The 139,767-nt window shown below is 48.3% G+C and overlaps 8 protein-coding genes and 1 long non-coding RNA gene across 18 annotated transcripts in view; 6 read left to right on the top strand and 3 right to left on the bottom strand.

The window, feature by feature from the left end:
• PLXNB1 (plexin B1) overlaps positions 1-10,436 on the bottom strand; it is a 165,498-nt gene extending 155,062 nt beyond the window's left edge. The window contains exon 1 of the mRNA XM_077324828.1: positions 10,310-10,436. The gene's annotated coding sequence lies outside the window, so the exon portion shown is untranslated. The remainder of the gene's footprint in view (positions 1-10,309) is intronic.
• Positions 10,437-21,728: 11,292 nt separating this feature from the next.
• CCDC51 (coiled-coil domain containing 51) lies at positions 21,729-33,309 on the bottom strand. 2 transcript variants are annotated; one of them, XM_077324817.1, is made up of 4 exons: positions 33,175-33,309; positions 30,401-30,748; positions 29,152-29,316; positions 21,729-22,560 (listed from the first exon to the last, which is right to left on the bottom strand). In XM_077324817.1, exons 2-4 carry the CDS (start codon positions 30,698-30,700, stop codon positions 21,778-21,780), a joined length of 1,248 nt encoding a protein of 415 aa, XP_077180932.1. In that variant the 5' UTR covers positions 30,701-30,748; positions 33,175-33,309; the 3' UTR covers positions 21,729-21,777. The 2 variants fall into 2 exon arrangements, with proteins under 2 accessions (XP_077180932.1, XP_077180933.1); XM_077324818.1 differs by lacking the exon at positions 33,175-33,309 and adding an exon at positions 32,958-33,092.
• Positions 33,310-33,459: 150 nt separating this feature from the next.
• Positions 33,460-34,703, top strand: LOC143831654 (uncharacterized). Its single transcript, XR_013228934.1, has 2 exons — positions 33,460-33,918; positions 34,647-34,703. It is a non-coding gene; the product is annotated as an uncharacterized LOC143831654 (long non-coding RNA).
• A 6,355-nt stretch (positions 34,704-41,058) lies between these two features.
• LOC143831652 (uncharacterized) lies at positions 41,059-44,459 on the top strand. Of its 2 annotated transcripts, none has more exons than XM_077324823.1 (2): positions 41,059-41,375; positions 43,431-44,459. In XM_077324823.1, exon 2 carries the CDS (start codon positions 43,513-43,515, stop codon positions 44,440-44,442), a length of 930 nt encoding a protein of 309 aa, XP_077180938.1. In that variant the 5' UTR covers positions 41,059-41,375; positions 43,431-43,512; the 3' UTR covers positions 44,443-44,459. The 2 variants fall into 2 exon arrangements, with proteins under 2 accessions (XP_077180938.1, XP_077180937.1); XM_077324822.1 differs by having other exon boundaries at positions 41,060-41,379.
• Positions 44,460-54,637: 10,178 nt separating this feature from the next.
• LOC143834507 (uncharacterized) lies at positions 54,638-75,770 on the top strand. The gene is made up of 4 exons (XM_077331334.1): positions 54,638-55,106; positions 56,806-57,831; positions 72,925-73,152; positions 73,962-75,770. Exons 1-4 carry the CDS (start codon positions 55,080-55,082, stop codon positions 75,021-75,023), a joined length of 2,343 nt encoding a protein of 780 aa, XP_077187449.1. The 5' UTR covers positions 54,638-55,079; the 3' UTR covers positions 75,024-75,770.
• Positions 75,771-77,481: 1,711 nt separating this feature from the next.
• LOC143831651 (uncharacterized) lies at positions 77,482-85,945 on the bottom strand. Of its 3 annotated transcripts, none has more exons than XM_077324820.1 (2): positions 85,873-85,945; positions 77,482-83,424 (listed from the first exon to the last, which is right to left on the bottom strand). In XM_077324820.1, exon 2 carries the CDS (start codon positions 83,334-83,336, stop codon positions 82,329-82,331), a length of 1,008 nt encoding a protein of 335 aa, XP_077180935.1. In that variant the 5' UTR covers positions 83,337-83,424; positions 85,873-85,945; the 3' UTR covers positions 77,482-82,328. The 3 variants fall into 3 exon arrangements, with proteins under 3 accessions (XP_077180935.1, XP_077180934.1, XP_077180936.1); XM_077324819.1 differs by lacking the exon at positions 85,873-85,945 and adding an exon at positions 85,694-85,832; XM_077324821.1 differs by lacking the exon at positions 85,873-85,945 and adding an exon at positions 85,367-85,639.
• An 8,519-nt stretch (positions 85,946-94,464) lies between these two features.
• Positions 94,465-118,487, top strand: LOC143831648 (kyphoscoliosis peptidase-like). 2 transcript variants are annotated; one of them, XM_077324813.1, is made up of 17 exons: positions 94,465-94,593; positions 96,322-96,403; positions 97,322-97,431; positions 98,197-98,241; positions 100,060-100,113; positions 101,327-101,389; positions 101,882-101,956; positions 102,635-102,676; positions 106,168-106,224; positions 107,068-107,121; positions 109,371-109,445; positions 110,270-110,352; positions 110,836-110,944; positions 112,082-112,199; positions 113,555-113,740; positions 116,666-116,856; positions 117,466-118,487. In XM_077324813.1, the coding sequence occupies exons 3-17, from the start codon at positions 97,341-97,343 to the stop codon at positions 118,368-118,370; spliced, it is 2,148 nt and encodes a 715-aa protein (XP_077180928.1). In that variant the 5' UTR covers positions 94,465-94,593; positions 96,322-96,403; positions 97,322-97,340; the 3' UTR covers positions 118,371-118,487. The 2 variants fall into 2 exon arrangements, with proteins under 2 accessions (XP_077180928.1, XP_077180929.1); XM_077324814.1 differs by lacking the exon at positions 96,322-96,403 and having other exon boundaries at positions 94,471-94,593.
• Positions 118,488-119,878: 1,391 nt separating this feature from the next.
• Positions 119,879-130,948, top strand: LOC143831649 (uncharacterized). Of its 2 annotated transcripts, XR_013228932.1 has the most exons (10): positions 119,879-120,059; positions 121,825-121,908; positions 122,442-122,675; positions 124,102-124,124; positions 124,246-124,361; positions 126,079-126,111; positions 126,488-126,594; positions 126,951-127,059; positions 127,597-130,307; positions 130,425-130,948. XR_013228932.1 is itself a non-coding variant. In XM_077324815.1 (9 exons), the coding sequence occupies exons 1-9, from the start codon at positions 120,024-120,026 to the stop codon at positions 128,685-128,687; spliced, it is 1,833 nt and encodes a 610-aa protein (XP_077180930.1). In that variant the 5' UTR covers positions 119,879-120,023; the 3' UTR covers positions 128,688-130,948. The 2 variants fall into 2 exon arrangements, 1 of the variants encoding a protein (XP_077180930.1); XM_077324815.1 differs by having other exon boundaries at positions 127,597-130,948.
• A 5,496-nt stretch (positions 130,949-136,444) lies between these two features.
• Positions 136,445-139,767, top strand: part of LOC143831646 (uncharacterized) — a 13,486-nt gene continuing 10,163 nt past the window's right edge. The window contains exons 1-3 of one of the 4 annotated variants that reach the window (XM_077324810.1): positions 136,445-136,591; positions 138,416-138,466; positions 138,622-138,748. In XM_077324810.1, the coding sequence (XP_077180925.1) occupies positions 138,443-138,466; positions 138,622-138,748 (151 nt within the window). In that variant the 5' untranslated portion in view covers positions 136,445-136,591; positions 138,416-138,442. Of the gene's footprint in view, positions 136,592-136,654; positions 137,240-137,364; positions 137,515-138,415; positions 138,467-138,621; positions 138,749-139,706; positions 139,732-139,767 lie in introns of those variants that run through there. The other 3 variants (XM_077324808.1, XM_077324809.1, XM_077324811.1) reach the window with 3 other exon arrangements.

Here is a 139,767-nt window from a genome sequence, read left to right as displayed (position 1 = left end):
GGAATCAAACCTGGCTCTCCAGGTTAGAATCTGCTACTCTTAACCACCCCACCAAGATCAAAGTGGCTTTCTACCTAAAACACAGTGTCAGAACAGCATGCTATTTAGTAAACTTGAAAGAATTAATATTATTGAAAAACAAAAGATTATTGGAATTGGAAGGTCATGATTTAAGGTTTGGTTGGCATGTATGATAAAGTTAAACTTAATGCTGGGAAAAAAATGACATCGATTTCTTCAGGAGAATTTAGGACTATCCTCCTTAATCTATTAGCTAATCCATCCTTTTGTCCTTCAGATAATACAATCCTTCCTAAAGATTAACTGTATGTCCGCTTCTTTTCCAGAGCTGACAAGCCCAGTTTCAGCAAAATAGAGTTCACAGCTATCCCAAAATATAGCTCACTGTCTGCCAGCAATGTTTTGGTTACCATTTTACAGCAGAGCCTTACAAATGGCAGGTATTTATTTTTCAGCTAGATGCAAAAGAGCTACCTGACGCTCCGTTCTTTCACACTGTCTGGTTTTAAATTGAACCAACATTGGTAAGATATCGATTGCGATGAATGATACAAGCAGCACTCATACGAACAACCTAGCAGGCCTCTGTCAAAACAGGGATGCAATTACGCTGCCTGTGTGTCTCCTCCTACTAGTCCCAGCTGAGAGTCTCCATAGTAACCCTCCCTCCACAGGCCTATTCACTCATCAGCCAGACCACAATACATAGGGGCTTTTTGCACGGCTTCAAAATCGCACAATGGTTGCCAATTGGAAACGCTATTGATTTGCCATAACGCACGACGTCGTAGACAATCTGCAACACTCCTGAAACTGATCAGCAAAAAGCGCTTCGTTGTAGCGCTTTCAGGGGAATCCCCAAAAGTGGATTCACCCTCCGGAAAGCGCTACACTCTTGCAAACAATCTGCAACACTAGCGATAAAGACCTGTGCGTTAACATTGTTGCGGTTTCTTCAAAGTCCCTCCTCCTGAGCCTGTCCTCCAAACTTCCGGCGAAGCGATCGCCATTTTTTTTTCTCCGAGCGAGTGGGGATAAACGCACCAGCGAGCCTCTTCTGTTTAGAGGCTTCCCTGGCTTCAGTCCTTCCCCTTTAGTCACTAAGCACAAACCACAGAAAACCCCGTTTGCTGAAATAAAGTCCCTTTATTTTTTACACATTAATTCAGCCGAAAATCGGGCCCGTGAGAGGGGGGGGGGATTTTTTTTTTATCACTCGAGGCAGCGTGGCAACGATCATACGATCAAACGACAGCTCACATTAGGCAGCTGGATGGGTCTCTCCGTTGCAACGAATCTACACAGATTCGTTACAATGGGTCTGTTTTTTTTTAAAAAAAACCTTTCTTAAAGGGAAAGGGGCTGTTTAGGAGCATGCTAATGGCTGCTTGACGGCTGCTTGACGGCCAGGGGCGGGACGAGCTTGGAAATAGCGCTTCCTTTTCTGCCGAGACCGGAAGCTGTGGGAAACGCTACAAAACGCAACTGGATTCCACTACAAAGGCAGGTATGCATAACGACGAATTCCACTATTTTAAATGGCGATTTTTCGTTCAGTGACCAATTTGCAACAAAGATCCCATAGTCATCCACCCCTCAGTAGATCCCCCTCCTGGCCTCTCTTGAGCAGAGGTAGTCAAACTGCGGCCCTCCAGATGTCCATGGGCTACAATTCCCATGAGCCTCTGCCAGCAAATACTGGGGCTCATGGGAATTGTAGTCCATACACATTTGCTGGCAGGGGCTCATGGGAAATGTAGTCCACGCACATCTGGAGGGCCACAGTGTGACCACCCCTGCCCTAGAGCATCTGTACGAATGACTCGCCAGGGCACCCTTGGCTGACTGGCCTTTCTTCTCTGGAGGTTACTCCACTCTGTCAAAAATAAGTTTCAACTTCCATAATTTTACCCCAAAGAATCCTGGGAACGGTAGTTGTGTGAGAGTGCTAATAATATATTATTCACTACGGGGCATTTTGTTCACAGTTCAAGGCCATCCTATATGGAGAACCACCTCTGAATGTCTCTTGAAAATCCTATAGCAGGGGTTTCCAAACTGCAACTGTCCAGGTATCCATGGACTACAATTACCATGAGCCCCTGCAGGCACTATGCTGGCCAGGGCTCATGGTAATTGTAGTCCACAGACATCTGGAGAGCTACAGTTTGGCCGCCCCTGTCCTACAGTCTCACCATAAGTCAGCTGCAACTTGAAAGCACTTTCCTCCCCCAGGATACATATTCTGAGAATAAATGACCTTTTGGACACAATTGGATGAACTATCTCTATCAAAGCAGGCACCCTGTTTTATGGCATTGCTAGGAATGGATCTTTAGAAGCAGTCTTAGAGTAGGGTGGGATGAGCAGCCACTGCAGTCCACTTGGCTCAGACTGGGACTAATGGCCCTAGAAGGCCCAGAGTACGTCTCTTTCCAGTTCTAGGTCACTCGGACATGAGACTGCCTTGTACTGAATCAGACATCTGGTCTATCAAGGTCTACTCAGGCCGGCTGGGGTTCTCCAAGGTATCACGTACGAGCCTTTCGTATCTCCTGCTGCCTCATCCACTTTTAATTGGAAATATTGGGGACTAAACCTGGGACCTTCTGCATGCTAAGCAGATGCTGTGTCCCTGAGCCACAGTCCATGCCCTGAGGTTCAGCTTGCTCCTTGCTGCTGGTGGTCCTCCAGGACAGAGGCCCACCAAGAACTTTCCCAGGTAAATTAAAAAGCCAGTCCACCCCTAGGTACTACCCGTTACATAACAGTGCATGATGCCCGCTCTCAGGAAGGCATGAAAACCCTATTCAGACAGAAAGTTGCTTTTATAAGAGAAAGCCAAGTGGGCGCTATGGAGGCAGACTCCGTAACCCTACGGAGAGAACAGAATGTTACTGTCCTGTTTGCAGACACAGTGGGCAGACAAAGGCGGTAACTAGTTGTCAGAGTTAGTCAGAATACTGGTCCAAAGTCCAAATAATGTTAATCCAGACTCACAGCTTCTCACAGTCCAAGGGGAAATCCAAGAGAAGAATTCCAGAAAACAGGCCAAAATCCAAGACAGGGAAATAACTTTAGAACCCCAGCAGCAAGGTCAATGACAAATGGACACATTGCTTCCATGCAGCTGCTCAGCACCTGCCAGCTTCCTCAGTCCTGCTCCTGCAAACACTCTTCGCCACTGTTAATACGGCAGTCCTTGTCTTCCTCCTAGTTGTTCCCGAGGCTCTGGCAGCTGGGGAGGTGAACTGGCTGGTGGATGACTCTTTGTTGCCAACATTGCACTGAGACCTGGCTACGGATCTGTGCCCAGCTCCTCAGAGACAGCCTCTGGCTGCTTCCTTCCCTGAGGAGTCCCCTGCATCACCTCACTCTGCTGGAGCTGGCTGATCCACAACAATAAGGGATCGTTGTCATCCAGGAAGTGTTGGGGCACAGTAATTAGGCTATTGTCTCAGTTAGTGGGTCTGTCACTGGGGGTTTGCTTCCACTGGCATCTGATGTGGAGTCAAAGCCTTAATGCTTAATGCTACTTAATGACTGCAGGTGTTCCTTCAATGGGAGCTCATTGTCAGAAGAGCTGCAGATAACTGGCTGAATCAGGGCCATCAGAGCTTGTAGAAGGTGCTGGCCAGGAAAGGGAGCACAAGTCTTTTTCTCTACACTCTGCTACGGGGAGGAGGGCATTGGTAGCTTTCTTGGAGACTCATGTGCATGCCACAGGCTCAATGGCCTCAGACTATGAGGACTCTTAGCTCATGTGTGCTGAGAGTCCCTACCTGCTTCCTCATTGGCCTGCAAATTGCTGCAGTCTGGCCCACCCACCAGCTAGGGCTGCCTCTTCTGGGTTGGGAAATACCTGGAGAATTTGGGGGTGGATCTGGGAGTGGGCAGGATTTAGGGCAGGACCCTCAGTGGAGTATAATGCTACGGAGTCCACCCTCCCAAGCAGCCATTATCTCCAGAAGAACTGCTACTTGTCGCTTGGAGATGAGCTATAATTTCAAGGGAGCCCCAGGCCCTACCTGGAAACTGGCATCCATACCATCAGTTGCCCCTGCTTGCTCCTGGTCCCTGTGTTTTTTCACTCACCGGGGACAACAGCAGGCTCCAGCTGCCATTCAGATCCTGTAGGACCTCCAGCTGGGCCATACTGCAGTTATCACAAAGTTTGCAAGTGTGCTCTCCCCCACCCCCCAGCTCAAGAAGACAAGACATATGGTGCTGATCCTGGGACTTTGCACCATCAAGGAAGGAGGGAACGCTCCAATTTGCATAGCTTTAGGTCTAAAGGAAAGGAAATCCATTCCACAATTGTTCCTTTTTTTGCTTCCCACTTTAAATGAAACGGGGGAGTCGAAAGAAGCCCCTGCACAGCGGGAGCCCTTTTACCAGTCGGCCATCCTTCAAAGATGCCTCGTCTCTCGTGCGGAAGCAGCTGGCGTGCCCTGATGCACTCCCTACCTTCAGTGTTCCCACACAGCACTGAATAGCGCATTTCTCTCTCTTGTGCTATTTGCGGCATCCCTTTAATAGCCACTATATTTCTGTTCTGCCTCTCCAGAAAGGCGCTCAAGACAATGGCATATAAATAATTGAGCGCCATCACTTCGGAACCAACTTGTGGCACCCCCTGAGGGGGATTTCCAAGCAAGAGATGAGCGGCGGGGGGGGGGGTTTGACGTTTCCTTCCCCTGCATAGCAACCCCAGTCTTCCTGGAAGGTCTCCCATCCCAGTATTCACCTGCTTAGGTTCTCTGATATCTAGCAAGCTGGAGGCTAATCTAGGGTATTCGGGTTGCCACACAATTAAGCAGCTCCTGCCTTTTACCTTGATGGCAATGTTGTCAGGAAAGTTAGGCAGGGAGAGTGACTGGCACAGCCTTGCGTCCACCGGAGAGCACGTGGATTTGAACTCAGGTCTCCATAGTCCTCGTCCGGCCCTCTGATCTCTCTACCAGCTGGGTGGATATTGTTCATGCAGCTCGAAAGGAATGCGTGTAATGTTCCATGTAAGTTATAATGTTCTGTGTAAACCGCCCAGAGCTGCAAAGAAATGGGCGGTATAGAAATCTAAATAAATAAATAAATAAGATCAGCCCAACTCATGAAGTAGGCACTCCCCCCTAAAAAATAAACACAACATTTATGGGCATGGGGTAACTTGTGAGTATAGTACTGGTAGGCATTCCTTATGGTTCGCTGTACTCAGCTTATGTTTGCCAGGAAGACGCTGAAGGCATTGGGTATAGAAAAGAGGATGTGTGAGCCAAGGACTTGCTCCTACACACATTGTTGGCATTTTAGAGAACAAAAATATCCCATGTCTTGGAACGTCAGTCCCCTCTTTCTGTATCTACACCAAGAGGCAGCTTGGTGTAGTGGTTAGGAGTGCGGACTTCTAATCTGGCGAGCTGGGTTTGATTCTGCACTCCCCCACATGCAGCCAGCTGGGTGACCTTGGGCTCGCCCCAGCACTAAAAGCTGCTCTGACCAGGCAGCAATATCAGGGCTCTCTCAGCCTCACCCACCTCACAGGGTGTCTGTTGTGGGGAGAGGAAAGGGAAGGTGACTGTAAGCCACTTTGAGACTCCTTCAGGTAGAGAAAAGCGGCCTATAAGAACCAACTCTTCTTCTTCAGTAATATCAGGGCTCTCTCAGCCTCACCCACCTCACAGGGTGTCTGTTATGGGGAGAGGAAAGGGAAGGTGACTGTAAGCCACTTTGAGACTCCTTTGGGTAGAGAAAAGTGGCATATAAGAACCAACTCTTCTTCTTCTTCAGTAATATCAGAGCTCTCTCAGCCTCAACTCCCTCACAGGGTGTCTGTTGTGGAGAGAGGAAAGGGAAGGCGACTGTAAGCTACTTTGTGCTGATTCTGCTTTGTGCTGTGAGTCACCTCTGTCTGCTCGTCTTCCTTCAGCCTTCCTATATGGATTTTCCATACGCTGATTATTAATTAAGAAGAGAAAAGGCAAAGTTGGGAGTGTCTGACTGCTTTCAGTGATTGTGGTCTGGATTATGAATGCTGAGTTTTAGGAAGCTCAGTAGTGTGGTGGCGTCTTAGAATCAGAATCACACAGAGCTGAAAGAGACCACAAAGGGCCATCTAGTCCACCTTCTTGGTGCAGTGGTTAGGAGTGCGGACTTCTAATCTGGCGAGCCAGGTTTGATTCCCCGCTCCTCCTCCACATGCAGCCAGCTGGGTGACCTCGGGTTCATCATAGTCCTGACAGTGCTGTTCTGACCAAGCAGTAATCTCAGGGCTCTCTCAGCCTCACCTCCCTCACAGGGTGTCTGTTGTGGGGAGAGGAAAGGGAAGGCGACTGTAAGCCACTTTGAGACTCCTTTGGGTAGAGAAAAAGTGGCAACTCTTCTTCTATCTGTTCCTGGCCAAAGCTCAGGGGCTGCCAGTTCTAAGTGCTAGCCTCTTAAGTAGAGCCTCTGAGGACCAATTGAGGTAGGTGCCACAGTCCCTGCTCTCCTGTCAAACTATCACCATCACCACAGTTGTCAGCTGTACTGGGGCAAGCAAAGAGAGGTGGCCTCTTGCAATTGCTCAGTGGCCAAAGAGCCATTCACCCCATTTATTTGGCAGAGGAGGATCCAGCTGCCTCCACTTCAAACTCTATTCCAGGGAATCTTGGGGAGGGGGTGTCACTGAAGCTTACTACGCGTAGCCCAGACAAGCCTGATCCTATAAGCAGGATCGACCCTGGATAGCATTTGGATGGGAGACCTCCAAGGATTTGGATGGAGTTCCTGTAAGGAACACTAGGGATCATGACACAGAGGCAGGAAATGGCAAAACCATCGCTCAACACCGCTTGCCTGGCTGCCAGACAATCTTTGAATCTCCTGGCTACACTACCCGTGCCATATGACAAATAAATAAAAAGCCAGGAATAGTAGAAAAAACTTTGTCTGTACCATGAGTTCTCCTTGCTTTCAGTCTCTCCCTGCCATGTGGCCCCACAGGAAAGTATGGGCTATATTCTAAAGCATAGATCTCTGCAATCTTCCACCTTCAGTATGAAGTAGTTCATTCTACTACCTCACTCCTTCTGCAGGCCTGAAGGTAGAAGATCACAAGAAGCCATGCTTTAGAATCCTCCCCTGTGTCACGAATTCCCTGCACAGAGAAGACTAGCAAAGAGGATGGGGGAGAGCCTTTCTTCCTGCTATTTCAATGGAGTTTTTAAAAATCAATATACAGCCGAAGCTAAACTCCATCTTTTCTGCAGGCTGAAGAACACACTTCAGCGTCCCACTGCCTCATTGTGGTTTTGTTCCCCTGTGCTGAGAGCTCCTCCACCAGGCATTTGGTTGAGGTCGACCAAAAAAAAAACAACACTTCCCACCAGCCCCCCCAAGCCTCCCTCCGACAATCATTACAGATCCGCCCAAACTACTGGGCCTCAGGACGAGTTAATCAATGTTCCTAGTATTCTACCGCTCTACAATGTTGATTATTATCATTATATTGTTATTATTGTTACTGTTGTTACCACAATACTACAAACTGAGTTAATTGTATTGTTCCCATTTCCTGAGCCTTCGGGGAGGGCGGTATTTAAATAGAATTAGTTAGTTAGTTAGTTAGTTAGTTAGTTAGTTAGTTAGTTAGTTAGTTAGTTAGTTAGTTAGTTAAACCAGGCTTTGGGGGTCACTCGGAATTCCTGGCCCCGATTCATTCAAATGGCCATGGTTTAGAAATGAAAGGAGAGCAGCATTTAGTCTTTGAACCTGCTGGGCCAACACATTGTCATTAATATCTAAAAGGGGGGCAGAGGAGAAGATTGGTACTTGTCTATAACTGCCTCAATATTCAGTTTGTCAGCCGAAGATGAGTAGTCAAGAAAGAAATTTCCAAGCTGGCGATGGCAAAAACTTTATTCAAACAATAGAATGAGGTATAAAACCTCGTTTTCGTATTTTACTTCATCGGTGAACTTATTTCTTAATTGGTTTTTTTTCAGGGATACTAACAAAGTCTTCAACACACTACATTATATTTCATACTGTATATTTTATATTTTAAGCCATATAACTTGGGTCTATTAATATCAAAGGTCCATGAAGGTAACTGTCTTATAAATGACCCCTATTGTTTGAATAAAGTTTTTGCCATTGCCAGCTTGGAAATTTCTTTCTTGTCTACTCAATATTCAGTTTGGCTATTGATACCTCACATTTTACCCCACTGGGGAACCACAGCAGTTTACAACAGTGTCCTCTCTTCCATTTTATCCCATGAGTAGGGCGGTCAACCTCTGTGGCTGGAGATTTCTCAGAATTACAACTGACTTCCAAACTAAAGAGATCACTTGCCCTGGAGAACATGGGTGCTTTGGACGGTAAATGGAACGGCATCATGTCCCACTGAGGTCTCTCCCCTGCCTCCACCTCCAAAATATTCAGGCATTTCCCAACATGGTCCTGGCAAGCCTACCTGTGAGGTAATTAGAAGGAGAGCCGCGTTGGCAGCCACTGGCTGGTAACCAGCAGGAAAGGGAGAGGAAAGACATTGTGCCAACAGAGCACCAGCCCTTCCAATATAATCCCAGAAACGACAACGCTGCATCAATGTGACAATCAAAGACTCCTCCCCCAACTCTATGGTTTTCTATGTTTATGCTGGAATGGAAGTGATATGCAGTGGCAGCGCAATGACCCTCCCTCCCTCTAATTTCCCCCCTCTGCTTTGCTGAGTACTGGTGAGGACAGCAGGGCCACAATGGGGTTGCCGGCTCTGGGTTGGAAAAAAACTGGAGAATTTGGGGGTGGAGCTGGCAGAGGGGGGGCTGGGGAAGGGCGGGACTTCCATGGGGTATAATGCTATACAGTTCACCGTCTGGCTGTTTTCTCCAGGGGTCTGATCTCTGTTGCCTGGGGATGAGCTGTAATTCTGGGGATCCCCGGGTCTCATTGGGAGGGTTGCATTCCCATACTATAGTGGGAAATCTGGTAACCCTACCTAAGGGAATGACTGGCCCAAGGCCACTCAGCATGCTATTATGAGAGTGGGGATTTGAACCCAGGTCTCCACCATACCATGCTGGCTCTCAAGGAAATTACAGAGTATACGAAATTTCAAGAAAGAAATATGGCTGTTAGCAGCTCTAGGATGAAACAGCTTTAATAGATTACTATTGAAAAGTTTTGCGGGAGGGATACCTAGAGTTCAGCCGTTTCTCCTTCCTTCCCTGTTCAGCTGCAATTTCCTTTTTAAGCACAAGGGGAATTTTCAGTCTCTATTTATTTGATTTATATGCTGCCCTCCCAGAAACCAGCTCAGGGTGACATACAACGAAAGGAATAACAATAGAATGAGACATTATCAAAATATTTAAAACCACATTTCATAATCAGCAACATCATCAAAATGGATAGTGTTTCTAGCATAATTTCTATTCCGTGATGTTTTCATGGGGTGTTCTTTATGGGCGGGGCATTTGATGTTATGAAATCAGTGGCCCTAACCAAAAGCTTGACGGAAGAGCTCCATCTTACAGGTCCTGCAGAACTGTACCAGCTCCCTCAGGGCCTAGATCTCCTCCAGAACCACATTCCACCAAATAGAGGCCAGGACTGAAAACATCCTGGCCCTGGCTGAGGCCAAAAGAACTTCCTTGGGGCCAAGGACTACCAGTTGAGAGATGGGGACAATGAGCATTATCTCATCTAGGTTGACCCTCAGTTTTGTGAAGCCCAACAGGCCTACCAGGGCATTCTATGAACTGACTGTGCAGTCCAGAATCTTGACCCAGAATCCTTTTCATCAGACGGGAGTTCCCTGACCAACAGGCTTATGCTAAAATGATCAGAAAGGTTCGCTACAGGCTGGAGGCCTCCCCTGCACGAAATATGACTGGAAATAAATGGAACGGAACAGAGCTCACAGCACACGCTTTGATTCTGAATGTAGCCACGTCCCAGTGAAACATGTCAGAAGGGTGTGGGACAGAAGGGCTGTTGATTCAGAGGTGTCCAGTTCCTTGCGCCAAACATCAAACAAGGGGAGAGGCACTGAAGCGCTTTCCTCATTATCCATCCTCTCTCCTAAGCAAAGGGAGGCCCAAGTTAAACACGCTGATCTCATAGAAAAGGCCCTTTTCTGTGGGCCACAGCCGCACAAACATTTTCTCTGCTCACAGGCGCTCTGAAACTCCAGCAGTTTCTCCCACCCAAGTCTCAAACCGGTAACTAGGAGACGGGAGCCGAAAACACACTCTTGCCTTGCTCCCCTCCATTCATGACTTTTAAACACTAATCCCCTTTGTACCTCTCCTCCGGAGCCAATCCTCGCCTGCAGCCCATTCAGCCTGGTACAGAGTTTTCTTGCAAGCTTCCTTTAAAGAACGGGGAAGGGAGGAGGGGAACATTAAAAAGAAAGGTTGGGGGGAAAAGCAGCCTTTTCTTCCTGTCCCAATCTCGGTCTGGAGTGGAGAACTGTGTTTGTATGTTCTGTGTCTTTGCAGCAGAGTAAAGACAGGGCTTTCAGTGAGAGCAAGGGCCTGTCTGTCACAGCCCTAGAGCGCATTCATTCCCAAACAGTGCATGCCATTCACCGGCTGCCAGTTCTGGACGCAGAATACAGCTTAACTCAGAAGGCTGCGAGAGGCTGAGAAAAAGGAGTGGAGGAGGGAGAGGACGACATACCAAGCGGATAAGGGAGGCAGGAGGGAAATGGAGGGGGGGGGGTGTTGCCAACTGACCCCCTCCAAAAGCAGCCTGGCCTGCTCCTGGGTCTCTCACAGAAGACGACGAACGTCTGCTAACGTCTTCAGATTAAGCTGCTGGAAAGCACTGGAGCAAGTTTAAAACAAATGAGTGGGCAACACCCATTGAAAACTAGGGAAGGGAAAATGCATGGAATAAAGGTCATGTGCGTGGAAGTTTACCTTTTAAGCTCAATTTGCTCCACCTCAGGAAACTGAGGGGCTTAACATTTGGATAAGTGGGACACTAGTGCAGAAAAGAGTGTCTTGGATCATGCACAGAGTGCCCCTCCTTCATCCACTAAGCATATGGCTTTCCACCACCATATCTTACAACAAAAGTCTGGGATTCCCAACCAGTGGTCCGCAGAGCTCTGGAGGGGGTCTGGAGCCTTCCCCCCTCCTGCCTTAATGGACCTGGCCACAAGCTAGGGAACTGGCTGCCTTCAGCCGGAGGGCTCAGTGAGTAGGCCGTGGGTGTAAAAATCAAAAGGGAGCAGTCGATTGTGGGGTGTGTGGCCTGTCTTCTCAGTTCCTGCCCTTCCTTCCGGCCTATATGAGGCAGAGCCACCATTGTAGTAGTAAAGATGAGGGGAGGGAGCAAAAGGATGGTAGGTGGTGATATCACCTCCACTGACATGTCACTTCCAGGGGGCGTGGCATGGAGGTTTGGCCTGCTGACATCAATCCCAGGATCCTCAAGCCTGAAAATTTATTTCAGGGGCTTCTTCACAGGCAAAAAGTTGAAAAAGCCTGGGTTAGGCACACATATGGCATTTTTGTTTTAAATATTTTTTTTATCATGGGAGCAGACAGAAAGCTGCTGAAAGAAACCCCTTGATCCCGGATGACTGGGGCACTCTTACTACATAATTTTGTTTACAAAATTCCCTGCAAGGTTTGTTTTCCTCCAAGAAAATAAATATGGGGTCATTTCCCAAGTCTACATTGGCCTATTTGTATGTCATACAAATCTGATTCCCAGTTTGGAAGTCAAAGGGGGAAAAACTCCATGTGTAAGCTGCTCAGATTTTTATTAGAGCTCCTAAATTACATATGGTACCAAAGCCCAAAAGGTGATGTTTTCATAGTGAGACATATAGAACACCACTCAACATGTTCCTTTTCGGATTTGAGAAGGACCGCTTTCAAAAACAAGCTTATAGACGGGCCATTCCAGTCCCAACACAACGTTAACTTGGTATAATTTCCAAAAATCCCTAGAAAGCAGTTCTGCCCACTCAAGCAACATGCTAATTGGTGTTCTAACAGCATTTTAGAAGGCAGAAATGCATCAAGTGAAAATGTTCCTGATGCAGAGTGGTACAAAAAAACCTTAATCCATTCTGTTTCTCCACATTACACTGCTGTTCAAGCAAGACACCATTTGCCTGTGTTCACATGAGCACAGTTTAAGGAGCAGTGTATCGCTTCAGGCAAAGTAAGGCCAGTCCCTTCCTGGGACTCTGCCAATTCAGAATTGACACTTCAATCTCCCCTTTTCAATGATCATATAACCGTAACTTGTACAAGGGCTTTCAGAAGGTATCCAACGTGTTTTCTTGTTTTGACACAAATAAACACGTGCCTCAAGGCACTTCAAAGACAGACCAGATTTTATTCCTGCATATGTTTTCACGAAATAGGGCTTAAGATGTTACAAGTAGTGTTTATGTCTCCAGCCTGGGAGAAAGATGGTAATTTGGGAATGGTCCCTGTGGAAGGAGCTCAAAAAAAGAAGAACCTATCCTAGGCTATAAGAAACAGTTATACAATTTAATGATGAATAAAGATGGAAATACAGTATATCTTATATCTTCTTTTTAATAGTAGTCAAACAATCAAAACAGACTCTTGATTTGTACTGTTTTCAATGTAGCATTTTCATCAGTGGTTGTTTCCTCCTATTACTATTTTAAGTGCATAGAGAAAAAAATGCCATTGTTCTAACAGGTATCTAACTAATATGTGATGAGCATCAAGTCCTTCACTAATTCTATATATTATTCTCTATTTCAGGTTTAACAATAAATATACTGGCCTTTGGCTCAAAGGTATGGGGAAGTTTAGCAGGCAGGTGACAGGCATGTGACATCTAAGCTGCCATTTCCTCAGGAAAAATGATTTCTGTCATCTGAAGATCAGTTGTAATTCCAGGACACCTCCAAGCTCCACCTTGAGTTTGGTGGCTTTAATCATAAGTATCTTATTTTAATTTTTTGCTGCAACAGACTAACAGAGCTACCTTGCTGGAATGATTTCCTGACAGAGGTCCCTGTGCCTTTAAACATTCACACTACAGACAGATATTCCACACAAGCCAGTTTTCCAGGCATGAGAACGCAGTTTGGAACAAAGGCGTGGCCTGCGGGATTTCTGCAATAAAGTCACAGAGCCAAATGACAACACTCCTCTGCCTGTATTTATTCATTTATGCCATATATACCTTTCTCCCAGTGGGAACCCAAAGTGGCTTATGTCATTCTCCTCTCATCCATTCCCTCCCTTCATCTGATACTCATTACAATCCTGTCAGGTAAGGTTAGTGTGTGTGTGTGTGTGTGTGTGTGTGTGTTTGTGTGTGTGTGAGAGGGAGACACAAAGACAGAGACAGACCCAGGTCATCCAACAAGTTACCATGGCAGGGGGAAGGTTTGAACCATGGTTTTTCAGATCGAAGCCTGACGCTCTAACCCGGCTCAACCTCCTCAACTTTTTAACCATTGAGCCAACCCCATAAACATTCTTTTAGGATTCGAGAAGCCCTAGAAGTGGTGCAATGCTGCAGAGGATGGTTGGGAAACATAGCAGTGCACATGCCCACCCAGGGTTCCTCCCCTTCCCACCCCCTCCAGGCCCAGCACTGATCCTTTTGGGAGGGTTGACATCACCATATATGGCCACATCACCCAATAAATGTTTAACACGTTTAAAATATATATTAAAAATTAATTAACTGCCACCCATTCGGGAAACCATTCACAAAACCTTGGCTGGGAAAGTTTGCTCTAGCTACAACAGCACACTGGCTTCCCCACCTTAAGCAGGTAAGTCTCATACCGCAGAACTACCACATCCTTTTTTAAAAGCGTTATTGTCCACCAGGTCAACTATGCTGGGAAAAGTCCCACCTGTTAAATGGCTGCTTGCTTACCCAGCTACTTAATAAACACAGAAGCCCAGCCAGGAACGGGTGACCGGGAGAGAAAAGATGCTCTCGAGGCTGTTGTCTAATTTTCACAAATTAAGCCCCAGTTTTGCGCTTGCCGTCCCCTCTCCCCCTGCTGTTTGTAAGATGAATGTGGGCTGGTGGTGGGGAGGGACCGTTTGCACAGAACTCGGGCCAGGACAGGAAGATTGGCTTCTGTCAGGAGGAAAATGGGGGAAAGGCTGAATCTCTTCCAGGCAGCCTTCCAAGAACCACAGAAAGCTCCCCCAGCTTGTGCTCCCAAATTAAACATGGAAATTAGTCAGTTCCCTCATTTCAGGCACCTGGGAACTGGAGAGCTCCTCAATAATTTCTATAGCCCTTTCTCAAAGCTGAGGCAGTAAACATGAAGTGAAACCACAGCTCGATAGGGATCCTTTTTTGGGACTTTAGTTTTGTCAGATGATCACACCAAACTCCCCGCTCAGTACCAGAGTGACCCTTGGGGAGAGCTAAACACTAACAAGAGGTCTTTCTTTAGACTTGGCTAATACGGGCCTCAGTCACAAGGCAATTACAGACTAGCAAAGGTAAAGAAACAACCATGTAACAGAGCCCCCCCCTCCCCTCCCCTCCCCACCCAAAAAAAAAGAGCTTCTAAAGAAACTCCCCTTGATTCAGGCAAGTTTTATGGGTGATTGTTTCCAGTTTCCTCAGAGACCAAAGTGTTGCAAAGCTTGAAAGGAAGCCACACAACTAAATTAATAATTAGAGCCCTTGAGGGGATGTCAAATTTCTTTCTAGGAAGCGTTCAGGAAATTGGCTAACAAAATGCTAATAAAGACCAACCTTAAAACTTTTGTAGCCTCGGCAGCTTTGCAAGAGTGACCTTGGATTTCTAAATAGGCCCTTTGTAACCTGAGTTTGTTCACAGTTACGACCCAGGGATTCCCAAAAACTAGCTTCGCTTTTCTGCAGCGTGGGAGAGGTGCTAAAAAGCTTTAGGGAAGATGAAAGGGGATAATGAAGGAGTAGAACATCCAGTACACGGGGGAGAGCAGCTATACGGCAGGTTGAAATTTACCCGGTGTAGCTTTCCCTAGCTTGAATAGAAATCGGTACAAGAGGCCGGCCTAAAAGGAGGTGTAAACTCTGAAAGTAGATATTTTCCTCTATTTTGTCGTAACAAACAAATCTGTGAGGCAGGTTATTGGCTGGACCAAGGTCACTCAATGAGTTTCATTGGCAAAGTGGGGATGTAAACCTGGGACTTTCGAATTTTAGTGCAGTGGTGGCAAAACTGTGGCTCTCCAGATGTTCATGGACTATAATTCCCATGAGCCCTTGTCACCACGTGACACCCAAGCAGAGTGGCCATGTCATATTGGCTGTGTTAAGACCACAAAAATAATAAATAATAGACACCTTAACTCAGTGATCCTTACCCCGAAGCTCACAAAGAGCAACTACCATCAGCCAAAGGTAACACTTTTTGCTTTCCTCTTTGGCATGACGTCTGCTCCTCAAGGAGACTTGCTGCTTACATCTTCCTCTGGCAGAAGATGTTTTAAGGTAGGAAGGGAATCAAACTGCCAGCCAGAAGTCCCACTGGGCAAGGGCCTTGCCCACTTTCCTGAAACTGGGGGGCACATGCCACATTGGGCTATAATGCTCAGAAGATCGCTGACTTGTCAAAAAGCCACATGTGTCTACTGAACCACTATCAATGCAACCTGTAAAGGCTCAGAAGTGATTGCATATATCAGCCTTTTTCAACCTTTTGACTGTCGAGGTACCCCTGAAACATTTTTCAGGCCCCAAGGTACCCCCAGAAGTGATGTCAGCTGGCTACGCCAACCTGCTATACCCCCAGACGTGACATGTCGTTGGAAGTGACATCACCCAGGCACTCCCCACCTGATATGACCAGGCCACACCCACTGACTCATAACAGGACGTGGCTGCCAGGCCTTCTCCTCTCCACCTGAGTTGCCAGAATTAACACGTCCAACACCACCCCATCCCCACCTACATGAATGTAATAACTGCATTGCTAGAGTTGCCAACTTCCTGGTGGGGCCTGGAGATCTCGAAGTACCACAACTGATCTCCATTGCTATGTATTGAAATGACTCATCTCATGTCTGAGCCAGCAGCCTCAGTGGAATGAAGTTATGCTTACAGTCAAAAAGAAGATAGTCTGGAAATCCCTAGAACATATCGAAGAACAGGAGGGTTTAAAAAAAAACAACAACACATGTAGTCTCAATGAATCCAGGAGGAATTGTAAGTACAAGACTGAGTTACTTCCAAATATGTGAAAATCAAGATAGTCACACTTTCCAGGTTTCAGTCCAAGCCCTTAATACATTTTACTAGTCCATTTATGCATGCATATTTGAAATTGCTGCCCACCCTGTGTTTTGGAAGGACAGACTATAAGAATAAAGAGTTATTTTATTTAAATAATAATAATCCACAGTAATCTAATGGTTTAACAGAGAATTAGCTGCTTGGAATTTACACAGGCTTACCTATTAGGTTACACCGAGGTGATTCTTCCCTGGCTCAAACCACTTCATTCGGCATAAGTACTGTCCCCTTTTTTGGACTCAAACAACCCAGCCGCACAAATTTATGTATAGTAATCTCAAGACTCGACTACAGCAGCACAATTTACCCTGAGGACTTTGAGAAGAGTCATGTAGTTACAAATTGAAGACATCTCCCAGGTACCGAGACATAAACATGAAACAGCATAGACAGGATTTACCAGATGTTCCATCCAGGCACTGATGAGATGCAGAGCCAATTGGTTTCAGCAAGGTAGCTACATCACCTGCCTTCCAACCCTATCCTGGGAGCTACGTAAGAATACAGTTGCAATTGTCTGCCCCTCAGGCAGTCAGGCAGCCAGGCAGTCCTAGAACAAACTCAGCAGAACTTTCACCCAAGAAAGTCCAGACAGAATAAATGTGCCTTTCGGAGCAAGCTCCATTAAATCCCCTGAGACTTACCCCCCAGTCAACTAGCCTCGCTCAGTCTCCAGTACCAACATACCTTATAGCGAGCCACAAAAAATCCCAGGAAGAATTTCATTGCCCAAGGAAGCAGCCTGATCATCCCATGTCCTACTTATCAGTAACTTGCATTCCAAGATGATCTTGCTCTCTAACAAGTTCTGTTTCTGATTCAGCCATGAGTCATTCAGTCACGTGGGCCCCACCCCGCAGCCTATACCCTTCAGTCAAGACACAGGTTGACTACCAGGGCGAGAACAGGGCCTGAGTCCAGTAATTTGGATCCCAATTGCCGTCTGGATTGGGAACTCACTGGATACTTCTGAGCAAGCCACAACCTGTTCAGCTCAGAGCCTCATCACACACTTAAGGGGCACGCGCCAACTGTTTATTTTCATCAGACGGCTCGAAACACGCTTTAAAATGATCATTATTGTTGCATTTCCCCTACCCTTCTCCCGAGAAGGGTCAATAGCTCTCCCCCTGCCCCTTTTATCCTCACAACAACCCTGCGAGGTGGATAGAGCTGAGTAAGAAAGACTGGTCCAAGATTCATTCAAAGAGCTTCACAGCTAAAGATATAAATATAAGCCCACCCCAGTCCTCCCTTAATGCTTTCCATGTCAGGCTACCGTTCTTCCCCAGCTACCACTGACCGAGCCACCCAAAAGTCTCTCTCTGAGCAGTGGAGTCTGAGCTGCCCCAGTCCCACAGCCAACTCGTGGATGCAAAAGGATGCTGTTCACATCAAGCCGGAGGAAAAGGCTGTGGACACACTGCTCATGTTCCAGGACACATGGGGGAGAAGAGTTGCCAGTCGCCTCAATCGTCAGTTGCTGCTTGGAGGCCACGGATGTTGATGTGGCCACGGAGGCCACACTGACAGAACACCGCTTACCACCAGGGACAGTGGTGCCACCAACTGGCGTGGCCACTTCACAGAGCCGTTTGCTGGTAAACACTGTCCTTGCACAACGGAAGCAGGCAGAGCTTTCCCTCACACAGAACAGGTGCCCATCCAGGTTATGCACGCCATGTGCCGATTAGCTAACCAGGTGGCTTGTAATCGGTCTGTTGCTCCATGGAATTGCTCACAGCCAAAGCCCAGCACATGACTCGCATCCTCCCATCCAATAGGAAGAAGGGACAAAGTGTTCTTGTCTAGACAGGCTGGGAGAAATTTTTTAAAGGGAGGAGGAGTGATGATGTCAGTGGCCACCTGAGCTTCCAGGATCGGCTGCAGCACTCCAGGGGATTTCTTGTGGCACCCCGGTTGGGAATCCTTGGTCAATATATACCCCACAGAGGCCTATATTTGCTCTTGCTTGTTGGTCCATTTCTCCCACCCTTCCCTTTCCTCCGGCCAGTTAGTAGAATGACGAGAATTTCCCCTCATTCCCATGGTTGGAAGAAATAATCCAGGGAATTTGTTAAGGGGTTTTAGTGGAAGGTATGGCTTTGTTCTTTTCACTCTTCCATGAGTCACGGGGTACAATTCTGTAAGAAATTTCTCCTGAGTAAGGACCGCTGAAAGGAACGGAAGCAGCACTAAAAGCCTGGTAATTTTATTTCAGTGAGGCTCCTGTATAATATCTCTGAGGATCTTGTGTCTATTAGCAGCCAGGGAGGAGGATGGTTTAGTTTTCTATCTAAGGCTCTAGTCGAAAAACATCTCCGTACTGTGGCTCTTTAGGTGTCAGGGCTGCTCGACTTCCTGCTATGGCCAAATGTCTTTCACTCCTCCAATGAGCATTACTATGGCTTCATGAGAAAACTACTGGGCACAGATCCTTATCTGTTCAACCAAAATCATAACCACCATCCCTTATGGAGCAACATAGCTGTTCAGGAAGTCACGGAGGTTCTGTTCTTTTTGTTTATAAAATGGGCACGCCTGAATCACCCACTTCAGAGCTGGACATTATGAACATTGAGGATGGGGGCAGCCATGTTGGGCCACAGCAAACTCCAAAAATAAAAGCTTTGTCATACTTCTTATGAAGACCAAGTACTCGCATGCTATTCTGTGTTATTCGGTTTGGTCTTAATCAAAAGGTATTACATCACTTTTGGTTGGAGACAAATTAACATGGCAACTATTACAACAAATTTCACTCAGAGAGAATGAGCTCTTCAGCAGGGGCCCCCAACATGGTACCCACTAGCGTATTTCCTGGTGCCCCCAGTGGGAGGTGCAGGATGGAGATTAAAAGGTTTCTGCTTGAAATGTCCAAGCCTTACTATTACAGTTATATATTGTGCCCAACATCCTGTGTCAGAATTCTAAAGGAGCACAGACAGAATCATGAGTTGAAAGGGGCCATAAATGTCATATAGTCCAGTCCTCTGCTTAATGCAGGATCAGCCTAAAGCATCCATGGTAAGTATCTGTCCAGTTGCTGCTTGAAGACTGCCAGTGAGGGGGAGCTCACCACCTCCTTTGGCAGCTGATCCAACTGCTGAACTACTCAATGAACCCCCCCCCCAATATCTAGCTGGTACTGTTCTACTTGTAGTTTAAACCCATTGCTACTAGTCCTGTCCCCTGCTGCCAACAGGAACCACACCCTGCGCTCCTCCAAGTGACAATCTTTCAGCTACTTAAAATCAGCAATCCTGTCCCCTCTCAACCTCCTCTTCTCCAGGTTGGACATTCCCAAGTCTTTCAGCCATTCCTCATAGGGCTTGTTCCACTGCCTCTCCTCTGCATCTTCTCTATTTTGTCCATGTCCTTTTTGAAGTGAGGCCTCCAGAACTGCAAACAGATGCAGTCTGACCAATGCGGTATACAGCGGGACTATGACATCTTGCACTTTTGATGCGATGCCCCTGTTGATACAGCCCAAGACTGCATGAACATTACAAGAACATTGAAAGTCACTCTGAGTCCCCACTGGGGAGAAAAGCAGGGTATAATGTCTAAAATAAATAACAGTAGGTGGTCACACATGTTGCTTTTTGAACCATATTGGAAGCACTGATAGCAGACCGTTCTTAAAAAAAAAGTGAACCGAAATCTATTGGGAGGGAAGGGGGCTCTAATACAGACACACGAGCCAAGAAAATGTAAAACTGCTCACCTTTCATGTCAGCTACTCAGTTTACTTTGACACATAAATGTTGCCTTTCCTTACACTGCAATGGGAGTTTCAGAGCATCCACACAACTTGGTCCCCCTAATTGTCCACTTTTGTTATCCCCTGCTTTGACATGAACTCTCCTAACCCTGGTTTGATGGAGCACCATAAAAAAAGAGCTCCAGACATACGGCTTAACATCTGGGAATCCTGAGGAGCTGGTAGATTGTGGCAGGAGCTCCTAATGCAGGGGTAGTCAAACTGCGGCCCTCCAGATGTCCATGGACTACAATTCCCAGGAGCCCCTGCCAGCATTCGCTGGCAGGGGCTTCTGGGAATTGTAGTCCATGGACATCTGGAGGGCCGCAGTTTGACTACCCCTGTCCTAATGCTACAGAGAACTTGCATCAGCTGCTTTTGCTTTCAAAGTCTCTAAGAGCCCTCCAGTGTTGGCAGGGAGAACAGCAGCAAGAGGATGGTGGGAGAAACTACTTTGCGGAAGCTCCATTGCCATGGTAAATGCTGTGGCACGAGAAGCTTCATCAGGCGGAAGCAAGCCAGGCCCGGCAATAACAAGGAAGTGAAGCGCTGGCTGGTTATTCGTTTTTAACAGGGCCGTATCTTTCGAACGGAAGAAGGATGAAGTGGGCAACCCATCAGCTCCACCTACCAAGGCCTGTTCAACTTAGAAGGTGGGCAAAGGATGCTTCGCGGGCCCCCTGCAAACTAGCTAAGCATTATTGAAACTCTGCCTTTTCGGCCTGGCTGAGAAAAAGGCAAAATAATGTCTTTAAGACTCCTTAAGTAGCTTGAGAGACCCTTGTGCACTTTGGCCATTGTCTGTCAAGACACACCAGAAGAAAACTTTACTTAGAAGAACTCTTTACTTATATTCCCAGTCATCTAAGGAGTTCATAGTCTGAGGAAGAGCGCTTGCACGCGAAAGCTCACGCCATGAATAAATCTTTGTTCAGAATCAGAATACCTTTATTGGCATAAATCTTTGTTGGTCTTAAAGGTGCCACTGGACTCTGGTTTTATTGTGCTTCTTCAGACCAACATGGCTACCGACTTGAATCTAAGACACAGCAGAGAAATGGACTTCTCGTCTGAAGGAAAAAGAGGCTCGAACAAGGCCAGACGGGGATCCTTGGGAGAGATGTACAGCCTGCCACTGCCGATGCCTTGAACTGGGCCTGGAGTGAAGACAAGCGCTACATGCCTTCAAAATTTTTCCCTAGGTGACTTCCTAACAAATATACGAAATCCTTTAGGGGGGTAACTTCTGGCCAAGCTAAGAAGGCCTGTTAAAGCAGGAAGAACCTGGGGCCTTGCCTGTGAGAACAGAGGAAACAGCAAGGAAAGTCTTTTTAAAAGTCACACAGGCAGCGTAACCGCTACTATCCAACTGGTGACTTGGTTCCTTTCAGTCGACAGTAGAGAATGACCGAAAATTCTCAAGTCCCATTCACTTGAGAGCTCTTCAGAAAGACAGAACGGAAGATTTTGCAGGCATTCTTTCCCGGGGCTGCGTCTTTCTCTCACTACAGAGAACTGCCAAAACACGGCACCGTTTCCAAGAAATGGGCCCTGTGAATAGTCGGATTCCCTAAGCAGGTTTGGTGCGCGTGGCTCTTTTCCCTTTGAGACTCACATGCTGTCTTTTCACTCAATCGCACCGACACGCCTCCCCAGTTGCCTCTTTGAAAAGTAACACAAGACGGACTCATCGGAGCTCGGGGGGGGGGGGGATATCGTTTTATTACTCAGATACATGATTTTTAGCCTCAGTTGCCCTTGAGCAGTACATACAGGGCAGGAAGCGCAAGGGCAAACACTGTGCACGAGAAAGCTGTGCTGTAGATGGAGTTCCTCTTCATCTGGGCTTCCAGTCTCCTCTCGGTGTTGCACAGCTCTAGAACCACATCCTGCACCTCCCAGGACTGACTGTTCCCTTCCACAGACGGGCCGAGCATTGCCTTTTCCCCGGGGGTGGGATGTGCTGCACTCTTTATGTTCAGTACCTCGGAAGCCACTTCCCCCAAACTCTTTTCCAGGTTGCTAAGCTGCTGTTGCAAATCTCCGAGCAACGCGTGCGCTTGTTTGGACTGGCTCAGCTGTTCTTTAAGGGACACTAAGAGCAGGTCCGTTTTTAGCGAGTAGCTCGGGCTGCCCTTGGCGGAGGGAGCGCCCTCCTTTGCTTCCTGCGACGTGACAGTCGCTACGTCCAGGATGCTCTTCAGGCTGGTGATGAGACCGCTGAGGTCCCTCTGTTGAGAGTCGTGGCTCGAGGCCTGTTCTCGGATGGCCTCCTGAAGGCTTATCGGTCCCTTCTGCGCTTCGAGGACCAAGGCCTTTAACTCCTGCAGCCTCACGCGGTTGACGTAGGTGGAGCCAAGGACCCCGATAATGGCCCCCAGCACTGAGCCGATAATGGACCAGTTCTTTGTTTTCTCCGCTCTCGTCCGCTCTTTCTCGTGGCTTTCCCTCACAGCGGCAGAGAAGAGAGAGAACATTTCTCGCTCGGCTTCCTCAGCGGTTAGGTAGGCGGATCGGAACCTCTTCTCTTCCTGTATTATCAAAGAACAGGGCATTAAAAGCTTGGAGGAGCCCAAAAAGGTCCATAAAAGTTTACAAGGCACCTTGGGATAGGCTGATGTTTGGAGCTGCCCCTTTTCAACAAGCCCTGTTCATGGGCCTTTACAGAATCATAGAGTTGGAAGGTACCTCATGGGTCATCAGGTTCAACCCCCTGCACGATGCGGGACACTCACAACCCTATCGCTCACCCACTGTAACCTGCCACCCCCTTGAACCTTCACAGAATCAGCCTCTCCGTCAGATGGCTATCCAGTTTAAAAATCTCCAAAGATGGAGAACCCACCACCTCCCAACGAAGCCTGTTCCACTGAGAAACCACTCTAACTGTCAGGAACTTCTTCCGGAGGTCTAGACGGAATTTCTTTTGAATTAATTTCATCCCATTGGTTCTGGTCCATCCCTCTGGGGCAAGAGAGAACAACTCTGCTCCATCCTCTGTATGGCAGCCTTTTAAATACTTGAAGATGGTTATCAGATCCCCTATCAATCGTCTCCTCTCCAGGCTAAACAGACCAAGCTCCCCCAGCCTTTCCTCATACGTCTTGGTCTCCAAACCCCTCACCATCTTTGTTTCCCTCCTCAGGACATGCTCCAGTTTGTCTACATCCCTCTTCAACGGTGGTGACCAAACCTGAACACGGCCCCACTTCAGGTATCTGGAGAAGTGAGCAGTAACACATGAAAGCTCATACCCTGCCACAAATTTTGTTAGTCTTTCAGGTGCTCCTGGAATCTACCTCACAGGGGTGTTCTGAGGATAAAACCGAAGGAGAGGAGAATGACGTAAGCCACTTCGGGTCCCCATTGGGGAGAAAGATGGGATATAAGTGAAGAAAACAGACAAACCCCAAGTTGCAGGAAGGTGACTGTGTGGGTACTTGAAGGAAGTGGCTAGCTGATTGGCTGAGTCATTTCACCTCTGGCAACAAGGAAAGAGCCTTGCCTACAGACGTGTTGGTGCTCTCCGGGAATATGAAACCTTGTCTATCCTAGGGAGGAACCATCTACTGGTTTTGCCTTCTGCCTCTCATTCTCAGGACTGAACTTTGTTTGCACAAGCCTTAACATGGATTAACACCCACCCACACACCCCATCCTATGCTGAAAGCGCACGCTGTCAGGATAAGGCCTGGCTAATCTTCATGGTGTTCACGGCTTCCGACACCACCTTTCATCAAACCGTAGCTAAAAGAGCATTTTCTCTCTTCCTTTTCCAGCGGGTGTTTTCCAGTAAACCATACCGGTCTGAGGCCAGCTGTATCATTGGGGGTGGGGAGGCTATACCAATAAACAGGAAGGCACCGATAGGCCTCTCCTAAATATTTTTACTCATGAGTAAGTTTCAGTGGGCTTTACCGCAGTTGTTATGAGGATGGTGATCTTATTTCGAGAAGATGCCAGGAGGGACAAATTCCTTCACCATTACCCCACGGGGCCCACGACTGCGAAAGTATGTATCTATCATTTCTGTCTCCGGTAGCCTTTTATTGCAAATACCTTTGGCTCATTCCTGCGACACAGTACGAGATCTCGTTTCCTTTCCAGCTGAAAGCCTGCAAATCCCCCTGAAAATTTACATTTTAAGCCTCTTGGTATGGGGATTTGACTCGCCTACGTGACAGAAAAGCCCAGGTGTCCACACTCCGAAGGCAGCCTTGCAGACTCACTGCCTTGGCTCCACATGAAGACAAGATTTCTCTCTAATAGATTGTTATCCAACTTCTTCTCCTAAGGAAGTTTGTGCGTCTCTCTTGCCAAGGAGGGGACTCCAATTTTCTCATCCCGGCAGGCAACAGAAAATTCCTGGAATGTTATTTGTTATTCAGGGAGGGTGGTCGATGGGGCCAGTTTTAACTGGGCCACAGAAAGTGAGCTCTGTACATGGAGAAATACAGTCTTAGGATTATGCACCTACTCCTCATGTTCAGTTTCGGGACTAATGTGGCGATCTCTGGGACTCATCTGTATGTCCCTATAAAGTCACTGTTTTTTTAGGTTTTTGGAAGGACCTGATGCTTACTCACACGTGCACACCCGCCCCCCCCCCACTGTGCCTACAGGCATACTAACAGGAGCACCAGGGTGACCTACCTTACAAGGTCATTGTGAGGATAACTATGTAGGTAAGTCAATTTGGATCACCATTGGGGAGAAAGTTGGGGTAGAAATGAAGTAAATAGGGTTACCCTATCTTGAAAAGCAAAAAAGAAGGACTATTTCCCAACTGACTACTTCAAACAAGAGATCACTATGACAAATCTAATTTTAAATACCCTTACTGTTTAAACTGTGATCAGTGCTACGAACTAGGAATATCTTCACCTTCCAACCCTAAAAGAGAACATTTTTGTCAGGTTTTTTTTGTGTTAGAAAGCCCAAAGGAGGATGGACCGCAAAAAATGGGGAACCTGATATCCCTGAATAAATAAATATTACACGCATGCAGCTCAGGATAATCTTGCTACTCTCCCAGTTTTTAAAGGTGGGTCTTGGATCTGGAAATGGAGACCCAGCAAAAATCTCTAGGCTTCAGGACCAGAGGCTTCAGTGCCCACTCCAGTTGCCTCTCTATGATGCTAGCCAAGTCACAATCACATAGATTAATGACCCAAATGAAAGCCTGCCTGCCACAGAATTTGGGGTCTGCAGACTGGATTGGTGTGCAGCAAACACACGCCCTCATTTACAGCACATTCGTCTCATCCCTGAAAGGAAAAGACTAAAGCTAAAACCTTCCCTGTTGTGCATGTGCTTAAGTTTCCAAGGAAGGTCTTCTCTAAAACTCCATGTCACGATTCAGACGTCTGTCTGGTGTTTTAGGTAGAAGGTTTTACTAGTATCTGAGAGATTGGGGTTCATATCCCTGCCCTGAGGTTCATTGGGTGGTCTTGGGCCCCATGCTCCCAGCATCACTTGCTTCACAATACGGTTTCTGAGGATAAAATGGGACAGGTGAGACTAAAAGGTACCCTGCATACAGGGCTGAGTATTAGGGTGGCCAACAACCTGGAGAGGGGGAAAATGCCCTGGCCCCTTAATAGAGGCACAATGGAATGTTACATCTCAGGTGATATTTACCTACATGCCAATTAAAGCTTCATCTTTCCATTTCTACTCATTAAGTGGCAGGGTGTTCTTTTCTTGAGGTTTGGGCAATCCTAGATCAAATCTGGCAAATATGGTGAACTTGGATGAGAATCCCTGAGAACAGGGCCTGCCTCTGTGCCCCTGCTCCCAAACCCCATGACAGAGAGAAACTATTCACAAATGATTAACAATTCATAAATTTCACACTGCTTTCAATGCCGTCGGCAAGGACCAGTTTTGTTGAAATCAGTGTGTATGAGATCAGCCTCGGTACCTTCGGAGTCTCCATGTGGAACAGATGCACAAATGCCTGAGCAAACAAATCTGTGCTGCTAGAGAGGCACTCCATCTGCTAACCTAGAAGGTAATGACAGCTAGGCTAATGAGATCACAACTCCCCCCCCCCTTGGGAATACAGGATACTTTTCTTGCTTGTAACGTGAAGCAGATATGGAAGCAAAGGGAATACTGGATTCTCTTTACGATAAATGCACAGGACGCATAAGGTTCCAGCCCCAACACACGCATTCGATCCATGCACACTGGGCAGGTTCTTTCCCTGGCATTCTCTGCTGCTAACTGGGTCACTGGGAAATGTTATTAAATCCAAACAGTTTTTTTAAAAAGTAAAGAACAAAGAACAAAAACAGCAAACCAGCTTAGTGTTTTGCAAGCCCACCAACCCAACCAGGCTGCAGCCTGCAGTCAGAGAGACAGGTAGAATGTGACTCGATGGGCTGGTGGGCCATGAAGACATTTGGCCCCAGGCTCTACTGTTGGTCTGAAGTAGCACAATAAAATCAGAGTCCGGTAGCACCTTTGAGACCAACAAAGATTTATTCAGGGCGTGAGCTTTCGAGCTCGAAAGCTCACGCCCTGAATAAATCTTTGTTGCTCTCAAAGGTGCTACCGGACTCTGCATTTTCAAGCAGCTGCTGCTAATTTTCTATGGAAAGCCCAAGGATCAGCACATGGATTTTGTGCCCAGTTGCATGGGGGACTGTGACTGCTGTTGAAAGGGAAATGAAGGCAAAAGCAGATTGGAATAACAGGGACTTGTTCCTAACACAGAGTTTTCTCTTGGACATGAAAAATGCCTTTCCATTCGGTGTGACCATCTATGAAGGGCCCTGGTCTGTCCCAACTCTCCGGAGTGTCAGCCTGAGGCCTTTTACACCACCTGCTGCCTGATCCCCTTAGCTGCAAAGCAGGTGCTTTGACCCACTGAGCTATGACCCTCTGAAGTACATCTTCAAAGAACACAATATAAGCTTATGGGATCCTGCTGCCAATAGGATGTGATGACGGCCTTTAGCTTAGAGGCCTTGAAAAGGGAAATCAGACATTCAGGCAGAAGATCATCTGTCCATGGCTCTTGGTCACGACAGGTAGATGAAACCCTCCCATGTCCACAGGTAGAGTGTCACTGAATTGCAGTTGGGGTGGGGGAGGAAAGACTGTTAATCTGGCACTTTGTTTGTGAGCTTCCTGTTGTCCACTGTTAGAAATATGAAGCTGGGCTTGAAATAGCATTGATCTGATCTGGCAGAACTCATTATGGTAAGAAAGAAAGCTGTTTCAGGCAGAAAATCCAGCTAAGACTCTTAGAGGGAGAGATTACATTTCCTGACAATCATTATGGTATGTTGAGTGTTTATCGTGAGAGATATTATGCAATCCAACCTGTATGGCAAGTTATACCTAACCACGGACCTAAGGAGCAGACCGATCTGGAATGGTGTGAGAACAAAAGGAAGAAAAAGATAACTTAACAGGATTGGATTCTTCCAGCTTGAGGTGAAACCAAATTGGATAAAGGGATTTTGCTCAAGCCTCACCCACCATCGAATTAAAACAAGCCTGCTTTGGGAAGAGAAGGAATGTGGGGCTAATTGAATATTTCTCCCTGAAGGACCACATTTGCTCAAGAGGGAGGGGGCAGGTGGTTAGCAGAAAGGCAGGGCAAGCGGGATCACACAATTGGTCAGACAGGTGAAAGACTGGATGCGGCCCAGGCAAATAGCTCAGTGTAAGCCTCTTTTCTCAAACTGTGCCACAGGATGGGACACAGGATGCATAATTCAAGAACATTTGGGGGGGGAGGGAAGCCAATCAGAGGCTCTTGCTTATAAGGTCTACCTGCCGCTTGTTGCCCTGCCTATGAAGGCAGGACAGGCTCAAGGCCATGTGTAACACAAGAAACACGAGCCACAAACTATTCTGAGTGCCTGCTTTGAAATATCCAGGATATTTTCACTGCCTAAAGAGGTGGGGTGAGCTCCCATCACTGGTGGTCCAAGTGATGGCTGGACAGGTACTCACCATGGATGTTTTAGGCTGATTCTGCATTGAGCAGGAGGTTGGGATCCCTGGAGGATGGTCCCTTCTGGCTCTAGGACTCTATGATTTTCTCTCCTGGGACACAAACACACCTGAAATTGCCTTATGCTGAGTCAAATGCTTGCTCTGAGTAGCAGCAGCTCTTTGGGCCTCAGGGAAAGGCTTTTCCCATCACTTGCTACCTGACTGTTTTAACGAGATCTGCCAGGGGTGGAAGCTGGGACCTGCTGCATGCAAAGTCGGAGATCTGACACAAAACTGTGGACCCTTTTTCCTCTCAGACACTGTATCCAGCATATGTACATGTGCACCACAGAAATTCCAGCAGGGAAGGCAGGACTGCGTACAACTTTCCATCACCAGAGAACCTAGTGACTAGACGTCACTGCAGCTCACTTCTCCTGATGCTCTACAGCAGGGGTAGTCAACCTGTGGTCCTCCAGATGTTCATGGACTACAATTCCCATGAGCCCCTGCCAGCATTTGCTGGCAGGGGCTCATGGGAATTGTAGTCCATGGACATCTGGAGGACCACAGGTTGACTACCCCTGCTCTACAGGCCTCGTCTCTTTCTCCACAATGGAAATGGTAAATTACTGATCGATTGATTGGCTCCTGCATCTTCCATGCCCACTTCTCTGAAGGGGCACGTCACTACTTTTGGGTTTCTTGAAGCCTGAATAATATTTCAGGGGTTCCTCCATGGTCAAAAAGTTGAAAAAGGCTTCCCTTCCCTTTCCTCTCCCCACAACAGGCACCCTCTGGGCTAGGTGAGGCTGAGAGAGCCCTGATATTACGGTTTGGTCAGAACAGCTTTATCAGTGCCGTGGCGAGCCCAAGGTCACCCAGCTGGCTGCATGTGGAGGAGCGGGGAATCGAACCCTTTTTCTCCAGATTAGAGGCCGCCACTCTTTCATCACCATGCCATGCTGGCTCTCGAGAAGAATAACTAAATCACTTCCACCAAGAATTGTTCATGTTCCGCTGTCCTTCCCACACCTTTCCAAACAGGACCATCACAGAGCCGTTTGGCCCAACACCCCCCAAAACTAGATGCTTCCTCTACAAATAATAACTCAAAGCAAAGGCAAATGTGAGGAACTGTGTCCTCGTATCCTGCCAAGTGCTCTTACCTGGAGTAACCTGTGCTCCAAGGTCGCTAGTTCCAGGTACTGACTATCATCTCGCGAGACTCTGTCTAGGCGGTCCCGGACATCTTTCAGTTTGGCCTGCTGGGACTCCCAGGTTTCACGGGCTTCTCGTACAATCCCCCGAGCGACCATAAACTTTTTCTCGGCCTGGAACAGGGTAGGTGAGGAAAAAGAATTTTCCCATTTAAACATCCATTAACAGGACCCACTGAAAACGATTCACAGATTCCTTTTCAGGAGCACAGGATGAAAATTAACTAGCAAAGGAAGAGCAAGTTTTGATTTTCTCCACACAGCCATTGGCTTGGCTCTCAGGGTCCCTTTATGCATGCATGTCCAGAAAGTTTTCAAGGACAAACTGGCCGTTCAACTTACAGTGAAATTTCCTGGTGGGCTGCTGGTGGCCCACTCCGAATGTCTGGCCTGCAAAAGTTGTACGGATTATTAATCAGCATTTTGATACCAACAATCTCTTGTGGTTGGCTAACTCATTGACGGAGCAGGCAGTGATTACCACTAGCTTACATGGCTTTAAAGGGGATTGGCCCAAATTCACTATTAGCCATAACAGCTTAAAGGGAAACTCCATGTCCAGAGGCAATAATACCTAGGGATGTCAGTGGCTGGGGGAGCAACAAAGGGCATTCACGGCTTGCTTGTGCACCTTCCAGGAGCATGCCTTGTGTTAAGCAGGGTGCTGGACCGGATGAACCACTGATCTAATCCAGTAGTGCTGCTCTTAATTTGTATTATGGTCTGGGGAACTGCTATGTTAGAGAGAAGATCACGTGTCATTTCAAAGGGAGCTTATTCTAGGCTTCTTCCTTCCTTCCTTCCTTCCTTCCTTCCTTCCTTCCTTCCTTCCTTCCTTCCTTCCTTCCTTCCTTCCTTCCTTCCTTCCTTCCTTCCTTCCTTCCTTCCTTCCTTCCTTCCTTCCTTCCTTCCTTCCTTCCTTCCTTCCTTCCTTCCTTCCTTCCTTCCTTCCTTCCTTCCTTCCTTCCTTCCTTCCTTCCTTCCTTCCTTCCTTCCTTCAAAAATGGACACGACAGTAGGAATTCTACTGTGAGATGCATGGCTCTCTTAAGAACCTAGTGAATCCACAATGACGTCCCCTGTCACCTTACAGAACCTACCCACCTTCAGAAGAAAAGGTGCCAGCAGAAAACACTGAACGTTGATAGTAGCCCAAGAAGCCCGAGAACCATGACCACTTCAGTAGTTCTGTCATTACCTCTGTCACGTTTCCCTGAGCCTCTCGGACTTCGTTGATTCCAACAAACTCCTCATATTTGTCCCACCAGTTTCGGCCGGCTGCAGAGATTCTCTGAAGGGAGTTCCTTCCCAAGACCTTCCCAGCTTCAGCCAAGCGATGGAGAAGGCTTGTAGCTACTTCTGTTGGAGTGTAAGCCTCAGGCCTCTTGGAAGCTGGTGAACAGTACAGTCGCGCTACATGAACATGTGTTCCTGGACTCCTCAAGGCTAACAAGTAACGGTGCTGCATATTGTGGCAGAAGAACAGCAGCAGTGCCATGATGCCTCATCGAACCTGAACATAGACCCGGTGCATTGTGGATGATGTCTGCAAAGACAGAGAAGCAAAGCTGTGAGAGCCATGATTCCGTGTGGAACTGGCTATCAAATCAAGTGTTTATTGGCATTATTATCCAAACATAGATAAATAAGTGTTAAATCAGTCAAGCTAAAACTCAAATTTGCCGTACATTTTTGGCATATCTGAACAAGGTTAAATAGAGAAATCCGGCAGTGGCTTCAGCTATCTGAGAATGTTGGTCACACAATAGATGTTGAAGCAGAGTCGTAGGTTTATGGATGTCTACTGCTCTCATTTGAGGTTTCATAAGATGGTCTATAAGGAGGGTGTGTGGCTCACAGCGCAACATGACGTGTTCCATGACCTCTGGATGTTTTAATGTGCAAGAGCAGATCCTTTCGGATCTTTTAGATACCGGCCCTTGGTCACAGCAATGTAAACTTCGTCTCAGAGAAGGTGATGTTAATGGAACTGGTTACCTAGGGAGATGGTGTGCTCTCTCCCTCACTGACAGCCTTCAAGTAGAGGCTGGACAAATATTTGTGAGAGATGCTGATCATTCACTGAGCAGGGGATTGGACTACATGGCCTTCATGGCCCCTAATATCTCTAGGTCATGTTAAAAATGCTTAGAGAAATCTCTTTATTCAACATAAACTGTACATTTACGTGAGTATCTAAAACAAACTTGCAGTATTTAATTTTTATTCTCAGGATCAGAGAAACTAGAATGGTTAGCAATTTCCAGAAAATCTGAAGCTACTGAAAGGTAAAGGTAACGGTATCCCCTGTGCAAGCACTGGGTCATGTCTGACCCTTGGGATGACGCCCTCTAGCGTTTTCATGGCAGACTCAATATGGGGTGGTTTGCCAGTGCCTTCCCCAGTCATTACCGTTTACCCCCCAGCAAGCTGGGTACTCATTTGACCGACCTCAGAAGGATGGAAGGCTGAGTCAACCTTGAGCCGGCTGCTGGGATTGAACTCCCAGCCTCATGGGCAGCCAGCTTCAGACAGCATGTCTACTGCCTTACCACTCTGCGCCACAAAAGGCCCTGAAGCTACTGAAAAGGTATGTTTTTTTTTTTGGCGGGGGGGGGGGAGTTTGGAAGAAATTTTTAGAACATACAGACAGTTCTAAGTTTATTCTATTACTTCAATATTTCTCAGCACACACAACTGTAATGTTCAGCATGTTTAGGAAATTTAAAAGTAGAAATGCATTCTCCAGGTAACATTACCAGATTGTGCAGTTCTAAAGAGAGAAATGCAAAATTTTCTGTTACTTTAGCACACGGACCTTAATTTTTGTCCTATAACTGGTAGGAAAAAATGTACAGTGAAAAAGAGGACACCAATGTTGTAACAACCAGAAGTGTCTTACTTGGGCAGAAACTGTTTTATACAGTCCCGCAATAGGACAATCAACAGTGCTGGGAGGCACATTTTTCCTACATTTGTCGGGCTTTTACATCTCCATTCCAAGCACACATAACTATTTGCTAAAGAAATACTTGCCCACAGCATCACCTATTAGAAGTTGAAGCAGAATCCTGGTCAAACATCCTGGACTGGGCTGAATCTAATGGGGGTCCCTTTCCAGGAAGGTCCATCTCATGTTCTACTGGCGACTCAGTTAAGGTATCCCCTGTGCAAGCACCGAGTCATGTCTGACCCTTGGGGTGACGCCCTCTAGCGTTTTCTTGGCAGACTCAATACAGGGTGGTTTGCCAGTGCCTTCCCCAGTCATTACCGTTTACCCCCCAGCAAGCTGGGTACTCATTTTACCGACCTTGGAAGGATGGAAGGCTGAGTCAACCTTGAGCCGGCTGCTGGGATTGAACTCCCAGCCTCATGGGCAAAGCTGTCAGACAGCTGCCTTACCACTCTGCGCCACAAGAGGCTCATGACTCAGTTAAACAATACCTCTATCTTAATGGTGAACCTTCCTGAATCTAGCTCCTGGTCCCTGGAAGCTGAACCTCCTTTATCTCACTGTAGCATCATTCTCCCCCCATGAGAGGTGTAGGGCTTCTTGAAGAAACCCTGCCAGACACTTGTGCAGCTTTATTCGCTGCATAACAGATAGAAAATCATTCATCAATTGCCAATTATTCGCTGGGAGGGGAGGGGGGCTTGAAAGAAGAACTGCCGCCCTTAATTATCTGCTGTTACCCATCCATTAAAGCAGAAGGAAAAGAAAAGTGGCGATCCTGTTCCCAACTCCCGTTACTAACAGCTTGCAAACTTGGAGGGGAGTGACTGCGGAACTCCACGACACTGCGTAGAACTCGGGCTGCGGCTTCCATATAGTATCCATTGCTCAGCTGCGTCTTTAACAACGGGTTCCCCGTTAGCCCCACATCTGCCCCTCAACACCCTCGCCCTCCTGCATTACATCGCTTCATTGCATGATACGCGAGAACTTCCCCTGAACCCTCCCTTGTCACTCACTCTTCTTCTTCCTCCAGCTTGTACAGAGGGCATTACTCAGGTCACGTGCGATAACAGCCTGGCAATCCCCAACCGGAAATGGAAACAAAGTCTGGGCGGAAATTGAAGCCCAGGTTCGCTTGCCGTTGGCGACGGCATTCATAGGGGAGGGAAGACTAGCGACGTAACTTCCGGTAATATTTGAAAGGCGGGAAACAAAATGGCGGCACAGTTTTTGAAATAAAAGACTGACGCTTCATGATTTTGGGGGGAAATGGTCTAAAAAGCGAGAAAAGATGCCATGCATTATAATCCTGCTCTGGGATGCCTACACTAAAAACCCTTTCGGAAGATTTAGCGAGGAAAGGAACCCATAGAGCACCGGAAGTGCGAGCGGTCGCGTCGGTCCCCATGGGGAACTTCCGGTGCGAACCTGGAGTCTGCGTCCCGTTTCCCAGAGAATGAGTCGCCATAGAGATGCGAGCGGGTAGAGCGGCACAGCCTCTGACGTCGGTAACGGCTTAGGACTTATCTTGTTTAAACCGGAAGCTTAGCTGTGCGTCGCTCTAGCCTTGCCCTCGCTCCCTCATCGAGCTGGTCTCATTTCCTCCCCTCTGCCTCCGCGGGAGCGCTGCTCTGGAGCTGCAGCTTCTGGCTGTTGTGGCGCTCGCTTCTCCCTCCTGCCCTCCGTCCCAGGAGCTCTTGGTGGCACCATCAGTGAAGGCCGCTGCAAGCCAGCCCTCCCTGCCATGTCGGGGCGAGACGGTAACGATGGGTGGGGTGGTTGGTGACATCATGGGGGTGGGCTTGGAGGGGCTGGCAGGCCGTCTTATAAGGGGTGAGGGGTCCAGAGGTCAAATCTTGGAGAAAAGGTGGAGTCAAAATGTGGAAGGTTTGGCTTAGTCAGGTTATGCGGCGGAATTAGGGGGTTGAAGTTGGGGTGCCAGCCTGCAGGTGGGACCTGGGGATCCCTCGGAATTACAGCTCGTCTGCAGACTACAAAGATCAGGCCCCCTGAAGAACATGGAGGGTGGACTTTGTGGCATTGTACCCCGCTGAGGACCCTGTCTCCCCCAGGCTTCATCCCCACATCTCTATGGGCCTCCTAACTTGGGTCTGGTAACACTGTGCTGCCAGTGGCTAGGGGGGACCTGGCAACCCTAGGTTGAAGGGGTGTGTGGGAAAATGAGTTGTGAACTTGGGTGAAAGGTTAGAGTCCACTGTATACTGTGGTAGTTTGCTTCCTACAGGAAATCATTCAAAATGTCAAAAAGTACAGTCCCGCCTCCTCAAGTCTCAAGTGGTAATGCCACCTCATTCTTAATCATATGTACACCAAGCTTAAGACTTCTTGGGGTGAGTGGGGTGAGCCTTTTGAGATGCAGAAAGGAAGTGCTTAAACCTGGCGTAGGTACATGACAGTGAGGGTTTATGTAGTTAGTTTACCCCATAATCTGATCTGTTCCCACTGTCTTCCTCTGCTATTACCACAGGTGGCAAGAAAAAGCCATTGAAGCAACCCAAAAAACAATCAAAGGAAATGGATGAGGTATGAATGGGCAAGGAGGTGTGGGGAGGAGGTGAACTGACCTAAAGGATGAACTTGCTCTAGAAGCTGTGTCATTCGGAAAGGCTTTTAATCCTTACCAACACTCCAGTTCAGATTAGCCTTGTGAGCCAAAAATAACCAGCTTCCGTTGCTTTTGTGGGATGCACATTCTGTGTGGGTCACCTGTCACTGCAGATTTCCCTAATGATAATATCGTGTGCTAGTGTTGACAGGTGTTCTTTGAAGGTGGGGGGCTCTGTCTCATTTTCTTTTGTATAAAAGGGACAGCTTTGTTTAGCAGAGTATGACTTTTGTAGTGGTTGATAGTGCATTTGTAATTGTGGTTTGACCTCAGGCTTGTTGATAAATGTCTTCCCAGGAAGACAAAGCTTTCAAGCAAAAGCAGAAGGAGGAGCAGAAGAAGCTGGAAGAGATGAAGGCAAAAGCGGCTGGGAAAGGCCCACTTAGTAAGTGATGTTCATCTGGACAAAGGAGGGATTATTTTGAGGATTATCGCGACTGCACAGATATAGAAGGAGGAGATGAAGGTTAGGTTAAGGGTGTGAAGGCAGGAGTTCATGCCGAAGCATATTCTAACTTGAGAATATCCAGTGCTTAATCGCGTACCTTTTATAGCAGACACATCCGAATAAGTGGCCACAGTGCTGTCCACCTAATTGTGCCTGATGTTTTGTAGCATGCTGGCATAGAATAAATTTGCTTTTCATTGTGGGTTGCCTTGATGTCGGCTTCCCCCAACCCTCCTATTGAATATCCATCCCTGATGTAATTCAGCTTGGGAGACATTGTTCCTAAATTCAAATGGGCAGGCATTGAGTTAATCGAGGAGAAAGTGCCAGATTGTGGGGTGTGGAATAAAGAAGGCCTTATTCCTTGTCCTCACTAATCCCTTTGAAGTGGGTATTTTGAGACTATACCTCTCTGCAGCCCTCAGTACAATTTTATGCACACTTATTGGGATATACGTTCCCTCACAAGCAGTAGTTCTTGTTTCTGAGCAACATACATAGGGTTCTGGCCCCCATTTGGTGGAACGAGCTCCTGGAGGAGATCAGAACTCAAACAGTTCTGCAGGGCCTGCAAAAAGGAGCTCTTCCGCCAGGTGTTTGGTTGAGACCAAACGTAATTAACAGCGACTGAAAGGCCCCTGCTCCCCCCATGCCCCCCCTCAGAGTTCCTCCAATATGCTCTGGACCTGTTTGTATTGTTGCACTGTTGTATTGTCTATATTGTTTATACTGTTACATTGTTATATGGTTACAACCATTAGTTATTATTGTAAAGTTATTCACATGTTTATAGACTGTTTTATGTATTGTTGTTTGTTCTTATGTAAACCGCCCGGAGCCTCTGGGGCAGGCGGTATATAAATATGATAGATAGATAGATAGATAGATAGATAGATAGATAGATAGATAGATAGATAGATAGATAGATAGATAGATAGATAGATAGATAGATAGATAGATAGATAGATAGATAGATAGATAGATAGATAGATAGATAGATAGATAGATAGATAGATAGATAAAATAAAGCATTAATAGAGATACAGAATAGTCTAGGCTGGTTGAAGCTTTAAAGATCAAAATTGGCACCTTTAGTTTTGGCTTAGAAGTTACATACTGTTTGAGCGTACGTCTGCTTCATCTGAATGCTTGATTTTTCTTGGGTCTGCAGGTTGTTTATAATTTAGTCTGAATTTCAATACATTATTTCATGTAGAGAAATATCCTGCCACCTTTTCAGTCAGGACAGTTCTTTTAGCACTTGTTCAACCCTCAGATAGCTCTGCTACATTTTTGTGAGATCTCCATCCTCAGAGGCAAAGAAAAAAAAAGACAATTGCATTGTTCCTGCGAGGCTGACAGATCTGATATTGTTTGTTTGGACCCACTGACCAAGTAACTTGAAAAGCAGGCTCCTTTCCAAAATGCCACCCATCCTTTCTCTTGTTAACTGAAAGGTTCCTGCTATTTCACTGACTGCCTCTAGATAGCAGCATGGTACAAAAAGCAATATGGCTACCTTTGAAGTCCTGGCCATTGAATGTCTGCCTAAGGGTGATGTTTTTACAATGGGGTGGGGTAGGTTGGAGATCTGTAGAATAAAGAGTGTACCACAGTTGTAAGGCAGCCATTGAAAGGACTTTAATATACGCTTGGAACAGTCCAGAAGGAGCTCCTGGGCCAAGAGGGAGAATTCCATTTTTTTCCTCCAGTCTGTTTTTATAGTTCTTTGAGGAATTTGGGGTTGAAACCACCAGGGGTTTTCAAGATCCAAGCAAGCACTTGAACTGTGCCTGGAAGGTGCACATGATACAGTGCAAGTGATGGAGAGCTGGTGAAATAATCTTTGTGACCAGGGAGAAGTGACAGAACTCTTTGTACTCTCCCCAGCTGCCCTATGCCCCCCCCCAGGGCCTTACGCTCTGCGGGTGAGAATCTATTGATCGTTCCCGGCCCTAGGGAAGCATGCCTAGCCTCAACCAGGGCCAGGGCCTTTTCGGACCTGGCCCCTGCCTGGTGGAACAAGCTCCCAGGTGAACTGCAGGCCCTGCGGGAGCTTTCAGCATTCCACAGGGCCTGTAAAACAGAGCTCTTCCACCAGGTCTATTATTGAAGCTGGGGTCGGCGAGGTAGATCTACTGCCCCCCCCCCCGAGCCTTCAGACTTGGATTGAACATCATTGTACCTCTTTCTCCACTCCCCCTTTAGTTATAGTTATAGGTGTGAGGAATGGGATTTTTCCACCATGTTGGGAGTATTTTAAAGTCTTTTAATGAGAATTTTAATGGGTTTTTTTTAGACATTGAGACCCGCCATGAGCCGTTTAGGCAGTGACAGAAAATAAATCTTAATAGTAGTAGTAGTAGAGTAGATTGCAAACATTGGCGTTAGTATTTAGTGGGATTGCCCAGTCTGTTTGCATAACCATTGTAACTACTTGACTACCTATTTTATATTATTATTATATGCTTCCTCTATGTACCTCGGCCATATGATAAATAACTAATAATTTGGCCCAGTAAGGAAATGGGTTTTTGCGCCAAGCAAAGCTGCTAGTAAGGAAATAGGAGTGAGCTGCATGTCTTGCAGCATTTGCAGAACTTCCTCTGCAGAGTTCATGCATCTCATACCCTTACCTGTTCTTTCAGTATCCTCCGGCTTTTTCATTATATACATGTAGATGAATTGGGGAGGAAAATAAGCTGCGAACCCCCAGGCTAAATGATGGGCTTTTAATTTTTGCTTTCTATAAAACATGTTAACTCCTCTCTTGGCTAATGCTTAGTGGTGTCTTTCTTCTTGCAGCTGGAGGTGGTATTAAAAAGTCCGGGAAGAAGTAGCAAGTTGGACAGACTCCATGACAAGTGAAGCATTTAATTCCCCCTTGGATGCTTGGCAGTGGGACAGAGCTAATGTTGTAGGATATATTAATTTGTGCCCTTTGTACATTTTGTTCAAACAAGTAAATGGGGTGTGTGTGGGGGGGGGGGGTGATGGTTAATGATTTTTTCTCTCTCTTCACCTTCAGCGTGTGTTATTACCAAGATGCAAACCTATGTAAAGCCTGAACCTGTTCAGAGTCACCAGTGTCCAAAAATCTGGCCATTCAGTGGCAGTCACCAATGACTCAGTATTAACCTCTGCATTTCTTGTCCCTGCTATGCTGCAATGTACCACGTCAGGGGGCATCTTTATGGACCGTCGATTCCAATAAAACTGTCAGGGTTCCAAAGCACATCTTTTGTAAAAAGTGTGCCATAAACAACCTCTGGCCTGCCACACATGCAGTTGGATTTGTTTTAATAAACATGTTAACCAACAAATGTTTCAAAAGTTCTGGCTGTCGTTTTTTGAAATGAATTGAAAGGGTGTGGGGTAGGGGGGAGAAGACCCATGCTGTTCAAAATTTTTGGAAGCAAACTTCCTTTTTCCTCCTGAATACTGTTTCTTCTGGTTTTGCATGTGGTTTCACTTTTTTAAAAAAGGCATTAAAGTATCAATATGTTTATATACTGCTATAACGATGGATCGGGCAGGTTCTCTGAATTCCCAGTTTTCCTTTTTAGAAAAGAAGTAAGTCTCTAGTCCAGCCTTTTTCCACCTTTTGACCACAAAGGAGTCCCTGAAATAATTTTTCAGGTTTTCAGGCACCCAAAAGCGATGTTAGCTGGCAACGCCTCTCTTATGCTATTAATTGCCTGGAGCTGGCTTTCGGGAGGGTTGCTATATAAATTAATAATAAATGTATTAATTAAATAAAGCTCTTTGCCTGCCACCCCCTTCCCAAAATGGTTCTAGCATCCCTCCCACCCTTGCCATAGACCTTAACTGACTCATTTCATTTCCTTTCTTAAAGAGCCCCATTTGGCTTTTTTTGGATCACTCATGAACAAACACTGCTGATCGAGAAGACTAGCTTAAGCAGCATAAGATACTGTGCTGATCGCCCTTGGTTTTCCTCCCATTGCTCAGCATAGTCCTGTAATTATCTAATTGAAAAGAAATCTCACAACAAATGTCTGGAAATGCAGCAGGTTCACCTAAGCCAGTGGTTCTCAACCTTCCTAATGCTGCAACCCTATAATATGGTAGTTCCTCATGTAGTGGTGACCCAACCGTAAAATTATGCAGGTGTTCTTTCACAGAAATTAAACCCAAACTGACCAATGGCGCGACGATCCATTGTTCATGATTGTATATAAATTGGGTTTTTTCCCGGGGTTTCTCAGTTCAGTCCTGCCTCTTGTCCCACCCACTCTTTTCCGCTGCTCCAGACAGATGCTCTAGCTCAATCTACCCCGGCCAAGCTGCTTGCCCTGCCGCAACCCCTGTGAAACGGTCGTTCAACCCCCAAAGGGGTCCCGACCCCCAGGTTGAGAACCACTGACCTAAACCAAAGTCAGCACAGTTTTGGCTAAACAGGCCCATTGGAAGCTCCCTGCCTACTCACACCAACTGAATGCAGGGATTAGAACAAGCCTCTTTAGGAAGTCAGTGGGGGCAAGGTATGCCGTTTGCCAGGAAGGCTTCTGATTATTAGAGATTGGGTTGGCTGTGTGTTTTTTTGTTTTTAAGTTGCTTGGCAGCAGCTGCCACCTCAATACAAGGATCTGCGCTGGGTGAGCGAAATGACGTGGTGGCAATCGTTTTGTGGCTGGCTGTGCCACTAGTGGCAGCCGTTTTGTTGCTACGCTCCCTGTGCCGTCAGCATCTCAACTGCACCTGAATGCTCAGACATGCTGGAGACTCGTGGGTGAGAACAGCCTTTCTTGAGGACCCTCAAGGCATTTCCCAAATGGGTGGGAGTTAATTTTTAAATACATTTTTTTAACTGTTAAACATTTATTGGGTGATATGACCACATATAGCCATGTTGGCCCACCAATGGCCAATGATGGGCCTGGAGGGGTTGGGAAGGGGAGGGGCCCTGTTTTCTGTGTGTCCACAACTAGGCTCCCCAACCATATTTTGCACAATCCAGGCAACTTCTGGGGTTTCTCAAAGCCTGGAGGAGATTTCAGAGTTTTCTCAACCATAAAAAAGTTGAGAAAGGTTTGATTAGTATACTGATTCTGAAATCAGCTACCCTATTGGTACACTGCCTGGGAATCTTGCTCCCTATTGGCTGTTCTTACAATCCCCTGAGAGCCACTTGTGGCGCAGGGTGGTAAGGCAGCAGACATGCAGTCTGAAGCTCTGCCCATGAGGCTGAGAGTTCAATCCCAGCAGCCGGCTCAAGGTTGACTCAGCCTTCCATCCTTCCGAGGTCGGTAAAATGAGTACCCAGCTTGCTGGGGGGTAACCGGTAATGACTGGGGAAGGCACTGGCAAACCACCCCGTATTGAGTCTGCCATGAAAACGCTGGAGGGCGTCACCCCAAGGGTCAGACATGACCTGGTGCTTGCACAGGGGATACCTTTACCTTTACGATCCCAGCTAGGATCTCAAACTCCTGATTGGTGGTTCTTACAATCCCAGCTGGGATCTCAAACTCCTGATTGGCGGTTCTTATAATCCCAGCTAGGATCTCAAGCTCCTGATTTTACAATCCCAGCTGGGATCTCAAACTCCTGATTGGCGGTTCTTATAATCCCAGCTAGGATCTCAAGCTCCTGATTGGCGGATTTTACAATCCCAGCTGCGATCTCAAGCGCTGGTCCTCTGGGGACCCGCATGGGCAACCATTAATGACATTTCTATGCCGCTCGGGCGGTTCACCACAATAAAAGCGCACGCGCCATACCATGCAAGCCGAAGCCCCAGTCCGCCACGTCCGCTGAACCGGCAGCCCTCGTTTGGAGCTGGCCAAGCGGGCAGGAGGCAAGCGGTCGGTGCCGGCCGTGGCCGGGCGGGGCTCCAGCACCGAGGGCATCGGCGGGTCCCGAGACGGAAGGGCCGGCCGGGCTGCGTCCGCCAGAGGGCTCCTGCGGCTGCGGCTGCGGCGCCCGGGCGGCAGCGCTCTCTTTGTCTGCTCGGGTTGCGCTTCCCAGGTCAGGCTCTGCGCGGCCGCTTCCCCCGCCGCCGCCTCTCCTGCTCCCGGGATCCACGCTGGGGCTGCGGTGCGGGGTTCGGAGGGCTCTGAGCGCTTCCCTTTGGCCAGTGAGGCTCTCTCTCGAGGGGAATACAGGGCTGCCAATGGACCGTAGGTAAATGAAACTCCCATGCTCAGAGGCAGTATACCTTTGAGCAGGGGTAGTCAACCTGTGGTCCTCCAGATGTTCATGGACTACAATTCCCATTAGCCCCTGCCAGCGTTTGCTGGCAGGGGCTCATGGGAATTGTAGTCCATGGACATCTGGAGGGCCACAGGTTGACTACCCCTGCCTTTGAGGGTAAAGAGCAGGGGATAGTCTGTTGGGACTTGCTTGCAAACTTCTCAATTGAATTGGGGGAGCCGCTGGTGGAGGCTGGATTAGATAGCCCCATATATGTATATCTAAATTTTATATTTACTTTTGCACTCTGCGTGTGTGTGTGTGTGTGACAGAGAGAGAGAGAGAGGAGTTTGCAGGAAGCGAAAAGGATCTTGGGGGTCTTGCAAGCCCAACTTTGGGGTTGGGAGGCGAATTTTTTTCCAGGCCAGACTGGCCAAGGATTCTTAGGTTTTTTTGTGTTGGATCATCTGGACATGGAATTAGGGTCACTATGGGTGGGCAGGTAGTTGTGAGTTTTCGGCATTGTGCAGGGGGTTGGAACTAGATGGCCCTGGAGGTCCCTTCCAGTTCTGTCATTCTGTGATTCTAAATATTTGTGTGCAGGAGTGTTGGGTCATTCCCCCCGCCTTTAAATAAAATGCCTTTCAGGCATCTCCAGATGCATGACTACCGTAAGAGGTGGCAAAATATGCTTCCTGTTTACCTTGAATGACCTTCAAGACCATCAGTTGCCTTGCATATCTTTGCCTAGAACATGCCTGGGAAGTGCTGAGGCTCAGTGGCAGAGCGCCTTTTTTGTCCACAGCAGGTGCCAAGTTCAGTCCCGGCATCTCCACTTAAAGAATCTCAAGCAGCCTGCTGGGAGAAACTGTGCCTCAGGGCTGGAGAGCCTCTGTGCTTGAGAACAAACAATGCTGAATTTTAGGGACCCGGGTCTGACTTGACATAAGGCAACTTCATGAATGAATGAATGAATGAATGAATGAATGAATTCCATCTTTTGTTTGTAAACCCTTGTAATGGACTGCGATATCCCCCTTTATCCATTCTTTCCCCCAAGTTTAAACAAAGGGGATAAAGCTGGCAATAATTTATTATACAATAATAATGCTCAAAGACAAAACTAGTACTAAGTAACGATCAGGGGGGAGTGAAATGCCCGAGACTGCAGGCTGTAAAATTTCACAGTCCCAAGAGGATGTTCAAAGTATCCTGGTTGAGAGCCCTGGCATAGAGGTTTCATCACGCAATTAACTTTTGAGACATATCCGCAGTCCAGGGACTTGGAAGTGCAGGGTCCTGTTTGTTCATCTTCCGTCTGGATTTCATGTTTGCACCACCCTTCCTCCAAAGAGCTCAGGGTCATTCGCAGGCTTCTCCTCCATGTTCACAGTCGTGTTGAACAACTGGGTCCTTTCGTCCTTCCCTTGTATTATTTTGTGTTGTCAGTCTGTTCCTCCTCCAAATGACAGCCTTTGAAATACTTAAGGACAGCAATCATGTCCCCTCTCAACCTCCTCTTCTCCAGGCTGGACATTCCCAAGTCCCTCAGCCTTTCCTCCTAGGGCTTGGTCCCCAGGCCCTGGATCTTCCTCATCGTTCTCCTCTGCACCCTCTCAGTTTTGTCCACATCCTTCTTGAAGTGAGGCCTCTAGAACTGCACACACGACTCCAGGTGGTGTCTGACCAAAAGGTAAAGGTAAAGGTATCCCCTGTGCAAGCAACGAGTCCTGTCTGACCCTTGGGGTGACGCCCTCCAGCGTTTTCATGGCAGACTCAATCCGGGGTGGTTTGCCAGTGCCTTCCCCAGTCATTACCGTTTACCCCCCAGCAAGCTGGGCACTCAGTTTACCGACCTCGGAAGGATGGAAGGCTGAGTCAACCTTGAGCCGGCTGCTGGGATTGAACTCCCAGCCTTATGGGCAGAGCTTTCAGACGGCTGCCTTACCACTCTGCGCCACAAGAGGCTCTTGTCTGACCAAAGTGGCATATTAAAGTGGCTCTCTCACAGTGACTGATATTTGAAAATTGTGCCTCCCCAGGTGACAGCGTTGTGGCGGAAGAAGACTCTCGTGCCATGGAGGGGAGTCTGCAGAGCCCTTCTTGCTAACGTCTTGCCGGAAGATGTTAACCACCAGCAGGGGATCCCGCCAGCTCCGTGACAAAGGCCGGGAAGAAGAGATGCCCCGGGCCCGCCCCGCGAAAGCCAGCCGAGGCCTCCGGAAGCGGAAAGACTTTGTGGTGCATCAAGGCACGCAGACGGAAGAGAAGCCCAACATCTGCATCGAGTGCGGGAAGACGTTCAGCCAGAGCTCCGGCCTCGTCTGCCACCGGCGGGCCCACTGCGATGAAAAGCCCTACAAGTGCGCCAACTGCGGGAAAGGCTTCGGGGTCAGCTCCAGCCTGAACAGGCACCAGCGGATCCACACGGGGGAGAAGCCCTACAAGTGCCCCGAGTGCGGGAAAAGGTTCAACGACAAGTCCAACCTCACCCAGCACCAGCGGACCCACACGGGCGAGAAGCCTTACAAATGCATCGACTGCGGGAAGTGCTTCAGCCGCAGCTCCCACAAAAAGCATCACCTGCGGCACCCGCTGGGGAAGAGGCCCAGGAAGGGCGCCCAGGCGGACGGGGCCTGCGCCGCGGCCGCCGCCAAGCCGAAGCCCCGGCGCAAAGGGGAAGTGCTGAACACCTGCCCAGAGTGCTGGCAGAGCTTCGGCCAGAACGCCGACCTCATCAAGCACATGCGCATCCACACCGGGGAGAAGCCCTACCAGTGCAACGTCTGCGCCAAGAGCTTCAGCGTCAGCTCCAACCTCTTCCGCCACCAGCGGATCCACACGGGGGAGAAGCCGTACGTCTGCTCGGACTGCGGGAAGCGATTCACCGACAAGTCCACCCTAGTGCAGCACCAGCGCATCCACACGGGGGAGAAGCCCTACGCTTGCAGGTTCTGCGGAAAGAGCTTCAGCCACAGCTCCCACCACAAGAGACACGAGAAGATCCACAAGGGGGAATACCCTCTGCTAGCTTTCCCTGCCCCACTGATCTAGCCAGGCCCCGGGGGTGGGTGGGCGGGTGGGTGGGAGGTAGAGGCTGCTTTTGGGCATCTGTTTTCGGAAGCATCCAAACCGCTTCCAAGGCTAGCCGCTAAAGCTTGAGGCGAGGATGGAGTCATGATCCGGTCGGCCGGCTCCTGAATCTCAGGTCAACGATGCTCGAATCGAGCCCTCTTATTGAGATGGAGCCCTCGTTTCGAAAAGGGGTGCTCCTGGGACGTGGAAAAGTTCCTGGACTGTCCCACTCTTGTGTATGTATGTGGAAGGGAGGGGAGCCTATATTTTAATACCTCCTTCACTGACCAAATGAAACTCCACCCCCCTCACCTCCCTGGATGTATTAGTTCTCGGCACGCAGAAAGGAATATTTTTTGTAACACGGAAGAGTTCTTCAAAAACGTCCTCCACCACCTGCAGCTCTGAGATGGCAGAGTCCCAGTAAGGATCTGCAGCACCATTTTTCCACACGCCCCTGTCAGTGTTTGGTTTCCCTCCGCATTTTCTGTCATTTTCTTTCAAAGGGCGTTCTGGCGGTGGATTAGCATCCTTGACTAAAAATAAGCTGCTTACTTCCACGGGGAACCGGTTGAGCACCCTGCTGTTTTTCTTTTTCTTTTTTTTTTTTTTGCTAACCTCAAATGCATCCTGCTATTTATAGAGCGACATACATACTGTGGTTCTTCCACTTGGTAAACATTTCCTCCAACGGCGACGGAGTCTTGAAAAAGCGTGCCTTGGCCGAGCCAGGTTGGTGTAGTGGTTAGGAGTGTGGACTTCTAATCTGGCAGGCCGGGTTCGATTCTGCACTCCCCCACATGCAACCAGCTGGGTGACCTTGGGCTCGCCACGGCACTGATAAAGCTGTTCTGACTGAGCAGTGATATCATGGCTCTCCCTCGCGGGGTGTTTGTTGTGGGGAGAGGAAAGGGGAGGGGATTGGAAACCGCTTTGAGACTCCTTCAGGTAGAGAAAAGTGGCATATAAGAACCAACTCTTCTTCTTCAGTAACCTCAGGGCTCTCTCAGCCTCACCTCCCTCACAGGGTGTCTTTTGTGGGGGGAGGAATGGGAAGGCGACTGTAAGCCGCTTTGAGACTCCTTCGAGTAGAGAAAAGCAGCATATAAGAACCAACTCTTCTTCTTCCTCTTTTTTTCAATGCCCTTTTCATAGAGGAGAGAGGGAGGGGCACCAGAAATAACTGGACCCCCACCAGTTCCAGCTGAGCCTGCTTTCCAGGGAAGACTGAAATGGAACTCTGAAACCTCCCCAAAAAACCCATTTTAGATTTGCCTGCCCCTTGGAGAATATTATAGGTTCTGTCAAGACATTTTACCCTTGGAGTTTATCCTTTACGTAAGGCATCTCATTGTTATTTCTGGTGTATCAAGGATGAAGCCGACCCTTTGCCCTCTACAAAATATCCCACCGTACAGTTATGGATTTTAATTACAAATAAAATGAGATTTCCTGTTTCGTTCTGATGGTGTCAGAAAGCGAGCACAGTTGAGTTCTTTCTGTATCAGAAGGCTGAAAAGGCAGTGTCCCCTTCTCCCCGTTATGTCCCATTCATCATCGTAAGCGCTTACTGTATCTCTGCTAGTTTGCCTCTTCGTCTTGAAAAGCAGGGCTACTCTGAGTGTTCAGTTGTAAGGGACACACTGGAAATCTAAGCCGGAGGACTTTGGCCTGTCTCTTTGCATACTAAATTTGCATGGAACTCGCATGAGGCATATTAAAATGGGCAATTTTGGGCACTGGCCCCATGGGCACTGGCCCCATAGATTCAAGCTTTGTTGTATTCTCCCCCCCTCCCCCCGTTTTCCTCTGTCAGGCTACCTGGGTTACTTTGCAGACAATGAGTTGTTATTAAGACAATGGTTTCAATGCAGCGTTAGCATCACAGTGTTTGTGTACTTGGAGATGGAGACCTGAGTGCAGAGATACGCTGTTGTCAAGAAGGCCGGAGGTGTTTACATGAATACATACTTCTAGCTGTACAAGCTCCAGGGGCTGCTAGATGGCAAAGGAAATGATTTCAGTTGATGTTTCGTTTGTGGTGGAATCCAGGCTCTGTAGATTTGATGGGATATATTCCAGGGCACGTTCCTCTTTATAATGAAATTTAGTCGGAAGGGCCATACAGGCCATCTATATACCCCAATCACCGATTTTTGTAGCTGCATCACACTGACTGCTCATCTTTACAAGCCACCTGTGGCCCCAAGGTCTTGTTCCCCCACACTGCTACACAGAAGTGTGTCTCTCCATCCAGTATGCGTGCTTCTCATTTTTGCTACTCAGATGTAGCACTCTGCGCTTCTCCTTGTTGAACCGCACCTTATTCACATCTGCCCACTTTCCTTCTTTTTTTCATTTCGGTGCAGATCTCCAAGAGATCAACGTTAAGGACTTTTGACTACCTTGCATAGAGATAGAGACAGAATATGTACTTGATTAGAACTCAGTACCATATATCTGAGGGAGACCGGCTGTGTATTTATATAGTGACCTTAGAATGCTTCCAGGTCAATGACTTCCAGTAGCTTTTTAGCGTATCCTGTTTGTTTATCCGTCGGCTCTGCACAGTAAGTGGAGTTTTTACTCTGGGAAAATATTTCCCCACGTTGGATTGGTGTAAAAGTCTGCCAAGCCCTTGAATGGTTCCCAGTGTCACTTCCTGATAGGTCACTCAGTATTGAGACGTTGCTACTGACGGCTAAAGAGAAGAACTCACCACCATGACTTCTAAACCATTCCCAGCGGAATTAAGTCTTTATAATGGAATAAAAAGAAGATTTGCTACCAGGTACCCTGAAGTACTTTACTTCTTGTCTACCCTGATTATGGTATGCGGACGCCTTCCTTGGTTCAAGTCTGCTTTCCACATGGATGTTCATCCAGTAACATCCTACCAGTACTGTCCTAAGCGCAGTGACATCCTTTTTAAGTCAGTGGTTCTCAACCTGGGGGTCGGGACTCCTTTGGGGATTGAACGACCCTTTCACAGGGGTCGCGGCCTGGCTAGCAGCTTGGCCGGGGGGGGGGGCGCCATCCACACAACAGCCTTGCAGGGTAGATCGAGATAGAGCGTTCGTCTGTCTGGAGCAGCAGAAAAGAATGAGATTGGCATGGTGGGACAAGAGGCAGAACTGAACTGAGAAACCCCAGAAAAAAATCAATTTATGAATTTATGAAAAAATCATGAACAATGGATCTTCATGCCGTTGGTCAGTTTTGGTTTAATTCCTGTGAAAGAACACCTGCATAATTTTATGCTTCGGGGTCACCACAACATGAGCAAATGTATTAAAGGATCATGGCATTAGGAAGGTTGAGAACCACTGTTTTAAGCCAACGGAGTTTGGTAAACTTAAAAGCTGGGCTGGCCCAAAAGGGTTTTGTTGCCCTAGCTGGGATAGGACTTTGGTGCCATCCATGCATTCAGTGCATAAAACAAAAAGAGAAGTCTAGATAGAACTTTTATCCTTATTTAGTTGGCCCTGGACATGAACAGTATAACAAGAACAAGAAATATTTTTATTAATTTTGTAAGGAAAAAAAGTTTGCAGTCCCAACATATTGTTACTGCTTAGGTATACTGCCAATTTCTGGAGTTGAGTAGCCCAGCCTAGTCTGATCACAGAAGCTAAGCAGGGTCAGCCTTGGTTTGTATTTGGATGGGAGACCACCATCGAAGTTCATGGTCACCGAGCAGAGGCGGGCAATGGCAAACCACCTCTGTTTGTCTCTTGCCTTGAAAACCCCAATGGTGATTGCCGTAAATCAGCTGCAAGTTGATAGCACTTTCCACCACCAAACTGTTACTGGAAGTAAACCTTTTTCCTGAATTTATGATCAGGGAATTAGCAATTTTAATAAGCAATGCAAGAGGCAGTTACTGCCTCTTGTACACAGCCTGTTTATACAAAGAGAGCATCTGGCAAGAAATCTTAGAGGCAATTTTATTAGAAAAAAGGAATTTTATTGGGAAAAAAATCAGATAAGGTCCCTAACAACATATATACGATTTAATCTAGAAACATACAGAGGAAATAAAGAGATGACTGGGTATGAAAGAGGGTGAATTTGAGTCAATTAAAGTATACTTTACCATCTGACACATCGAGGGAGCTAGCTTTGGGAGTGGTGGTTATAAAAATCCAATTATAAATTAAAATTATTTAAAAAGGGGGGGGGGTCCAGAAGAAGCAGCCTGTCTAAAAAGTTGGGTCTCATACAAGGTAGAGCCCAAGACAAGAACAGAGAATGCCTGTCTCTGCTCTCTTTCATAGCAAATTTGTACCTTGGGGCTAGGGACAGGGAACCCTAAATTATAGTCTTAATGTAATCAGGAATTCTCTTATCCATTTGCGTAATTAATGTAATCAGGAAGGCAATGTCGGTGAGGTTTGTTAATGGGTGAACCAGATTCTGATCAAGGAACTGTAATTGACATTTAGGAGTGCCTCTGGAGCTAGTTCAAGACTTCGGGCAAGACCTTGGGAGTGGCTTAATTTGCATTCTGGTTGGGAAGGGGAGTCCAGGTGTGGAGTTTGACTAAAGACAGAAGGAAGCTGCTAGAAGCACCAGGAAGAGACATTAATGTGAGTTCATTAGATAGGCCGCCGTTCCAGATATGGTCTCATCCTTTGTTTCAGTTGTGCTCAGGTGGGGATGAATATCCTGCCCTGACCATATGTGCATTTCTCCTGTGATGGCCAGGAGACCTCTGGCTGAGCATCTTCACAGAGATTCTGCCAGTCGGCCTTCTATCACACAAAGTTTTAGAGGTAGACATAGACTTGGCTTGACCTGTGTTGCTTATAAAGGTAAAGGTATCCCCTGTGCAAGCACCGAGTCATGTCTGACCCTTGGGGTGATGCCCTCTAGCGTTTTCTTGGCAGACTTGGCAGATAGGTTGGAGCTGGGTACTCATTTTACCGACCTCGGAAGGATGGAAGGCTGAGTCAACCTTTATCTGGCTGCTGGGATCGAACTCCCAGCCTCATGCGCAGAGCTTCAGACAACATGTCAGCTGCCTTACCACCCTGTGCCACAAGAGGCTCTTGTGTTGCTTATAGTGGACCAGAAATAAAGATGGAAGATAGGGCCTACCTGAGGTGTATCAACACTGCCCAGTAACTGACACTTAACTTTTAACCGTCTTAAGAGTTGTACACACTGTTTCCAGCCAGTACTACGAACACCTGCAATTTCAGATTTCTGAAAGATAATCCTAATATACATATAGATGAGCACAACACAGGCACATAAAAGAACTTCACTTCAATATTATTTGGCACTCTTAAAACCCGGTGCCTTAGGCAGCCACCTGTTTTGCCTATGAGGTCAGGTTGTCCCTGCCTGGAAGGGTGTAATTGTACTATACGTCGTCTGGTGATGGCTTGCTCCAGGCCTGGTTCAACATAGTTCATTGCTGATGCCACTCTGACAGCTGCCTCAACTCCTCCCCTCCCTACACTTCCTCGGGGCTGGAGCAGAGCCTGCCCTTCTGGTTCCCCCTACAGGGCTTTCTGAACTCCCCCAAGGGTTTGACTCTTAGGTCAAAACAGTAGCCAAAGATAGGACTGTGAGGCTTAGGACTCCTCAGGGGAGGAAGGGACCAGGGGACAAAGGAGGAGGTGAAAGCATGCCAAGTATTGCAGCCCAGGGGCCCTCTCCACCTCCTGACTCTGATCCAGCTGCCTGTTTCCATCCCTCAAGATCACCTGTCCCATTAGAGAGGCAATGGTACAGGCTTAGAGCAGAAGTACTGGTTAAAAGGAGAAGCACTAGCCCTCATGGCTCAGCTACCTGTTGATGAAGTTGTTGCAGGACTGTGTCTCAGCAGCTGGCTTTTAATTATAAAACCTCTCTGCTGTGGGTGCAATGTAAGGTGTAGGATGAAACAACCCTGCCTAGAAACCTTCCCTTCTTGGACCAGGCTGCTGTGCCTGCCTGACCTCTGAAAACCCTGAGCTTCGGACCTGAAATCACTTTTCATCCCATCACCTCCCTTGGGAGCCAGTTTGGTGTAGTGGTTAGGAGTGCAGACTTCTAATCTGGCATGCCGGGTTCGGTTCTGCGCTCCCCCACATGCATCCAGCTGGGTGACCTTGGGCTCGCCACGCACTGATAAAGCTGTTCTGACCGAGCAGTGATATCAGGGCTCTCTCAGCCTCACCACCCCACAGGGTGTCTGTTGTGGGGAGAGGAAAGGGAAGGCGACTGGAAGCCGCTTTGAGCCTCCTTCGGGAAGGGAAAAGCGGCATATAAGAACCAACTCTTCTTCTTCTCCTTCTCCTTCTCCTTCTCCTTGGCTTTGGTTGTTTGAATGGACTGAGAAGGTTCCTGAAACCTGATCCCAGCACCTGGCCAGGCTATTGCAGATCTCAAATTAGGGAAGCTCTACCAGACGTGCTTGGTTTGCGAATCTGTTTTTAAGAGACCTGGATGAAGGAAGAGGACAAGCAGAAGGGGCTGCTCTGGTGGCAGGGGGGAGGATGGCGGGACAGTGCTGGCAGTGGACAGTATGGGAGGTCACTGCCTTGCCAAAAGACCTTATTTGGCTTCATGGTAGAGCTGACCCTGGTAAGCATGTGTGTCACAGCCAGTACAATGATACGACCTCAGATTACATCAAGCAGAGCTCTCTTCAGTGTGTGCATTAATCACGCTGCATGTGCACCAATTTAATAAAAAAATATTTTACCTCCAAAAATATTTTACCCCTTACTAGTGAAAAGCAATGTGTTTGAGATGACATGGGAGTTTTGTCTGCTGTGCTCAATCTCCGGTGTTCCATGCAAACATGCACATTCATCGTACCTTGAACCCCACCTACATCCTTGGCCAATTACAGATGGACTTGATTTTTTTTTATTTTGCTAAGACAGCGGCAAGGCTGCCCATCATTTTTTTTAAAAACCTGGCCTTCCAGAGTTTATCTTGGAATGCAGCAGATGTGTGGAAGAGTTTGTCTTGGATGGATAATTTTGCTGACTGTAGATGAATCAAAAGATAAATATGTTTTTGGGGGGTGGAGGGAAAACATCTGCTTCCCTGGGAAAGATAAATATTCTTAGTCCACCTAACTGAGTTTTCCGATCCCAACAGTGGCCAGCCAGACGCCTCTAAAAACGCAAATCTGATGCGCCCTCTTTTTTTTCCTTCCTCGAGTCTGGTGTTTGGAAGTACAGTTTACTGCTTTTGTATACAGAAGCCGCATTCCATCCACGTGGCTTAGCGCGGCAGCGATAGCTCTGTTATGAATTTGTTTAAACTTCTTTAGAGACCACGTTGCTAACTCCACACTGTGGGATATGAATTCCTTAAGTCACTTATGTGAAGAATTTCCTTTTCTCCAGAAACCACTGCCAGCTAGCTGCAATGGGTGACCCAAAGTTCCAGTCGTACGAGGGATAAGAATTTTCCTTCTCTTCGATCCATTTGGAAATTTCTAAACCCCTTTCCTCTCTGAAGCCACCTCACCCTCTTCGGTTGTTTGTGGTGCATCTCACGAGGGGACGAAACTACATAACAGGAGTCTTGTAATACCCGATAGAGCCCAGCATGGGTTTTCGTAGGCTGGAGCCCAATTCTGAATGCGGTCTAGTGGTCTGTAGTCCACGAACGTTTATGCTGGAATTAAACTAGACTCTTCTTTATGGCAGCACTAAATGGTGAGGGAGGTGAGACACAGGGGGACATTGGGGAAGGGGGTGGGGAGACTGCTCTGGCTCCCAGCACACCCACTTCTCCACACTGTCCGTCCCTCCAGGAGGCTCCACCAGAAGTGCCACAAGCTGGGAAAAGATGCAGGGACAGAAAACCTGGCTGGGAGCAGCATTCCTGGCCCACCTGTCTGGCCCTTTAAATCACAACCAGTCTGCCACATGGATAAGGTAGATCCCTGTTTCAGGGCCCAAGATGCAGCCTTGGCCTTGGCCTAGGAGTCGTGGCTGCCAAACCTAGGGAGGAATAAGGGGCGTGGCGAGCAGAGCAGAGAGCAAAAGACTGAAATGAGGAAATGGGGAATACTTACCTGAAGTCAGGAGTGAACAGGCAGGCAAAGGTTGCAGAAGAAATGGGATCCCAGGCAGACAGTGGCTTGTTTGTTTGAACCGAAAGGAGCCTCTTGTGGGCAGGGAGGGAAAAGAAGCTGCCTAACGTTTCCTTCTCTGCCGCTCATTTTCCAATCGAAACGGAGCCGCCCTCCACAAATAAATTTCTCCTCCGGAGGATAGAGCCTGGGGAAGGAGGAAGTCCATTCAAAGCCTTTGGACAGCACGAGATGAGGGGATAGTTCTGCTTGAAAAGAGGGGCGGGCAAGAAGACGCAGGAAAGCTAACAGACCTCTCCAATGTTGCTCCTCCTCAAAAACTGCAGCCTCAGGGTGATCAGTTCAGGTTGCCAGCTGCCTGGAGAAATAAACGTCCTGCCTCTTTAACAGATATTATTTAGAATCATGGAGTTGGAAGGGATCTCCGGGGACATCTAGTCCAGCCCCCTGCATAATGCAGGAATTTACAACTACCTGCCTACCCACAGTGACCCCAATTTCATGCCCAAATGATCCCCCACACATACCAAAAATCTCCAGAATCCAGCCTGGCCTGGAGCAAATTCACCTACCATCCCACAGCAGCAATTAGGAATTATCTGGGTATGCAAGGAAGGCCTGCAATCGACAGACACTGGCACATCCCTTCCTGCCCCCCACTCACAAACTTCCTAAGATCATAAAACCAGCCTCTCTGTCAGAGGACTATCTAGCCTCTGCTTAAAAACTCCCAAAGAAGGAGAACCCAGCACCTCCGGAGGAAGTCCGTTCCACTGAGGAACCACTCTGTCAGGAAGTAGATCATTTAGTAAATTACGTTATCTGCCTTCATGTCAGGATGAGCTTTTTGCCTGCTGCCACGTGTTAAGCCTCTAAGGGGAGGCACAGGATATTTTTCTCCAGACCTGTTGGCAACCCTGCTCCTCACAGGCCTCTTGTCTCATGATCCTGAGGTGAAAACTGGAAGGCAGAGGAGAGCTGGGGTTTTTACACCCTGTTTTTCACTACCTGAAGGAGTCTCTCATAGTGACCTTCAATCACCTTCCGTTCCTCTCCCCACAACAGACCCCTGGAAGATAGATGGGGCTGAGAGAGCTCTGAGAGAACTGTAACTGGCCCAAGGTTACCCAGCTGGCTGCATGTGGAGGAGTGGGGAATCAAGCCCGATTCTCCAGATAAAAGGCCACTGCTCTTAACCACTACACCACACTGCAGAGAGAAATAAAACACACCAGGGTGAAGATGCCCAAGTAACCTTGTTGTGTCAGCTCTCCCACGCAGACTGCTAGTTGTCTTGTTTAGAACCGGTATACTTCATGAGTTTTCAGTTCTGTGCTTGAGGCCAAACCTGTCACTTTCCACAGGCCAAATCAGGAAAGTACACACAAAGGTTAAACCCATCTCTTCAGAGATGATGTTAACATCTAAGCAGCTATGAGAATTTATTGTGAGCTGCCTTGAGACCATGATTTGGGGAGACAAAATGATAGGTGGATAGACAATCTTCACATGACAAATACGATCCCCCCCAGCCGTCAAAACGCATGAAGACTTGTACAGCCATACGGATCTGTGCAAAATCCAAAAACAAGACTGAAATCTGTGTCATACTTTAAAAGGGAAAAAAAAAAGACCTGCCAAACTGAAACAAGACCTCAGGTGGGTTTGCTTGGTCCACAAAGTATGTTTCCCCCCCCCCCCTTATTTTTGAACAAAGCAGGGGGGAAGGCCCCTGTCCTGAGCAACTTGTTTTCTTTTGGGTCAAATGCTAGAAAATCAAGACTCTGTTTCCCCCCTCAACTCCTTTTATTGAAGCTCTACATCGGGGTGAACAGGCAGGATGGAAACCCCCACCAGCCACCTGCGAACTTGGAGGAGGTTGCCTTTGCTCCAAATGGCTGAGCTTTCCCCTGCCCTCCCTCACAGCCCGTTAGAAGGGGCGCTCTGCACATGCTTAAAAGTCTAGAGGCTCTGCGCCTGCAGGATCGCTTTGCGCAACCACAAAAGTGGGAACCCGACGTGTATTTTTGGGGGGGGGGAGGGGAGGAGAGGGGGATCCGATAACAGGAGCGACGCCGGTTTGCGCCTGGATGGGGCTCAACGGGAGTCGCGCAGCTCCAGCGACGCCAGGCTCTGAATAATCCTCAGCCTAACGGGCTGGAGCGGCGGCCGAGTGTCGCCGTCGGCCAGCAGAGGGCTCTGGCCTGGCTGCGAGGCTTCTTTCTTTGTTTGTAGGGTCAGCCTTTAGGATTGAGTTTCCTGGGTCAGAGGTAGCTGCTGCAAGCCGCCGCCGCCGCCGCCGCCCCCTCTCCTCCTGCTGCTGCTCCTCCTGCTGCTCCCCATTGTGGCGGGGGAAGCCCGCGCTCGGCCCCGGCGGCTCCGCAGGCGAAGGGGGAAGGGGTCCGCCCGGGCATGGTCCTCTAGCCGCCTTCCTCGCATCGGGGAAGCGGGCGGGCGGGAGGGGGTCGCCCTCGCAAGCCCCGAGCCGCACAAAGGCGCCCTCTTTCCCTGCCGGGCCGCCGGACGGGGGGACCGATCCCGCCGCGCGCTGCCTTCCTCGCTGGCCCGCATGAGCTCCGGCTGCCCCGATCGCCAGGTAGGGATGAGCCCCCCGGTCCCTCCCCGCAGTGGCAGGAGGGGGCGAGAGAAGCGGGGCCGGCGGGGGTCGGAGCGCGCCCCTTTTGTACCGCACCGCCCGGGGGAGGAGAATGGCTCCGGCTGGCGCCGCTGGGGACTCGCTCGCTCGCTCCTCGCCGGCCGCCGCGGGCCTGATCCGCATGCCGGGGGTCTCTCTCCCGTGGGCAGGGGAGGGGGAGGACTAGGAAGGCTGGCGCGGAGCATGTGCAGAGGGCCTGGCCCTCCTGGGACATCCCTCTCGGGGCCCGGGGCGCTGCTTCCGGGGCACCCAATCCATGCCAGCGGTGCCCCCGTTCTCGCAGTGCTCCCAGGCCCTTGACGCTGCGGGGCTTGCGGGCCGTGCCCATGACAGCGGCAGCGCCTTGGGGTAGGTACCGATGCGTGTTTCGTGTGTCAGTAATGCTCTTGGGGGGCCCTTTGGTGCCCTGAGTCGGCCAAGCGAATCTACAGGGTTTGCGGCGAGGGGACCTGCAGGAAGACTGGGTCTCTCACTTTAGGGAGGAGGGGGGGGTTATCGATCTTAATAATGATGATATAATTGTCACAATAATAGAGGGACTCCTTTGGAAGAAGCCTGAGGAGGGCGGGTGTGGGGGATAGCTACTCTTGAAGGATCCCCGTGGGGGAGGGTCAGCCATCTCTCCCTTTAGGGAACAAGGAGGGTTGCAAAATCAACCTTTCACAATTTGGACAGGGAACGTTTGCACTCACCACCAAACACAGTTTCAGGGCCCACTGCAGCTGGGTTTTACTGTGTGAAATGGCAAACGATATCTGAAACAGATTGAAAGTGCATTATTTTGCATGTGTGGAAGCGCCTTGAGCGTTGCTCCTTATATAGCCCAGCAGCAACAGGACCTAAATCCAGCTCTGCCTCAGTTTCCAGTTTTCTCCTTCCCTCTTCAATGGGGTTTGTGGCAGCATGGGGGGGGGGGAGTGCAGTGTCCTTTGGGCCCTTTCTGAGGGTGCGGCTGTGTATTCTCACATATTGGGGGTTGCCTCTGAAACGACCAATAACTCCAGCAGGGGGATGCTTTTGGCGTGTGGGGCTGCCCTTGAGGTTGAGCGTAGGCCATTTCCAGACATTTTGGAGGTTGGCGCAAAGGTCTTTTGAAGTGCACCCCAGTTTGGCACCCCTCCCCAACAAGAAGGACTAGAAACTTGCTCTTAAAAGAACCTTCAAAACCTCCTTGGGATTCTTAGGTCACTGAATGCTGCAGTTTGGCAGTGGTCTTTTGCGGTCCTTGTGACAAATCCAAGAAAGCAGTGCATTGAGTAGCAGGCCCCACAGAAACCTTTGCTCTTACTATTTTTGCTAAATGCTCCCGTCTAGGCAGAAATAGCTGGTCCGTCTTCCTAATGCAATTAGGAGCAATCGGCCTGTGTATCTCTGCATGTGTTTTGCCAGGGCTACTTCACTTGTTCTCCTGTTGCTTTTTTGTAGTAGGGAAACAATCAAAAATAGTGGAAATATCTACACGTGACACTTAGAACGTGCTTTGGGGGTGCCACAATTCCCAGCATCAGGTTGCTTGCAAAAGTCATGCATTTCAAGGTGTACAGAGGTGCTGGCTGGGATGATGTCGATTAATTTGTGGTTTGAGCATTGTCTTTCCCCCATGTCTTTAAAAAAGGCAATCTGGTTGCTTTCTCGCTAGGTGAAAAGAAGGAACAAAATGAGCCACATGGAGGAGAACTTTAGCCCCGAGGAGGCTCGATCGCAACTCGTGACCAAACGTAAACTCCTTAAGATGCTAAGCTTAAGTCCTGGACACAGCCATTCTCGCGGAGCCGAGGCGAGGGAGAAGAAAATCCCGTCCATGACGTGGCCGGTGAAGCCCGTTCAGACCATCAAGAAACGCAAGGTCTTTCTGGTCCACCGGGGGACTCAGACGGAAGAGATCCCCGACATTTGCATAGAGTGCGGGAAAGTCTTCATCCAGAACTCGAGCCTTGTGAATCAGTGGCACGCGCAGCCGGAGGATAAGCCGCACAAGTGCTCCGAATGCGGGAAAAGCTTTTCGGTCCGCTCCAGCCTGAATCGGCACCAGAGGATCCACACGGGGGAGAAACCTTACATATGCCTCGACTGCGGCAAGCGTTTCAACGACAAGTCCAACCTCACCCAGCACCAGCGGATCCACACGGGGGAGAAGCCCTACGAGTGCATCGACTGCGGCAAAAGCTACAGCCGCAGCTCCCACAAGAAGAAGCACCTGAAGGACTCGGTGGAAGAGCAGATGGAGGCCTGTGCGCCGGCCGACGATGACGCCGGCAGCGGAGGTGGCGAGAAACCGAAACCAAAGCAGAAGCCGGAGGTGCTGAACACCTGCACGGAATGCTTGCGCAGCTTCAGCCACAACGCCGACCTCATCAAGCACATGCGCATTCACACCGGGGAGAAGCCCTACAAGTGCAACATTTGCGAGAAAAGCTTCAACGTCAGCTCCAACCTCTTCCGCCACCAGCGGATCCACACGGGCGAGAAGCCGTACGTGTGCTCCGAGTGTGGGAATTGCTTCACTGACAAATCCACCCTGGTCCAGCACCACCGGATCCACACGGGGGAGAAGCCTTACGCCTGCCGGTTTTGCGGCAAGTGCTTCAGCCACAGCTCCCACCACAAGAGACACGAGAAGATCCACAACCGGGAAAACCCCTTGTTTGCTTATCCTGTCCCGTTGTTTTAACAGGTTGTTCTCGTGGTGTGTGTGTGGGGGGGGGGGGCGGGAGCAGGGGGGGAGAAGGACTGTACGCCGCGAGGAGCTGACTGTTTTGAAAGATGCAGGAACTACCAGTCTGGGAAGACGGCCGAAAGACTCACCCATGACTCAGTCGATCTACTGGATATCAGTGTGTTAAGCCGACACTGTCTCTCACGAGTTCAGAATGTGCCGTGTGTTCCGTGGATGCTCAGCATCTGACAAACGTTGGCATTCACGATCAGATATTAGTCACCCTAGCCGAGTAGTGTGAATGTTTGAAAACAGAGTTCCCTCTCCCTGGCTTTGAGATTTTTGCCCCTGAATCCTGACTGTCCCGTTGAGGTGACGGCCAGCGTTCATTGGCTGAATTTTGACAAGCGCAGGATGGCCACCAACCTTCACCAAAGTATGGAAGTTCTCTGTAACAAATCTAGTGTTTCCAAATAGTTCCTTGAATGGAATAGTGTTGAGAACCTGAGAAGGTTGTCTTTTAACATTCGGGGTTTTGTCACAATCCTGTAGATTTAATATATTGATATTCAGGCGTTGTGGGTGAGTTTTGAGTTGTGGGTGAACCATCTGTTGATTTTGCTCCAGGGTATTTTGGTTCGCTGGACCTCTGCTTTTGTTTTTTTTCCTTTCTGGCTCTTTTTGACTACCTACGCAAACAAGGCTGCAGGTCTCCCGTTGAGAAAAAGACTCCCAGTCTCTATGCAAAGACTCTCGCGTGATGAAGTGAGAACCTGCCCACTCCCCTTAGGAGATCGTGCTAGTAGTATATCAATCTCAGTAGCCTTAGGTGTTGGGGGCTTAACTTTTGAAGGGTAGCCCCCAGCCATTGGATCATGCTGTATTAATTGTCTGATAAGTTAGGGGGGGAAAGCCCACGTTTGGTAGAAATCCGTGTGTCACATAGGTTTCTACAGAAAATTCACCTTGCAGATTTCTCGTTGGTAAGCTAGATAGGTTGGATTTGCTTGAGACCTCCACAAAAGGCTTGTTTTTGAGACCTTGGAACTGTGCGTTCCCCCCCCCCCCTGCCCTTTGCTGCCCTTTTTCAGGAGTATGATTAATAAAAATGGACATTCGAGACGGAAGAGGCAGGTTGCTCCTGTCACCTTAGGGATGGAGCAGTTATCGTGGCCTGGGATTTCAAAGGCAACACAGTGGACTGAGAAGGATGGGGGGTGTCTCTGTAAAGTATATAAATAAATATATGTACAGAGAGAGAAAGAGAGAGGTTAAAAACCAAATTAACAGCATCAGAACTGAAGGTAACAAAACATGCCCAGATAACTGGACCACCAAACTTTTATGATAACGAAGCCTAATGAGATAGAGGGCACTTTACCTTTCGTAGTGAGTAAAGCACCCATAATCCCTATTCAATTTCTGAGAACTGAATGAGTTTGCTAATGAGTTTGTGTTCTTTTAAGGAGTGTTCTTTTATTTAAGAATCGCAGCCCTACGGACCAGGAGCGTTCGGAAAGACTGACATTCACTCGTTGGTTTTTGTATGTGTTCGCTCTCCCCCACCCCCTCCCAATGTGTCATCTGGTTTGTGTAACCAGAAGTGTGTAATCAATTCTGATAATGTTAGTGGTCCCTCCAGCCAGACTGGAGGGGGAAGAAATTAAATTGAATCTCAGCTTAGCTGAGTGGGCCACCTCAGTGCCTCTGCTCAGCCTCTTTAAAGATAGGAGTGTCAGTGGTCTACTTAGCTGGGTTGTTGTGCTTAACTGTTGAAATAATGCAGTGGGGTGACCCACACTTAGAAGCAAGGTGGGCCCACAATTTTAGATCTAACAGAGGTAGCCTGAAATGGAAACTATAAAAGTAACACAATGGGGAAAAATTGGAATTAGCTGTCCATAGAAGACTGTTATTTGCTATATCTAAGTAATTTTTGTGGTTAGCTTTTATCCTTTTCTGTAGGCATCCTTTATGAAAAATGTTTGTCATTAATAGAATGTCTGATAGGAAATCTAACCTTGGCTCTTTTGGCATATTATAGCAGTTGATTCTACAGGTTAATTAAACATTTTGGACTATTGGCTTTTTTTTCTTTTTCTTTTTTTTGGGGGTTCACCATCTTGAGTGCGATCTAGAGGAGTGGACAAACGGTGTTCCCTAATTCTGCAAATATGAGAAAGTGAAACCCCAGCATCTCTAGACCCATCCCCATGTCCTGCAGTCATTCTCTCTGAATTCATGTTTTTTAAATCTGCATTTTGTATTTCAGAGGGCAAACTCTTGGCTAACATAGAGCATTTTAGAAGAATTCTTCTATTATTTGTAGATTATTTTTTTCAAGCATTGTGTGTTAATTTTTCTTTGTTTTTGTTCTTAAATTAAGTCAACTTTATACAACATCACCCATTTCAAACATTTCTGCTGCCCTGCCTGCCTACATCGTCTCTAAAATTCACATACAGTGTAGTCTCCTAGAAATGTGGTTTATGGTATGTCAGTGGTACAGCACTTGATAAATCCTCTTTTGTGCCAGCACACCTAGACTTTGGATCACAGGCCACAGTGGTCTGTCTGATATGACAACCACAAATCGTGGACCCAGAAGTCCAACTGAAATCCAAGACAGCTGCCCAGCATCCTGAGTAAGCAGACTTTTTTGTACCTGTGATGGGCACTGGCAAAGCAGGGGGTTGGACTAGGTGGCCTGTTTGGCCTCTTCCAACTCTATGATTCTATAATAGAGTCTCCATGTACTAAGGCAGAGCTTCTCTGACTCCACTTCCTGGTGATGGTGAACTCCCATCAGGGCCCCCTAAAAACATCTCAAGGCTGAATGAATGGCCACTGCGGAGTAAAATCTTCATGCTCTTATGTGCACCAGATGATGTTTGTGGCTGACATGTGCTCCGCTCCCTCCCAAATTCCCATAAAATTATACCTGATGCATCTAACCTTAGCTGGTGACTGTAGTGGTGACTGAAATGTTTTCTGGAAATCCATTCTCAGTACCAATCTCTTCCTCTCTACTTCTGCCACTGTGTTTCCCAACATAGGGACCCATCTCTCTCCCTCTTCCCAGGTATTCCCCAATATTCAACACCCGGCTCATAGTGAAGGAAGGGGGTGGGGGGACTGTGCACGCAAGATCTCCAAAGGCTGTTTTTATGGAGGACCTGGGGCTGTAGATGGGGGAAGGGGTGGAGCAAAGTCAGCTTTTTCCTGGGTTACTGCCGTTAATTTAGAGCACAGCGATGTGTATATGTAGTTCACACTTTTCCTTTAAAAAAAAATAGGTGATGTGGTGTAATGATTTTAAAGCAAGCCTTGCTACTGAAGTGAATCGAGAGGTATAATAACTTAAACTGACATAGTATCTAAGCATTTCCCTGGTGAATGAAACCTTAATTAAAAAAAAATAAACTAAGGTTTGCTATTGTGCTATCTGCCTTTTCCCCTTTCTCTGTCCTGAATGCCTGCAGCTGTCCTGTTAATGGCTAAACGCACGGGGGGGGGGGGGCGCTGTTCAAAAGTGAAGAAGAAGAAGAAGAAGAAGAAGAAGAAGAAGAAGAAGAAGAGTTGGTTCTTATATGCCGCTTTTCCCTACCCGAAGGAGGCTCAAAGCGGCTTACAGTCGCCTTCCCATTCCTCTCCCCACACCTCCCTCTGCTGAATACCTGAATAGTATAGAGCAGGGGTAGTCAAACTGCGGCCTTCCAGATGTCCATGGACTACAATTCCCAGGAGCCCCCTGCCAGCATTCGCTGGTAGGGGCTCCTGGGAATTGTAGTCCATGGACATCTGGAGGGCCACAGTTTGACTACCCCTGGTATAGAGGCTGGTCCTGTTCTGCCCATCTCAGGTGGCATCCTGGAGGTTTACTCTTACCCACTTCAGCAAAAACATGGGACCTGTTGATGCTTTTCTTGGTGGTTCTTCCTCAGTTCTGTCGCTCACCCCCTTCTTTCACCTCCTGTTGGTAAGAAGGAGACCGTGGTTTGGATCCCACCTAGATTCCGTGGGTGCAGGGGGGGGGAGCTCCTCCCATGGCAGCTCCAAGCAACCCACAACCTGCTGTTCCTGGGACATGAGGGGATCCCCGGGAATAGCTCGGGGAGAGGGGGCTTGGTGAAAATCATGCCCCTTCTTCTTAACCTTGGAAATCTAAGCGAGATCCAAACTGTTGTGTGCTTTTGCAGGTAGGGAAACGGAAGTGACCCAGCCTGGTGGAAGAAATTCGGCACAAGGTATGGGAGAAGCTTCGCTTCCCCTGTGGGAGGAGAATTAAAGGTTAATATAGATCAGGTTAGGAGACCTTTCCTCCTTGGCAGCTAGCATCAAACTGGGTATCTAATATTTCTAGTTGTAAGCATGTGTTGAGTATAATGGGAGGGAGTACATTCTCCTAACCATTTCAGGCATACTTGTAAATGTTCATTCGTGAGAATAGAGGCCATGTAGGACTGGGATTTGCTAAATATATGTAAGAGTTCATATCCGGATCGGTCCATCCACACGGGATGACTGGCTCTGAAAAACAACTATGCTATTGCCCAGTAGGACAAAGATCGTGGAGTAATGTGGTGGTGTTCTTATTGTGTATACAGTTGATCAAACTATAGGGACAGTCAGTATAGTGTGGAGTGCTGGAATAAGATTACGTCTCACGAGACCTTGATTCAAGTCCCCGCTTGGCTCGAAAGCTTGCAGCATCACCTGTCCGACATTCTCCCTCAGGCTAGCCTACCTTGCAGGGTTGTTATGAGGATAAAAATAAAGGTAAAGGTTAAAGGTATCCCCTGTGCAAGCACCGAGTCATGTCTGACCCTTGGGGTGACGCCCTCTAGCGTTTTCATGGCAGACTCAATACGGGGTGGTTTGCCAGTGCCTTCCCCAGTCATTACCATTTACCCCCCAGCAGCAAGCTGGGTACTCATTTTACCGACCTCGGAAGGATGGAAGGCTGAGTCAACCTTGAGCCGGCTGCTGGGATCGAACTCCCAGCCTTATGGGCAAAGCTTTCAGACGGCTGCCTTACCACTCTGCGCCACAAGAGGCTCATGAGGATAAAAATAGAGAGTACTATATGTTGCCGTCCTGAGCACGTGCAGGATAGAAATAGAAAGTGAAGTTAGGATTGTAGGTCTCCCTGCGTGTCATGCTTTTAACAACCAACAAGCTGGGTTTTAAATACCCTGAGTTTCACTTCCCGAAAGAGTCCCAAAGCAGCTTAAAACACCTTTCTCCTCCTGACCCCATAGCAGACAACCTGTGGGGTGCTGTTTCTGGTCGTTCCTGGAGAGTTCTCCTCATACTTCTTTCAGGCTGTGCAACAAATAAGAATTTAGATGTCTACCAAGGTTTTTCCCCTTTGGCTTCAGCAGCATAACCTCTTTTCTTTGCAGTGCTGAGGGGAGGTTATGAGCTGGGAAGATGAGATTTTGCTACATGGCATTAATGGGAGCGTTCAAGAAATTCAGAGATTCCGATGGGTGCTCTCTGGGCACGTAAACATTTCTCACTCTTGAGGATGTTTGTTTGTTTTTAAATTCCTGTCAGTGAAATGAGGACCTCATGCACAGGATGAAATTGGTGATGTGCGTTGTCCTTTAACATACAAACTTCCCCTCAAGTCTTGAGGCCAAATTGGGTGTGAGGAGGACAACCACATGGGTTCATGTATCCTGTTCGTGTGTTATGTACGTGTGGGGCCTCATAGGTCAAGGAAGGGGTACGCTCCCTTCCACTCTGGCACGAAAGGTACCTCACTTCTGGGGTCATAGCTGTGGCTGTAGAAAAAGATGCAAAGTTACAAGAATGTGGGGAAGTCAAGCAGGGAGGGTTCTGCTTCCTTCATCCATGAGCTCTTCTCCAATTTACATTAATCCCACTCCCTTTACTTTGGTAGCCAATGGGGCAGAGATATGATAAACAACTGGGTAGGATTAGTCCAGCCATTCTCAATCAGGGTTACTAACAACCCCAGGGTTACTCCAGAGCACAGAAGGTGTTACTTCAGTGCGGGGTGGATTTTACACACACACGAACCTGCGGAGGAGTCGGGAGGACAGAGTGGCTTTCTGCTCAGCAGTTTGGTCTACGGTAGCCTTCTTGAATGCACACAAAATGGAAAAGGAAGGGGTGGGAGAGCTGAATCTGCTGCACTCCCATTGGCTCCTCCCATTCCCCCCCTCGGAATTTATTCTCAGAGCCCCGCTGGCAGAAAATGGCTGGAGAAAGGCCATTGGAAGCAAAGGGATTCAGATATTCAAGCAGGAGCAGACTGTGTCCATTGCCACAGACTCCACCCTCCAAAGCAGCAATTTTCTCCAAGGAAACTGATCTCTGTAGTCTGGAGATGAGCTGTAATTCCAGGGGATCGCCAAGTCCCACCTGGAGGCGGGCATCCCTAGCTGAGAGCTACTACATCTAGATCTAGTGCATGAACTGTGCACAGCCTGCACAAGGATTCCTTTCTTCCCAGGTTTCCCCTTGCCCTGGCAGCCATTTCTAGCCCTGGAAAAATATATTCTTAGGTCTTGCTAGGATGGCCAACCTCCTTGTGTTAGCTGCAAACAGAAAGCATGTTTCAGTTATGCGGAAAAGCTGAAGACACGGAGTATAGAGATGAGGAAATGTCACAGGCAATACTCTATCCCCTGGTTAACTTTTTTGCAATATTATTATATTACATTACTTTGAAGACTCCCTGAGGAAACTTTGGGTTCTAACTGGACAAGTTTGTGATAATTTTTATTAAGAAGTTAATCAGGGGACAGAGTATTGCCTGTGACATTTCCTCATCTCTATACTCAGTGTCTTCGGCTTTTCAGCTTCTCCGCATTCCTGACAGGTTATATATATCTGTTCCACTTTATATTTCTAGTAAAGGCTAGGAGGAGGAGCTGGTCTCATGGCTTAAGTGCCACTCAGCACTTAACACCCACTCAGGGTGGCTGTCCCGTCCCCCAAGTGCCTCCTCCTCCAACTGGCTTGCCTGTCTGTCCAGCGGCCAGCCAATCACCTTCCGTCTCCCACCCCTGACCACCCCCTCCTCCTTCCACTTCCGTCGGAGGCTGCAGATCCCTGTCGTGTGAGAGGTGCCCCTGCCGGTGAGTTCTTCCACTCCACCCCCCTAATCTAGCGCCCGTTGTATTCCTGAATGCAACAGGCAATGTCCCTAGTATATATCCTTTGCCAGTGTATATATAAATTGCCAGTAAAGAGAATTTGAAAACATGTTAATAAACAGTTCATGTTTTGGCAAGTATTCATTTACTTCTGACTTATTTGCTGCTGGAAACAAGGGGTCCTTAATGGTGGGTCCTTAATGGTGACTTAGGAACGGTCCCCGAACAATTATTCTCCAAGTAGAAACCTCTGCAGTGGGTATTTCAGCCCAAGTTTGGCCCTGGAGGTAGAGGAAAATAGCCCAAAGTTAGCTTGGCTGCCGCTATATGAATGGATTAGGCAGTATGCTTTCCTTTGTAAGGACCTTGGCCTATTTACCTAAAGCTATGAATAATCTCTGCTGGAGTCCTAGCCGAATTGCTGCAAGCCGCAGGAAGAGTCAACCACTGGGCTGAGTCAGTCAAAAGTGCCTAATCATAAAGGATGGTGTGTTTCTTGCTTAGCAATGTTGGCTGCAGTTCAGAATGTTGTCTGTTCCAGACAAGATGTAGGAATAAACACTCTTAAGATAAAGTCATGGAGGATAAACCTATCAGTGGCTATCTGTCTGTCTATCATCTGTCTGCCTGTCTATCTGTCTGCCCGTCTGTCTGTATCTGGCTGGCTGGCTGTCATCTATCACCTGTCTGTCTGCCTGTCTGCCTGTCATCTACCTATCATCTGCCTGTCTGCCTGTCTATCTGTCTGCCTGTTTGTCTGTCTGACATCTACCTATCATCTGCCTGTCTGCCTGTCTGCCTGTTTGTATCTGTCTGTCATCTATCTATCATCTGCCGGTCTGCCTGTCTATCTGCCTGTCTCTGTCTGCCCGTCTGTATCTGGCTGGCTGGCTGTCATCTATCATCTGTCTGTCTGCCTGTCATCTACCTATCGTCTGCCTGTCTGTCTGTCTGCCATCTACCTATCATCTGCCTGTCTGTATCTTATCTGCCTGTCTATCTGCCTGCCTGCCTTTATCTGTCTGCCTGTCTGCCTGTCAAACTGTCTGTCATCCATCTATCATCTGTCTGCCTGCCTGTCTGTTTATCTATCTGTCTGTCATCTATCATCTGTCTGTCTGTCTGTTTGTTTATTTATATGCCACCCTCCCCTGAGGCTCGGGGCAGCTCACATGAAACGGGGACAGGAACAATACAGTAACCCCAGTAACCATATCCGATGAATAACAATAGTAACTGCGATAACAGAGCAAACGGTAATTCATGGCCTCAACATTCTAACAGCCCCAGAGCTGGTCAGTGCAGGGCGTTTGGATTCATGGGAGGGAGGGAGGGAGGGAGGGAGGGAGGGAGGGAGGGAGGGAGGCTCGGGGGCCCAGTGGATGTTGTTAGTTTCGGTCGATCTCAACCAAACGGATGGCTAAATAAAGCTGGGAGCTGCTGAATCACTGAATCTCAATTGCTGGGGGCAAAACAGAGGGGAGTGCTATCCTCTGACTGCCCTGCTGAGGGCTTCTCAGAGGCATCTGGAGTTGGCCATGTGAGAAAAGGGGTGTTGGTCTGACCTAGACCTCTGGTCTGGCCCAGCAAAGCCCCTCTCTTCTCAAGGCCATTGTTTTCGGTGATGGGCAATGGGTCAGTGGTGGAGCAAATGCCAAGTATTAAGTCCAACTAAACCAATGCATTCCGATTTCCACGCAGGGTTTGCCGAAGTCATCAGCACAGTGTCACTTCAAGCCACCGCTCCTGTCTGTGCCCTTCTGACGTGCAATTCCATCTGAGGCCGGAGCACATGGAAGGTGGCAGAAATCGGGTTTAAAACAGATGTTTTATGCCAGACATCCCTGTTTAGTCCAGACCTCCCACCGCTTGCCTGATTCTTGTCCTGGCCTGCAAAGCCCCTCTCACTTCCAGCCTGTCCCACAGATTTCCGGTCATCTCTGCCTCTGCCAACCCAGAGAATGCTGCTAAGAATGACTTCCAGTTTGTCCCCCACCCCTGCTCCTTCCAGTTGGCATCTGCTTGGTGGGAAGTGGGGGGAAAGTGGGCTGTAAATAAGGGGGAAGGGCTCCTTCCTTGCTGCCCCCCGAGGGCCCAGGCGATTGCTAAGAGAGGCATGTCTCTCCATCTTTCTTTGACGTTTTCTGCTCAGCCATCTTAAAGCTTGAGTTTCCCGGGTCAGAAGAAACTGCAGCAGCCTCTCTGCGAGGCTCAAGTTCTTTGCCCAAGTCATTTCCTCCCGCTGGTCCCCCCTCCCCTTTTCCTGTGTGGTCTACGCTTGGGTGGGTGTGTTGGGAGTGGGGTGGGGGAGGCCTCCATCCAAACTGTGCTCCTTGTGTACCTAAGGTGGCGAATGGCCTGTGCTGGAACAAGCAGCTTCTCTCAGGGCGGCCATTCATGCCTGAGCAGGAGATTCCAGGGGCTTGACCAGAAGAGAAAACACAGATCCAAGGAACGGCTGGGGTTGGGTTAGGAGAGGCACCGCTGGCTTCCGCTGCGTTATGCTCCCGCCTGCTGCTGCCAGGAGGAATCGGCCCGCCCCAGAGTGGCTTCCCTGGCATCTGGAGAGAGAGACAGAGAGAGAGAGAGAGACAGACAGAGACAGAGAGAGAGACAGAGACAGACAGAGAGAGAGAGAGAGAGACAGAGACAGACAGAGAGAGAGAGACACAGAGAGAGAGACAGAGACAGACAGAGAGAGACAGAGAGAGACACAGAGAGAGACAGAGACAGACAGAGAAAGAGAGACAGAGACAGACACAGAGAGACACAGAGAGAGACAGACAGAAAGAGAGAGAGAGACAGAGACAGACAGAGAGAGACAGACAGAGACAGAGACAGAGAGACTGGGTTTGTGCCGTGACTGGAGAGGCTTGCTCAGATGAGCTAATCTGAGCTGGTGTACAAGTGCATTTGTGCACAAGACCACAGGCCACAAGCGTGGAGTTGAGGAGGCTTCTGCTAGTCTGAGTGTGGAAACAGCATGGACGTAAACTGAGGCACAGGTTCTGACTTAAAGGCGTCTTTGTTTATCCCTTGCTGCTTTTTTCCGAGCCCATGGAGTGTGTGTGTGTAGGTAGTTAATGACGATCCAATGGATGCCTCGGTGGACCCATTCCCAAATCCCACAAGTCGTTTGCTGGGTATTAGACTTTACTCTGGTTTGTGCACTTTTTAATTTAGTTACTGCGTTCTCCCCCCGCTTTCCTGTAAGCATCCCAGGCCAGAACACACTGTCGTCTCCCTCTCCTCCCATCTTATCCTCCCAACAACAACCCAGTGGAGTAGCTTCATCTCAGAGCTGGGTGACCAGCCCAAGGTCACCCAGTGAATATGACCCTTCACCTGCCGCCTGCAGTGGCCCAGGCCGTTCCAGCAAGCTCTCATTCACGGCTTTGCCGAGGGGGAGTCTGTTGTTTTGAGGAGGGCTCTGAAGGAAGAGGGGGAAAAGTGCAGCTTGCTTGCAGGGCGGTCCAAGGGTGAGGTCCGGCAAGGGGGACAGGACAGTGACCTTTGGATGGCTGAAGGCTGTGGAGCAGAGGGAGCGAAGGTCCTGCCCAGAGATACAGCAGAATACAAGGGCCGAGGGGGAAAGGTGGGGCAGGCCATGGAGAGCTTTGAAATAAGGATTGAGACTTTGGCCTGAACAGGAGTGGGCAAGGAGCGGCTGGGAGGATTTGAGGAGGGGTATCGTGTGGCCTATCAGCAGGGTTGCCAACCTCCAGGTGGGGCCTGAGAATCTCCTGGGATTACAACTCCAGAGAGAATCTGCTTTGGAGAGTAGATGGCACGACATCCCTGTCATCAAGGGATGTTAAGAACTTCCTGAAATGTTACCCGCTGAGACATATCTCAGACATAAAAACGTGACTGCCACCAAGTGGTTTGTGACCAGCAGGTACAGAGACATCTAAGCTGCCCCTCTTCATTTATTCCTTGGATGGGGGAGTCTTGCTGTCTCGTCCCCAGACTACAGGGAAAGACAAACTAAGCATGGTGGGATAATACTTTTTTATTGGGAAGGGTGGAGAGTCATTTTCAAAAGCCCTGGTGTTCTGCGGAGGCTCCGCCTTGCTTTCTACATTGCACTTGGTAGAATCGCTCTCCCGATATTTCGGTTCTTGATGTGGGAACTCTAGATGTCCCCCCCGGCACACCTCCAAGTACCTCCAGGTGGGGAATTTGTTTGGAATTCCTTTTCTGGAAGCTGATTGAGATGTGCAAGAAGGCTGTGGAGGGGTGAGGAGGTGAATTTTGTCTTGTGTGTCTGATTTCTGCCAGGTAGGCAGCTGTTTCCCCTTCTCAGGTAGCAGATCCATCTCTGAAACCTCGTCTCTTGCTTGCATTCTCCTAGGCCTTTGACTTTCCAGAGCCTGAAGAAGATCTCCAGGTAGTTCTCACATTATGGTAAAGAAATTCTGAGAATAATTTATTCTAATAACAAGGAGCATCATTTCAGGTTCTGGCACAAGTGTATGTGGGGGCGGGGGAGATGTCAATAGCCAATCACAGCAAGGTTCATGTTATATATATATATATATATATGGTTCTATTAATGATCCTATCAAGGACCTGGAGGGGATGGAAAAGGGAGGGGCATGTCCACAGCTCTGCTTACCAACCATATTCTGCACAATCACACCAGTGCATTGCTAGATCTCTGTCCAGAGATCCAGTCTGTTTAAACTGAAACGGACCAATAGCACGCACTGGCGGGAAGATCCATCGTTCGCTTGTGTATATATGTTTGGGTCTCTTGAGGGGTTTCTCAGTTCAGTTTTGCCTCTTGTACCACCATGCTGAGTTCCTAATAAAGAGCTGATTGACCTCCCAGTGGTCCTGGCTTCCTTCCAACCCCCGGATTGACCAGCTCAAAGGCCCATTAAGGCTCCATCTAAGAGGAAACTGAAAAAAGGACAGAAGTCTGGGTGTTCAAATAGCATTTGCAGGGGTTTTTAAAACCTCCCGAGAGGCGAGCAGAGATGACTTCCCTTTTCTGTTGCTGCTGCAGTTGGCATGCCCCCCACTGGCCTGAAGTGGGGAATGACCCCGTGGGGGATTTGAGCCAGGGAAACGGCACCATGGCACTTAAGCCATGAGACCAGCTCTTCTTCCTAGGCCTTACCCGAAATATATCATGTGGAACAGATAGTGGCAGAAGACATACGGGTAACGGGACTGCCAAAGTCAGGTGTTCAGTCCCTGGAACTATTAGTAACCAATCTCTGCTAGTAGATCCTGAGAAATTCTGTGACAAAAACTTTGAGGGGGTCTCTGCTTGTCCCAGTCAACCTGTTAAAACTTAACAGTGTGTCACAGTGTGAAAATAGAACAGTGTGTCTGCAGAAGAATTCTTCTTGTCATGTCTTCACAACTGTATTTATTTTCAGTATTTTTGTCTTGCCCTTCCAGTAGGCTCAGGAGAGCTAACAAAAACAGATTCAAGCCATGTCAATGCAGGGAGTTAAAAACGCAACCCATTATTAACAACGGAACAAAGTCACCTGGATTTTAACTGTGTCAATCCCCCAACCTTACCATTGAACAGCATTGCAAATTTTAAAATTCATCCGACCACGAATTGTCAGTAGTGATTCTCCCCAAATCCATCCTCCCACTGGCTCCACCCCTCCCAAATCTCCAGGTATTTCTCAATCTAGCATTGGCAGCCCTAAATTGCTGGGCCACATCCTTGCGCTCCATGAACTGAAGACCACCTTAGGCTGCTGGACACTAAAGGGGAGGCCCAGAAAGAGTAGGGTTTGCTTTACTACTACTACTAATTATTTTATTTTTGTATTCCGGCCCTCCCTGCTTGGCTCAGAGCGGGTAACATTAAATATTAAAACAATCAATATAATACTGCCTTTGAACGGCTGAGTGGAGAGTTAAGAATTAAATGACTTTATTTAGGGTTGTCACTGCTGTGTTGGGAAATTCCTGGATTTTGGGGGGAGCGGGGTAATCATGGTAACGGGAAAGTATTTCAACAGGCTATAGTGCCAATACAGTCCACCCTCCAAACAATCATTTTCTCCAGGGGATCTGAACTCTGTTGCCTGGAGAGCCATTATAATTCCAGATGATCTCCAGGCTCCACCTGGAAGCTGGCAACCGTGTGCTTTTATTGATTGGACAAGGGCTTGTATTAGACCGTTTATGCACTGGAGGTTTCATGCCAGGCTGCAGACTGGAGTTTTAGTTGTGGCAGGTTGCCCCACCTCTTCCTGCACCCACATGGGGGAGCATTTGGCCCAGTGCACCTCATCCGCCCCCAATCTGTGCTCCTGACAGGGGGGTGGGGCAGTGAAGTTCCCAGTGCATAAACGATCTTAAAGAGCTCTTTGTGCCAGCTCCAATTCACTTTCAGCAAGTCTGGAATGTTATTCTCTAGGCCAGCCGTTCTCAATCTGGTTTTGGCCATGGCCCTTTTAGGTTACAGGGCCCCCTCCCATAGGCTGGCCACTTACACAATGAGCTAGGCTAAAAAAGGCCTAAGCCAAGAGTGAATGCAAGACAGATTTCTAGAACATTCAGCCAAAAGTATGCGTGTTTGTTTCCCCCCCTTGAATTCAAGCACACACATACACAGAGATGGATTACATCAGTGTTCCCCAACCCCCGGGCCATGGAGCCCTCGGTACCGGGCCACGCCAGGGGGAAGGGAGGCGCAGGCACTGGTGCTCCAGTGGCCGTGCCTCCCAACCCCCCCACGGCCCAGCGCTCACTGTGCCGTGGGCAATCGCTTGCATTGGCGGCCGGCACTCTGGCGCCTGCACCTCCCTCTCCCCCTCCCTGGTCCCTGGGCTTCCCTCTCCCTCCCCCTCTGGTCCCCAGCTCAAAAAAGTTTGGGGACCACTGGATTACATGATTTCTCTTTCTATCCCTTGACAAAGGTTGAACTTTCTAGCAATTCATGACATCATACACGACAATGGGTTTGGTTACCAGGGCCCCCCATAAACCCTTCGGGCTCCCCTTCTCATATTTGTCAGTCTGTGGCCCCCTTCAAATGTGTCAGGGCCCCCCAGGGAACCATGCGGCCCCGTAGAGAATGGCTGCTCCAGCCAATTCTCCTTGGCTGTTGATCTGAAGCCAGCGCAAATGGGCCAAAATCCCAAACATCCCAAAAGCTACTGTTGGTTATTTGGAAGGCCCATCGTTTATGAGTTTCGTTTCTCACTTAGGCAGCTTCGTTTCCCCAAGTGAGAGTAGTTTGGGCGGGAACCCAACCTGCACAAGGGTTGTTGCCAGTTCTGTTGTTGTCGGTTACTGGCTGGTTGTGTTGGAGAGTTTGGCTTTAATAAAGGGCAACACAATTGGAGTGTCCAGTGGCAACTTTCAGACCAACAAAGATTTGTTCAAGGCGTGAGCTTCCTTGGGCTGCAGGGTTCCTCAGACTCCAATTCTTGGCCTCGAAGGTTGTTGTCCTCCTTCAGACCAACCGGGCTACCCCCTCGACTTTAATAAGGGAGTTATTGAGCATCCGTTGCTGCGTCCAGTCACTGCAGGCTTGTGGTTTGTGGTTCGGCTCCTGGACGGTCGTATATCCCTCCCCATTCAGGCAGCCCCCATTCCGAAATTCCCGGCTGGCGGCCCGAAACGGGACTGAGCAGCGGGGACCGCCAGAGGGCGATCCTGATTCCAGACAGCACCGCCCCCCCCCGCCCCCCTGCTCGCCGCCCTTTCCTTCCTTCGCTTCCTCCACTCTCGATTTTGAGGTTGGGCTTCCCAGGTTAGAGGGTCGCGCTGCTTCCTGTCGCTTCTTCTCCTGCCTCATCGCGACCCCCCAGCCCGGGAGGAGCTCAGCGTGCGGCGCCCTGCCCCCGCCTGGAGGACGCGTTTCTCCCAGGGCTCCCTGGGCCGGCATCAGTGCAGATCCCCCCCCCCCCCAATTCTCCCGACTCCCAGGCCACAGGGACGCCCCCCTGGACCCCGGACAACCCCCCGCCCCGAAGTGTTGCCTTTGCAGCTGATGCACGGGTCTCGTCTGCCCCCAGAGCTTCCCCCGGGAGCCTTGCTCCGCGCAAGGGCCAGGCCGGGCGCCCCGAACAAAGAGGCAGGACACGGGGCCGTCCCCGCCGTCGAGGCCTCCCCCGGGCGTCGCTTGGGATCTCCACTAGCCAGCGGCCGGTCCGGCCCTCCGACGGGCACTGCCGAGGCGGCCCAGGCCCCTTTCCCGGGGGGGGGGGCGGCAAAGGTCGGGAAGTCCCCGCCGACGCCCCCTTAAACACGAGGACCCTTTTCTGACGGTGAGGGCTGTTCTTAGACGGGATGTGCTGGCTCCGAAGTTCTTAGGAGGAGATGGGTTGGGCACCTGTCAGAGGATGTGATTTTTAAGTCCCTGAGGAAGGGGGGGGGGCTGAACTGGAGGGCCCTTGGTGCTCTCTCCCAGCTCTGTGGGCGATTGTGACTCTGGCAGGGGTTTCAAGGCAAGGGGACCGCAGCCCGGGACTTCCTTCCCGCCCAGGTGCTCTCCAGGTCTGGCCCACCTTAGCAGCTGGGTCTGATGAGAGAAGGCTCGCCCGGGCCCCAAAAAACCAGTGGTAGCAGGAGGGGTTCCTGGCTCCCGAAGAAGAGTTGGTTTCTATACCCTGCTCTTCACATCTGGGAGGAGTCTGAAAGCACCTTGCACTCCCCTTCCCTCCCCTTCCTCTCCCCAGAACAGACACCCTGTGAGGGAGGGGTGCTGAGAGAGCTCTGAGAGGACTGCCCTTTGAGACAGGACTGTGTCTGGCCCAAGGTCACCCAGCTGGCTGCATGTGGAGGAGGAGAGGGGAATCAAACCCGGCCACCACTCTTAACCACTACACCAGGTTAGCTCTCAAGGGAAGGGGCTCAAAGGAAAGGGTTTTGGGGATGCCAAGGTGGCTTTTTGGGATGCCTGTGAAGTTAATGCCCAAAGCATGATTTGGTGTGTCTGTACATTTCGTTGTACGCAATATGAGCTGCTCTATGTTTGTTTTTCCTTAATCTGAACAGGTTATGGAGCTCGAACTGTAACCTTAGTTTGAGGACACTCTTCAGCTTCAGTGGAACCTACACAAGATGCCTCCGAAACGGCCCAGAGGGAAATCTTCTCAGGTCTTGGGTCAGAACCGAGGACTGAAAAGTCAGAGACAGGAGGAAGAGCATCCGAAGAGCCTTCTCCTCCTGGAGGGGAAGAGGAAAGCGGCCAGTCCTGATAAAAACGCAAGGAAACGCAAAGGAACCATTGCCCCCCAGAGAACGTGCTCTGGAGAGAACCCAGACATCTGCACCGAGTGTGGGCAGACCTTTGCCCAGAGCTCGGATCTAATGAAGCACCAGAGAATCCACCTGGGCGAGAAGCCCTACAAATGCCTCGACTGCGGGAAAACGTTCAGCATCAGCTCCAGCCTGCGCAGGCACCAGAGAACCCACATGGGCAAGAAGCTCTACCTCTGCTCTGAGTGTGGGGAAAGCTTCACCGACAAGTGCACCCTGGTGCTGCACATGCGAACTCACTCGGGGGAAGAGCCCTACCAGTGTATTGACTGCGGGAAAACCTTCAGCCGCAGCTCCCACCGCAAGGAGCATGTGAAGAGCCCGCCAGGGAAGTGGCCCAGGCAGGGCTGTCACCCAGAGACCAACCCTGCCGATGTTTCTGTCCCCAGCAAAGCCAAGAAGTCCAGAGCCTCCAAGAAGCAATTGTCTCCCTTTGAAATCCCCCACACGTGTGCCGAGTGCTGGCAGAGCTTCAACCAGACCTCAGACCTGGTCAAGCACATGCGCATCCACACCGGGGAGAAACCCTTTGAGTGCAGCCACTGCGGGAAATGCTTCAACGTCAGCTCCAACCTCATCCGGCACAAGAGGATACACACGGGGGAGAAGCCCTACACTTGCTCCGACTGTGGGAAGAGCTTCACCGACAAGTCCACCCTCACCCAACACAACCGCATCCACACGGGGGAGAAGCCCTACACGTGCACGTACTGCGGGAAAAGCTTCAGCCGCAGCTCCCACCACAAGAGGCACCAGCGGATCCATGCAGGGGAAGACCCAGTCTCTTTTCGGTCCTTGTGGCCTTACCCTAACCAAATGCACTAAGACTTGTGCCCATGACTTGGTGCAACAGTCAGGGGTTGCCAAAATTGTCTCTCCAGGTATCATGGACTATGGTTACTATGAGCCCCTGCCCTCACCATGCTGCTAGGGCTCCTGGTAACTGTAGTCTGTAGACATCTGGAGAGCCACAGTTTGCAGAGCGCAGCCACACAGCACCTGTCTGCCAAGGGTTTTTAAACAGTGGGAGGAGCCAGGCAGAGCTTTTGCCCAGCCAGTGTTCTGATTGGCCATTGGAGAATTGATGGGCGGTGCACCTTTTTAAAAACACAGCACCAACGATCTTCCCTGTGCGATTGAAGGCGAGCCGAGGCGGCCATTTTGTGGCTGTGCCCATCGTGTTGTGTCAGAATTCCAAAGTCGCCTGTGGGTTCAAAATATTTGGGAGCCCCTGATCTAGATGCTCCCCATTCCAATGGATTTATTTGTTTGCCAACCCGTCCCCACCGCACTGGGGAAAAGAGGTTGTCGGCATTCGATTACAGAACCGGGAGCGCACAATTAGAACTCACAGCTCCTTAGACTGCAAACCCACCTTGAGCCCCTGAAGCAAACCAGACTTGGCAAGGAGGACCTTCCCCATTTTTCTTCTGTGAGGGTCCAGATCCTCCCTAAAGCACTCCGTTTTATTTAACGACATCTAAGTTAGGCAGTTCATATAGATTTTTTAAACTCGTTTAGCAGAGACGTTCATTTTATTTGCAGTGGAATAAAAGCAGTCACGATGCACAATGTTTCCATATATATTTGTTCCTGGACTGAGCACAATTCTAACTGTGGGCATAGGAAGAGCATGGCCCTTTTGGAGCACTTTGTACCACTATTCCTCACAGCTCCCTCAACCTCCTTTTAGAAGCTGGAGGAAATTCCCTGCAACTTAAAAACGACAACAGTGGCTCTGAATTGCATTTTTGTGATTGCCTGCTTCTGCACATGTGGCAACTGAGGCTGCTCGCCAGAGCTGTTTCAGGCCCAGGAAATGGTTCATGGGGAAGGCTGGCGCCCCTCCCCCAGTGCTGTGGTCCTGCTCCAAAGTGCCCTGCAGCAAGGGTTGCCAACTCTGGCTTAGGAAATACCTGGAGATTCGTGGTAGATTCTGGGGAGTGTGGGGTTTGTGGAACAGGAGTAGGTCATAAGAGTCCACGATCCAAGACAGTCATTTTCTCCAGGGAGCTAACGTTAGGAAATCCAGATCTCCAGACTTCACCTGGAGGTTGGCTATCCCACTGGCAGCTAGGTGCCCATGGAGGAGGAGTCTGAGATTTTCCCTGATCGGACATGGCCAGGTGCATAGCATCATTTAGCTGTTGCATTCTGGGAGTAGTTTGCAGGCACAGGGTAAGGAATATGAAGCAGCGGGTACTGTAAATAGACTTGTGGACCAACGGGGAGATTCAAGTCTGACTGTTGGTTTTTCATTTTTTAATTTGGGGTTCTATGTTTGTGTGTGTGTCATGTTAAGAAGGGGTGTACTTAGACCAGGGGTAGTCAAACTGCGGCCCTCCAGATGTCCATGGACTACAATTCCCAGGAGCCTTTGCCAGCATTCGCCAGCGAATGCTGGCAAGGGCTCCTGGGAATTGTAGTCCATGGACATCTGGAGGGCCGCAGTTTGACTACCCCTGACTTAGACCCTCTAGGCCTTACAGTTGCACTTGTTCTACCAAGCAAGGCCGCAAGACTGTCTTACAAAGCATTTGGTAGAATCCTGAAGACAGAGAGCCAAGAGTGGAATTAAAATTACCAAAGAGTGAGAAAGGGAGATGGACAGGGTTTGAAGCCCCCTTTCAACATGGGGCTTCGAAATACTATTTTAAAAACTGTACAGCAAGGAGGTTTCTTGTTTGGCAGGCTGGCAACTCTTCCCCCTCCCAAGGGGTCTTTTGGATGTGTAAATGCCTCAAAACGGAACAAAGACAGAGCCAGGTGGAAGTTCTGTGATAAAAACAGCCTTTGCCTGTTGGATTTGTACCTGCTGTCTAGGTTTTTAAAGAAACAGCAGCATAATTTACAGACCTCCTTGGTTCTACCGCTAAAGATAGAAAGTGCCCTGCTTGGGGTGGGGGGCAGAAGCTTTTCAGAGCATGGAGGTGAACAACATCACCCAGGTCAACCTCATCTACATTCCTAAAATCAATCTGCTTTGCCAATTTGACCCCCATCCTGAAGCTGCACCTTTTTTGGATAAACTATGAAGGCTAGAAAAGAACCAAGATGCCCAAGGGAAGGTTGCAAATGAATTCGGAAGCCGGGCCACAAGGAAATGGGGCAGTGGCAATTGCCTGGGGAGTGTTGTGTGTGTGTGTGTTTGTGGAGCAGGGGGATCATTCTCTTTTAGCCAAGCGTGAGGGTGGTCCAACTTTAAAATAAAGACAGGGCTGCAGTACAGCCCGTTGTAGGTATCCTGTGACACAAAATATTTCAAGTCTCCAAGGGTCATAGGTAACTGATCAACACATTTATTTACTTAGGGGCCCAAAGTGGCTTACATTGTTCTCCATTTCGCCCTCACAACAACCTTGTGAGGTAGGTTAGACAGAGTATATGACTGGCCCAAAGTCCCCCAACGGCAGAGTGGGGATCTGAACCTGGGTTTACCCAAATCCTTGTCTAGCACTTTTAACCAATATGTCATACTGGCTCTCTGCATTATGGAGTACACAAGCTAGATCTGGTGTGTGTCAGATATGATACAGGCACAAGTGAGTTCTCCGTTTGGGTTCTCCGTTTGGATCAGAATTATGGTATGTGGAGCGAAGGGGCTTCAGGCTCCCCCTCCCATGTGTCATCTTCCCATGAGAAATGGGCTTGCTGGGAGCACCACAGCAGCCAATAAAAGCACCAGGTCCAAAAAGTGCCTACATAAGGCTCACAGAATCTGTTAATATTGCTCAGCTTTTACACCTTTAGCTTATGGGGACTTTCACCACGCTGATGTCTTTTGGCATGTATGAACCCTCATGCCCTGCAAAGAATTCTGGGAAGTATTCCAGGCTTCAGGTGCCATTCATGCAGGCCGTGGATGAGGCCCACTGGGCCTGCCTCCCCTGCAGCTGCAGCCATGACGAGGGAAGCTTGTCTTGTATTAGCCGTTTTCTTGAGCATCCCCTGCTTAGCTTCCGAGTACCTTCACATTTCTCCGCAAAACAGTCCGAAAGGCCCTGTCTCAAAGGCCAGAACCTTTTAAATTTAAAAACAGCTCAGCATCTCAGGGATGTGAAGAATGTCGCACAGGATCGCGAACGGCTGCAATCCAAATCTGGCTATCGGTAGCAGAGTCCCAGCCACGCAGCCGACTGGATCGATCTTGTCTTCACTCAAACACCTTGTTCTTAGGAAAGTCGTGCATCAGCCCAAGAGGAAGATGGTTGCTCATTCACCCGCAGTGCGTTGAATGTCCGGGTGAATCAAGAACTCCTCGGAGTGAAATCACCTCTCTTCCATATGCAGCTGCGACTCCATCAGATTTGGGGGTGGAGGATGGCCCCTTCTCCCCCTCCCCAAGGCTAACAAAAGCGAGGTCTTGTTCAAATATAGTGCTGAACAATGTAGAATGAGTCTCACCTACAAGCACAAAGGATTCAGTGCCCGGTTCTACCTGCTAGGAGGCCTCTTCTATCTTAGCACGCAAGGAAAAAGTTTCCATTCCTGAAAACACAGATCCAATAATCCCTTTGAGATCCCATGGGATGATGCTCTCGTGTGTGTGTCCCCCCCGAAATGGCCTTGCTGGATTAAACACAGAAGGTTGCCTTATCACGAGTCCCCCAAGTCCGATTTTGCCCTGATTGGCAACAGCTCTCCGGGGTCCCAAGCAGGTCTCCCACATCATAATAAAACCAGAGTCCAGTAGCACCTTTAAGACCAACAAAGATTTATTCAAGGCATGAGCTTTCGAATGCAAGCACTCTTCCTCAGACTATGAACACTGGAAAGCTCACGCCTTGAATAAATCTTTGTTGGTCTTAAAGGTGCTACTGGACTCTGGTTTTGTTGTGATACTTCAGACCAACACGGCTACCCATTTGAATCTTTCCACATCATAGACTCACTGACAGACAGGGCTTCTAACAGGAGGACATGCATGCCCAGTAGATGCTCTGCCCCTAAACCACAGCTCCATTACTCTCCATGGCCAGCCAGAGGCCTGTCACGATGCAGACGGCCTTCTCCTGGTCATTAGGTATGCGCTGCCTTTAACCTAGACTTCTCATTGCTGTTAAGAGAGCTTCCTTCCATAATCTTGGTCTATATCTGCTCTCTGCATGTATCAGTGATGCACAGTGGTCTACATCAGGGGTAGTCAACCTGTGGTCCTCCAAATGCCAGCAAACGCTGGCAGGGGCTCATGGGAATTGTAGTCCGTGAACATCTGGAGGACCACAAGTTGACTACCCCGTGGAGACTGTACTGGATGCGCATGTGTGGTCTTGGGGGGGGGTTAAACTTGGATCACTTTCAGAGCCCTGCCAGGCTTACACACCTGAAGCTGCCTTGCATGGAGTCAGACGGGATGAGGCAGGAATAAAAAAAGAAATCCACACCAGAAGCATTTCAGTCTACCCTTTAACCTGGCTGAGACAATGCATCTTCAGAGTTCCACAAGACTTCCTCAGTTTATGCATCCATTACATGCAACCACACAAATTCACCTAAGTACACAGACTGCAAGAAAGGTTCGTGCCTTACATCCAGAGTGCTAGTTCTTACTCTGTTTCTAGCATCTTAAAGGTAAAGGTATCTCCTGTGCAAGCACCAGGTCAAGTCTGACCTTTAGGGTGATGCCCTCCAGCGTTTTCATGGCAGACTCAATACGGGGTGGTTTGCCAGTGCCTTCCCCAGTCATTACCGTTTACCCCCCAGCAAGCTGGGTACTCATTTTACCGACCTCGGAAGGATGGAAGGCTGAGTCAACCTTGAGCCGGCTGCTGGGATTGAACTCCCAGCCTCATGGGCAGAGCTTTCAGACTGCATGTCTGCTGCCTTACCACTCTGTGCCACAAGAAGCACACAGACTGCAAGAAAGGGTCTGTGCCTTCCATCCAGAGTGCTAGTTCTTTTACTGTTTCTAGCATCTTAAAGTGAAGACTCTCTTTTTCAGCATATTCTGCTTTGTACAGTGAAGAGGGCGTTGTCTGTCTCATCCGGATTAAACACCAGACTGAAATACTTCTAGTGCCGTTGTGCTGAGCCAAGATTTTCTTTTTTGATTGTTAACACGGAGCCAGGCCATGGGTCTAAGAAAGCTGTTTTGGCTGGCACCAGCTCGCCACAAGAGTTGGTTCTTATATGCTGCTTTTCTCTACCCAAAGGAGCCTCAAAGCGGCTTACATTCACCTTCCCTTTCCTCTCCCCATGATAGACACCCTGTGAGGTGGGTGAGGCCGAGAGAGCCCTGAGATTACTGCTCGGTCAGAAAAGTTTTATCAGCACCGTGGCGAGCCCAAGGTCACTGCTTGCATGTGTGTGTGTGTGGGGGGGTGCAGAATGGAACCCGGCATGCCAGATTAGAAGTCCCCACTCCTAATCACTACACCAAACTCTGGTTCCCACAGTCAATGCACCAGGGTCTCGGGCAGGGAGCTTTCATGTCACTTTCTACTTGGCCCGTTAACTGGAGTTGCTGGGAACTGAACCCAGGACCTCCTGCGGGCCAAGCAGATGCTCGGTCCCTGAGCCACGGTCCGTCGCCATACATTTGGATTGCGGGAGTGAGTGGCACTCGTAGCTTGTGCCATGACCTAGACGTTTCTTTCTCACGACTCTTGCACTGTAGAGTGCTAATCGTGCATCACGGTTTTAGACACCCGTTGGCTCAGAGAGAAGCAGAATCGGAGACATGGGTTTGATTCCCATGAACCGCCAGCAGAAAGCACGTATGGTCAGGGATTTTCCCCAGCCTCCTTTCCTCCGAGAACAAGTTTATTCTTGAGATTGAAGGGCTTGTGCATCCTCACAGCTGCACCTATCAAGTGGCTGCATTGGAGAAAGGGAAGGGACCGAGATGGCTGTTTTTGCCTCTTCCATAAGCGGAGCCCTGCTTAGGGAAGAGAAAGAAAGGTATGGTCCCGACCCCTTTCCTCTCCCCACTGCAACTGCCTGACTGGTGTGGCTATCAGGACACGCCAATCCCTTGAGCTCAGAAACAAAATTTCCCTGGATCGTAAATGGCTCCAGGGGGGAGCAGAGGGTGGGAAAGATCCCATGCTCCTTGCGCCCAGAGATGGCAGAATCCTATGCATCCCATCTATTGCAGGTCATGCAAAAAAAAATATGTGCCTTCCAGAATATCAGCTCTCATGTCAGCAACCATGTCCTCAGTGGCCAATTACCCCCAGAGTAATGTGTGCTTCTGGAACCCCAGACTCAAGGAACGATGTTTCTGGAACCAGGTAGGGCTGTGGCAGGGCTACACTGCCTATTGGAAACCCACCCCCAAAGTCAGCGCCCATCCAGTCAAAATCTGACTCTCGGTCTCCATAAGCAGAGGCTGGAAATCTGCAGTGGAAGGGCTCCGCAGATCTCATGCCCAGTGGGGAAGGCTGCTGTCCAGTGGGTGGAAACGGTCCGTTTTGCTGCTGTTTCTGGCAATCCGAATGCAGCCGTCACTTGGGACTGGGGCCTACCAAGTTCCTTCTATGCTAAGCCATAACACAAAAAGCAATGAGCACTGTGACGCACACGCGGTTCTGCCGCCACTTCTACTCGCGTCTGACAAAGGGAGCCCAGACTCTCGAAAGCTTCTGCCCTGAAGTTCTTGTTGGTCTCCATGGTGTGCCTGGGCTTGAGCCTAACTAACCGGGTGGGGGTGAAAAGCGCCATCAAATGGCAGCGGCCTGATGGCGACCCCTGGTGGCCTTTTCAAGGCAAGACAGGTTCAGATGTGCTTCGCCATTGCCTGTCTCTGCAGATGGCGTCCTTGACAGTCTCCCATCCAGACACCAATCAGGGCTGACCTTACTTAGCTTCCAAGATTTGACGAGACACGATTAGCTTGGGTCATCCAGGGCCTATTATGCACGCCCTGGATAGTGCCCTCTAGAAGCAGATTTTCCTGGTCTGTGCATGAGAATTCAGGGGCAGAAGCACATGGAAAGTGCAGCATGTCCAGAATGGGTCAGGGCAAATCTAACCTACTTGGTGGTTATTCCCCCGCTTAACTCGTGGGTTAATTTCCTTTCTCACCCTGCTTAGAAAGCAATCTGCCCCTCCTAAGCCAGTTATATAGTTCCCTCCCTCCCACCCACCCTCCCCCTTCCCCACCATCCCCTTTCATCCTGCATGCTTTAATTAACACGCCTGAGTTGGGTAAGGCCACAGGGGAAGGAAGGAGAGGGAGCCATCCCCCGCGTGGGTCCGCTGGTGCCTCTTGTGGTGGGAGCTGCGGCTGAAGCTTTTCCCGCAGTACGTGCACGTGTAGGGCTTCTCCCCCGTGTGGATGCGGTTGTGTTGGGTGAGGGTGGACTTGTCGGTGAAGCTCTTCCCGCAGTCGGAGCAGGTGTAGGGCTTCTCCCCCGTGTGGATCCTCTTGTGCCGGATGAGGTTGGAGCTGACGTTGAAGCATTTCCCGCAGTGGTTGCACGCGTAGGGCTTCTCCCCGGTGTGGATGCGCATGTGCTTGACCAGGTCGGAGTTCTGGCTGAAAGTCTGCCAGCACTCCTTGCAGGTGTTGGGGATCTCCAGGGCAGAGGACGCCCGTCTCTTGGAGGCTTTGGCCCCTTTGTGTTTCCTAGCGGGCCTGAAAACGTTGCTGGGTTTCTCGCGGCGACTGCTCTTCCCCTGCGGCTTTTCCAGCGGGGTCCTCGGCTGGCGCTTCACGGGAGAGCTGCGGCTGAACGTCTTCCCACAGTCGATGCACTGGCAGGGCTTGTCCTCCACGTGGGCTCTCTGGTGCTGGGCCAAAGCAGAGGGGTCAGCAAAGCTTTCCCCACAGTCTGCACAAACGCAGGCACGCTCCTCCAGGTGCTTTTGCTGGTGACGACTAAGATCCCGGCTCCTGCCGAAGCTTTTCCCGCACTCAAGACACCGGTAGGGCTTCTCCCCCTTGTGGACCCTTCGGTGGCTGATCAGATCCGGGCACTGCGAGAAGCTTTTCCCGCACTCGATACAGACATTGGGCTTCTCTCCTGCGTAGGTCTTCCGGGGGACGGTGGTGCTTTTGCGCTTGCTGCCGTAATGCGCGGGCTTGTTCGCTCTCTCCTCCGCAAAACTTTGCAGCTGCCCTGCAGCCTTGCTCTTGAAGGGTCTCCTGAGCGCCAGAGTCTGAGGGACGCTCCCTTTGGCTCTCTTTGGGGACATGGTAGGCAGCTGCCTCCTGACGATTTTATCTTCAGTCCGGGCGCTGGCTGGCTTGTTTCTTTGCTGCACTGGAGTCACGCCGTGTGTTCTGGAACGGGAGTCACAGACAGAGCGATTCAACTCACCCAACAGCAGTGGACACAAGTCTTGACTAGAAGGTCTGCAACAATGAAGCTCTGCCAGATGCCATAGTGCAGGGGTGGCCAAACTGGGGGTCTCCAGATGACCATGGACTACACTTCCCATGAGCCCCTGCCAGCTGGCAGGGGCTCATGGGAAGTGTAGTCCATGGACATCTGGAGAGCCACTCCTGCATGATGAATCAGACCACTAATGGATCCAGGTCAATAGGGTCTCCTGTGTCCGGTGGTGGCCCTCCAGGCTCTCTCACTGAAGCCTTTCACCTAATAAATGACCCGTTTTACCTGGAGATACTAGGGATTCAGCTTGGGACCTTCTGCATGCAAAACAGATGCCCCTCGCCAACACTATTTCAGGGATTATATTGGGAAGTAAGTTTATCCGCAGGACCAGCGTCAAGAGCAGCGTGGCTGGGCAGTGGCCAGGATCCTACAAGGGGCCACCGCTGTTCTCTCCTTGCTGGGGTACGTGGCTTCAGAGCCGATCCCTGCCTCATGGGAAGGGGGGTTAAAGGAGCACACAAACCATGTGTGACCTCTCCCAGCTGGAAAGAGAAGGTCACTCCAGTGACCTCTATCACATCTCTCCAGACGCCCATGGACTACAATTCCCACGAGCCCCTGCCAGCATCATGTTGGAAGAGGCTCATGGGAATTGTAGTCCATGGACATCTGGAGAGCCACAGTTTGGCCAGGCCTGCTTCAGAATATCCCCAAGGGGAGGTTTCTAAGGGGGGCCACTCAGCTTCTTTCTAGGCTGCGCTGAGCAAACCCAGAGCCCTGGAGAAATCTCCCTCTTCTGGCTGGCTAGGCAAGTCATTGCCAAGTGAGGAGAGCCTGTGTGACTGGGAACTTCTGCACCTGGAGATGGGCCGGCTTGCTTGGTATATTGTCCCCCTCCACACACACTTCGGGTTGCACAACACAGACCAAGGTAGAGAAGGAAGTTCTCAAGAATAAGAACTGTTTTTGGTTTTTTTTGCATCCCTCTTTTTATTACCCAAAGGAGACTTGAAGTGGCTTATAAGCACCTTCCCTTCCTCTCCCCATAACAGACAGTCCATGGGGGGGGGTTGCTGAGAGAGCTCTGAGAGAACTGTGACTGGTCCAAGGCCACCCAGTTGGCTGCATGTGGAGAAGGAGTGGGGAATCAAACCCAGTTCTCCCGCTTAGATGCTGCACTCTTAACCACAACACCAAGCGGGCTCCAGAAGAGGGGACCAATACACAAGGCATTCTGCAACAGCTTCTCTAGAAAAATCTCTGCCTGGGTATACGTCTGCTCCTGACAGCGCCTTTCCATTTTGGCTTCTCTTCTCAAATCCCCTTTTCATTCCACACTCAACAAAGACCTACTGTTTTTTGTGATCACTCTGAGAATTCAGTGTGGCATCAAAACCAAGTGTATTTAATGGAGGAGAGGGGGGATCAACATAATCCTTCCGTCTAATAACTCCCACATTCTATTATTAACAACACTTTTTTTTTTAAGATTTACTGTGAACTTCTTCCCCCGCATCCTGGCAGTGCTGAACCATGAAAAGGCAACTCCTTCTGATGTCAACACCCCCTTTCTGGCGATCTGGGGGAGAACTGAGCCCGCTTTTTACTACCAGAAGGAGTCTCCTTTCCCCTCAACAGACACCCTGTGAGGCAGGTGAGGCGGAGAGAGCTCCGGAAAAACTGTGACCGGCCCAAGGTCACCCAAGCCGGCTGCATGTGAAGGCTGAGCGGGGCATCAAGCCCATCTCTCCCGACTGGAGGCCGCCGCTCTTAACCCCTACACCAAACTGGCCGGCTCTTTCTTATTTGCGCTTTTGGCAGGACAGATCGCTTCCAAAGCCCTCAATGTTTTCCCCTCCCCATTGACCTTCGGGGTTCTACGCTTACTCTACCGCGCTCCTAACCAGATCCGCACGCTTCGAAACCAATCAGAGGCCGTCCAGCTGCCAGTCCACATCGTCTCTGCACCGGTTCCCCCGGGACGGAAAGGCGCCCATCCCCATCCCCGGGAACTTTGGGATGTCCAGGGGGCGGCCAACAAGCCTTCCCCGGGAGCCCGACGGGCGCGCTCCCGCTTCTGTTTGCAGCCTGGCCAGCCCGACTTCCCGGTGCCCCGCTGGCAACGCGCACAGGGCTGCAGACACGCCAGGGCTGCTGCTGGTGGCGGGGCGACCCGGTGGGAAGGGCGCATGCAGAGGCCGGCCTCTCGCCTACCCGCGGGTGCGCTCCGGGCCATGCCTGGCTCCTCGCAGAACCGACCGGCGCCGCCGACCCACAGCGCAGCGGAGGCAGAGGCAGGAGGCAGGGTCGGGCTGTCTTCTGCACAATGGCGACGGCCCTGGGGGGAAGGAGCGGGCGGGCGGGGGGGGGGGTGGTGGAAATCGGCCGCTGACCCAGGAAGTTGAACTCCCCATATCCCGGTCGAGGGGAAACCGGAGAGGGGCGCGCAGGCCTTCCTCGCTCGGCGCCTCCGACAGCGAGCGCCAGGGCCCTCTGGTGGTCGCTGCTCACCGCAAACACCGCCCCCCTCTCCCCCCTTCTTCCCGGGCACGATCAAATAACAGGGACTGCCGGAGAGTCTCTTTTTGGGCGCTTTTCATTTTTCTTTTTAATGTTTTCTGATATTTGTAGTCACCGAGGCTCGGGGGGAGGGGGGGTGACGCAGAGGGCATCGATGCAGCCGGACGAAGGCAAGGCTGTGCGTAAATGTTAAACCCTCCTTCCCCCTCCAAGAAGAAGATTAAATGAAATTTATTTTTATTTTTATTTTTATTTTTATTTTTATTTTTATTTATTATTATTATTATTATTATTATTATTATTATTATTATTATTATTATTATTATTAGATTCATTTCCCGCCTCTCCCGACAGGCTCGAGAAATAATACAAAAAGTTCTGAAGAAAATGAAGAATTGAGCCTTTTTCATTCAACAGCTAGCAACGAGGAATGACCTTGCAAAGAAGGGGGGGGCGGCCGGGATTACAGACCAACTGAAAGAATAATAAATAGAGAAAATTTAAATTTAAAAGTTAAACAAGTGACTCCAGGGAATTGTCTTGCAGTAAGAAGGGGTGATGTCCAAGGTCACCAAGTGACAGTTGGCTCGTAACTCACCAGTTTCACGGAGTGCTTTCGCAACTTAATCTAATGTGATAGTAAATAGCCCAATGCCTCTATCAGACTCAATGGATATGGTGGGAGGGAGTTTTAGGGGTCTCCCTGTCTCTCTTCCCACAGGGTAAATTGGTCTCAGGCTGCCCCTTCATGAGTCCCACCATACGCAGAGAGCCAAAACACACTGGAGCCAAAAGATTGTAAAAAGTGTATCAAAAGATATTCTAAAGCCATAGCAAGCTAGAATAGCATACATTGCATGACAGAGATTAAAGCAGTGGTTCTCAACCTTCCAAATGCTGCGACCCTTTAATACAGTTTCATTTATAATTAGCAAACGTTTTTTATGTGCCAGAGCTGGGGCAATTGACAAGATCTAATGAGGCTACTCTGACCAACTGGCTCCAATATCTCTCAGGTGTGAAGAGGCCAGGCAATCTGGATGTTATCACAAAGCCCCTGGGGATGGCTTGAAGATATATGGCAGGGAGTTGCCACCTTTCCTGACCCACGCTGTGTTTGTGTGGGAGACAAATACCACCCTGTCCTCAAATACGGCTAGAAAGCCTTCAAAACTCACAAATTAAGTGAATAGGTATCCATCCATTAAGGGAATATCTGTCCCATCCATACCTTTGAAATTCAGGGAAACCTCCAGTTAAAGAAAACCAGGAAAAGCTTTTGGTTAGGAGTTCTAACTCAAGGTTTTCCTGACTGAATTTCTAAGGCATGGATGGATAAATCTACCTTGAAGATGTCTTGCCGTTAAAACCCTATGGGGATCACGATACGTCACCTGCAACCTGATGGCACTTTCCAACAGTTGGTGATAGGAAGGACCTCTGCTGGAGACCCTATGAGTGGCTGCCAGCCAGAAGACTGACTTTGAGAGACCCAAGAGTCTGACTCAGTCTTGTGATCATATAAAGTTCGGGGCATAAAGATCCTAGGCAACAGGCCCGCTGTATCCATCAGCTGTGCTTCAGCAGCTGCCATTGTGTTAACAATATGCAATTAAAGATAAAGGTATTCCCCGTGCAAGCACTGGGTCATGTCTGACCCTTGGGGTGACGCCCTCCAGCGTTTTCATGGCAGACTCGATACGGGGTGGTTTGCCAGTGCCTTCCCCAGTCATTACTATTATTATTTCGATTTTTAGCCCGCTGCTCCCAATTGGCTTGCGGCAGGTTACATAATCCCACAATCATGGCACAATAAAACAATACAATAAAATAACACATTAAGGTAAAGGTAAAGGTATCCCCTGTGCAAGCACCGGGTCGTGTCTGACCCTTGGGGTGACGCCCTCTAGCGTTTTCATGGCAGACTCAATACGGGGTGGTTTGCCAGTGCCTTCTCCAGTCATGACCGTTTACCCCCCAGCAAGCTGGGTACTCATTTTACCAACCTCGGAAAGATGGAAGGCTGAGTCAACCTGCTGGGATTGAACTCCCAGCCTCATGGGCAGAGCTTTCAGACTGCACGTCTGCTGCCTTACCACTCTGCGCCACAAGAGGCTCCAATATGCAATTAAGAGCTGCCAATTATCTGTGATCCTCTAGCACTTTCCATTGTCTTCTTTGCTCCTCTCTGAACGGTGCAAGATATGTGGGCCTGGATGATATAGGAGGAACAATGTGGCTGTGCCGTTATGTGGAAGGCGAAGCCAGTGACACTGGCTGGCTTTCTGCCTGCGATCTTGGCAGGCAGTTCCCCCATGGCATTGCAATTGTCTTCGGCTTGTTTTGCTTCACTCCCTCTAGAACTTTGGGCTGATCTCCATGCGTTAATTGCATAGAGCGATTCTTTGTGCAACAGCCTGTAATTTCTGACACTTCGGAAGAACACCATCTAATTTTCAAATATGGAATGGTTTGGACCACCGTCTTCACAAACCCCGCAACATTCATAATTAGGCCTTTCCCAGCCCGCCCATTGTTTCCTTTAATTGAACTAACAAATTGCATTAAGTTAATGATCTCATATTTACTTTGTTGCATTGTTTTGCGCCGCTGGTCTTTTAGAACTGAGCACAGTCACTTCCCTTTTTCGGTTTCCCTGACAATCGTACCCTCTGTGTGCAACCACAACCCCCCACCCACCCCCAGCTCTAAACAAGGGAAACATTGTGTGAGTAACAAAGAAAATTCAGCAGTTATGGAAACTGAATTGGTGAGAAAAAGACCAGGAAAGCTACACCAAGGAATTTTTTTCCATCATGACAATGCACCTTCTTATTCTTCATGGGTAGAAAGTGCTGTACAACAAAAATTACATTGGGAATCCTTATCCCATCCACCCTGTAGCCCTCATCTTGCCTCTTTCAAAAGAACTTGAGTCCCTCAAGGATGTCAAAAATGCCATTAGGGCATGGTGTAATTATTCAAGGTAGGGCTACAGATGATTATTCGGGGATGGGTTACATCAGAGATATGGAAACACGGCCTTCAGAAGTATACATCGATGATCTGTCAAGAAACAATAGCTTCACACTTTTGATATTTTAAAGCAATGTTTCCATGTTTTTATACCAATACTTTTTGACTTAACTTTGTATTTCTACCTATCCCTGGATCTGATGATGTAGTTCCAACACTCTTTAAGGTGCCATGATGAAAGGTGCTTATGGATCGTTTCAACTCTGCTGGCTTTCAAATTTCTGTAGCTCGTACCCTCTTGCACTGTTCGTTGGACTCCCCATCCTGTTGATTGTATCTGCCTTATGCTGTATAATCTGCCTGAAGCCTCCAAGAGAAAGGTGGACTATAAGATATGTAAATAACTAAATAAATAAATACAAGAAGCCATGCTGGATCTGACCAACAGTAATCTGTTACGCAATTCTGTTTCAGACAGTGGCCAAACCAGATGCCTGGAAGGCCTACAAGCAGGGGTACAGAGGCTCTGGAGTTGCTCCTCCAACACCTGGAATTCAGAAAGACAGAATCATAGAACCATAGAGTTGGAAGGTGCCTCCTGGGTCATCTAGTTCAACCCCCTGCTCTATGCAGGACACTTACAACCCTATCACTCATCCACTGTAACCTGCCACCCCCTTGAACCTTCACAGAATCAGCCTCTCCGTCAGATGGCTATCCAGCCTCTGCTTAAAAATCTCCAAAGATGGAGAACCCACCACCTCCCGAGGAAGCCTGTTCCACTGAGGAAGCGCTCTGTCAGGAACTTCTTCTTCCAGATTTTTATAAGGGAGAATGTATGTGAAAAACAGTTCAATAATACCTACAGGTTATTTTCCCACATCCAGAACTTTCATGTGGCAGTGGAAGTGCATGTGTGGATAACTGAGGTGATTTCTTGCTTGCTTCACTTTCCCAAGTGATGAGAAGCTCTGAGTAATGTTTTACCTCTAGAGGTTTCCTCTAGGACAGAGTACATTTTGCTAGTATTTACTTATTTAGAAATATAGGGCTGGAAGTCTTGTCAGTCCTGCCTCTGTTACTGGACATCTACAATTTTTATTATATTTATACTATTTTACTGCTGTATTGTATTTTAATAATGTTGTCAGCTACCCTGAGACGCAAGTGAGAGGCAGGATATAAATTTAATAAACAACAACAACAACAACAACAACAACAACAGAGAACAATGGAAGCAAGGAGATGGCTCTGCAGGGCTGAAGATCTGCCACGCCACCTCAGGTTCCCAGAGAGAAAGAGAGTTGTACATACATACCCCCAGAAGTGCTTCAGCCAACTCCCAGCAGTAGCTAGCAGCTTCTCCTCCGTCCCTTTCAGCATCCCAAATACTTCAGAGACACCCATCTTCTCTCTCCTGCTAGCTAGGTCCTTCACCCCTGATGGACATGTAAGCCAAACAATTCCGTGATACTCAAGGCCGTTCCTTTGTCAAGTAGATCAGACGCAGCCACAATGATCAGAAGGCCAAGCCCTTTATACTGGGAATGCAGCTGCTCTGCATAGTACCTGACAAACTCTTCAGAAAGGAAATATTAGGCCCATTCTGAGCATGGCAAAGTTTGACATTTATTCTAGCTTGCACCTAATTATACACTGGAGAATTTACGCAGGGGAGAAGCAAGAAGTGTTTCAAGGGTTTATCGGCCCTCATCTTATGCTGGTGAACCCACACAGAAGAGATGTTCTATTAATACTACAACTGCAGGAAGACACGCAAAACAAGTTTGGTCTCTACCCCTGAGAATCCATGTAGGAGAAAAACCTGATTTCTCTGTGACTGCTTCTCTTGAGGGGAAAGCTTCATTTGGTGGTCACAGCTTGTTTTGCACCACGCAGGACAGCAATCGTATGTGAACGAAGAGCTGTTAATGGATTGGCTTTTATTTCACACTGGAGAATTCACATGAGAGAAATTATAGATGCCCTGCACATACAAAAAGCTTTATTATGTATATGGAACTGATTAGAATTGGTGTGTGTGTGAAAGAGAAGTTATAGAAGAAGAAGAAGAAGAAAAAGAAGAAGAAGAAGAAGAAGAAGAATTAGTTTTTATACCCCGCTTTTCTCTAGCCAAAGGAATCTCCAAGTGGCTTACAATCACCCTCTCTCCACAACAGGCATCCTGTGAGGTAAGTGGGGCTGAGAGAGTTCTCAGAACTGTGACTAATCCAAGGTCACCCAGTTGGCTGCGTTTGGAGGAGCAGAGAATCAAACCCAGTACTCCAGATTAGAGGGCACTGCTCTTAACCATTACACCATGCTGACATCCCCAAAGAGCTCCATACCATGAGCAGATGTTACCAAATAAACAGGAGTCCTTTGGCACTTCAATGACTAACAAGCATTTATTCCAGCCGATGTGAGCTTCAATAGACAACCTTGCTCATTCCATAACATGCAATGAGCTGATCAACGCTATGCAAATTATTATGCAGCAGGAAAAAGAGCAGGTCAAAGGGCCACAAATTGCAGGAAGTACAGGCTGAAACATAATTAAGTACGATTCAAATCTAAGCTAAAGCAACACAGAGCCAATTCATTCTTAGAAACACAGAACTGAGGCAGAAAGGACATGCTCAGGCCTGCATGCCCTCTACCACCCTTCCCTCCAATGTTTTCTTGACACCTGGAGAGGCTTTTCTTTCTCTCTTGGGTAACCCACCACCACCACCTGACCTTTGTAAGGAATTGCCCATTGGGAAGGTCAGGATTCCCAGCTTCCATTCCCAGACCTGCGGGCTTGCTGCTAGGTTTCTGCTGACCAGCACCAGGTCACCACAGGGACCATTTACTGCTTTGTGTGCCTCTGAAGGAATAATGGCTTGCTAACTGCTGGCCTTCCTCCTGGTGGTCCTTCTACAATAGCATGTCCAAGATGCTGGAGGTCTACCTGGTACAGAGAACCACTACCAGCATCAAAAGCGATAAAGTATTTATTTAAAAGAAAATGTTCACAAGCATACTTTTAGCACAGCACCAGATTGCAGAAGGGATTCAGAAGCAATGGGTAAAACACATTTCTTCTGTCCCTCTTTCTATACATGCCCTAACAGATGTTAAAATATGGGACAGATACCTTAGCTTAGGAAGCTGCAGACCTCTACAGAGTTTCCATTATCTTGAAGCTTCCTTCAACTGTCCAGGCCAGGGGTAGTCAAACTGTGGTCCTCCAGATGTCCATGGACTACAATTCCCAGGAGCCCCTGCCAGCAAATGCTGGCAGGGGCTCCTGGGAATTGTAGTCCATGGACATCTGGAGGACCGCAGTTTGACTACCCCTGGTCCAGGCCAACGTATGGCTAATGCCCACCTCCCGCAGACCTTAGTTAAGAGTTCTGTCTACTCTAATGGACTTAGCACAAAAAACTCCTTCCTCCTTGCTTCTAGGAGTTTTATCACCTCTCTTTTCTCTATCCACTGACCAAGTCAGGTTGGGTCAGAGAGGCTTTTCCTGAAGTCTCTAGAAATTCCTTCCTGAAATCTCTCGCCAAATGGGGGACGTTGGTCCATGGAGGCTAGAGTGTTGTTTCTTGGGAGATGATCAATAGACTGCAGTTTCCTCAGGAACTCAGTGGTATCACATAGCTGAGGGATGAATGACATATGGTCTCAGGGTGGAGTCCATATGTCCTGATATTCCTACAGTGATGATGCCTATGCTCAAGGCAATGGGACATCCAGGGTTGCCAGATTTACATATATTTGGCAGGAGGAAGGAAGTGCCTGGTCAAGGCTCTCGGGGTGTATCCATATAATTTGTCCCTGTGTGTTGGTAATTTTCAATGATTTTTAAAAGTTCTCCCTGGTATTCATGTGTGGGGTCTAAGGATAGTGGCCTGTAGAAAATGGCGTTTGAGAGCTGTCACTCAGCTTCTTATATATAGTTTGTATTGTCCATTATGACAATGGCTCCTCCCTTGTTAGCTCCTCACAGTTTAATTATAATACCTGAATTATGATATGGAGCCATTTGTACAGCGGCCGCTGAGAACTTTTACGGTCATCTCTGACATTTTCACTTCCTGATAGAGATAAGGTTGTTTGCGTAATTCAGCAAGGAAATGTCCTTTGAATCCAGACAGGGAGCTCTGTTCATGAAGCTATGGCTCTCGGATTGTACCCGTGCATTCCACCCAGGACGCTGCATTCAGTATCAAAGGCCCCAGGGAGCATATTGGGAGCTATACCCCATCCAGGCCCCTTTAAGATTGTGGATCCTCATGGTCATATGTTTGGGCACCACTTGGCCCCTGTGGGGGCTCTCAATGCCCATTTCAGTCATCATCTATGAAGTTCATAGGAAACCTTGCTCCTCTCTAAATCTATGACATGGGAAGGCAGGTGGGTGGATGTCCACCTTCCAGGGCCAAAGGGGAGAAAGGCAGACACTGCAAAAGACCCAGAAACCATGTCCAGAATGAGGCAATACAGTCAGGGGGGTTCCACCTGTATAGCACCTGCGTAAACAGCTAAAAAGTTAACAAAATCAAGCAAATCCAAAGGTTTGTGAACCGGGGGGGGGGGGAGTCTGTGCAACTTCGGGGTTTGGGGTTTGTGACTTCCCCCCTGACCCGCAACCACCCACAAATCCAAGGAACTTCAATTGTCCAGGTTTGTGCCCACCTCTACCTCAGATCTCCTGGCTATACTATACGTGCCATACGATAAATAACCATAACACTGGGGACCAAAACATGTAATATCTGCCTTCGCAGTGGAAACCCCCCACCCACCCCTCCAATATCTGGTGGCCCCTGCAGCACCCTTAAGGTAAAAATTGCATGTCAAAACTGCAGCACCCTTAAGATCAAAACAACTGCCACAATAGAGATTTAATGGGATGTGGTTTACCAGGTAGTATTCTTTTCCTCCATGCCATTAAAGCTTCAGTTGCCTGTTTTCAGGCCTCAGGCCTCAGTTATGGGTCAGGTTGTTGGTTAACCTACTTGGGGCCTCATATATCACTAGAAAAAGAGTATTTTTGCCTAATAGCAGTTCAAAAAAGAGAGGTTTGATTGGGGAAACTGCCAGGGTGGAAGGATCAGTTCCCCACACCCACCTGGACGACCCTGGTCTGAGCTAAGGCCATGCAGGTCTGTAGATCAATTTTTTTTTAAGTGGGACAATCACACATCTCCCCAAATCTGGTTCAGTTAAACTCTCTCCCATCTGTTTTCTATGTTTAAGTTCAGATTGTAAAAGAGATTGCAAACCATTTCCAGACACCGGGAAATACTAGTACTCTTTTGTCAGGTCCCAGACTATAGGCACAAAAAGATGACATTTCTCTATCCAGCTACACCTTTGTCAGGTGCTTGGGAAGGTGTCGAATCTTTTGTTTCTTCAGCCTTCATAAATAATATTATTGCTCGCATAGGCACTGCTATAGAGACAAAGGTCAGTGTACACACACATGTAAAGGTTACGTTTTCCAACACAAGGAAATGTAATACTTACCTGTTCCACAGAGCCTACGGAAAGAAGAATTCTATCCCGTTCCACCTTTTTCCCTGCAAGGGGAACGGGTCAACTTCTGCTTGGAGCCAGGCGAAAAGGTAATGAGACTTATTTGAAAACAGCATTTGCTAAATGATAGAAGTTTTTGGGGTTCACGAAATGTCAGCTTTGCAGGACAGAAGCCTAGGAGTTAGCAGGCAGAAATTTGCCCAAGGGGTACTCTTGGGGAGTGGGAAGAATGTGTTCAAGATAACTCTTCATTGGTGTTTCCTGAATGAGCAGAAGGAAGCCAGCTCCTCCTGTTCGTTTCTTTCTAAAGAAGCACTCTGGTGAGTGATATGTAGCACATAGCTTGAAAATAGTTGTGAACCTGTGCCTTTTACATGGGACTGAAGGGCAAGAATGGGTACAGTTACAATTTAGGCAGGAAGTTGTATGGTGGGCACAGGTCCTCTTTCTCAGAATATGGTCCTCATTTTTTGCCCAGATTCTGCATCTCTCTGCTAAAGTTGTCTGAAGACAGAGGTGCTCATGTTATTTCACTGAAGGATATTTTCCGTAAACAGTTCAGTGACAGCCGTGTTCTGCTTATGGCCCCAGAAAGAGTTTACACAACGCTGAATTGTGTTTCGATTCAAATTATAAGTAATGATGAACGATATCTACGTTTGAATCTAATAAGAATGCAAATTGGCACGTGCAACTGGTGGGCAAATTTCCCTAGTCCTCTTATTTTCTTGTGGGCTCTTACTTGGTCCTCCATGGACGGTCACCCTAAGAGAGACAACTGCATGTTTTCAAAGATGTGTAAGTACTAGCTCCATGGTGTGTGTATACATACAAAAGATTCACATACTTTCTCCTACTCTGGGCTTACTTCCCGAATACCTTAATTGCCAATCCCTGGTTAGAAAGTAAACTGTCCTGGAACACGCTGGGTGTGGGGCTGTTTAGTACAACGAGTATAAATTCAGCAAGGTGAAGGCACCATTCGGTGCAGCGTGGTCAGAGTCCAGCTCCTGAGTCAAGCATGGAGTCAGTAAGAATTGCAGGTATAGGGCAGATTCAGAAGTCAAAGTCCAGATCCGATCCAAGGAGCTGGGAGTCATGAAAGACAAGCAGAATCCGTGGTGGCAAGGTCAGAAGGAATTAGACATGTTACTCCCACAGCCTGCTTTTCCCTCTCTCCGACATTTATACATCATACTCCAGACTGCCTCTGTCATATCAAGCAGGGACTCGCCATCTGGATACTGGATTTTAATGGTTTTTAATGGGTTATTAGAGCCTCTTGTGGCGCAGAGTGGTAAGGCAGCTGTCTGAAAGCTTTGCCCATGAGGCTGGGAGTTCAATCCCAGCAGCCGGCTCAAGGTTGACTCAGCCTTCCATCCTTCCGAGGTCGGTAAAATGAGTACCCAGCTTGCTGGGGGGTAAACGGTAATGACTGGAGAAGGCACTGGCAAACCACCCCGTATTGAGTCTGCCATGAAAACGCTAGAGGGCGTCACCCCAAGGGTCAGACACGACCCGGTGCTTGCACAGGGGATACATTTACCTTTACCTTAATGGGTTATTGTTTTATTGTATTGTTTTATTGTGCCATGATTGTGGGATTATGTAACCTGCCGCAAGCCAAAATGCTGTATTCATGTTTTGTGCCTTTGTCAACTCTCTGATGCCAAATGTCCTGTTAATGTATGTCTGTAGATACTTTGATGCTGGTCAATGACCATAATAAATAAAACAATAATAGTCCAGGCGCTTATTTCGTAGCTGGGACACATCACCCAGATATACACACTTTCTTCTTTACTATCTAAACCCAGGTGTCTTGGGCTGCCAAATGCACATTCCGCTTTCTCTCCAGCATCTCATGATAGACCCTCTTCGGCTCTGGAGATAAGGGAGGTGAGGTGGCTGGTGGAATCCTGCCTGGTCCTGAGCCCTGAACCTGAACAACTGAGGTTGAACTGTCAGATTGTGAACCATCACTCGGCACAGCAGCAGAAGCCTCCTGCAGCAGGCTGTCTGTAGCTGACTGTCTCCTTCTTCTTTGTCTCCTTCTCCTTCCCCAGAGTCTTCTGCCTGGCTGATCCATGACAGTTTACATGCTGGTCCATCTAGTTAGCACACAGTGGACAGTTGGCCATTTCTGTCCTTATTTGGGGGGCAAACACATCAGCATAGCCTTGGGGAGCATTTTGCCCCACATCAAGAGGCATCTTGCCCCAGCTCAGTGTGTGTGTTCCTGGTGCCATCCATGTACTCCTACTTGCGCATAGGTTTCCTCAATTTTCTCCCATGAAACACCAGTGATTTTGCTGCTTCCTCTGCAGATCTCTTCTCGTCTAGATTGACAGCTGTCACCTTCCCTAAAAACAGTCTCACCCCTTTCTTCCCTTTTCTTAGTCAGCCGTGTGTGTGATTTTCAGTGTGTTTTTTGCGTGTATATGCTGCTCCCCTTTATTTCCCCTTAATAAAAGCCTTTCCGGTCAAACATCCAATTGGCTTATTTCCAAGAAATCTCTATGGAAACAATCCCCGTAAACAATGGCAAAGATACTGAGTTTTTCCCTCTCCTTTTGTCTCCTTTAAGCTAATTTTCTCAAACTAATTAAGAGACTGTCTATTAGGGTAACACAGCGGGGGTCGGCACTGGGGCCAGTAGAGTTCCCACTATGACTATAAAGGGGGCTCCATCCCATTATTTTCATTTAGCCACAACTTTTCAGATGTTACAAGCATGTTTATTGGGATCCCGTCAATGGGAGAAAGTGTATAAATGCCAAGATTTCAACTGCCAATTGAGTCCTTTATTGCTTTCAGCAAAACATCCACGAGCAGAATGGCCTTTCATGATGGTTTGACTACTGTGCAGCAAATACTACTGGCCATTGTGTGCTTCCCATTGCTGCCCTTCTATCTCTGCTACCTATGTGAGTAAGAATAACAATGCCTGTGATGACAGAGACATACCCTGCAAATATAACATATAACACATGCTGAGCTCCCAAGTCCACATAAACAGATGGTTGGTGCATATCTCCCTGCAAAGGCTTATCTCCATCACAAATTTGAAACTGAAATTGTCCCTGCCTAGGGAAGCCTGGGAACTGTAGTTCTATGCCAAGGGCTGGGAATCTCTATCAGAATTCTCACCCCCCACGGAACTACAATTCCTAGGACTATAGAATAGAATCATAAGAGTTGGAAGGAGCCATAAAAGTTTCCTGATACCTAGTTGGCTCCATTCTACATGTAGTTTAAACTTAGTACTGCAGGTCCTATCCTCTGTTACCAACAGGAACCATTCCCTGTCCGCCAAATGACCATCTTTCAGATACTTACAGGGAGTACTCACAATCAACCTCCTCTTCTCCAGGCTGAACATTTCCAAGTCCCCCAGCCTTTCCTCACAGGGCTTGGTCCCCAGGCCCCGGGTCATCCTCCTCTGCCTCCTCTCAATTTTGTTCACAGCTTTTTTGAGGTGGGGCTTCCAGAACTGCATACAGTACTCCAGGAGCCCCCCTGCAAGTGAATCAAATGGCAATTGCTGAATTTGTTTTCTGAATTTGTTTTCATATTTTGTGATTTGTCTTGACTCTCAGTGAGAAAAGTGGGCAATAATAATAGTTACAATATTAATAACAGCTATAACATTAATAACAGTTATAATATTAATAACAGCTATATCTTTGTAGGCTTTGCAGACCGTGAAGAGAGCAAAGGGGAGTCCGATACTCATTGTAAGTGAAAATTAAATTTACATTTATTAAAATTACATGCTGATCCTTCCCTTCCCTTCCCTTAAGGAGATCACGACAGTCTGTCTGGTTCTCTCGTCCTTTGTTTTCTCCTCCCAACAGCCCTATAATCTAGGGTAGGTTGAGAGAAAGTACTGGGACCAAGGCCACCCATGTAGCTTCAATTTCCTGGACATTCTTGGCCTTTGGCTCTGTAGCCATTAAGCCACATTGGCTCACACCCCCTTGCAGCCATGCATCAGATGGTCATCAGAAATGTAAAAGAGGAATTGCATTTTCCAGTTCTCGTTGCTGCCTCTGGTTGCTGAACCTTTTTGGTATAACAAGGGGAAAGACACACTGCAAGCTAATTTGCCTTAGGGGTGTGGCTCAGAAGGTGGAATGATGATGATGGGTGGCAGTTGGCATGACAGTTGAACATTCCCCCCTCCCCCCCTTGAGACCTCAGCCCATCTCCTGGGGCACTTTTTCCTGAGCAACTTTTCAAACTCAGGCAATCCTCCCAGCATGGTAGCTGCAAGCAGAGTGGTCTTCTGAATGAGCTACCAAACCATGCATGGAGTAATTCTTCATAAACATTTTAAGATTTATTGGAGTCTCGCTGTGTCTCATTTTTTGTGTTCCTGCGTTAGGAATTTATTTATTTAGATTTCTGTACCGCTCTTTCCATATGAGCCTCTTGTGGCGCAAAGTGGTAAGGAAGCTGTCTGAAAGCTCTGACCATGAGGCTGGGAGTTCGATCCCAGCAGCCGGCTCAAGGTTGACTCAGCCTTCCAGCCTTCCGAGGTCGGTAAAATGAGTACCCAGTTTGCTTGCTGGGGGGTAAATGGTAATGACTGGGGAAGGCACTGGCAAACCACCCCGGATTGAGTCTGCCATGAAAACGCTGGAGGGCGTCACCCCAAGGGTCAGACATGACCGGTGCTTGCACAGGGGATACCTTTACCGCTTTTCAGTTTACAGAGAACATACCCTCTCAATCTGCTGCAAAAGTCAAGGGTGTGGAAGTGTGCTGTTATAAGGATTCAGTGTTGTAAGACTGTCGCACACCATGTTTGAACTCTTCATTACCTAAAGGGTGTGAAGAAACCGCCAAGGTCATGCCGCGTTCAAATTCCCATTTTGAAGCCGGTCCATTTCTCTCTGTTCTGCAGAAACTAGGTGACATAGCTCTACGTCACACAGTGGGCGCAACAGCAATGAATGGGTGCTCTAGGGCATGAGTAGTCAGCCTGTGGTCCTCCAGATGTCCATGGACTACAATACCCATGAGCCCCTGCCAGCGTTTGCGGGCAGGGGCTCATGGGAATTGTAGTCCATGGACATCTGGAGGACCACAGGCTGACTACCCCTGCTCTAGGGAAAGTATCAATTTTTCCCATGTGAAATTTTGTACCGTGAGAACTCAGAAAAGATGACATCACAATATAAATGCTTTCTCAGAAGTGGGTGCTTGGGCTGTGATCAGCACACAGGAAACAAAGAACTGCCCAGGAAGATCTTAAAGGGAAAATGACAGGCATCTAAAATCACACATGCTATGGGCTGATCCACACACTGACCAGACTAGGACCTTCGTCTGCACAGAAGGATAATAAAAGCTCATGTACTCCTCGCAGGTCTCCACTGTATTGTGTACAGTGGATGTGCAGATAATTCAGGAAATCCAAGAAGGCCTTTGGCCCTAAGACTCCCTGCGATGCTCTCGCCTAATTTAAAGGAATTATTAAAAATCATTGAATGGTCTCAGCCCCATGCTTCCAATAAGAACTGAATAATGGTAGCTCATGTTTCCAACAGCTCGAGTTGAAGAAGGGAAGGGGCAAGCAACCGCCAGACAGCCCCGATCCGCAAGTGAGTGATTTGTTTCCTGGACTGTAAAATGTTCAAATTTGATATAACCACCTCCGTGTGGGGGTCTGTGCTGTTTTCACCATTTATTCACTATGCAGTAACACTTTAGGGGGTTTCAGATGGACCACAGAGGCATAGCAAGCATCCAAGGCTACACAATGAGGTAGGGATGCCAGCCTCCAGGCGGGATCTGAGATTCGCTTGGAATTAAAGTTTACCTCCAGACTCTAGAGATCAGTTCCCATTACGAAAATGGATGCGTTGGAGTCTACGGCCTTGTACTCCACTAAGGTCCCTGTCACCCCCAGTCTCTATCCCCAAATCTCTATGAATTTCCCAAGCGAGCGTTCGCAGCCATAGTCCCTCATCCCCCACTAGTGGCCAGAGGGGACCTGGCAACTCTACAATGAGGCCATGTGGAAGATGGTAAGTTTTCATCCCCGGTTTTCCAGACCCAGTGCTGTAACCCATGGGCAAAGCTGGTATCCAAAGGAAAAGGATGTTTGTAGGCTGAGAGACATGCTACAAACCTGATGTGTTGAAGATGTAGCCACCCCAAATTCTTTGGGTCAGACATATGCCTGGAGTTCTGTGCTGGGAACCCAGTTCCAATCAGGACTGTGGCACTGAGGCAATGAGGCATCAACCTTCTACCCATGCTGTTTTTCTGGCCTGAAAGGTTCTTTGCGAACTGCCATATGCCTCACTGGAGAAACGTACATGTGTTGTTGTTGTTAGGTGCGAAGTCGTGTCCGACCCATCGCGACCCCCATGGACAATGATCCTCCAGGCCTTCCTGTCCTCTACCATTCCCCGGAGTCCATTTAAGTTTGCACCTACTGCTTCAGAGGCTCCATCCAGCCACGTCATTCTCTGTCGTCCCCTTCTTCTTTTGTCCTCAATTGCTCCCCGCATGTAGCCCTCAGTAAAACAAGTTTCTTCAATTTGCATAGTAAGGGAGGAAGCTGAAGCCCTTTCTCCTGACACTCCATGGTTTTGATCAGACTCTTGTCTATGTGTGCCTGGGAATTCAGTTCCCAACAGAATATTCCCAGAATATACCTGTACAAAACGACACACAGGGAACATATGAATAGGCCCTTAATTTGCTTAGGGGTTGAAGGTTTGATGTGATAGTTTATGCTCCATTCTGTCTGTTTTAAAACCTTATTACTTTTGATCACTTGAGATGCTTTTTTCTTTCTTGAAACAGTTGTAACAAGTGAAACACACTACAATGAGCAGCAGTCAGCTGTGGTCTCTGAACCTGACCAAGGTATGTGGGAGCAGTCAGGCTGTGATAGACTAAAATCTAGAATTAGAGTTACACATGATAGTTGCCACTTTAGATTTTTTTTAGCCACATTATTTCCACCTACTGTTCTTTCTTCAGGACCATCTTGCTTATAGACGCTATGTTTCCCCCCCTTTGTAAGGAATGGTCAAACGACATGCTGCATAAAGGATATGTAACTAGATCATCTGACTTTTATATCAAAATCAACTGTAGGCAGAAGGGGGAACTCAGATCAGAGTGTCACATTTATATCCCCTCTTGTGGTTTCCTTTACAAAAATTGTCCCTCCAAGTAGCTTGATCAAGGAAACAGAAAAGTGGTATAAAGTTCTCCCCCTTGATTCCAGAAGAAAAAGATATAACAGATCTGATATTCTCTTCATTTTGTCACATTTATACTGTTTCGATTGTTGATTTGCTCTATCAGTTCTCTTAGTTTCTTTATTCATTTTGTTGTGGCTGTCCTTTACAGGAAACCATATCACAGTGGAAATACACCCTAGACAAACCACATCCCACATAGAAAAAGAAAGTTCCTTCAACAAAGGTAGGTTCCAGGTTTTGTTTTGTTTTTTAAATCTTTAGGCCATGACATTTTCCTTATATTAACAGAAATGGAGTCACTATATTAGTAAGGCATATGTGGTGGGTGTAAGCCTTGGTTCACGAGAGTAGTCTTTTTTCCTCTCTATGATAATTGCTTGGAGTCCATGCAAATCTGAATGTCAGTTATTCATTAATGCTCTGCTTGGGAAGCAGCTGGACTTCCTTAAAAGGATGGGAAAGAAAGAAAAAAGCTTTCCTGGGCAAAGCAAATGGTTCCTTCCTTCTTCCTCCCTCTTGATTCACTGTCCATACTTCCCATTATACAGACATGTTTCCTGTTCTCCCAGGGTAAGTCACCTGCTGAACTGCAAACTTAATCAGATGTGTGGGCTTAATCTAGAGGCACATACCTGTGCAGATGCATCCTAGCACCACTTTCAATAAGTGTATTTAGATAATTATACTCAGCTTTTCAGCTTCCAACACTGCTGGCTTTCCCAAGGCCACCCAGCATTTATCTCACAGCTCCTAATGCGACATTCACCTGGATGCACATCCAGTTGTGTTAGTCCTTAAAGACTGTTTTATTTTGTTGCAATCCTCAACGAGCTTAGAGATCCGTGCAGTGTCTTCAGATAAGTCTTCACCGATCATTTCTTCTTTTCTGGGGCTGACGCAGGAATCCGGGTATTTCCCCATCTCAGAGGGCAAGATAACAAAGGTAAGAGAGAATCCAGACATGTAAGGCTAATGTAGAGTGAGCCCAGACATGATTGCAAGCCAGAGAGCAGTTTTGTTTATCTGAGATCTTTCTAGTTGAGAAGCTGGGTGTTGCTGGCACAGCAATGAAGACCCAAACTGTTCAGACATTTCTGTGCCACCTCTCCTGAGTTCCATCTGGTTGGTGGGGGTGGAAAGGGCCGTCAAGCAGCAGTCGACTCCAAAGGATTTTCAAGGCAAAAGAAGTCCAGAGGTGGTTTACCATTGCCTGCTTCTGCACCTCTGAATATTTTGGTGTCTATCAGCTGGTACTTGCATTTGGTGGGGAGGGTTGATGTTGCTATAATGCCGTGTTACATTTCTGTGCTTTTTTTGTATTAATGCTATTTTAATTGGGTTTTATTGGGGGTTTTATTGTATATGGGGGCTGACATTGTAACCTGCTGTGAGCCAGCTTGCCAGGAGTAGCAGGAAATAAACTGAAAAAATAAAATGAAAATGAAAATGAAAATGAAAATGAAAAAATAAAAATAAAAATAAAAATAAAAATAAAAATAAAAATAAAAATAAAAATAAAAATAAAAATAAAAATAAAAATAAAAATAAAAATAAAAATAAAAATAAAAATAAAAATAAAAATAAAAATTAAAATTAAAATAAAAATAAAAATAAAAATAAAAATAAAAATAAAAATAGTGACCCTGGTTGTCTCCCGTCCCAATATTAACCAAGGCTGACCCTGCTTGATTTCTGAGATTGTTGAGATGGGGCCAGCTTGGACTATCCAGGACAGGGCTCTCTTTGGCTTGCAAGATAACAAATAAAATAAAACCAAAATAAAACACATCGATATTTATCACTTTTTAAATTCCTTCCCCAAGAAGCTGAAAATTATTCTTCCCACCTCCATTTTAGCTTCATAACAATCCTGTAAGATAAATTATACTGAAATAGAATGACTTAGCTAAGATCACCTAGGGCTGAGTGGGGAATTGAACCCTAGTTTGAGCCTGGCCTATTCCAGCTACTACACAGCACCGGCTTTTACACACTTTATTTTTAAAAAATTAAACGACAACCCTCTGACACTTATTTGTATTTGTTTTTTTGCTATCTCTACATGAGTACTGAAAAAGGCCATCAAACTTGCAGTCAGAATGGGATGTGGGTGGACTTTTACACTTTCTTCCCCTGCAAACAAACACACAAAAACCCATCTTTCCACTGCACTGTGGAAAAGGGTCCTGTTCTTGATTCCCTTGCAGGGAAAAAAATGCATTTTTGTTGTAGAGAAACTAAGAAGCTACGGTGGGCTTCCATTTGGCAGCAGACGCTGATAGCCAATGGAAATGTCAGAGAGAAAAAAATACATGACATTTCGTTTTGATGTGACCTACTCAGACGCCGAGACGTTGCTGTGGAGACACTGGTTGCCCAGAGCTGGGTCCATCCGGCTACTCAGGCGCGCTGAACTCAGCAAACCTGCCGCTTCCCTTCCTCTTGCAGGACCCCAGGCTGTAAGGCTGGGAAATGACCAGTTTTACGCTGCCATCTGGTGGCTGAAAGGGCTGATGCCCTTTCTGTGTGTGAACGGCAAGCATGATGTGCCCCATAGGGTGGGCACAACAGAATTATCTAACAGCCTGCCTACCCCGGCCCCAAATCATGTAAAGCTGGGCTACCAGATGTCCTCTTTTCAGCAGACATGTCTTCTTTTTGTGTGTTTGTGTCTCTCTTTTGGGTTATTTTTGGCGTAGTGGTTAGGAGTGCGGACTTCTAATCTGATTCCCCGTTCCTCCCCCACAGCTGGGTGACCTTGGGCTCGCCACAGCACTGACAAAGCTGTTCTGACCGAGCAGTGATATCTGGGCTCTCTCAGCCTCACCTCCCTCACAGGGTGTCTGTCTATTGTGGGGAGAGGAAAGGGAAGGCAAATGTCAGCCGCTTTGAGACTCCTTTTTGGGTAGAGAAAAGTGGCATATAAGAACCAACTCTTCTTCTTCAGTAATATCAGGGCTCTCTCGGCCTCACCTCCCTCACAGGATGTCTGTTGTGGGGAGAAGAAAGGGAAGGCGACTGTAAGCCGCTTTGAGACTCCTTTGGGTAGAGAAAAGCGGCATATAAGAACCAACTCTTCTTCTTCAGTAATCTCAGGGCTCTCTCAGCCTCACCTCCCTCAGAGGGTGTCTGTTGTGGGGAGAGGAAAGGGAAGGCGACTGTAAGCCGCTTTGAGACTCCTTTGGGTAGAGAAAAGCGGCATATAAGAACCAACTCTTCTTCTTCAGTAATCTCAGGGCTCTCTCAGCCTCACCCCCCTCACAGGGTGTCTGTTGTGGGGAGAGGAAAGGGAAGGCGACTGTAAGCCGCTTTGAGACTCCTTTGGGTAGAGAAAAGCGGCATATAAGAACCAACTCTTCTTCTTCAGTAATATCAGGGCTCTCTCGGCCTCACCTCCCTCACAGGATGTCTGTTATGGGGAGAAGAAAGGGAAGGCGACTGTAAGCCGCTTTGAGACTCCTTTGGGTAGAGAAAAGCGGCATATAAGAACCAACTCTTCTTCTTCAGTAATCTCAGGGCTCTCTCAGCCTCACCCACCTCACAGGGTGTCTGTTATGGGGAGAAGAAAGGGAAGGCAATTGTTAGCCGCTTTGAGACTCCTTCGGGTAGAGAAAAGCGGCATATAAGAACCAACTCTTCTTCTTCTGTAATCTCAGGGCTCTCTCAGCCTCACCTCCCTCACAGGGTGTCTGTTGTGGGAAGAGGAAAGGGAAGGCGACTGTAAGCCGCTTTTCCTTCGGGTAGAGAAAAGTGGCATATAAGAACTGACTTCTAAAAAAATGATGAAAATGTCCTCTTTTGGGGTTGGAGGGTTAGTAGCAATGGTTACAGTTTAAATAGCAGGGGCATTGAACATGAGCTTTGTCATTGATATCACTTGTCTGAAATAATCAGTCGGGAAACAGGTTTTCTTTTTTGCTTCTCAAAATACGGTAACACTATGTAAAGTGATTTGATAGAAGCCTTGTTCTTTGTGGTGCGCACACACTCTCTTTTCCCACTACGCCCACAAGGTAAAATAGCTTTGGCAGATTCTTTAAATAGCAGAGGTGTATCACAAATTGAAGGAGAATGAGGATACGTACCATTAGCCGATATTCCTCTGTCAGACCAACTCCAGCCCTTTTATAGCCAGTGTATGTTTGAAATTATTTAAAAAAACATTTTCTTGTATTAACAGTTCCTCACATTATGACCATATCGGGCTTAAACTATTTATAATCACAGAAGACCGTGGAGATATGGGTAGCTCCAGTCTGCGATCTTATAATGACCAACTCCCCATCAAAGAAACTGCAGTAAATTAATATCCTGTGCAAATCCATGGAAAGCTGCCCTGAATCAGACCAAGGCCTTGCCACATTCATTTTTTTCCTCCAACTGCCACCTTGTTTTCTCTTTTCTGATCTCATGTCAACTATAACAATTCTACAGGATTTCAAGACGATGGGGACCAAGGGCCATCATTTCCTCAAGGCCAAGATCTGCATGGTAAATACCAATTTCAACTTACAGTTCATCATTCAAGATGGGTCGCCATGATAGGGGATTTTTAGGGGGAGGAGTTACCATTGAGGCAACCCCCCATAGTGTTTTCAAGGCAAGAAATGTTCAGGGATGGTTTGCCATTGCTTGCCTCTTAGCCATGGCCCTGGTATTCCTTGGAGGCCTCCCACCAAAATACCAGCCTGGTCATCTTCTGAGATCTGACAAGATTGGGCTAGACTGGCGGGGGCACAGAGCAAAACAAAAAGAATTCTCTGGTATCGTTAACAGTACTGGATTTATTCCGGCACATCAAGGAGCTTAATTGCGGATTTCAATATAGCTTTTGTGGGGTTTTATATTTGTGTTGCGAACCGCCACGAGCCTTTTTGGGAGTGGCGGTATCGAAGCTGAAGTAGAAATAAATATAAATAATGAATACATTTTTGAGGCATGCCCTGATCTGAACCTCAATTTGTTTATAAAATGAAGTACTACTGACTTAATTGGCAGCATGCTTAGCAATCAGTCTGATGTGCCCTGTATTTTACAAACTGAGTGTTAGGGACATGAGAAGAAGTTGTCAGCCATGCTGGTAAAAAAGAACACAACCATGCTGGTAAAAAGGAACAAATCCAAAGCCCCAGAATTCAGCTCACACAATACCGTTTTTTAGGACCAACCCATTGAAGGTCATGTGATAGTAGAAGTGTCTCCCAGCTCCAGTGGATAGAAATCCCCGAGAAAGTGTCTTTTGCCTGGTGTCAGAGGGTTGAATGATTTCTAGTGATGATTCCCAATCCTTTTGCTTTCTAATTTCTGAGATGTTCTTTTTTGTTGATAAAACAGGACACACGCACAATGGCGTACAGCGGCCAGTTATTACCTGTGAGCCAGACCAGGGTATGTAGTGCCTGCCAATTAATGCTGCTATATAAAACACCAGCTTGGGAAGCATAATCTTAGTTAGGAGTTCATAAGGAAGAGGCAGAAAGTCAAGAGATTAGTCTTAAGGTGCTTAGCAGGCAGATGTAGCACTGGGACTTTACAAAGTATTCTGAATTGCATGGGAAAAACTAGCCATTTTGATGGAAGGCAGTGAGTATTTGCTTTCAGAAATCCTGTTTGGCACCTTTTTGCTCTGTAGATTTTTCTTTGGTTGCTTCTACACAGCATTATGAGAGGTGGGAGTCAAGTTGCCAAGCGTCCCTTGGCCACCAGCAGGATATGTGGGGGAGTAGGGTTGCCAGAATCAGGTTGGGAAACTCTTGGAGTTTTGAGGATGAAGCCTGAGGAGGACAGGGGCCTCAGGGGGTCACAATACTGTAGAGCCCACCCTCTAAAGGATCCATTTCTCCAGCAGAACTGATTGCTGTAGTTTCAAAATGAACATTCCAGGGGATTCTCAGGTCCCACCTGGAGGCTGGCATCCCTGGGTGGGAGCAGGTGGAAGAACATCCATGTGCCCCTATTATTGTTCTGCTTGCTGCTGCTATGGGCTGTTCCTTTTCTCTATTGGTCCTGAACAAAAGTAAAAATCATAGAATCATAGAGTTTGAAGGGACCTCATGGGTCATCTAGTCCAACCCCCTGCATTATGCAGGACACTCACATCCCAATTTTGATGTGACCTACTGGATAGCCATCTGACAGATGGATAGCCATCTGACAGAGAGGCTGATTCTGTGAAGATTCAAGCCATCCCCTTGAATCTTCACAGAATCAGCCTCTCTGTCAGATGGCTATCCAGCCTCTGTTTAAAAATCTCCAAAGATGGAGAACCCACCACCTCCCGAGGAAGCCTGTTCCATTGAGAAACCACTCTGACTGTCAGAATGTGTGGACAATTTTGGTGGGATTATCCTGTTGCTTGGTGACCCCCTTTCCTCCCTCCCTTTCCTAGACCAAGCCATGCTAGAATGCTACAGTGCAACTCTGTAAGGGGGGAGAACCCTTTAAAAGGCTAAAGGGGGAAAGGAATACAGCACCCCCAAAGTGGCTGTGGTTAGGGCAGCCAGATTAACAATCAACCCACAGATACCCTGCTGTCAGTTTCCACGTTGAACCATATTTAAGAAAAACACATATTTTTTTGCTATAATTTAAAGGCAAGGTCCCAGGAAATTTGTGAGTGGAGCTCAAAAAAGCATGACATTGTATGGATATCCTAATTTCATTTGCTGAATGGCACTTTCCTGTGGAAATGGGTGTTTCTGTATTTTTAAGGCTAGTATCATGCCATTTTGAGCCATTTGGAAGCACTGTTTTAATTCCACGTGCAGCTAGATGAATAAAAGGAAAGTGAAAAATTATCCCAGTGCGGAAGCATTGTTGATTACTACTTTTATCCTTGTTTTGGTACAGTGCGTTCATTGTGATTTTAGCTATTTTGCAGTTGATTTTATTGCTCGTAAAAATGTATGTGGTATGATCATTATAAGCCACTTTGCGTGCTATGGCACAAACATACGTTACACACTTAATAAACAGAGGACTGTTTCCTTGCCTAACTACTGAGCAGGTTTTCCATGGCTCTGGCTGATTCTGTAGAAAGGAAATATGGATATAAGAAGAGCTCTGCTGGATTAAACCAATAGTCCATCTAGTCCAGCATCCTGTTTTACACAGTGGCCAACCAAGTCCTCTGGATAGTTAACAACAGGGCATAGAGGTCAAGACCTCCCCCCTGATGTTGCCTCCTGGCTCTGGGATTCAGAAGTGTAGTGCCTCTGAATGTGGAGGTTCCCCTCAGGCACCAGGGCTAGGAACCACTGACAGATTTATCCGCAAGGAATCTATCCAATCCTGTTTTAAAGCTATTTATTCCTGTGGCAATCACTACAACCTCTGACAGTGAATTTCATATATTAATTGCTCTCTGTATAAAGTAATATGTCCTTTTGTCCATCCTGAACCCTACTGCCCATCCATTTCATTGGATGACCTTGAGTTCTTGTATTTTGGGAAAGGAGGGAGGGGATCCAATTTGTCAACTCACTCCACTCCATGTATAATTTTATAGACCTCTATCACATCCTCCTTAGTCTCTATTTAAGACATTCTCTTTATTTCTTTATGATTTTTCTTTTTTGCTTCCACACCCTTGTGTTCTCCTGCCTTTGCATCCTTTCCCAAATACAACCATTCTGTAGGATTTCAAGATTATGAGGATGAACAATTATCTTTGCCAGATGAGCCAGACCTCTATGGTAGCCCGAAGCCGTACGGTAAGTTAAACTTGACAAAGCAAGCTTTGACTCACAAAAACATGGAATTTTTGTTGGTCTTGAATTTTAATCTCACATTTTCTTGTACATTTTATGACCCGGATCTACTTCTAGTTGAGAGATTTGTGTTTCCATGTATGCCTCTTCTCATCTGTTAAGACTGAGGATGAGACTATAGTACATTCCCTTTGCATCATAACCCATTTGGCGCTTGAAAATAAACCTCCGGTTATGGATATTGTGACTTACCTGCAACACTGACTTGTCTATTTTGAGTGGTCCAGACAATGAAATATGCCATCAGCTTCTCTGAATTCCCAGTGTTGTTGTTTTAAACAAAGTATAAAGCCCTTTTCATTGCAAAGATATGAGAGGTGCACATTGTCTCTGGAATTAAAATAACCTAGAAGATTGCTTTAAAAAAAAAGAAAGGAAGTTGGGGTTCAGAAATTAGGGATATAAAGCATTATAATGTCATTGTTCTATAGCAATCTAGCAATTATCAATTGGTTAAAAAGCTTGAAAGAGATATCTAGTAATATGGTGGAGGGAATAGCATCCTACAAGGACTGAGGCAAGGAAAACAGTGCCAGTGTGGGCAAGCCCTTCAGCTATGTGCACTTTCCCATCCACAAATTGTGCAAAGGCTCCAATCTTTCAAGAAAATATCGTATCAAAGCAAGTTTGGGAACGATTGCAATGTAGTGAAAAGCCAGAAACTGAACAATTAAGTGACAAATATGACATCGATGTTCCAAATAAAATCTAACTGGGCCAACCATTGATTTAATATGATTTGAATTACTGTCCATGTTTGTTTCCAGCTTATCCATGGGATAAATCCAGTCTGAAATCCATGTCAATAGACTTGGAACAGTTTAAGAAATTGGATGCCTATGCATCAAAGGTAAGCCTTACTTTATGGTCATGCTGTTTGGCTATCATTAGGATATTAAGATGTTGCACATAGCTTTGTTTTTGACGATACTGCTCAAGGGTACGTTGCTGACAGGTGCTTACTAAGCCTGTCTACCTCAAGAGACACCATGAAGCGACCATGAACAAAGAGATCCTGGTTCAGAGGGCGCAGAACTTTCTTTATTACACACTAAATAATTCTGAGATTAAATCACTTGCTGCTCAGATTACCTGTTCGAGAAGTAAAGTGGGGCCAGGGGAAGCTACTATTCACAGATCCCCTGCTGTTAGGTTTAGCTGAATCCTAGAAAAAAGATAAATCTGGTAAATCTGGACCAAGGTGAGGAATTTCTGAGGATCATGTTCTTAACACCAAAGAAAAGAGCATAAGAATAAGGAGGGGTGGTGGCAGAACAGAGAGGGAGAAAGCCTCCCTTCATCTTTTCTCCATATTTGCTCTTTACAAACCCAGGTGAATGTCACGAGCAGCGTGAAAGACTTAGTGAGTGTCCTGCTGCAAGAAGCTCACAGTGACCTGGAGAAACTCCGAGCCATTTGGATGTGGATTTGCTGTCATATAGGTAGCTATGGGGATGGATCCGACTCCTCTCCCACCGGGACACTGAGCTTCTTGGGAAAATGTTGAATCCATCCCAAGGATTCTGCCATTTTGATGATAATCTTCATGAAAGGGTTAAGCAGTGAAAGCTTTCTCCTGTCACGTTCCATTCATGTTTGAAGGATGGCATGTGTGTGTTCCATTTGTGCTCCTTCTTCTTGTGGGAGTTTGGATGAGTCCTACAAAAAGAGGAAAAAAGATATAGTCCGAATGACAATAAGGGCCCGATGGCTGCTCATGCTTTACTGTACAGCAGAAATTTGCAAGAGAGTCAGAGTTGGACACAAATATCTGAGCTAAGCTACTTCAACTGATAATTTAAACCAGCGAGATTTCTCCCTGATTTGCTAAACCCAACAAATTGATCCCCATCCCACCCCACTCCAAGTTCTACACGTGATGCTTTTGGCTCATATATAGGCTGCTATGTCTGGAGGATGCATCCATAGGCTTCTTCTATGAAAACGTCTAGAAGGCCACAGGGAAATATCACAAGAGTCCTCAGGGAATAGTTACCCTATCACAGGAGAATGTGCAGACACAACAACATTGCCTGGAAGACCCTAGGGCTGCCAGCTCCTATTGGGAAATTCCTAGAGATTTAGGGATGAGGCTGGGGGAAATCTCAGAGGAGGATACTGCCATACAGTCTACCCTCTGAGCAGCCCTTTTATCCAAGGAAACTGATCTGGAAATATAATTAATCCTGGGAGAGCTGCAGGCCTCACTTAGAGGTTGCCTGCCTAACTGAAGGCCCCTTAATGCAGGTGATACTTTGAGGTTGTTCAATGAAAAGAACTATTCTCTTCTCTAAAGAATGGCAGTCATTTGTCATGTTGCATGACCTTAATCAAAGCAAGGTCTTAATCCAAGACCAGATACCATCCATTAAACATGACCTTAATCAAAGCTCATGCCTTAATCCAAGACCAGATACCTTCCATTAAACATAACCTGCTCAACCCCAGGGTAGTTTTGATTTTTAAAAAGACCCTTCCCCTTCAGCATGTGTGCCTATTGAATTGATGAACCGTTCAGATGCACTGAACCCATATGGGGATATTGCAGCCTCCTTTTGCAATCATTTTTATTCCTCCAGAATATGATGTGAAAGGCTATCATGACACAAGCAGCACATCTTGCAAGCCAGAAGACGTCCTTCGGTCAAGGAAGAGTGTTTGTTCTGGATATGCCAAGCTTTTTGAACAAATGTGCAGGTAACATGCACTGTTGCTCACTGAATCAACCTAGAAATGTCATGTCAGTGTACCATTATTTTGCCAACTGCGGGGCCACTCGTATTTCTGGGACACATTCAGATGGAATTGGAGGCCAATATGGAGTATGGGGAATGTTTTCTGTTTAGCCAAAGAAATCAAAAGCCAGGGTCTTAAGGGCCTAACAACCCATTCATGGTGTTTTTTTTCCCTGGGAATGTCCCTTGAGAGGATGGAGGTGTGTTTGGAAGTTGTGCATTTCACTTAGCGATGCCAGGTCCGGGTTGTGAAAAACGGGCCCATTCCGCACACATTAGTTAATGCACTTTCAATGCACTAGAAGTAGATTTTCCTGTTCTGCACAGGAAAATCCAGCTGCCAAAGTACACTGAAAGTGCATTATCCTACACATAAAGAATGAGTCCTGGAGACTTAGGGGGTGGAGCTTTCAGAGGCAGAGTTTGAGGAGGAGAGGGACTTCAGTGGGGTCTAATAATGGGGTCCAACCTCTAAGTGGCCATTTTCTCCAGGGGAACTGATCTCTGTGGCCTGGGAACGAACTGTAATTCCGGGGGATGCCCAGGTCCCGCCTGGAGGCTGTCATCCCATGTTTTACTGGGGGATGTGGTCCCAATTCAGACCCTGGTTATGGAAAGGGTGTTTCATGGTATTGGCATCGTTTTCTCAACCAGAAAGGTAGAACCAGAGAATATGCCTCTCCATGCACATAGTTGGACAAAATGTAACATGTTCTGAGACCCATTCAATGACTAAATCCTGTGGCACCCCCCTTCTATGGCCCTTCTATTAATGATTGCATGAATTATGCACAGTATTGCAAATATGTTCATATTTTTGCAACATTTATTTTGACTCTTGGAGGCACGGAAATAAGCAGATAATGCCCAGCACAGATGCCTGCCTCCAGCCAACAGAAAGGCAGCTTTCCCCATTGTCCTCCCCACCCCAGTTATTCTTCTGTCACCATGAACTGCTTGTGCTCTTGTTTCAGTCCATTCTTTGGCTGCATAAGAACTAAAATTTTGTTCCCATCCATCACAGCCGCCTAATAAATAAATAAATAAACAAACAAATAAATAAATACATTTCTGTCCTGAAATGGTGTCATCTTGACATCCCTCTCTAGAAACAAATAAAGGAGATTGCCCTCTTGTCTACAGTAGTGTAATTAGGGGAGGGACCACGGCTTTGTGACAGAGAAGCTCTTTGACACGTGGAAGGTCCCCGGTTCAATCCCTGCCACCTCCAGTGAAAAGGCCTATATAGGAGATGATGTGACCAGTGGTCTGACACTGTTCATGCATTCATGTTCCTGAACCCTATTTTTCCTTCAGCATTGCACAGATCCACTGCAAGGAATTGTCTGGCTACTCCAAAGGGCTCTCATATAAACCAGGGCACGTCTTTAAGGAAACTAATCATGCCTGGAATGCTGTTTTCCTCCATGGAAGGTGGCACCTTTTGGACAGCACCTGGGGAAGTGGGTTCGCAGATGACTCTTGTACCAAATTCACTTTCAGGTAAGGCCCAGTACATTGTAATGCAGGAGAAAAACCTGCCACAGGGAGGGCTTCCAGGAGGATGCAGTTACCTTCAGGGTTTGCTGGTTCCTTTCTTTACTGGGACCAGAGCTGTTGACCCCATAAGCAACACAACTGCTCTAGCAGAAATCCAGCTGTCAGTGGGGGTTTGGAAGACAGCGAGGACTAGGTTGACACTGACAGTCCACCATTCATCTTCCATATTTAGATGTAGAGCTCCAGGTGGCTTCTAACAAAAGAGTCATTTAAACACATGACTAAAGACCAGTAAGAATAAATGGTACCAGAACGCAACACTGCTTTTGTGCCAGTTTCCAGTAAGTGGCTTAGACCAGTGGTCCCCAACCTTTTTATCACCGGGGACCAGTCAATGCTTGACAATTTTACTGAGGCCCGGGGGGGGGGTAATCTTTTTCCAAGAGATGTCGCCGCCTGAGCCCCTGCTCCACTTGTTTTCCCCCCGCCGCCCGCTGGGGGGCGCTGCCAGCAGCAGCTGCACAGTGCCACGCCAAGGGGGAGCCCCAGCCATGGCAGCCACTGGAGAGCACCAAAGGTGAGCCAGTGGCAGGGCAGCCCCCCAGGCAGCAGCTGGGGAGGAGGACGAGGAGGAGCTGCAGCCCGGTACTGACTGATCAACGGACCGGGACCGGTCCGCGGACCGGGGGTTGGGGACCACTGGCTTAGACACCAACACAGAGGACTGGATCATCAGACCTAGATGGGCAACGTTGGTACAGCTCTGGCAATCCTGGAGGTTGGGACCACCGCAGGAGAGGGTGGCCCGTGTCTCACACAAGGACAGGCACACTGAAATGCAACCTGCCCTGAGGCCCTGCAGCCATTTTTCAGAGACTGTACTCTTTGCGGAGTTTATTCAGCAGAAGGTAAAATATGGTGGAATGGCACTGACCAATTTGAGTAATGACAAGGGAACTATACGTTTGTCCTACAGAAGCACTTCTATTTTGAAGGCAAGCAGGGCTCTGTCTTCTAGAAGTTATTATTGGGGTTGCCAGCTCTGGGCTGGGAAATACCTGGAAACTTTGGGGTTGGAGTTGGGGAGGGGGGTTGACCTCATCAGTGGAGCATAATGGTAAAGAGTCCCCTCTCCAAAACAGCATTTTCTCCGATCTGATCCAAACTGATCTGTAGAGATGAACTGTAAAACCAGGGGAAACCCAGTTTTTGTGTTATTGTGGATTCCTTATTGAAATGGCTGAGAGCTGGAGCAGACTGGCAAGAACTGGATTCAAATCCCTACTTGGCCAGATAGCTCACTGGGCGATCTTACGTCCATGGAATTCTCTCTTGGCCAGACAGCCTGCTATGTTGTTTCAGGTGGTGTGTCTGTGTTGCCATTGCAAGGATATTTGCTGCCAAAGCATGTAGGGCAGGGGTAGTCAAACTGCGGCCCTCCAGATGTCCATGGACTACAATTCCCAGGAGCCCCCTGCCAGCGAACGCTGGACATCTGGAGGGCCGCAGTTTGACTACCCCTGATGTAGGGTCTCAATTCATATTGGGACAGCAGGGCAGTGGGGGGGCAGTTCCTCTCCCGCACTGTTTTCCTGATCTGAAACAGCCCACGGCATTGGAAGGATGAAGCCCCTTCTCTACAGTTCCAATCTGAATCTTGGCCCCAGGCACTGGGAAACAAATTCCCTGAAAGCTCGTGGAGTACCCTCTGAGTCAAAATCACGCTGGGGCAACCCAGACCCAGGGCATACAAAATTATCATATGTATTCTGGCCTGCAGCCTTAACCCACTTCACAGGGATGTCATGATGATAAAATGGAAACGAGGAGGACTGAGCTGCTCGGAGGAAAGGGAGGATAAAACCGTAATTCATCTCCAAAATCCAATAAAATATAGCCGTCTCCTGGCATCTTTTGAAACATCTCTGCTGCCTTTCAGATTTATTGTTTCATTCACTTCAGATGATTTTGCTATTTGCCACCCTTTATCGAGCCATTCTTTTATTTCTGAGTTCAGCACTCCCAGGATTAACAGCTGGGAATGAAACATGCATTGCTTGCTGATTACAGATTTACTAACATCCTCCAAGTGAAGCACCGCAAAGAACAGGCACAAGGGTAGGCCTTTAGACGATGAGGATTTCACACTTCTTGGCAGGAGGTTTTGTCTGTTTAGCCCCAGATACTCTGTAATATCTTAGTGGAGCACAGTGGGCTGTGGGCTGTGTTCAAATTCCCACTTCAACCATGAGGCTCATCGGGGGGCCTTGGGCCAATCACTATCCCTTAGCATCAACTATCTCACAGCATTACTGCGGGGGCAAAATGGAGTTGCCACCTCCCAGTTGGGAAACAACTGGAGCAGGGATTCCCAACCAGGGCTCCAAGGACCCCTGCTGTTATTTGGGAGCTCCCCAGGGGTTACCAGGCCTTTCCCAGAAGTTTGGATGGCCACTGACATCACTGGAGCCCATTTCCCCTGTTGCTCCGCAGGCCTCGTCTCTTTCTCCACAAGGGAAAAGTAAGAGGTGCCAGCCTCTTACTTCTGCACCTGCTTCTTTGAAGGGGCGTGTCACCACTTCCGGGGTTTCTCAAAGCCTCGAAAATATTTCAGGGGTTCCTCCATAGTCAAAAGGGAGATTTTGGAGGTGGAGGCTGAGGAGGGCACAGTTTTGGGGAGAGAACTCAGTGAAGTATAATAACCACCGAGTCCATTTCCCAAAGCAGCCATTTGCCCCCCCCCCACCCCCAGGTGGACTAATCTCTGTCCCCTGGAGAACTGTTGTAACCCCAGGGGATCCCCAGCCACCACCTGGAGGCTGGCATCCCTAGAGACATGCCAACCCTGCCCTAAGCTCCTTGGGGGAAGACTGAATAAAGATGGGATAGATTTTTGCTCTGACTGAGATGGCTTCATTCTTGTTTCAGGTATAATGAATTTTACTTCCTGACCCATCCTGCTCTCTTTATTAACGATCACTTCCCAGAAGAGCAGGAGTGGCAGTTTCTGAAGCCACATTTGACTCTGCAGCAGTTTGAACAAAATGCACACTTCCGATCTGATTTCTTTGCGATGGGCCTGGTGGCAGCAACTCCAGCAACGACCGTCATGCAAACAGGTACAAGACGGCAACAAGCATTTTGTCATCCCCTCTTTTCATTGGTGCCAACTGCATTGGCGGAAGGACCATGTCCACATTGTTTAAGGGGCAGTGGATGGAGTTGCTGGTGTCCCCCTTCCTTCTAACAAATGGCTGCCATGGGGGGGGGGGGAAGAGCTAATGCAAACACCAGTGTCCCCCATGTGGGGTTGATCCTTTAAGGACTTGCGTTTGCTGGCAGGGGCTCATGGGAATTGTAGTCCATGGACATCTGGAGGACCACAGGTTGACTACCCCTGGATTAGGGTGCTTGCTAGCTAGAGTGGCCACCTGCCTGCTGAAGATGAAGAAACTCCCACCATGTGTCCCTGCCCTCTGGAGGAAAATAGAGAACTGTTAAGTTGGACAGCCTGAAGAGCATATTTCTTTCTTCAAGTTAATTCAATGGGATTTTTTTTGTGTGTGAGGATGTTCAGAGACTTGGTATTGTTGTCTGAAACAACATACCTACCCACAAGTGTAGGGCACCAGAACTGTCCAGGTCTCCATCTGAAATAATATCCCTCACGCCGCCCAGAAAGCCTGTTCATAGCATGTTTTTTGACATCTGTTTCTGTCTCTTCACAGAAAATGGCAAAGCAACCGTCTTTGTCGAGAGTCGTTCCCCAGCACTGTTCTTGTGTAACTTAAACAAGGAAAAGGGGCATTGTTTAATGACATTGAAGAAGAATGGGATGAAGGTCGAAGTGTATCCCCCGCAGACAGGGATTCACTCTTTTCAGCTTTTCTCAAAGCTCTCCCAGGACACGAAAGAGAGCTACAGTTTAGTGCTTGATTACTCCCTGAAGTGCAGCTCTGTGGACAAGAGCCTCTCCTTACCCAAAGACCTCATCCAGCCAGTGGGACCCAGTTGGCTGGCGGAGCAGGCGGGGATTCTGAAGGCCTCGCCTCCTGGCCCCATCATCCACACAGATGACGGACGCTGTGTTGTCACCTTTATGCGGACGAAAGACCTGAGCTTCTTTGCCACGCTCGAGTCCGATAACAGCAGGCTACCCGAGGACATGAGAAGGCGTCACATCTGGAAAACCTGTCGAGGGAACCAGGCGGAGTTAAAGGTTCACCTTCCCCACGCAGGCCACTTTGCTCTTCTCATCTGGGCCAGTAAACCCTCCGATTCAGGTAGCCACCAGTGTGCCCTCAGCTACCTCGTCTCCTGCCCAAACAAGAGTGTGAAGTGGCCAGTTTTCCCACAGTGTTTTGCAAACTGGGAGGAGGACTACGAGTTAGTGGCACCTCTTGCAGGTGTCCTGCCAGCCAACTGCCAGGTGCCGTTTAAATTCAAGCTGCCAGGCATATTCCATGTGAACATTCAATGTGGCGGGAAAACTCTTCCCTTGACTCTGAGTGAAGCTGGATTCTGGGAGGGAGCATGTAACACCTCAGGGGGGGGAAAGGTGGTTGTCACCGCATCCAAAAACAGCAGCAGTTCCTTCTGGTATCTGCTGGAGTACCAAGTGGAGGCTTGTTAGGCCAGGTCATAGAGAGGTCGTTAGGTGGACAGGCTCTTCAATCAAGGTGTTTGACTCGTGCTTTATGGACCATCAATCCAGCCCTCCGAAGCTCTGTTAATAAAACACATTCATCAATTCTGTCTCATAGAGCACTTCCACCTCCCCCCCCAGATCTCAACATTCAGTCAGTCAGTCAATCAATCAATCAATCAATCAATCAATCAATCAATCAATCAATCAATCAATCTTTATTTACAGTCATTTAGACCAACATTTTAGATGTACTACTATACAATAGCAGTTTGTAAACGGGAAAGTAATACATTACAAGGTTAAAAATGCATCAACAATAAAACTTCTCCCCCATAAAAGTCAACATTTAAAAGCATTAAATACCCTTGACTATTTCACAAGGATAAAATGAGCCATAAAAGCAATACAACTACTAAAGCTGTTAAAATATAAAACAAAAAACAAGGTTAAGAGATGTACCATAAAAGCTACTAACCAAAAAACATAAGAAGTCCTGTGGACCTATTGGCAAGGTTATAATGGCTATACATCAGTGACCCAATCTTTCCTAGTTCTTAAAGCTAGCCATGCAAATTTTGCTACTTTGCTAGTTAAAAAAGTATCTGTATCTGATAGCAATATTTGCAGCTGATGCGTTCTCAGGTTGTGAGGGCATTCTATAAGCACTGGTACTAATGCACCTGTGTGAATAGGATTATACAGCTTGCACTCAAATAAGGTGTGTTCTGTGTTCTCTACTTGACCCTCGTTGCTGATCCTTGAGAGGGACTCCATCAAAACATTCAGTCACATAGCATGACCAAGAGACAGAACGCCATGTTGCCACGCAGACTGATGGCGGTGGCTTGATTTTCATTGGCTGGCATGACCCAGAGCAGGAAACCAGTTGTCCATATGCCTGACTGCCAAGCCCCTGGTTTTCTCCTGTGCCAGTCAGTGACTCTTCCTTCTTACAAAGTCAAGTGAAGGGCAGTATTTGGGACTGTTCTGCAAAGACACAAAACCTCCCTTCCCTCCTGACACGGGTCCTCCAGTCTCCACTGACAAAGTTCAGGTAGAGGGTGTGGTGTGTCCCCTGAGATACACAAGCCTTCTTCACAAGCACACATCCCAACTGTCCTAATGATGGAGATCTGATAATAATAATATGACATCATTTTAACATGCTGTCCTGACTCTGCACCTGTAATGGATGCCACTGTTGGGTGTATGTATTAGTTCACATAGCCTAGTTGCACCGCAGGGCAAAAACAAGACCTTAACAATAACAAAAACAAGACCTTAACAAGAGCATAAGACTATTAGCCAAAGCAAACCTCACTCCTCCCTATGCAAGCGCGAGCCAGCCGCAACTGACCCGGGGTCTCCCGGCCCGCCCCCTTTCCCCCCAGCCCCGCCCCTCGCCTTCCTTCCCACCAATCAAGGCAGGCGTCGGCCGCAGCCCCGCCTTGCCCGCGCTCGCTCCAGCCTCTTCCTGTTTCCGTCTCGGTGGCCAGCCCGGGCTGGAATCCCGGCGGCGCGAGACGCGTCCCTCCGCCTGCGCCGTCTTCTAGCTGGGCGCCAGGGATCGGGGCCGCCCGCGGGAGAAGCGGCCATGGCACCGGCCCTTCGTCGGCCCTGAGCGCGTCCGCAGCCCCCATGGCCGCAGCCGGGGTCCTGGGCGAGGAGCTCCGGGTGGGTTGGTGGCGAGGGCGTTGGGCATCTAGGGAGAGGGGCCTTCAGGGATGTGGGCACGGCCCCCAGCCCGCCATGCACTTTGCGCGCTCCAGCTCGATGCTCTGGAACAGGGGGAGTCAACCTGTGGTCCTCCAGATGTTCATGGGCTACAATTCCCAGGAGCCCCTGCCAGCAAACGCTGGCAGGGGCTAGGGGATTGTAGTCCATGAACATCTGGAGGACCACAGGTTGACTACCCCTGCTCTGGAAGACCTCTTCCCCAAGCCCCAAAACTTGTGGGGCTCGCGTCTGCGCTCACGTTTCTCTCCCACCCCAGCCGTGAGCTTTCTGCATGCCTTCTGACGGATGAGCCGCGGACAGGGATGTCCAGTGGTTATCTCATGCTGGATTCGGAAAAGGGACGGAGCAGAGCATCCCCCGCACCCTTCTTGAAACCATGTACAAGGGAACGGGCATTGAGTCTGGTCGCCCCTTAAAAACCAGCAAAATGTCCCATGGTATAAGCATTTAGATGAGCCTCTTGTGGCGCAGAGTGGTAAGGCAGTGACATGCTGTCTGGAGCTGTCTGCCCATGAGGTTGGGAGTTTGATCCCAGCAGCCGGCTCAAGGTTGACTCAGCCTTCCATCCTTCCGAGGTCGGTAAAATGAGTACCCAGCTTGCTGGGGGGTAAGCGGTAATGACTGGGGAAGGCACTGGCAAACCACCCCGTATTGAGTCTGCCATGAAAACGCTAGAGGGCGTCACCCCAAGGGTCAGACATGACTCGGTGCTTGCACAGGGGATACCTTTACCTTTACCTTTTATAAGCATTTAGAAATCAAAGCTCACTGAGCACCGATTTGGGAAGGCGTCTTCCAGATCAAAGTGGCTCTAAATAAAGCTAAAGAAAGTAGCTGTGGTTCCCCAAACAGCACCATGGTCTGGTCTGGTAAAAGAGATCTGGTCCCCCCCCCCCCAAGAAAGCAGAGTAGATCCTCTTTGCTAGGGAAAGCGCAACCCAATCCTGTCGTCCGGCCTTTCTTGTCCTACCTCTTGTCATGGGATTCTGAGGGCTTGCCAGTGATCTCCTTCCCAGGTACCGATCTGATCCTGCTTTGCCTTTCTTCAGCGAGATTGCTGGCTCCTGTGCCCTCCAGCCAGACTCTGCCTTGGAAGAGGTTGTGATGGTTGCAGTGCCAGGCTAGGCCGACAGGACTGAAAGCTTCATCTGCTGACTCGTTTCTCCCAAGTCCTTCCAGGCGCTTTGTTCTTCCCGAGGGCATCTGCCTTGTAGGCCCTAACTCTGGATTTGTGGGAAGTGGCTGTGGTTAGTGGTGAGGAAAGGCTTTCTTCACAGGCTCAGAGGCATCTCTGGGGCTACTGCCGTTGAGAGCCTTGCTTGGTACAAATCAGCTGGCGTGCAACTTTTATGTTGCAGGGCCAGGCTCTGGATTTGGGATGGTGAAGAATTCTGGAGAGTTTTTTTTGTACCCTGCTCTTTAATATCCCAAGGAGTCTCAAAGCAGCTTACAATTGCCTCCCCTTCCTCTCCCCACGACAGACACCCTGTGAGGGAGATGGATCTGAAAGCTCTGTGCTTGGCCCAGGCTGGCTGCATGTGGAGGAGTGGGGAATCAAACCCATTTCTCCAGATTAGAGATTGCCGCTGTTTAACCACTGCCCCACGCTGGCAGGGAGCTTCACTGCGAGTGAGAGTCATGCCTGTAGCACTGGGGATGTGGTAGCATTCATTAGCAGTGATTTTTCTGTTCTCTTCCTCAGGTGGAGCTGCAAGAGCATCTCACCTGTCTGAGGAGACAGAGGGAAGAAGCGAAAGCTGACGAGAAGAAGATCAAGGAGCTGTTGGTAAGAGCTGCCCCTTCGCTTGCCTTTCTTTTCTTTCCCATCATTGTTAGAGAAGCAGCATTTTATTTTGCAGACTCTCAGTCTTCTTCACAGAATCACAGAATCATAGAGTTGGAAGGGGCCACACAGGCCATCTAGTCCAACCCCCTGCTTAACGCAGGATCAGCTCAAAGCATCTTAAAGCATCCAAGAAAAGTGTGTAGCCAACCTTTGCTTGAAGACTGCCAATGAGGGGGAGCTCACCACCTCCTTAGGCAGCCTATTCCACTGCTGAACTACTCTGACTGTGAAAAAAAAATTCCTGATATCTACCCTATATCGTTGTACTTGGAATATCAGGGCTCTCTCAGCCTCACCTCCCTCACAGGGTGTCTGTTGTAGGGAGAGGAAAGGGAAGGCGACTGTAAGTTGCTTTGAGACTCCTTTGGGTAGAGAAATGCGGCATATAAGAACCAACTCTTCTTCTTCCTGGCTATATTACACACGTGCAATATGACCAAAGAAGTTCTTCTTGATTATTTGTTTGCATGCAGAAGCGAGTAGATGCCGAGAAGCAGAAACTCATCCAGGAGTTGAAGGAGCTCCGGGAGTACCTGGAGGAGCAGGAGCGGGTCCTGCTGGGCTGGCTGGCGGAGCTGGACAGGATCCTCGTGCAGAAAAGGGAGAGCAGCATCTCCCGGCTCTCCAGAGAGATCTCCCTGCTCGATGATCTGCTCAGCAGAAGGGGAGGGGAGAAAGAACCACCATCGCCAAACGGCTCTGCACAGGTGAGATTGTTTCCTCGCTTAACCCGCCTCACAGGGCTGTTGTGAGGCTAGAACAGAAGAGAGGAAAATGATACCAGCTGCTTTGGGTCTCCACTGGGGAGAAAGGCCAGGTAGAAATACAGCAAATAATAACAACACCACAAACAGAACAGAAGCTAAGGCTTTGTCTGTGCTCTGTGTATGGAAGTGCTCTCTGGTCCTCCTTCAGATGGCCAATGAAACCACGGTTGGTTGTTCCCAGCCTAGAAGTCCTTGGGCTTGCACATTCCTCTTTCCCTCCGTGCTGAGATTTCCCAGTTTAGAATGACCTGCCGTTTGTCATGACTAGATCCCTGGACAGGCAGCCATATCATCTGGACACTTTACAAACAGTTTGGCTCTTGCCAGAATTTTCACCCTAGGGTTTATTTTAGTTTAATTCTCCAAACATTTAAACCCCAAGGCAGTTGACCTCCCCAGATTAAATATGCCCACAATACCGCTCCCCCCCCCAAAAAAAATAAAAGCTCCTTTGCCGAAGGCACCATGGTGTAAAGCGAGAATAAGTAGTATGTGGTATCCAGAGCCTGTGATTCACTAGAAGCCTAAGAGAAGCAAGACAGAGACTGAGACAATGAGGAAGGAATGGATGGCTGATCTTGGCATGACAATGAACAGGGAGTGGACGCTGGCCGGGGGGTGTCACCAGGCTGAGCCATCACATTGCTGAGGTGGTGTGTAAGGATGAGCACAAACCAGAAAATCCAGGTTTGGTTCGGGGTGTTCGCAGATTGAATCCCAACCAAACCAGAAGCTCTGAAATGAAGCGGTCGGGTTCCCTTCCATTTTAAAGGGGGAGAAGCGAAAGGGAGGGTTTAAATGGCCTAAACCCAACCGGACAAAAAGTCCAGAAAATGTTTTGGGGAGGCATCTCGCCCAGACTTTGGTTCAGGAGGGTACAAATCAATGGAAATTTAGGATCATGAGTCAGCTTGTACCCATTCCTCGTGGCGTGTGCCGTTCACCGAGGCAGCACAATCCGGCCACTCCTGGACAAGGAAGGCGTTTCTGTGTCACTGGCAGGACATCTCTACAGGTATGCCAAAGGGCATCCAAAAAGTAAAAGAAAGCAGAAATCCTTCCAAGCTGACCAGGCAAGGACTGAACGCCAGAATGTAGGGAAGCTGTGGGAAGTCAGTTGAAGTGGAGAGAAAAATTGGCCTGTTCAACTTTCTGAGTGTTTATAGAATTCGAGAGGAGGACGAGATGCAGAGCCATATGGATTTCCGAATCTTCCCATCCCATGATTCCACGTGGGCGCCCATCTAATATTTGAACACTGATCATCTCTGTATATGACCTTCAGATAGGACTCCTGTTGTTTAGACTCCCTCGGGAACAGGCCTTGATCTCTAATACTCTTTCTTTGTTTTCTCTTCTCTGTTAGGACTTCAGAAGCACTGACACCAGGTGAGTCTTTGGGCCCTTTGAACATCGTGCTGTTCTCTCGGGGCGGGCCCCCAATGCAAATGTGTTCTTCTGGGGTTTGAGAACGTGTTTCCTCTTGACTCCTTTTTCTTCCTGTCTCCAGTCAGGAGGAGGACACGTCCCTGCAATCGGAGCTGAGCTTTGACGAGCTGGAACAGAGGCTTGATAGCTTCTCCCAGAGAAGGGATAACCTGCAAGAACTAATGCTTGAATTTAAAGGTGAGCTTGGAACACTGATTCCCCTCGTAGCGCTTGTGGGTCACATGGTGCTACCTCATGAGTTTCTGGGTGCTTCTTCCCCAAAGCATATTTTTACAAAGTAAATAGTCCTGCCTTTCCTTCACCTCATGGCAGCAGAAGGTGCTTCAGAATTCCCCAAGGGCAGGACCCTCGGGACTGCACAGAGAACCAGTTCATCATAGTCATTCATAGTCATTCATAGTCACCAGTTCATTCATCAGTGGTCCTCTCTCGGCAGCCATTTTGTGGCTGGCCCTGCCTTCTAGATCAACCATTTTGCCACAGTGCCTGTATGACCCTTGCTTAAAACTCCAGAAGAGCCTGCAGACTTAAGCTGTGAGATCCCTGTGCTAGATTCTGCCCCTGGCCCTGTCATTTTTTGCCATGCTGGTGATCCTGTAGTATAATGGCTTGAAGATCTACCTTGCACACGTTAGCTTCCTTCTTTATGGGACACGTTCACGGAGCATAGGCCTATCACTGGCTTTGGGGCTTTATGGAACCTCTGAGTTGAAGGGCTGTATACCTTTGAGTAGCAGGTGTTGGGGATAAACAGTAAAGGATGGCCTTGTGAACTTCCCTTAGGCAGCTTGGTGCTCAAAGCACGTCACATACCCAGTACCAGTGATCCTCACAACATCCCTTTAAGGTAGGCCAGAGTTATCGCCTTCATATGGAGGAGGAGGGGGGGGAAATTGAATGTTTCTAAATGATAGGGACTTGTTGGAGCTAACCATTAAACTTTTTGCTGAGGGAGAACTTCCCAGCTTCATGTTAAGAGTCAGAAAGGAGCAGTGGCTGGATTCCTGGCATTGTCTGTTGTGACCCAGGTTGAAATCCCCACTCAGCCCTAAAGCTCCCCGTGTCCCCTTGGACTAGGTCACTTATTTCCCCAGCCTTCCTTACCTCGCAAAGTTGAAGTCCGGATAACCTTGGAAGATGTTAGCTTGCTTTTTTATGGGACACATTCGTGGCTCTTTAGCATTACGGAACCTCTACGTTCAGTGGCTGCAGGGCTTTAAGTGGCAGGTGCTGGGGATAAAGAGTGAAACATTCCTTAGGCATCTTCTCCTGAATCTTTTAGAGGAAAGGAGGAGCAAAACAATATATATATATAGTTCAGTTCTATTTGTGGACTTCCCAGCCGTTGTGTGGACAGAATGCTGGACTTGATAGGCCTTTGGTCCGACTAAGCAGGGCTCTGCTTGTGTTCTTATTGCTGCACTGCCCCATCTAGCTTGCCTTGTGTCATCCCAGTGGTCCTCTCTCTAAACCCGGACTGGTAGCTTTCTACCTCATAAAGTAAAGGTAAAGGTATCCCCTGTGCAAGCACCGGGTCATGTCTGACCCTTGGGGTGACGCCCTCTAGTGTTTTCATGGCAGACTCAATATGGGGTGGTTTGCCAGTGCCTTCCCCAGTCATTACCTTTTACCCCCCAGCAAGCTGGGTACTCATTTTACCGACCTCGGAAGGATGGAAGGCTGAGTCGACCTTGAGCCGGCTGCTGGGATCGAACTCCCAGCCTCATGGGCAGAGCTTTCAGACCGCATGACTGTTGCCTTACCACTCTGTGCCACGAGGATCATTTCTACCTCATAGGAGGCTTTAAAATATTGTTGTCTATCCATACCAGGCTGGGATCAGAGGGTTGATCTGAACCTCTCTTAACTTACCTTTCTCTTTCCCCCCCCCCAGAGACTTTGAGGCTAGAGCTGGAGGTGGATGCAGGTACGTTTCTGCGTGTCATGGGGAGAGTGGCTGCAGTGGCCTTCAACAGCTCTGCTTGGGCCTGCACTGAGAGGCCGTAGCAGTACAAAGAGACATCTTGCATGCCCCAGCACAGCCATAGGGATTGCTGTTTTGCTTGCCCCCATGAATTGGAGACTTAGGTCTTTGTTCCCTGGGGAACTGACAATAACTTAGTGAGGCTTGCAAATTGTTTAGGATCTTATGAAGTTGTCGCAGGGGTTATGGCAGTGGCCATTGGTGGAAGAGGGACAGCAAAGGAGGGAAGGTGGTAGGAGGGATGTGCAAGTGAGCATAAACCTGTGCAAGGAAAGAATCCTCCTGATATGTCCTCACTCTTGCTTTATGTCTGAAACAGGCTTCAGAACAGTGTCCCTGTCTCACTCCAGAGGGCCCTCTCCCCTTGAAGAACAGCCAACCAGTGGTTTCGAAGACAGAGTCTTGCCCACAGTGGAGAAGATTCAGGTATGTAACAAGGTGGTAGTAATATGAGCAGAGACCAAAAAGTGTGCTGTTCTCTGAAGTCCGCTCCCGTATAACCACTCTCTTTTCTCCAGGGAGTGGCCGCTCATATCCATACTGTTTTCCTGAGGTCAAAAGTTGCTTTAAAATTTAGAAAAATGAAAGCTAAGATTCACAGGATACCCAGTTGCCCTGGAACTAGGATCTAAAATTTGTCCAGATTTTTTGGGGGAGTGGTGGGAGGGACTAGATTTCTGTTGGATACATGAGCACATGGCATGAGCACAATCAAAAGCTTCCCACTTATTTATGAACAGGCTGAGTTCTGCCTAATTTTGGGAAACTGTTGGCTTTTACAGGCTCCCATGGTCTCCATTCAAGCAGCTGAATATATTGGCATGGAGCCTTGGGCTTCTAAGGGACCAGTGGAGCCATGGATAAGCAGAGGCCTAGGGGACGAAAGAGAAGGTGAGTTGATTACTTATAAATTCCTGCCACTACAGGGGCTGGATCTTCAGATGTAGTCGAAGTTTGATTGGAACTGCGCTTTCTGTAGATTTTGTTGTTAGAGTAGTAATTTACGGTTGCTTTTTCTGGTAATGCTTTATTTGGGTTTGATCAAACATGTGCTTAACCACCCCAGAATTGTTTGAGCCAGTGGTGGTGATAGTTACAAATTTCCAAAACTGAATATAGGACTCTTTTTTTCTGTCAGGAGATCTTAATGACAGAGTATCTCCGTCACATGAGCAAATACTCCACTTGGGGCTAGCTTTTCTTACTTCCATTCTACTGCTGGCCTGTGAGGTCTGTGTTCAAATCCCTGTTCTGTCACATACATCTTTACTGGATGACGATGGGCCACTCATTATGTCTCAGGCTGACTTACCTCAAAGGATAAAACAGGAGCCTAGAATAATAGACGCTGCTTAGAAGAAGAATGGTGTTTTTTTTTTAAGTGAGGTACTAATTGTATAAAGCGTTCTTTTCTTTCTTGAATCCAAGTTGGAGAGGGCATGGCGCATGAAGCTGCAATTCAGGTGCCACAGCAGGAAAACCCTAAGCTATGGGAGATGCATCTGACCGCCCTGGGTGAACATTGCGAGGCCGTTTTACAAAACCCCGAGGAGGAGAAGAAATCTTTCAAGGCAGAGTACAGACCAAGAAACGATTCTGTGGAAACCCAGGTCGGTAAAACCCACCAAAGATCCCAGGTGTGGTCTAATACGCGTCCCGAAAAGAAACCGCACAAGTGCCCTGTGTGTGGGAAAAGCTTCCGCCGGTTTTCGACCCTCATCACCCACCAGCGCATCCACACCGGAGAGAGGCCTTACGAATGCCAGCAGTGTGGGAAAAGCTTCAACCAGACGTCCAACCTCTTTCGGCATTTGAAAATCCACACCGGCGAGAAGCCCCACGCTTGCCCCGAGTGTGGGAAACGGTTCAGCTTCGCCTCAGATGTCCTCAAACACCAGAAAAGCCACCTAGCAGAGAAATCTCTGACATGCTCTCTGTGCGAGAGAGGCTTTAGGGACCGCTTAACTCTGGTCAAGCACCAGCGAACTCACGGAAGTGCGAAAGTCTACAAGTGCCCCGACTGTGGCAAAGGTTTTCGGTTTAATTGCTTCCTCATGGCCCATCGGAGGAGGCACACAGGGGAGAAGCCGTACAAGTGTGCCGAGTGCGGGAAAAACTTCAGCTCTCGCTCAGCCCTCCTCATTCATCGCAGAGTCCACACGGACGAGAAACCCTATAAATGCCCTGAGTGCGGCAAGAGCTTCAGTCAGAATTCCACTCTGAAGACTCACCGGAGGATTCATACGAACGAGAAACCCTACGAATGCCCAGACTGTGGGAAGTGCTTCGGCCAGCGCTCCACTCTTATTAAACATGAGATCATCCACACGGGGGAGAAACCCTACCTGTGCATGGAATGCGGCAAGAGTTTCAATCGGAGCTCCGCCCTTCTAGCGCACAAAAGGATCCATACAGGAGAGAAGCCTTTTGAATGCCCAGACTGCGGGAAAAGCTTTACTCAGAATGGACATCTTAATAGACACCAAAGAGTGCACACCAAAGACAAGGGAAGCCAATAAAGGAGTCCCTTCCTAGGCTGGAAATGGAAACCCATGCTTGTGAGAGGAACTGGAGCTGAGGATATTTGGTTACGTGGCCATTTCAAGGGGCGTTCAAGCCGTCATGGAGTCGTTTGGAATGAAGGAAGTGTTGTCATTGGGGCTGCAGAGAGTAGGGGGCGGAATTCTGCCTTGGATGTTCAGGGTCCTAAAGAAGTTGTACATTTGTGGTGGGAGACAGGGAGCAAAGCCCCCTCACCCGCTGCAACCATTTCCCCCACTTCAGTGTTATCAACGATGGGGACATTTGCCTGGCCTCCGCCCTCTTCAGTAATGTTTATGTTAGCATGTTTATCCTAAATCTCCCTCCCGGTTTCTATCAATATGTTTAGTCCTCAGCGTGGCCAAGTCTGTGGACGCTTAAATCCGAGGATTGGAGACGTGAACAGAAGAGGTATTTCTTGGATTCTTGGATGCTTTAGGATGCTTAGGGCTGATCCTGCGTAGAGCAGGGGGTTGGACTAGATGGCCTGTATGGCCCCTTCCAACTATGATTCTATGATTCTAAGAATCCCCAGGTTTGCAGAAAAATGTGAAATCTTTAAAAAGCAGCAGCTGTGGAGAGATAATCCCCCCCCCCACACACACACACAATAACAGAAGCAGTGCCTGTGGTTTTCAAAAAAGAAGCCCGCTGTGGCTGGGCAACCACAGGAATATTGCCAGCCTTTCAGCCGTGGTTTCTGTTAGTGAAATGGGGGGAGTGGAAGGGCCCTTTTCAGGGTTGCTTTGAGCCTTTAGCAACCACAGGATGACTAGCTACCATGTAATTTGTATAACTCTCCTAGGCCTGGCTGCTTACAATGGCCAGGGTAGTCTAGTGGTGGGGATTTCAAATCCCCACTCTGCTGTGGAAGCTCACTGGGCAACCGTGAGCCTGTCATAACACACCCCACTGAAATCTGCCTCCCAGGGTGGTCGTGCCGATTAAATGGAGGAGAGGAGAATGATGCCACCTACTTGAAGCCCCCGTGGTGGAGAAAAGTGGGGCATGAATGAAGTGCATAGCCGAAGATGGAGGGGTGGGGAAGGTAAAATGTCGATTGGTCGGTGCTGTCAGGTTGACAGACTGGAAACAACTACTTCTTTAGAAGAAAGTGTTTATTTTCCAAGCTGATCGATACCTCAAAGCCGAAACTGGCTTGCACTTTCAAAATTCAGTACTTTACCCCAAACTTTCCCGCTCAAAGATGTTCTCACTCCCAGAGAGGGTGCCCCCTCCCAAGTCCAGGTGCCGTCCGGGAAAACAGCCAAGACGATAACCCAAACCTCCCCGACCTTGGTTCCCCTAGCGACAGCTACTACACAGATAAGACTGACTGGTAACGTTGCAAAAGGGAACAAAGCATTTCAGAAAGACAGCTTACAGAAGGCCAAAGCAGACAAGCTGGGTATACAAAAATTCAAGATGGCTACATTTTGGTTCACGAATCTCATGGCAGCAATCATGTGATTTTGACAGCTGCATGGGGAGGGACAAGGAAGCAGAGAAGGATGAGAATATGGGAGTTACCAGGAGGGGAGGAAATAATAGTTGGTGAAGGTGATACATGAGGAAATGTGGTGCCCTTTAGAGCAGGGGTAGTCAACCTGTGGTCCTCCAGATGTCCATGGACTACAATTCCCATGAGCCCCTGCCGGCGTTTGCTGGCAGGGGCTCATGGGTATTGTAGTCCATGAACATCTGGAGGACCACAGGTTGACTACCTCTGCCTTAGAGTTCTCACACATTCACACTGTGCAGCTGTGCTGTTTTCCCAGGTAGAGCCAGTCCAGGGGGAGGGAAGGAGGGAAACAGGGAGTTGGGGAGATTGGCTGGTGGAAGGGAAAGAGAGAGGGAAGCAGACAAAGAAGAGATGGAAAGAGGAAATAGTGGAGAAGAGGAAAATAAGATGTTTTTCTGCAAGTCCTTGAGGGCCCCCTACGCGTAATTCATAGAATATCTATCCAATCTGCAGCTGATTCAAGTTGGTTCATGCTAGTTCAGCAAAGCTACATATACGCTTATTTTCTCCCTCTGTGTGCATGGTGTTTCTCATCACTCTGAAGCACCTAACAAATAATTCAACAACACCACTGTATTTACAGTCATTTAGACCAGTAAAACCTTAGAAATAATTAGCAACTTTGTGCAGACTGCACCGGCGAGAAGCTGTCTTTGTTGCTGTTGTACATGTCCTAAACTGGAAACGTGGTAAAAGTGAACAATCTCATCCTTTCTGCACATGCCTTTTGTATGCGTTTGTATGTTAATATGTGCACTTGGATCTGTGGCAGTGGTCCAGATGTATTTAACTGAAGTGTCTACTTCACAACTCAGGAACAACAGCACTGGCCTGGAGTCTGCACGAAGACTCACATGAACCTGTGTTCGCTTGTATTAAATCCCGTGTGGGAGAAAAATCTCTCTTAGTTTTGTTTAAAGCCCATATCTCCAAGAAGGGCCCTACTTAGTAGCTTACCTGTTCTAGTTTCCTTATTCTTGTTACGCTAGAACAGGGGTAAGTCAACTTCTGGTCCTCCAGATGTCCATGGACTACAATTCCCACGAGCCCCTGCCAGCATTTGCAACAAAACAACATGGGGCCAGTGTGCAAGCTTAACTTCCCAGCATGCTTCATCAGGTCAGGTGGCTTTTTTAAGGGCAAGCATGGGGGTTCTCGCCGGTGTGGATTTTCAAATGCCGAAAGACTACCCCTGGTTTAGAGGGTAGAAGCTTTTGAGAGTCAAAGTACCCTTGGTGAGATTGGTATCTAATGAAAGGAGCCTGCACCCTGAAAATCCTGTGGGTCTCTAGGATTCCATTGGACTCGAATCTGACTCTTGGTGGATTTCCTGTCATTTGGCCTTCCCAAAAGAAGCAGCAACAAAAAGCATATTCTTAAATGTTGAATAAATGTCTCCCTTAATGCCAAAGTGCGTTTTAAAAGTTCTTTAAAAGCCGGAGAGCAGTGAGAAAATGGGTGATGGTTATACTTACAATGACAGACATTAGGTTTTGTGGATGCTCTAGGTCAGGGGTAGCCAAATTGTGGCTCTCCAGTTGACCGTGCACTACAATTACCATGAACCCCTGCCAGCAGCAGTCCATGGGCATCTGGAGAGTCACAGTTTGGCCACCCCTGCACTTGGGGAAGAGTCCATGGAAGCAGCACTGGCTATTGGGACCTAGTGATTCTTTCCTGGTTTCGTCTTCCTCCAGCTGAAGAATATTCCTTTTATTTATCTGTTTGGGTATTTCCAAAATGGACATTGGTTGCAGTCTGCCTTGTGGGTCCAAAGCAAATGCCATGTAATACCCTTTAAAATGATTGTATAAATACCTATTAATATTTTTCATTACACCTAACGCCCTTACAAAGCATTCAATTTTTTTAAAAAATATGTTATTTATAACCTCCTTTTCTCATTGGGACTCAAGGTCTGTTTAATGCAAATCAACCCAGTGCACATCTAATAAGCATTGATTGATAATAATATAGATAATATAAGACTGTACTCAATTTTGCCGGCTGGATGCGTTGTGAACAGATGGCTCCAACATTGTCTATATTTTTGAACCTGAACCACTTTTTCTGTTTGGCCCATTGATGTGTTTAGGCCTCACAGAAAACAAACAGGAGACTTGTGGCACATTAAAGATTAACACTTCTTATTTCAGTTGAAGTTGTGAGGACCACAACCCATGAACACTCATGCTAGATCATCCTATTTGTATTTCAGGTGCCACAAGGCTCCTGTTTGCTTTCATCTGACACATTTCGGTGTCAAGTCAGAAACGTGCATACAGCTTTTTCCATTTGGAATCGGTGGAAAGGGTTGTTTTAAAAATAGAGTTATTAAATAACCCAGACAAGCTCATTCCCGGCTAAGCAGGGCTGACCCTGGATAGTATTGGGGTGGGAGGCCTTTAAGGATTTAGGTGGCAGTTCCTCCCAAGGAACACTAGGGGTCATGATGGGCAAAAACCACTTTTGAATGCCCCATGCCTGATTGCCAGACAATCTTGGGGTCTCCTGGTTCCACCACATACTCTCTATGATAAATAAAGCAATGGCTGAAAGAGTTGTTTGTTATCTCTTCCAGGAGACTCCTGCTGTGAATCTTCCTTTGTTATGCATGGGAGGGGGGTGGGGGGTGGCTACATTTCCATGTCAAGTCAGGTATTGATAGGGTGCTTCTGAGTTTCTATGGCCCTGGCAGACAGGCCCCTTGGCAGACAGATCAATTCGGAGGAAAATTGCTCCCTGAGGATCCCAAGTCTGAAATCCAGTGTTTGGAAAGAAAAGAGAGAACGGCTTTGCCGGTCAGTCCGTCTGTTTCTGCTTCCAGATTAAATACCAACAAATAAAAAACACTCTCCAGACTCCTCGGCCATGAAAAAGCCAGTGGAATACATGAAGCTGCTTCATACCCACTTGGGTTAGTATTCAGGTGGGGAGACCTCTGGATCTGAAGCATAAGACATTATATAACATCTTATAAGACGTTGTAACCACCATGAGCCAGTCAGGGAGTGACGGGGAATAAATGGGGGGGGGGGGGAAAGAACCCTAGCAAGAAATTAGGTTTTGGTGTTTTGCTGTGGACATGGACTCTAAAGGGTCTTTCCTCGGGGGGGGCTGTGTGTTACCTTTCTAGCTCAATTCTACCAGGCAACTGGAAACAGTGGCAACCTGTGGATGGACTGGGCAGGCACGAGGGTGACATCATCAGGTGACCTGATCAGAGGCTGGGCCCAACTGGTGCGTGCTCTGCTGCTGCTCCAGGCCCCTGTAGAGGCTGTTCAAGGAGGGGAGGGGGGTGGTAGCAATTATTTCTCTTCGTCGGAGATAGAGCAGCGCTACTTGTGCAGCCAGGGACCTCCTGTGCCCGCCTCGCAATCTGGGTTGTCAGCTGCCCAGAGGAAAAAGCAACACCTCCTTATACAGGTTGAATGGGATGTTATTTACCCATTTACCCAGGTGATTTAATTTTATCACATGCCATGAAATGCGTTAGCGGCCCATTTCCACATTTTAAGCATCTATCTATCTATCTATCTATCTATCTATCTATCTATCTATCTATCTATCTATCTATCTATCTATCTATCTATCTATCTATCTATCTATCTATCTATCTATCTATCTATCTATCTATCTAATCTATCTAATCTATCTATCTATCTATCTATAATATATAAAGGGGATAAGGCAGGCCTGTTGGCCACCCTAATGAGTCAGTGTAAAGGCTGCTGGTACTAGCTTTGGGGGAACCAGAAAGAGCACACGGATCCAAACCTGGGCCTTCTAGATCAGCCGTTCTCAACCTTTTTTGGACCACTGCCCTTTTAGGAGCTGTTCTCAGGTTCCAGGGGCCCCATCAGTAAGCTGACCGCTTGTTCAATAAGTTAGGCTAAAAAAGAACAGTTGGTTCCTATATGCTGATTTTCTCTACCAGGAGGAGTCTCAAAGTGGCTTACAGTTGCCTTCTCTTTCCTCTCCCCACAACAGACACCCTGTGAGGGAGGTGAGGCTGAGAGAGCCCTGAGGTTACTGAAGAAGAGTTGGTTCTTATATGTCGCTTTTCTCTCCCCGAAGGAGTCTCAAAGCATCTTACAGTCCGTCGCCTTCCCTTTCTTCTCCCCACAACAGACACCCTGTGAGGGAGGTGAGGCTGAGAGAGCCCTGAGGTTACTCCTTGGCCAGAACAGCTTTCTCAGTGCTGTGGCAAGCCCAAGGTCACCCAGCATGTTGGAGAGGAGCCCGGAATCATACCTGGCTCTCCAGATTAGAAGTCCGCACTCCTAACCACTACACCAAGCTGGCTCTCTACTTTTAGGCTTAAAAAGGCCTAAGTTAAGAATGAACTTGTCATACTTTGTTTTATATATATGCGAGACATGTCTAGAATGTTTGATCAAGAGAAGCACACGCCGTTGTTGTTTTCTCTTGAATGTACTAATTCAAGCATACACAAAAGAATGGATTACATTGACAAAGGTCGAACTTTCTAGTAATTAATGATGTGACAAAAAGGATATTTCACCTGTTGTTACCAGAGCCCCCCCCCCCATAAACTCCTTTGTGCTCCCTTTCTCACATTTTTTTCAATCTGTGGCACTCTTCAAATATGCCAGCCCCTCCCAGGGAGCCATATGGTCCCCGTTGAGAATGGCTGTCTCAGATCCAAACAGAGTCACCAAACTCCTGATGTGGCCTGAAATTCTCTAGGAATAATAAATGACAAGAGATCCGTTCCCATGGTGAAAACCACCACTTCAGAGGATAAACTTATAGCATTCTGTCCTCCTCCCCATATTCCACCCTCAACTCTCCATGAATTTCCCAAGCTGGAGTTGACAGTCTACACTCTTAAGCCAGGGGTAGTCAAACTGCGGCCCGCCAGATGTCCATGGACTACAATTCCCAGGAGCCCCTGCCAGCATTCGCTGGCAGGGGCTCCTGGGAATTGTAGTCCATGGACATCTGGAGGGCCGCAGTTTGACTACCCCTGCTCTAAGCACTATACCACATTGGCAATCCCATGTCTCTCTAGCAGCACCTCTTTCTACTGCTTCAAATTGCTTGGGTTGTCATTCTGGGCTGGTGAATAATGGGATGTTGGGGGTGGAGGGCCAGGTTGGGAAAGGAAAGGATCTCCGCAGGATATGATGCCACAGTGCAGCCTTTCTCAACCTTTTTACCCTTGAGAAACCCTTGAAACATTCTTCAGACTTTGAGAACCCCCAGAAGTGGCAAGATTGTACAGAATAGGGCTGGGGAGCAAAGCTGTGGACATGCCCGCCCAGGTCCCTCCCTTTCCCACCCCTTCCAGGCCCATCACTGGCCATTGGGGGTGGGGAAAAACAGGTCAACATGACCAGATATGGTCATATGACCTGATAATTGTTTAACAAATTTAAAAAATGTATGCAATATTATTTATTTATTTAGATTTTTATACCGCCCTTCCCTAGGGCTCTGGGTGGTTATCTCCCACCCATTCAGCAAACCCTTCCAGGGTCATCAAGATACCCCAGGAGTTTCATAAAACCCTGGTTGAGAAGGCCTGCCATAGAGTTTATCCTCCAAAGCAGCCATTTTGTCCTTGGAAATTGATCGTGGTAGTCTAGAGATCAGCTGTAATAGAGATGTAGTCTAGAGATCAGCTGGACATTGCCAGGTAACACATGAAAGCTGGCCCCTCAAAAAAAAAAAAAGCATTTTTGCCCATGATATCTGGTGTTGGACTCTTTTGTTTTCATCCCCATTAAGTCTGCAATTGCCCATCTTCATCTTACTAATGAATTCTAGTGGAGCACTGAGGAGATTGTTTTATGATTTTATCATATTATATTGACAACTGATGTGCACCTCTCCAGGCCTGACTGGAGGGACCAGTCTATAAATCAAATAAATACATAATATTCTTTCCCTTTAGGCCTCCCTTCTCCCTTGCTTCCCTCATGGTTGAGATTCAGATTGTAACCTCCTCAGTGCAGAGACCTATTCCCCTCCCACTTTTTTTTTTTTACTAAGGCGACTCCAAAACCTCAAGTCCTGCAGCCTTGCCCATCCATCTCTGTGGGGTTTTATGTTTCAAGCGGGATCTAAATGCGCAGTCCAACTTTGTGCCTTCCCCCACCGTGGTCTCTATTCCACATCCACGGCCCCCGGACGCCATTTCATACGGCTGCCTTTCTAGAGGGGGGGGTGGGCCTTCCATGTCGGCATCCATGTACAGCCTCTCTTGTGGATCGCGATTGTGGCCAAAGCCAAGATTTTTTGGAGTGCGCGCGCGCGCGCGCGGATTTCCACTCAGTGCCAGAAACTGATTTGCTGTCGCGCGAGGGCTCCAGGGCCACGGGCCGCAGGGCGTTTGTAAGCGCTTCGCGGCGCCTGCGGGACAAAAGCTTGGGACAAGTATTGGCACAGCGGTGGTCTCGCACCAGTTTGTGGGCCCGGCCTTGCATTGTTCTCCGCTGGTGTGAGCGTGCGTGTGTGTGTGTGTGTGTGCATGCGCCGAGCAAACTGGAGAGTGATCGCCTTTTGCAACGCGGGAAGGCGCAAGGGCCGATCGCCTCCCTGCCAGGGCACCCCCAGGGCGGAGCGCCCCCAGTGCCGCGCGGGAGCACCTTTTGTGCGGGGACTCGGCCTTCCGCGAGGGCAGGAGATGGGGGGCCGGAGGCGGCTGTCTTATCTCCCGCCGCCAGGGGTCTCTGCCTGCCTCTGATGGAGGGAGGGAGGGGCCGCGGCTCGGCTTTCTCGTCCCTCCCCAGCCGGGGGTTGGGGGCTGAGCTGTTAAGTTCAGATGCTGCCGCCGCCTCCATTGTGAGCCGCGATCCGGCTCCTCCTCCGAGCTTGATTTCTTTCTCTCTCTTTCCCTTTTTTTTTTTTTGCAAAGGGGGGGGGGAGAGAGGGAGAGGGCTGTGTTTTCTTTGTGCGCCCCTTGCCGGGTGGGCAGAAGTTCGGCGCGGGGGGCTGATCCGGCTGCCTCTGCGGCCATTCATTCCTCAGTCGGAGATCCAGGTAATGGCTGCAAGGGGTGGGGGATGGACGGGGAAGGGGGCCGGCTCCCTATCATGTCTCGGAACGGAAGGAAGGAAGGGGGGGGGGGAGAGAGAGAGAGAGAGGAAAGAAAGCTCCGTCGAATGAGGCCAGAGGGAAGGATCCGGCTCCGGCGAGGAGCGGGGAGAGCGTGTAAATAAAAAGGGGCTTTGCAAAAAGTGGACAGGGCAATTCCTGGGCAGCCCGGAGCGTTGCAACTTTTCCTGCAGGCGGTCGTTAATTCCTAAAGGCGGGAGGTATTTTGTGTGTTTGTATTGTGTGTGTGTGTGTTTTTTTTCTCAAGTGCTGTGGGATTCAGAGGCTGTCGCCAGCTGACGCCCCCAAATGTCCCCTGACGCCCCCAAATGTGTGGGCTTCTCATGGAATTCAACTTGGCAATTAAATAAGTCTGGCTGGAGACCAGGATCTCCGTTTTGGAAATGGCCTTGTGCGTTGAGCCCCGGTGGGTCGCCTCAGTGAGGCGGGAGGCACTCTGCACATGCTCAGCAGCCCTCCTCTAGCCTTCCCGGAAGAGCCTTGATTCTGATCTCAGGTCTTTGCCCGAGGTAGAGAAGATAATGGGAGGGGGTGGCCCCGCAATATGCTGGATAGTTTATTGGGAGATGGTGGTGGCCGCTATTGTTTATACACTGGTGATATGCATGGTAAGCAAAATGCAGGCCCCTGCCCCAAGTAGTTTACAGTCTAAATTTAGGGTGAGGAAAGCAATAAATGGGAGGGGCCTTTGTTTCAGTTGCGGATGAGGACTAAGGGGTTATGTCAAGGATTTCAGGAAAGGGGGGGTTGGGTTGGAAAAGGGATTTGAAAGTGTGTGTGGGGGGGTCCTCTAAGGCAGGGGTTGTCACCCTGTGGTCCTCCAGATGTCCATGGACTACAATTCCCATGAGCCCCTGCCAGCAAATGTTGGCAGGGGCTCATGGGAATTGTAGTCCATGGACATCTGGAGGACCACAGGTCGACTACCCCTGCTCTAAGGAAATCCCCGTTCTTCATACAGTTCAAGTACAGATAAGAAAAGGGATTGAGCTGGTCTGAGTGTCATGGTCAACTTTCCAACAGGGCTAGATCTTGTGTGTCCAGAAGCTTGACTTTTAAAAAAAATGATGAATGTTTGCATCGGTTCTTCTCACTTTCCAGGTCAGACCCATGTGAGAGCAGCCCAACATGGCCAAAACCGAGTCAGCTCAGGTAAATCAGTTGATTTCTCCCCCCCCCCCATCCTTTCCTTGGCAAAGTTGTGTTGAAAGGCAGGGGGTGGGGTGGGGAGTAAAAATGCCTGCATTCAACTTATAGGCCTCAGGCACTGTTGAGTGAATTGCTGAGGTTTGTCTTCCTCCTTTCAGGTCCTGGAAGCCTACCAGGAGGTGATTGCTGCTTCCGCTAAGGGGCAAAGGGCTTTCCTGGCCCCAGATCACGGAAGCCTCTACCAGGATGTCATGCAGGAGAGCTACAAGACACTCCTCTCCATGGGTGAGGGGAAGCCCATTCTTCCGGGGTTTTGAGACTGACAGATATATTATGAAGTCGTAACAGATGTAAACCTGCAGTTTCGCTTGGTTAGCCATGACCACCCCCATGAGCTGTTACATGTCTGTGTCAGCTGGATGAGATGGGAACAACTTGGACTGTTTTATGTGTTAAGGGGTTTTCGCGTGGGTTTACTTTGTAATTTGTTAGCCACCATGAGCCAGTCAACAGGAATGGCGGGATAGAAGTTAAATGCTAAATAAATAAATAATATATGCAACAGGGGTCTTGCACGGGGTGCTAACCTGGCATAACTACCTTTGGGAGGCAGATTCAAGCAGGTCGCCATGTTGGTCTGAAGTAGCACAGCAAAAATTGAGTCCAGTAGCATCTTGAAGTCCAACAAAGATTTATTCAAGGCATGAGCTTTCGAGTGCATGCACTCGAAAGCTCATGCCTAGAATAAACCTTTTATTTATTTTAGTTATTTTAGGGAGGCAGAGCACATCCCAGGTCCCCCCAGACTTGGCTGCTGAGTCTCTGCTATTGCTTTCGTTGCTTGTCCTTATTAAAGACAAATACATTCGGCCGCAAAGGCAAGGGAATAGGCACATGGCTTCTCATGGAAAAGGTACAGAGGAGAATTGGGGCATATCACCTAACTCCTTGAGTCAGTCTTCTGCATTTCTTTTACAGTCCCCAATGTTCTTTTTTGTCTTTCCCAAGACCTCTGGGGAATTATATTACTGATGAAAAAACCAGAGTTAAGATTCCACTAAGGCATATCTTAGTGCGCCTCTTGTGGCGCAGAGTGGTAAGGCAGCGATATGCTGTCTGAATCTGTCTGCCCATGAGGTTGGGAGTTCAATCCCAGCAGCCGGCTCAAGGTTGACTCAGCCTTCCATCCTTCCGGGGTCGGTATGACTCGGTGCTTGCACAGGGGATACCTTTACCTTAAGGCATATCTATGTTAGGATTGCTAACAGGTTGGAGAGGGTCGGGAAATGCCCTGTTCCTTTAAC

The sequence above is a fragment of the Paroedura picta genome, chromosome 3 (assembly GCF_049243985.1).
Source record: "Paroedura picta isolate Pp20150507F chromosome 3, Ppicta_v3.0, whole genome shotgun sequence".
NCBI lineage: Eukaryota > Metazoa > Chordata > Lepidosauria > Squamata > Gekkonidae > Paroedura > Paroedura picta.
This window is presented reverse-complemented; position numbering and strand designations above follow the sequence as displayed.

Coding starts and splice junctions, on each gene's coding strand:
- LOC143831648 (XM_077324813.1), top strand. CDS start 97,341: ATGGCCTTTCATGATGGTTTGACTACTGTGCAGCAAATACTACTGGCC. Junction 97,432..98,196: donor CTTCTATCTCTGCTACCTAT/GTGAGTAAGAAT, acceptor ATATCTTTGTAG/GCTTTGCAGACCGTGAAGAG. Junction 110,945..112,081: donor GTGGATTTGCTGTCATATAG/GTAGCTATGGGG, acceptor TTATTCCTCCAG/AATATGATGTGAAAGGCTAT.
- LOC143831652 (XM_077324823.1), top strand. CDS start 43,513: ATGTTAACCACCAGCAGGGGATCCCGCCAGCTCCGTGACAAAGGCCGG.
- LOC143831649 (XM_077324815.1), top strand. CDS start 120,024: ATGGCCGCAGCCGGGGTCCTGGGCGAGGAGCTCCGG. Junction 120,060..121,824: donor TCCTGGGCGAGGAGCTCCGG/GTGGGTTGGTGG, acceptor TCTCTTCCTCAG/GTGGAGCTGCAAGAGCATCT. Junction 124,125..124,245: donor TTCAGAAGCACTGACACCAG/GTGAGTCTTTGG, acceptor TCCTGTCTCCAG/TCAGGAGGAGGACACGTCCC.
- LOC143831651 (XM_077324820.1), bottom strand. CDS start 83,336: ATGTCCCCAAAGAGAGCCAAAGGGAGCGTCCCTCAGACTCTGGCGCTC.
- LOC143834507 (XM_077331334.1), top strand. CDS start 55,080: ATGAGCTCCGGCTGCCCCGATCGCCAG. Junction 57,832..72,924: donor TTGCTTATCCTGTCCCGTTG/TTTTAACAGGTT, acceptor TTGCCTTTGCAG/CTGATGCACGGGTCTCGTCT. Junction 73,153..73,961: donor CGGGGGGGGGGGCGGCAAAG/GTCGGGAAGTCC, acceptor CTGTAACCTTAG/TTTGAGGACACTCTTCAGCT.
- CCDC51 (XM_077324817.1), bottom strand. CDS start 30,700: ATGGCACTGCTGCTGTTCTTCTGCCACAATATGCAGCACCGTTACTTG. Junction 29,317..30,400: donor CTCAGGGAAACGTGACAGAG/GTAATGACAGAA, acceptor ACCCTGTTCCAG/GCCGAGAAAAAGTTTATGGT. Junction 22,561..29,151: donor TGGAGCACAGGTTACTCCAG/GTAAGAGCACTT, acceptor TTGATAATACAG/GAAGAGAAGAGGTTCCGATC.